The sequence below is a fragment of the Mobula hypostoma genome, chromosome 17, assembly GCF_963921235.1.
Source record: "Mobula hypostoma chromosome 17, sMobHyp1.1, whole genome shotgun sequence".
Lineage (NCBI taxonomy): Eukaryota > Metazoa > Chordata > Chondrichthyes > Myliobatiformes > Myliobatidae > Mobula > Mobula hypostoma.
Window position 1 is genome coordinate 70,085,192 of NC_086113.1, and position 144,179 is coordinate 70,229,370.

General features: G+C 46.6%; 1 protein-coding gene across 1 annotated transcript; it reads right to left on the minus strand.

The window, feature by feature from the left end:
• Positions 1-23,609: 23,609 nt before the first annotated feature.
• Positions 23,610-120,787, minus strand: cdcp1b (CUB domain containing protein 1b). Its single transcript, XM_063070106.1, has 8 exons — positions 120,577-120,787; positions 118,426-118,773; positions 101,990-102,322; positions 58,018-58,236; positions 56,526-56,900; positions 48,584-48,943; positions 39,558-39,651; positions 23,610-32,964 (listed from the first exon to the last, which is right to left on the minus strand). The coding sequence occupies exons 1-8, from the start codon at positions 120,779-120,781 to the stop codon at positions 32,565-32,567; spliced, it is 2,334 nt and encodes a 777-aa protein (XP_062926176.1). The 5' UTR covers positions 120,782-120,787; the 3' UTR covers positions 23,610-32,564.
• Positions 120,788-144,179: the final 23,392 nt, after the last annotated feature.

Genomic DNA, 144,179 nt, shown 5'->3' on the forward strand with positions numbered 1-144,179 from the left:
GATGGGACAGTGTGATTGTTCAGTGCGATCAGACAGTGTGATTGAGCAGTGCGATCAGACAGTGTGATTGTTCAGTGCGATGGGACAGTGTGATTGTTCAGGGTGATTGGACAGTGTGATTGGTCAGTGCGATCGGACAGTGTGATTGTTCAGTGTATGGGACAGTGTGATTGTTCAGTGTGATCGGACAATGTGATTGTTCAGTGCGATCGGACCGTGTGATTGAGCAGTGCGATGGGACAGTGTGATCGTTCAGTGCAATGGGACAGTGTGATCGTTTACTGCGATGTGACAGTGTGATTGTTTAGTGTGATGAGACAGTGTGATAGATCAGTCCGATGGGACAGTGTAATAGTTCAGTGCGATCGGACAGTGCGATCGTTCAGTGCGATGGGACAGTGTGATTGTTCTGTGCCATTAGACAGTGTGATTGAGCAGTGCGATCGGACAGTGTGATAGTTCAGTGCGTTGGGACAGTGTGATTGAGCAGTGCGATCGGACAGTGTGATTGTTCAGTGCGATTGGACAGTGTGATTGAGCAGTGCGATTAGACAGTGTGTTTGTTCAGTGTGATGAGCAGTGTGATGGGACAGTGTGTTTGTTCAGTGCGATCGGACAGTGTGATTGTTCAGTGGGATCGGACAGTGTGATTGAGCAGTGCGATGGGACAGTGTGATCGTTTACTGCGATGTGACAGTCTGATTGTTTATTTTGATGAGACATTGTGATAGATCAGTCCGATGGGACAGTGTAATAGTTCAGTGCGATCGGACAGTGTAATTGTTCAGTGCGATTGGACAGTGTGATTGTTCAGTGCGATCAGACAGTGTGATTGTTCAGTGCTATGGGACAGTGTGATTGTTCAGTGTGATGGGACAGTGTGATTGCTCAGTGAGATGAGACAGTGTGATTGTTCAGTGCGATGGGACAGTGTGATTGTTCAGTGCGATCAGACAGTGTGATTGAGCAGTGCGATCGGACAGTGTGATTGCTCAGTGAGATGAGACAGTGTGATTGTTCAGTGTGATCAGACAGTGTGATTGTTCAGTGCGATGGGACAGTGTGATTGTTCAGTGCGATCAGACAGTGTGATTGTTCAGTGCGATCGGACAGTGTGATTGTTCAGTGTGATGGGACAGTGTGATTGCTCAGTGAGATGAGACAGTGTGATTGTTCAGTGCGATGGGACAGTGTGATTGTTCAGTGCGATCAGACAGTGTGATTGAGCAGTGCGATCAGACAGTGTGATTGAGCAGTGCGATCAGACAGTGTTATTGAGCAGTGCGATCGGACTGTGTGATTGTTCAGTGCGATGGGATAGTGTGATTGTTCAGGGTGATTGGACAGTGTGATTGGTCAGTGTGATCGGACAGTGTGATTGTTCAGTGTGATCGGACCGTGTGATTGAGCAGTGCGATGAGATAGGGTGATTGTTCTGGTCAATGGGCCAGTGTGATTCTTCAGTGCGATGGGCCAGTGTGATTCTTCAGTGCGATCAGACAGTGTGATTGTTCAGTGCGATGGGACAGTGTGATTGTTCAGTGCGATGGGACAGTGTGATTGTTCAGTGCGATGGGACAGTGTGATTGTTCAGTGCGATCAGACAGTGTGATTGAGCAGTGCGATCGGACTGTGTGATTGTTCAGTGCGATGGGATAGTGTGATTGTTCAGGGTGATTGGACAGTGTGATTGGTCAGTGTGATCGGACAGTGTGATTGTTCAGTGTGATCGGACCGTGTGATTGAGCAGTGCGATGAGATAGGGTGATTGTTCTGGTCGATGGGCCAGTGTGATTCTTCAGTGCGATGGGCCAGTGTGATTCTTCAGTGCGATCAGACAGTGTGATTGTTCAGTGCGATGGGACAGTGTGATTGTTCAGTGCGATCGGACAGTGTGATTGTTCAGTGCGATGGGACAGTGTGATTGTTCAGTGCGATGGGACAGTGTGATTGTTCAGTGCGATCAGACAGTGTGATTGTTCAGTGCGATCGGACAGTGTGATTGTTCAGTGCAATCGTACAGTGTGATTGTTCAGTGCGATCGGACAGTGTGATTGTTCAGTGCAATCGTACAGTGTGATTGTTCAGTGCGATGGGACAGTGTGATTGTTCAGTGTGATGGGACAGTGTGATTGTTCAGTGCGATCGGACAGTGTGATTGTTCAGTGCGATCGGACAGTGTGATTGTTCAGTGCGATCAGACAGTGTGATTGAGCAGCGCGATCGGACTGTGTGATTGTTCGGTGCGATGGGACAGTGTGATTGTTCAGTGCGATGGGACAGTGTGATTGTTCAGTGTGATCGGACAGTGTGATTGTTCAGTGTGATCGGACAGTGTGATCGTTCAGTGCGATGTGACAGTGTGATTGTTCAGTGCGATCAGACAGTGTGATTGTTCAGTGCGATGGGACAGTGTGATTGTTCAGTGCGATCAGACAGTGTGATTGTTCAGTGCGATCGGACAGTGTGATTGTTCAGTGCGATCAGACAGTGTGATTGTTCAGTGCGATCAGACAGTGTGATTGTTCAGTGCGATCGGACAGTGTGATTGTTCAGTGCGATGGAACAGTGTGATTGAGCAGCGCGATCGGACTGTGTGATTGTTCAGTGCGATGGGACAGTGTGATTGTTCAGTGCGATCAGACAGTGTGATTGAGCAGTGTGATCGGACAGTGTGATAGTTCAGTGAGATGAGACAGTGTGATTGAGCAGTGCGATCGGAATGTGTGATTGTTCAGTGCGATGAGACAGTGTGATTGTTCAGGGTGATTGGACAGTGTGATTGGTCAGTGCGATCGGACAGTGTGATTGTTCAGTGTGATCGGACCGTGTGATTGAGCAGTGCGATGAGATAGGGTGATTGTTCTGGTCGATGGGCCAGTGTGATTCTTCAGTGCGATGGGCCAGTGTGATTCTTCAGTGCGATGTGACAGTGTGATTGTTCAGTGTGATCAGACAGTGTGATTGTTCAGTGCGATCGGACAGTGTGATTGTTCAGTGCGATGGGACAGTGTGATTGTTCAGTGCGATGGGACAGTGTGATTGTTCAGTGCGATCGGACAGTGTGATTGTTCAGTGCGATCAGACAGTGTGATCGAGCAGCGCGATCGGACCGTGTGATTGAGCAGTGCGATGAGATAGGGTGATTGTTCTGGTCGATGGGCCAGTGTGATTCTTCAGTGCGATGTGACAGTGTGATTGTTCAGTGTGATCAGACAGTGTGATTGTTCAGTGCGATGGGACAGTGTGTTTGTTCAGTGTGATCGGACAGTGTGATTGAGCAGCGCGATCGGACTGTGTGATTGTTCAGTGCGATGGGACAGTGTGATTGTTCAGTGCGATGGGACAGTGTGATTGTTCAGTGCGATCGGACAGTGTGATTGTTCAGTGCGATGGGACAGTGTGATCGGACAGTGTGATTGTTCAGTGCGATCAGACAGTGTGATTGAGCAGCGCGATCGGACTGTGTGATCGTTCGGTGCGATGGGACAGTGTGATTGTTCAGTGCGATGGGACAGTGTGATTGTTCAGTGTGATCGGACAGTGTGATTGTTCAGTGCGATGGGACAGTGTGATTGTTCAGTGTGATCGGACTGTGTGATCGTTCAGTACGATGGGACAGTGTGATTGGTCGGTGCGATCGGACAGTGTGATTGAACAGTGTGATTGTTCAGTGCGATGGGACAGTGTGATTGTTCAGTGTGATTGGACAGTATGATTGTTCAGTGTGATTGGACAGTGTGATTGTTCAGTGCGATGGGACAGTGTGATTCTTCAGTGCGATGGGCCAGTGTGATTCTTTCGTGCGATGTGACAGTGTGATTGTTCAGTGCGATCGGACAGTGTGATTCTTCAGTGCGATGGGCCAGTGTGATTGTTCAGTGCGATGGGACAGTGTGATTCTTCAGTGCGATGGGACAGTGTGATTGTTCAGTGCGATGGGACAGTGTGATTGTTCAGTGCGATGGGACAGTGTGATTGTTCAGTGCGATGGGACAGTGTGATTGTTCAGTGCGATCAGACAGTGTGATTGTTCAGTGCGATCGGACAGTGTGATTGTTCAGTGCAATCGGACAGTGTGATTGTTCAGTGCGATGGGACAGTGTGATTGTTCAGTGCGATCAGACAGTGTGATTGAGCAGTGTTATCGGACAGTGTGATAGTTCAGTGAGATGAGACAGTGTGATTGAGCAGTGCGATCGGACTGTGTGATTGTTCAGTGCGATGGGACAGTGTGATTGTTCAGGGTGATTGGACAGTGTGATTGGTCAGTGCGATCGGACAGTGTGATTGTTCAGTGTGATCGGACCGTGTGATTGAGCAGTGCGATGAGATAGGGTGATTGTTCTGGTCGATGGGCCAGTGTGATTCTTCAGTGCGATGGGCCAGTGTGATTCTTCAGTGTGATGTGACAGTGTGATTGTTCAGTTCGATCAGACAGTGTGATTGTTCAGTGCGATCGGACAGTGTGATTGTTCAGTGCGATGGGACAGTGTGATTGTTCAGTGCGATCGGACAGTGTGATTGTTCAGTGCGATCGGACAGTGTGATTGTTCAGTGCGATGGGACAGTGTGATTGTTCAGTGCGATCGGACAGTGTGATTGTTCAGTGCGATCGGACTGTGTGATTGTTCAGTGCGATGTGACAGTGTGATTGTTCAGTGCCATTGGACAGTGTGATTGTTCAGTGCGATGGGACAGTGTGATTGTTCAGTGCGATGTGACAGTGTGATTGTTCAGTGCGATGGGACAGTGTGATTGTTCAGTGCGATGGGACAGTGTGATTGTTCAGTGTGATCGGACAGTGTGATTGTTCAGTGTGATCGGACAGTGTGATCGTTCAGTGCGATGGGACAGTGTGATTGGTCGGTGCGATCGGACAGTGTGATTGGACAGTGTGATTGTTCAGTGTGATTGGACAGTGTGATTGTTCAGTGCGATGGGACAGTGTGATTGTTCAGTGCGATGGGACAGTGTGATTGTTCAGTGCGATGGGCCAGTGTGATTCTTCAGTGCGATGGGCCAGTGTGATTCTTCAGTGCGATGGGACAGTGTGATTGTTCAGTGCAATGGGACAGTGTGATTCTTCAGTGCGATGGGACAGTGTGATTGTTCCAGTCAGTTGGAGAGTGTGATTGGTCAGAGCGATGGGTCAGTGTGATTCTTCAGTGCGATGGGACAGTGTGATTGTTCAGTGCGATGGGACAGTGTGATTCTTCAGTGCGATGGGACAGTCTGATTGTTCAGTGCGATGGGACAGTGTGATTCTTCAGTGCGATGGGACAGTGTGATTGAGCAGTGCGATGGGACAGTGTGATTGAGCAGTGCGATGGGACAGTGTGATTGTTCCGGTCAGTTGGAGAGTGTGATTGGTCAGAGCGATGGGTCAGTATGTTTCCTCAATATTCCTTCTGTCAAATGGCTTTTGCAGAATACGTAACTGTCCGTCTTCTCGGACTTTTAGGATTCAATGATTCTTTCAACTTCTGAACAGCTAGACATTTGAAATCATTGTAGCTAAAGTTGATGTGCCTAATGGGCTGTGGAGGCAGTTAGTGTCAGTGTCTGCCCTTGTTTTATACTTTCTCTCTCTCTCTCGCTCTCTCATGTTCATCTCATCAACTTGGGAGTATCTTTGTCCATGAAACACCCTCCTAGTCCCTCCTCATTTTATGTCAGTGACTCACAAGCATTCATCCACAGTTAGGTTGCCTATGGATTCAGTCTGAACATTCTTCCTGAGCCTGCGGAGGCATATTACGGTACTCTGGGGGAAGTTGCAGCATGTCCAAGGTTACAGCGAACAGGAACGCAGAACCACACCAGCTGCATCTGGCAACACTCCCTATTCCCTTCCCTGCTACCAGCTCCACTCTCCATCTCTGAATCTGCTGCCCGCTCCTTTCCAGTTCCCTGCCACTGTTGCTGACATCGGTCCCCTTCTCCGTCCCTGCTGCAGTAACATTTCCCCATCCCTGTCTCTGCTGACGGCATGTTTCCCATCTCGGTCCCTGTTGCCAGCTCCCCTCTCCTTTTCGGACCCTGTTGTAGGTTGTGCTCCTCACCTCTGTCCCTGTTGCTGGCTCCTCTTCCCATCTCTGTCTCCATTGCTGTCTACTCTTCCTGTCTCTGTTCCTGCAGCTAGAGCAACTTGTCACCTCTGTAGCTGCTGCTGGCTCCACTCCCCATCTCTGTCCCTGTTACTGGCTCTTCTCCCCATCTCTATCCTTGTCACTGGCTCCTCATCCGATCTCAGTCCCTGGTGTTGGCTCCTCTCCCCATATCCACCCGTTGCTGGCACTCTCCCATCTCTGACCCTGCTGACGTCACATCCTCCAACTCTGTCCCTGTCGCAGGCTCCTCTCCCCAATTCTGTCACAGTTGCTGGCTCCTGTCCCTATCTCAGTCCCTGTTGTTGGCTCCACTCCCCATATCTGCTGTTGCTGGAACTCTCCCGTCAATGTTGCTGCTTACGTCACATCTCCCCACCTCTGTTCGTGCTTACGTCACATCTCCCCACCTCTGTCTGTGCTGATATCACATCTCCCCATCTCTGTCCCTGCTTACGTCACATCTCCTCATTTCTGTCTCTGCTGATGTTATATCTCCCCATCTCTGTCCCTGCTTACGTCACGTCTCTCTCATCTAGGTCTGTGCTGACATCACATCTCCTCATTTCTGTCTCTGCTGACATCACATCTCCCCACATCTGTCTGTGCTGATGTCACATCTCCCCATCTCTGTCCCCGCTTACATCACATCTCCCTCATCTGTCGCTGCTTACGTCACGTCTCCCTCATCTCTGTCTGTTCTGATGTCACATCTCCCCATCTCTGACCCTGCTGACGTCAAAGTCCCCATCTCTGTCCCTGCTGACATCACATCTCCCTCATCTCTGTCCCTGCTGACATCACATCTCCCCATCTCTGTCTCTGCTGATGTCACATCTCCCCATCTCGGAACCCTGCTGATGTCAAAGATCCTCATCTCTGTCTGTGCTGACGTCACATCTCCCCATCTCTGTCCCTGCTTACGTCACATCTCCCTCATCTCTGTCTCTGCTGACGTCACATCTCCCTCATCTCTGTCCCTGCTTACGTCACATCTCCCCATCTCTGTCTCTGCTGATGTCACATCTCCCCATCTCTGTCCCTGCTGACGTCACATCTCCCCATCTCTGTCCCTGCTGACGTCACATCTCCGTCATCTCTGTCCCTGCTGACATCACATCTCCCTCATCTCTGTCCTTGCTGACATCACATCTCCCTCATCTCTGTCTGTGCTGACATCACATCTCCCCATCTCTGTCTGTGCTGATGTCACATCTTCCCATCTCTGTCCCTGCTTACGTCACGTCTCCCCATCTCTGTCTGTGCTGACATCACATCTCCCCATCTCTGTCTCTGCTGACGTCACATCTCCCCATCTCTGTCCCTGCTTACGTCACGTCTCCCCATCTCTGTCCCTGCTGACGTCACATCTCCCTCATCTCTGTCTCTGCTGACGTCACATCTCCCTCATCTCTGTCTGTGCTGACATCACATCTCCCCATCTCTGTCCCTGCTTACGTCACATCTCCCCATCTCTGTCACTGCTGACGTCACATCTCCCCATCTCTGTCCCTGCTGACATCACATCTCCCTCATCTCTGTCTCTGCTGATGTCACATCTCCCCATCTCTATCTCTGCTGACATCACATCTCCCTCATCTCTGTCTGTGCTGACGTCAGATCTCCCTCATCTCTGTCTGTGCTGACGTCAGATCTCCCCATCTCTGTCCCTGCTGACGTCACATCTCCCCACATCTGTCTGTGCTGACGTCACATCTCCCCATCTCTGTCCCTGCTTACGTCACATCTCCCCATCTCTGTCCCTGCTTATGTCACATCTCCCCATCTCTGTCTGTGCTGACGTCACATCTCCCTCATCTCTGTCTGTGCTGACGTCAGATCTCCCTCATCTCTGTCTGTGCTGACGTCACATCTCCCCATCTCTGTCCCTGCTGAAGTCATATCTCCCCATCTCTGTCTCTGCTGATGTCACATCTCCCCATCTCTGTCCCTGCTTACGTCACATCTCCCCATCTCTGTCCCTGCTGACTCACATCTCCCCATCTCTGTCTCTGCTGACGTCACATCTCCCCATCTCTCATCCTGCTGACCTCACATCTCCCCATCTCTGTCCCTGCTTACTCACGTCTCCCCATCTCTGTCTCTGCTGACGTCATATCTCCCTCATCTCTGTCTGTGCTGACGTCACATCTCCGTCACATCTCCGTCATCTCTGTCCCTGCTGACATCACATCTCCCTCATCTCTGTCCTTGCTGACGTCACATCTCCCTCATCTCTGCCTGTGCTGAGATCACATCTCCCCATCTCTGTCTGTGCTGATGTCACATCTTCCCATCTCTGCCCCTGCTGATGTCACATCTCCCCATCTCTGTCTGTGCTGACATCACATCTCCCCATCTCTGTCTCTGCTGACGTCACATCTCCCTCATCTCTGTCTGTGCTGACGTCACATCTCCCCATCTCTGTCCCTGCTTACGTCACATCTCCCCATCTCTGTCCCTGCTGACTCACATCTCCCCATCTCTGTCTCTGCTGATGTCACATCTCCCCATCTCTGTCTGTGCTGACATCACATCTCCCCATCTCTGTCCCTGCTGACGTCACATCTCCCCATCTCTGTCTCTGCTGATGTCACATCTCCCTCATCTCTGTCTCTGCTGATGTCACATCTCCCCACCTCTGTCTGTGCTGACATCACATCTCCCCATCTCTGTCCCTGCTGACGTCACATCTCCCCATCTCTGTCTCTGCTGATGTCACATCTCCCCATCTCTGTCTGTGCTGACGTCACATCTCCCCATCTCTGTCTCTGCTGACATCACATCTCCCCATCTCTGCCTCTGCTGACGTCACATGTCCCCACCTCTGTCTGTGCTGATGTCACATCTCCCCATCTCTGAACCCTGCTGACGTCAAAGATCCTCATCTCTGTCTGTGCTGACGTCACATCTCCCCATCTCTGTCTCTGCTTACGTCACATCTCCCCATCTCTGTCTCTGCTGACGTCACATCTCCCCATCTCTCACCCTGCTGACGTCACATCTCCCCATCTCTGTCCCTGCTTACGTCACGTCTCCCCATCTCTGTCTCTGCTGACGTCATATCTCCCTCATCTCTGTCTGTGCTGACGTCACATCTCCGTCACATCTCCGTCATCTCTGTCCCTGCTGACATCACATCTCCCTCATCTCTGTCCTTGCTGACGTCACATCTCCCTCATCTCTGTCTGTGCTGAGATCACATCTCCCCATCTCTGTCTGTGCTGATGTCACATCTTCCCATCTCTGCCCCTGCTGATGTCACATCTCCCCATCTCTGTCTGTGCTGACATCACATCTCCCCATCTCTGTCTCTGCTGACGTCACATCTCCCTCATCTCTGTCTGTGCTGACGTCACATCTCCCCATCTCTGTCCCTGCTTACGTCACATCTCCCCATCTCTGTCACTGCTGACGTCACATCTCCCCATCTCTGTCCCTGCTTACGTCACATCTCCCCATCTCTGTCCCTGCTGACGTCACATCTCCGTCATCTCTGTCCCTGCTGAAGTCATATCTCCCTCATCTCTGTCTGTGCTGATGTCACATCTCCCTCATCTCTGTCCCTGCTGACGTCACATCTCCCCATCTCTGTCCCTGCTGACGTCACATCTCCCCATCTCTGCCCATATAGAAACATAGATACATACAAAACCTACAACACAATGCCGGCCCTTCGGCCCAAAAATCTGTGCTGAACATGTCCTTACCTTAGAACTACCTCGGCTTACCCATTGCCCTCTACTTTTCTAAGCTCCATGTATCCATTCAGGAGTCTCGTAAAAGACCCTATTGTTTCTGCCTCCACCAACGCCGCCAGCAACCCATCACACACACTCACCACTCTCTGCGTAAAAAACTTACCCCTGACATCTCCTCTGTACCTACTTCCAAGCACCTTAAAACTGTGCCCTCTCGTGCTAGCCATTTCAGCCCTGGGAAAAAATCTCTGACTAGCCACACGATCAATGCCTCTCACTATCTTGTACACCTCTATGAGGTTATCTTTCATCGTTCGTCGCTCAAAGAGAAAAGGCCGAGTTCACTCAACCTATTCTCGTAAGGCATGCTCCCCAATCCAGGCAACATCCTTGTAAATCTCCTCTGCACCCTTTCTATGGTTTCCACATCCTTCCTGTAGTGAGGTAACCAGAACTGAGCACAGTACTCCAAGTGGGGTCTGACCAGGGTCCTATGTAGCTGCGACATTACCTCTTGGCTCTTAAACTCAATTCCATGGGTGAGGAAGGCCAATGCATTGTATGCCTTCTTAACCACAGAGTCAACCTGCACAGCAGCTTTGAGTATCCTATGGACACGGATCCCAAGATCCCTCTGATCCTTGCCTGCTCTCCATCTTCCTCTGGTGCTCCCCTCCCTCTTTCTTTCTCCCTCAGCCTCCCGTCCCATGATCCTCTCCCTTCTCCAGCCTTGTATCCCTTTTGCCAATCAACTGTCCAGCTCTTGGCTCCATCCCTCCCTCTCCTGTCTTCTCCTATCATTTCAGATCTCTCCCTCCCCCTCCCACTTTCTAATCTCTAACTATCTCTTCTTTCAGTTAGTCCTGACGAAGGGTCTCGGCCTAAAACATTGACTGTGTTTCTTCCTATGGATGCCGCCTGGCCTGCTGCGTTCACCAGCGTTTTGTGTGTGTTGCTTGAATTTCCAGCTTCTGCAGATTTCCTCGTGTTATCCCTCTGATCCTCCACACTGACAAGAGTCTTGCCATTAATATTATATTCTGTCCTCATAGTTGAGCTACCAAAATGAACCACCTCATACTTATCTAGGTTGAACCCTAACCCTAACCCTCCACACTATCCACAACACCCCCAACCTTTGTGTCATCAGCAAATTTACTAACCCATCCCTCCACTTCTTCATCCAGGTCATTTATAAATATCACAAAGACAAGGGGCCCCAGAACAGATCCCTGAGGCACACCACTGGTCACTGACCTCCATGCAGAATATGACCTGTCTACAACCACCCTTTGCCTTCTGTGGGCAAGTCAGATCCCATGCCTCCTTACTTTCTCAGTAAGCCTTGCATGGGGCACCTTGTCAAATGCCTTGCTGAAATCCATATACACTACATCTACTGCTCCACCTTCATCAATGTGTTTAGTCACATCCCCAAAAAATTTAATCAGGCTTATAAGGCACGACCTGCCTTTGACAAAGCCATGCTGACTATTCCTAATCATATTATGCCTCTCCAAATGTTCATAAATCCTGCCTCTCAGGGTCTTCTCCATCAACTTACCAGCCACTGAAGCAAAACTCACTGCTCTATAATTTCCTGGGCTATCTCTACTCCCTTTCTTGAATAAGGAAACAATATTTGCCACCCTCCAATCCTCCGGAACCTCTCCTGTCCCCATTGATGATGCAAAGGTCATTGCCAGAGGCTCAGCAATCTCCTCCCTCACCTCCCACAGTAGTCTGGGGTACATCTCATCCGGTCCCGGTGACTTATCCAACCTGATGCTTTGCAAAAGCTCCAGCACATGCTCTTTCTTAATGTCTGTATTCTCAAGCTTTTCAATCCACTGTAAGTCATCCCTACAATTGCCGAAATCCTTTTCCGTAGTGAATACTGAAGCAAAGTATTCATTAAGTATCTCTGTTATCTCCTCCAGTTCCATACACACTTTTCCACTGTGACACTTGATTGGTCCTATTCTTTCATGTCTTATCCTCTTGCTCTTCACATACTTGTCGAATGCCTTGGGGTTTTCCTTAATCCTGTCCACCAAGGCCTTCTCATGGCCCCTTCTGTTTCTCTTAATTTCATTATTAAGCTCCTTCCTGTTAGCCTTATAATCTTCTAGATCTTTATCATTACTTAGTTTTTTGAACCTTTCGTAAGCTTTACTTTTCTTCTTGACTAGCTTTTCAACGGCCTTTGTACACCACAGTTCTTGTACCCTACCATCCTTTCCCTGTCTCATTGGAATGTACCTATGCAGAACGTCACGCAAATATCCCCTGAACGTTTGTCACATTTCTGCCGTCCATTTCCCTGAGTACATCTGTTCCCAATTTATGCTTCCAAGTTCCTGCCTGACAGCTTCATATTTCCCCTTACTCCAATTAAACACCTTCCTAACTGTCTGTTCCTATCCTTCTCCAATGATATGGTAAAGGAGATAGAATTGTGATCACTATCTCCAAAATCTCTCCCACTGACAGACCTGACACCTAATCAGGTTCATTTCCCAATATCAGATCAAGTACAGCCTCTCCTCCTGTAGGCTTATCCACATATTGTGTCAAGAAACCTTCCTGAATACACCTAACACACTCCACCCCATCTAAACCCCTCACTCTAGGGAGATGCCAATCAATATTTGGGAAATTAAAATCTCCCAACACGACAACCCTGTTATAGAAACTTAGAAACATAGAAACATAGAAAATAGGTGCAGGAGTAGGCCATTCGGCCCTTCGAGCCTGCACTGCCATTTATTATGATCATGGCTGATCATCCAACTCAGAACCCCGCCCCAGCCTTCCCTCCATACCCCCTGACCCCCGTAGCCACAAGGGCCATATCTAACTCCCTCTTAAATATAGCCAATGAACTGGCCTCAACTGTTTCCTGTGGCAGAGAATTCCACAGATTCACCACTCTCTGTGTGAAGAAGTTTTTCCTAATCTCGGTCCTAAAAGGCTTCCCCTCTATCCTCAAACTGTGACCCCTCGTTCTGGACTTCCCCAACATCGGGAACAATCTTCCTGCATCTAGCCTGTCCAATCCCTTTAGGATCTTATACGTTTCAATCAGATCCCCCTTCAATCTTCTAAATTCCAACGAGTACAAGCCCAGTTCATCCAGTCTTTCTTCATATGAAAGTCCTGCCATCCCAGGAATCAATCTGGTGAACCTTCTTTGTACTCCCTCTATGGCAAGGATGTCTTTCCTCAGATTAGGGGACCAAAACTGCACACAATACTCCAGGTGTGGTCTCACCAAGGCCTTGTACAACTGCAGTAGTACCTCCTTGCTCCTGTACTCGAATCCTCTTGCTATAAATGCCAGCATACCATTCGCCTTTTTCACTGCCTGCTGTACCTGCATGCCCACTTTCAATGACTGGTGTATAATGACACCCAGGTCTCGTTGCACCTCCCCTTTTCCTAATCGGCCACCATTCAGATAATAATCTGTTTTCCTATTTTTGCCACCAAAGTGGATAACTTCACATTTATCCACATTAAATTGCATCTGCCATGAGTCTGCCCACTCACCCAACCTATTCAAGTCACCCTGCATCCTCTTAGCATCCTCCTCACTGCTAACACTGCCACCCAGCTTCGTGTCATCCGCAAACTTGGAGATGCTGCATTTAATTCCCTCATCCAAGTCATTAATATATATTGTAAACAACTGGGGTCCCAGCACTGAGCCTTGCGGTACCCCACTAGTCACCGCCTGCCATTCTGAAAAGGTCCCGTTTATTCCCACTCTTTGCTTCCTGTCTGCTAACCAATTCTCCACCCACACCAATACCTTACCCCCAATACCGTGTGCTTTAAGTTTGCACACTAATCTCCTGTGTGGGACCTTGTCAAAAGCCTTTTGAAAATCCAAATATACCACATCCACTGGTTCTCCCCTATCCACTCTACTAGTTACATGCTCAAAAAATTCTATGAGATTCGTCAGACATGATTTTCCTTTCACAAATCCATGCTGACTTTGTCCGATGATTTCACCGCTTTCCAAGTGTGCTGTTATCACATCCTTGATAACTGACTCCAGCAGTTTCCCCACCACCGACGTTAGGCTAACCGCTCTATAATTCCCCGGTTTCTCTCTCCCTCCTTTTTTAAAAAGTGGAGTTACATTAGCCATCCTCCAATCCTCAGGAACTAGTCCAGAATCTAACGAGTTTTGAAAAATTATCACTAATGCATCCACTATTTCTTGGGTTACTTCCTTAAGCACTGTTATTATTACACCTTTCCAGTATCTGTCTCCCTATCTACTCCTCAATGTCCCTGTTACTACTGGGTGGTCTATAAAAAACACCCAGTAGAATTATTGACCCCTTCCTATTTCTAACTTCACCCACAGAGACTCCATAGACAATCCCTCCATGACGTCCTCCTTTTCTGCAGCCGTGACACTATCTCTGATCAACAGTGCCACACCCCCACCTCTTTTGTCTCCCTCCTTGTCCTTTCTGAAACATCTAAAACCCGGCACTTGAAGTAACCATTCCTGTCCCTGCACCATCCAAGTCTCTGTAATGGTCACAACATCATAGCTCTAATTACTGATCCATGCTCTAAGCTCATCCACTTTGTTTCCTCATTATCGAACACAATATGGTGCCAAAAGTGGCTGATCATCAATGAACTGGTGCTACAGACTAAGTGAAATCTCCAACAAGAAAGAATTTACAGTTGAACTGTTCTTGCTCATATATATCTATGAAAATATCCAGAGTCTTATTGACCTATACTGCCAATACTACTTACTAACTGTATGCACGATGTGACTGAGCTGCCAAGTGGCTGGAGTTGCTACAAACTACAAACTCCTTCAAACTACACCCAAAAGTGGATATATTGTCATAAACTGTGGGTCACTAGCCTGGAGAAGTGCACAGAGACACAGACACTGCAGAGAATTTAGTCAAACTTTCATGGAGAGGAAAGAATACTTTTGTAGTCCAAATAATTAAGAAACGCATTTTCCAACACTGTATTTAATTTGTGACTTTCTTGCCTATGCTCCTAATCTGTCTAAGTCATTCTGCAGACTACCTGTTTCCTCAACACTACCTGCCCCCCCACCACTAATCTTTGTATCATCTGAAAACTTGGCAACAAAGCTATCCATTCTATCATCTAAATCATTGATACACAGCATAACAATGTGGTCCCAACACCGACCCTGCAGAACACCACTAGTTACTGGCAGCCAACCAGAAAAGGATCCTTTTATTCCCACTCGCTGACTCCTACCTATCAGCCAATGCTATAACCATGCCAGTAACTTGATAAGCAGCCTGTGTGGCACCTTGTCAAAGGTATTCTGAAAGTCCAAATATATTATTATGCCCCTGACCTGAGCCTTGTAGATGGTGGACTGGCTTTGGGGAGTCAGGACAGAATTCCTAGCCTTTGAGCTGCTCTGGTAGCCACTGTGTTCATATGGCTAGGCCCGTTCAGTTTCCCGTCAATGGTAACCCCCAGGATGTTGATAGCAGGGGATTCAGTGATGGTGATGTCACTGAATGTTAAGGGACATTGGTTACAGCCTCTCTTATTGGAGATGGTCATTGCCTGGCACTTGCGTGGCTCGAATGTTACTTGCCACTTGTCAGCCCAAGTCTGGACATTGTCCAGGTCCAGCTGCACTTGGGTATGAACTGCCTCACTATCTGAGCAGTCACGAATGGTGCAGAACATCGTGCCGTCATCTGTGAACATCCCCACTTCTGACCTTATGAAGAAGGAAGGTCATTGATGAAGCAGCTGAAGATGGTTGGTCCGAGGACACTTCCCTGATGAACTCCTGCAGTGATGTCCTGAGGATGAGATGATTGACCTCCAACCACCACAACCATCTTCCTTTGTGTCAGGAGAGGGTTTTCCCCTAATTCCCATTGACTCCATTTTAGTTAGGGCACCTTGACGTCATACTCAGTCAAATGCTGCCTTGATGTCAATGACTATCACTGTCACCTCTCCTCTGGTATTTAGCTCTTTGGATCATGTTTGGACTAAGGAGGTGATGAGGTCAGGAGCTGAGAGGCCTTGACGTAACCCAATCTGAGCGTCCGTAATCAGGTTATTGCCGAGTAGGTGCTGCATGATAGCACTGTTGCTGACCCCTTCCATTGCTTTGCTGATGATTGAGAGTAGGCTGACAGGGCAGTAATTGGCTGGGTTGGACTTGTCCTGTTTCTTGTGTACAGGACATACCTGGGCAATTTTCCACATTGCCGGGTAGATGCCGGTGTTGTAACTGTACTGGAACAGCTTGGCTAGTGGCACAGCAAGTTCTGGAGCACAAGTCTTCAGGACTATTGCCGGGATTTTGTCTGGGCCCATAGCCTTCATAGTGTCCAGTGCTTTCAGTCGTTTTTGATATCACGTGGAGTGAATCGGATTGTCTGCTACTGACATCTGGGATGCTGGGGACTTCTGAGGAGGCCAAACTGGATCATGTACTCGACACTTCCGACAGGAGATTGCTGCAAATGCCTCAGCCTTACCTTGTTCACAGGGGTGCTGGGCTCCTCTATTATCGAGGATGGGGATGTTTGTGGAGCCTCCTCCTCCAGTGAGCTGTTGGATTGTCCACCACCATTCATGGCTGGATGTGGCAGGACTACGGAGCTTAGATCTGATCCGTTGGTTGTGGGATCACTTGGCTCTGTCTGTTACTTTGGCAATGCGAGTGGCTTCACCAGGGTGACGCCTCATATTGAGGTATGCCCGGTGTTGTTCTCGACATGCCCTCCTGCACTCTCCGTTGAACCAGGGTTGATCCCCTGGCCTGCTGGTAATGTTAGAGTGAGGGATATTCCAGGCCATGAGGTTACAGATTGTAGTTCAGTACAATTCTGCTGCCGCTGATGGCCCACAATGCCTCAGTCTTGGGCTGCTAGATCTATTCAAAGTCAAACATTTCACATGATGGAAGTGCCACACAACGCAGTGGAAGGCTTTGCCACAAAGCCATTCTTCAGTGGTGGGGATGTCCAGAACTAGAGGGCACAGCCTTTAAATTGAGGGGCTATCTTTTAGAACAGAGGCAAGGAGGAATTCTTTTTAGCCAGAGAGTAATGAATCTGTGGAATGTTCTGCCACAGACTGCAGTGGAGGCCAAGTCTCTGGGTATATTTAAGGCAGAAGTGGATCATTTCCTGATCGGTCTGGGCATCAAATGATATGGTGAGAAGGCAGGTGAGTGGGATCCAGGATCAGCCATGATGGAATGGCAGACAGACTCGATGGGCTGAATGGCCTCGTTCTGCACCTATTATGGTCTTCAGCGGCAGGAGAAGTACCCAGAGTTGTTCACAGGCCTGGGGGTGTTGAAAGAAGAGTACCTTATCCAACTGAGGCCAGCAGTAATGCCCTACTCTGACCACAGTGAGGTGTATATCAGTCCCATTGATGAACAAAGTCAAAGCTGAACGAGAGAGTGGAGGTTCTTGACATGATAACTAGGGTGAATGAACCTACTGACAGGTGTGTGGGCATTGTTCCTGTTCACAAGCCCAGTGACACAGTGAGGATCTGTGTAGATCTAACAAAATTAAATAATGCAGTGTGGTGGGAGAAGTTTATTCTGATTTCTGTTAAGCACACATTGTCAACGCGGTTCGGATATGGCCCAAGTGTGGAGTGAGAGACACTGAAGCAGGTCGATAGTTCACAAAACCTTAACGCGAACAGTGTTCAAGAGAAAATAAAACAATAAACACTAGGCCAAACAGGGCTGTTAACTAAAACTCTCAAACGGGAAATGAAACCTACACTGCAGCTGAAAAGAACATCTAATTATTAAACGAATACCACAAATCTTCAGAGTCAGTTGACGCCACAGTCCAATTTCTCAGGCAAGGCCAATGCAAAACCAAAGCAAAGCATTGCTGTGCTCTGTCCAAGTCTCGATGAACACTATGATGACAAGTATGGAGTTAAATACTCTCACGATTAAATAACAATTAGCTGGCACGTGCAAATTCACAAGTGCAAATGCCGTATCTACTGCACTGCCGAATCTGTGGTTGTGACACACATTGGGTACGCTGCGTGGAGCAAAGTTCTTCACCAAACTAGATGCAAACTCAAAGGTTCTGGCAGATTCGTTAGCTCCTGAATTACAGAAGCTCACAACCTTTATCACACCATACGGACACTATGCCTTTGTAAGGAGGTTTCGTCTTTTACGTTACTGTGTAGGCTAATTAAAATGGCTTCTTTGTTATGTTAAATGCTGAGTGAGTCTCTATCTAGACATTTGCCTGGGTTAATACAGACAGCAGGGTGCTATTAGCCAATGGGTGTTCATGTTATCGTTTTTTCGGGTGATAATGCTGTCACATATGACTGGGAATGGGGGTTTTTGGGGAGAAGGCAGGAGAGAGAGACAGAGGATGGACCAGGTGCTGTGAGTCTGCTAATGGAGTCAGACCCCGAGTGGGGCGTTCAGCGAGGAGGAGAGACGGAGACGGACTTGTGTGGAGCGTCTGGTCGACCACCGTTATTGGTCCCAGGCGGCCGGTCGAGGTGGTCTGAGGGGTCGCAGGGTGAAGAAGAAGGGTCCTGAGCTCCAACTGTTTGTGCACGAAGAGATTGAACTTTGATAAGTGTGGCGCCTTTTATGTTCCTTTTATATTTTATTCTCTATTAATTATATCGTTCCAGTAATATCTATAAACTGTAAATCATTTAATCGTATCTGGTGTATTGTCTGTTATTTGGGCGGGGTGGGGTACATCACACAGCATCCACACAAACTAATTACCCAGTTTGCCGGGGACGAGGACTGTTTCCCTAGACGACAGCGAGCTGAGCAACCCTGAGGGTGGCCAGGGGGGCTACACCTTCAAGAGACTCCCTTTTGGCATCTCATCAGCCTTGAACTCACTCAGACGATGAACCAAATTTTGGAGGGACTGGAAGGAGTAGTCTGCCACATGGACAATATATTCATCTTCAGAGACTCAAGTGAGGAACATGACCAAAGAATAGAAGTTGCCTTGGAGAAACTGAAACAGGCTAGAACCACCTTGAACACTAAGAAATTTAAATTTGTAAAGTTGAAGGAGAAGTTCTTGGGCCACCAACTGTCCTTAGAGGGAGTGCAACCAGATTCAGATAAACTGGCAGGAGTTCGGTACATGGAAAAACCTACAGATGTGTTGAAGAATCCACAGTTTCCTTGGCATGGTGAAGCAGCTAGGAAAGTTCATTCCAGATTTGGTAGAGAAAGTAAATCCACTATGTGGCCTCTCTCAGAGGAACAACTACACCTGGGATGCACCACAGCAGAAGTCATTTTGAAAGCAGAGCTTATCTCTCCACCAACATTGGGGTCCTTTGATCTGCACAAAGCACCAAGGTCTCAGTAGACTTCTCCTCCTTTGGCTTGGGGGGAATGCTCATGCAATACTGCAGTGGAATATGCATCAAGAGCACTGATTCCTACTGAACAGCGTAATGCCCAAATCAAAAAGTAGACACTGGCTCTCATGTAGGTTTGTGAACACCTCAGCTGCTACTTGATAGGCACTAAATTCCTACTTGATACCGGCCACAAATGAGGGAAGTGCAAGACAGATATATTCCAACTAAGAAGAAAGATTTAATGGAAGGACACTACTGTGGCTGAAAAGACAAGTCAGAGCCAAAGTAAAAGCAAAAGGGAGGGCTTACAATGACGCCAAAGCTAGTAGGATTGGGAAGCTTTTAAAAACTTGCAGAAGGAAACTAAGAAGGTCATTAGGAAGGAAAAGATGAATTATGAAAGGAAGCTGGCGACTAATATCAAAGAAAATACTAAAAGCTTTTTTAAGTATATAAAGTGTAAAAGAGAGTTGTGGGTAGATATAGGACCGATACAAAATGACGCTGGAGATACTGTAATGAGAGATTCAGAGATGGCAGAGGAACTGAATGCGTATTTTGCATCAGTCTTCACAGTGGAAGACATCTGCAGTATATCGGACATTCAAGTGTGTCAGGGAAGTGAAGTATGTGCAGTGAAAATTACGACTGAGAAGGTGCTCAGGAAGCTTAATGGTCTGAGGGTGGATAACTCTCGTGGACCTGATGGAATGCACCCTCGGGTTCTGAAGGAAGTAGCTGGAGAGATTGTGGAGGCATTAACAATGATCTTTCAAGAATTGATAGATTCTGGCATTGTACCAAATGACTGGAAAACTGCAAATGTTACCGGGAGGCAGCAGAAAGGAAACTACAAACCTGTTAGCCTGACATCAGTGGTTGGGAATTTGTTGGAATCAATTGTCTGGGATGAGATTACGGAGTACCTGGAGGCACATGACAAGATAGGCCAAAGCCAGCATGGTTTCCTGAAAGGAAAATCTTGCCTGACTAACCTACTGCAATTTTTTGAGGAAATTACAAGCAGAGTAAACAAAGGAGATGCAGTAGATGGGGTGTGCTTGGATTTTCAGAAGGCCTTTGACGAGTTGCCACACATGAGGCTGCTAGCAAGATAAGAGCCCATGGAATTACAGAGAAGTTACTAGCATGGGTGGAGCATTGGCTGATCGGCAGAAAACCAAGAGTGGAAATAAAGGGATCCTATTCTGGCTGGCTGCTGGTTACCAGTGGGGTTCCACAAGGGTCGGTGTTGGGACCACTGCTTTTTACAATGTATATCAATGATTTGGACTATGGGATGAATGGATTTGTGGCTAAATTTGCCAATGATACAAAGATAGGTGGAAGAGCGGGTAGTGTTGAGGAAACAGAGAGCCTGCAGAGAGACATAGATTGTTTAGGGGAATGCACAGAGAAGTGGTAAATGAAATACAGTGTCGGAAAGTGTAAGGTCATACACTTTGGTAAAAGAAATAAATGGGCAGACTATAAGTTAAATGGGGAGAGAATTCAAAATGCAGAGATGCAAAGGGACTTGGGAGTCCTTGTGCAGGATATCCTAAAGGTTCACCTCCAGGTTGAGTCGGTGGTGAAGAAGGTGATTTCATTTCTAGTGGTATAGAATGAAAGAGCAGGGATGTGATGTTGAAGCTCGAAAGACACTCGTGAGACCACACTTGGAGTATTGCGTGCAAGTTTGGGCTCCTTATTTTAGAAAGCATATACTGACATTGGAGAGGGTTCAGAAAAGATTGACAAGAATAATTCCAGGAATGAAAGGGTTACCGTATGAGGAACGTCTGGCAGCTCTTGGGCTGTATTCCCTGGAGTTCAGGAGAATGAGGGGGGATCTCATTGAAACATTCCGAATGTTAAAAGCCCTGAACAGATCAGATATGGCAAAGTTATCTCCCATGATAGAGGAGTCTAGGGCAAGAGGGCACGACCTCAGAATTGAAGGGCATTCATTTAGAACAGAGATGCGGAGAAATTACTTTAGTCAGAGGTTGGTGAATCTGTGGAATTTGTTGCCACGAGTGGCTATGGAGGCCAAGTCATTGGGTGAATTTAGGGCAGAGATGGATATGCTCTTGATTAGCCAGGGCATCAAAGGGTATGGGGAGAAGGCAGTGGAGTGGGGATGACTGGAAGAATTGGATCAGCCCATGATTGAATGGTGGCGCAGACTCGATGGGCTGAATGGCCTACTTCTGCTCCTATATCTTATGGTTTTATGGTCCTAAATCAGGCAGAACAGGCGTGCACTTGTGTGCCCTCAAAATCCATGAAAGTAAGAGAAAGGAATAGAGTGGTCTGATCCTTTTGATGAAGATCACAAATCTGAAGTGAACACACCCCTTCAAGAACCTCCATCCGCTCCCACACCTCGTCGGTCAATTTCAGTGATGGTAATTTCAATGTTGTCCTATAGACAAGAAGTACATACCTAGTTTTCCCTTTTCTCCCAAGAAGAGGAGACGTGGTGGTAGTTCACAGTGGTATTAACCGCTCCCGCACGGGAGTTCACAAACTGCACAGTTGTCAATAAAGTTCAGCTGAATATCCAGCAAGGCTGGTATCGAGAAGTCTGTCTATCTCTGAATTCATTTTGTAGCCCTTTCTTTTATGCCCTGCCACAACTGATGCTAGCTTGGGACTCAGTTTTGGCTGGTATTGTCCAGAATCACTGGTAGCTTGCTTCCTTTTAAACTTACACCTTTCACCTTAAGCAATGCCACTGATTATTTGAAATTTATTCCCCGGGAAAGAGACTCTTCAAGTTGTGGAGTGTTGAGTAATAACTAGGAGAATAAGCGAACTGTGTCTTTGTACTCTGTCAGTACACTGCTTCAAACAGTATGCGACCACACCCACACTTACATTTAAGATTATATAAATGCTACCTGATTGGCTGAGTAATAGGAACAGTTTCTGGCTTCTTGTTCTAACATTCACCACATTTATTTTCAAAACTTTTTCCACAAATCAGTATACTCATGACTGTGTGGCTAGCCATAGCTCAAATACCATCTATAAATTTGCTAATGATAGAATCATTGTTGGTAGAATCTCAGGTGGTGATGAGAGGACGTACAGGAGTGAGATATGCCAACTAGTGGAGTGGTGTCGCAGCAACAACCTGGCACTCAACGTCAGTAAGAGGAAATAGCTGGTTGTGGACTTCAGGAAGGGTAAGATGAAGGAACACATACCAATCCTCGTAGAGGGATCAGAAGTGGAGAGAGTGAGTTGTTTCAAGTTCCTGGGTGTCAAGATCTCTGAGGATTTAACCTGGTCCCAACATATTGATACAGTTATAAAGAAAGCAAGACAGCTGTTATACTTTATTAGGAATTTGAAGAGATTTGGCATGTCAACAAATACACTCAAAATCTTCTATAGTTGTACCATGGAGAGCATTCTGACAGGCTGCATCACTGTCTGGTATGGAGGGGCTACTGCACAGGACCGAAAGAAGCTGCAGGAGGTTGTAAATCTAGTCAGCTCCAACTTGGGCACTAGCCTACGAAGTATCCAGGACATCTTTAGAGAGCGGTGTCTCAGAAAGACAGCGTCCATTATTAAGGACCTCCAGCACCCAGGACATGCCCTTTTCTCACTGTTACCATCAGGTAGGAGATACAGAAGCCTGAAGGCACACACTCAGCAATTCAGGAACAGCTTCTTCCCCTCTGCCATCCGATTCCTAAATGGACATTGAAGCTTTGGACACTACCTCACTTTTTTTAATATACAGTATTTGTGGTTTTGCACATTTAAAAAAATCTATTCAATATACGTAATTGATTTACTTGTTTATTTATTGTTTTATTGTGTTTATTATTTTTTTCTCTCTCTGCTAGATTATGTATTGCATTGAACTGTGGTGCTAAGTTAACAAATTTCACGTCACATGCCGGTGATAATAATCCTGATTCTGAAGTAGCTCAGACATGGGAAATACAGCTGGGTGCAGTGAGCATTGAAATATTCTTTAGGCATAAACTCACTGCTAAAGCTGAGATGAATACTGTTGACCACAACAAACTACCTCCCATAGCCTAGACATTCACCATGCAGAGGCCAGGGAATAAAAATTTTTAAAAACTGCAGGTGCTGGAAATCTTAAAGAAAACACAAAGTGCTGGAAACACTCAGAAGGTTGGATAGCATTAGTGGGAAGAGAAACAGAGATGATGTTTCAGGTCAGAATCCCTTCGTAAGAACTGGAAAGGCGATGGAGGCAGACATGGAGATGAAGTAGCAGGGAATGTGAGGGAGAGGAATAGTGATCCAACATCCAATCCTACTAAATAACTCTCACAGAGAACTCAAAACAAAAAGCACAATTTTTATTTTTTGAAAACAAAATGACAAAGAATGATTGTTAGAAACACATATGTGAAGGTAAAAACTAAAAGATCATAAATAAAGATACAAAAAATAAAAACATGAAATACGTTATCTTGAAATTTTCTGAAATCAAGTTTCAATCCACAAATATTACTTTTGAAATGCTCAGAATAGCTTTGAAATCCCATTGAAAAACTCAGTGGTCATAGAAAAACGTGTGAGATCTACAGGTCATTTACCATAGTAGGCTGAGATCCTGTCAAGTGGACAAGATTGCAAATAGCTGGGAGGATAACAAAATGTAACTCAGGATTCCTTCGTTATTCATTGACAGCAGCACAGAGGAGTCATTCAACCCGATGGATCCATTTTGGGCAACCGTAGAGTACCCAAAGTGCCCGACGCCGGCCCCCTAGGCCTGAGTCGACGTGGTAGTAGTAGTAGAGTAAATCTTATCAGTCCTGGCCTTATTGCCTGTACCCCTGCAACTTGATCTTTCTCAGGCCCATTACTATGTTTCTCTTGTCATTCACCAAACTTTGAGGATTTACACCAATTACATAATGATCAACTTGTCTTTGGAATGTGGGAGGAAATCAGGAGTTACAGGAAGAGTGTGCAGGCAGCCCCGGATTTCAGGACTGGACCCAGGTCACTGGAGCTGGGAGGCAGGCGAAGAAACAAAGCTGTGATAGCTTTGTAGGGTGGTTAACTGTGACTGGTTTTGCTGTCATTCCTAGCATAAGAACAGATGGTTGAAATGTGTGATTTTAATGCTAACAGAGTTATGGGTAAGGATGATAAACTTTGAGCATGGGTCAGTAGTGATCCATGCTCTAACTTCATCATCCTTACCAATAATATGTTATATCTACAAAAGAAACTTGGTTGATAGAGGGGAAGGAATGGATGCTTAATGTTGCAGACTTTCGATGGTATAAAAAAGATAGAGGAGGTGGTAGGGGGAGGGGGGAGATGCTCCACTCTTAATCTAGGACACAGTTGTACTCAGTGAACATAATGGAGAGCTCACCACTGAGTCTATATAGCTAGGACTTAAAACTAAGGGACAACGCTCTAATAAGATTATACTGTAGACCCCTCATTAACTATTGGGACATTAAGGAACAGATATGCAGGTAAATATGACAAGGTTATAGCAGGTGACTTCAACTTCACCATTATGGACTGGGACTGGGTTGAAATTTGTTATTTGCATCCAGGAGGGTTTCTTAAATCAATAACGAAGATAGTCCAACAAAAGGAATGATCAAGCTGGACCTGGTGTTGAGTAATGAGCCTGGCCAGGTGTCTGAACTTTTGGTGGAGAACAGTTAGGGAATAGGGATCATAATTTGTTAACTTTTAAGATAGCTTTAGATAAGTGTGGACCTTGTGAATGACTATCAAATTGGAGCAGGGCAAATTGCAGATACAAGGGATAGTTAATCGGGAATAGCTGTTTACAGAAGGGGTTCTTGACCTGAGATCCACAACCCCCCCCCCCGGTTAATGGTAGGGGTCCATTTCATAACTATGTTAAGGACCCTTGGTTTATAGGAAAACCCACATCTGATCTGTGAAGTGTGTTTAAAGACTAAAGGTACAGAGTACAGAAGAGTATCTTCTAGCGAGAAGGAAGGACAATGAATGGAAAGTAAAGGAAAGAGATGGTGAATTTAGTTACTAGAGAAGGTTACTAGAGAATTACTAGTTTTAATTACTAATTTAATTACTGAATTTAATTACTAGAGAAGGTTCTTGGGAAAATTAGAGGTCTGAAGGTAGATAGGTCACCTGGACCAGATAGTGTACACCTCAGGGTTCTGAAAGAGGTGGCTGAAGAGATTGTGGAGGCATTAGTAATGATCTTTCAAGAATCACTAGATTCTGGAATGGTTCCAGAAGGCAGGAAAGATGGAAATGTCACTCTACACCTTGAGAAGGAAAAGTGGCAGAAGAAAGGAAATTAAAGGCCAGTTAGTCTGACCTCAGTGGGTGGGAAGACGTTGGAGTCAATTTTTAAGGATGATAAATAGGCCATAGTCAGCATGGTTTCCTCAAAGGAAGATCTTGCCTGTCAGATCTGTTGGAATACTTTGAGGAAATAACAAACAGGATAGACAAATGAGAATCAGTCAATGTTGTGTTCTTGGATTTTCAGGAGGCCTTTGGCAAGGTACCACGCGTGAGGCTGCTTAATAAACTATGAATCCATGGTATTACAGGAAGATTCTAGCAGTGGCTGACTGGCAGGAGGTAAAGTGGGGATAAAGGGAGCCTTTTCCGGTTGGCTGCCGGTGACTAGTGGTTTTCCACAGGGGCCTGTGTTGGGATCAGTTTTTTAAAATGTTATATATTGATGATTTGGATGATGGAATTGATGGCTTTGTTGCAAAGTTTGCAATCAATACGAAGACAGTTGGAGGGGCAGGTAGTTTTGAGGAAATAGGGAGGCTACAGGACTTACACAGATTAGGAGAATGGGCAAAGAAGTGGCAGATGAAGTACAGAGTCCAGGAGTGTCTGGTCATGCACTTTGGTAAAGCAATGAAAGGGTTGACTATTTTCTAAATGGAGAGAAAATACAAAAATCTGAGGCACAAAGGGATTTGGGAGTCCTTGTGCAGGGTTCCCTAAAGGTTAATTTGCAGGTTGAATCTGTGGTGAGGAAGGCAAATGTAATGTTAGCATTTATTTCAAGAGGACTAGAACATAAAAGCAAGGATGCAATGTTGAGACTTTATAAAGCACTGGTGAGGCTCACTTGGGCCCCTTATCTTAGAAAGGATGTGCTGAAACTGGAGAGGCTTCAAAGGAGGTTCACAAAAATGATTCCAGGATTAAACGGCTTGTCATATGAAGAGGTTTTGATGGCTCCGGGCCTGTATTCTCTGGAATTCAGAAGAGTGAGGGGTGACCCAATTGAAACTTAGCGAATGGTGAAAGCCGTTGATGGAGTGTATGTGGAGAGGATGTTTCCTTTGGCGGGAGGGTCCAAGACCAGAGGACACAGCCTCAAAATAGAAGTGCGTCCTTTTAGAATGGAGATGAGGAAGAATTTCTTTAGCCAGAGGGTGGTGAGTCTGTGGAATTCTTTACCACAGGCAGCTGTGGAGGCCAAGTCTTTATGTATATTTAGGCAGAAGTTGATAGATTCTTGTTTGGTCAGGGCATGAAGGGATACGGGGGAGGGTGGGGGGAGATTAGGGGATTGGGGCTGAGAGGAAAATTGGATCAGCCATGGTGAAATGGTGGAGCAGACTCGATGGGCCAAATGGCCTAATTCTGCTACTATATCTTATGCTTTTATTTGTTATCCCATGTATTTATATTTATTATGTTTTCGTTATTATTGTGTTCTTTACCTTATTGTGGGGTTTTTTTGTACCTCATCGGATTTTGACTCCTTTACACTTGTGTACTGAAAATGATATTAAGCAGTCTTGAATCTTAATTAGCTCAGTTAAAGAGCCTGTTGCCCTGCGACACTTTTCTAAGCTCTATGTTCAAATCACGCAGTGGCCACAAGCAGATCTGTGTGCATGTGGCAGGCTACATCGTGACATTCTACAGCAGACAACCCCAACAGGCGGACCGCGGGCCAGGTCCGGACCGCGCCGACCCACTGGCACTTACGTGAACGCACTTGTCATAAGGTAAATAAAGTGTGCACTGCTCTAATTAATTTTAAGCTCATCCCACACCGTACACTTGACCTACGCCCCCATAGAGCGCGCCACCTACTGCATGCTCTCTACGGTCCTCGACTAGACAGTGGCACGCACCAGCTACCCGCCTGTCATCTAAGAAGCGAATCTGTCATCTAAAAGCGAATCTGTCATCTAAGCGAATTGTTACCAACAGTAAGTCACGGACCCTAAACCGAGAACAACATGGCCTGTGCGAAAAAGCGCAAGGTCGACCAGGAAAACTGTCAGTTCAAATCTGACTGGTTTTGCTTTATTTTACCGGACCAGGCCGATGCTAAACCAACATGCTCAATGTCCATGCAGTCTGCAAATCAGAAAATCTAAAGCAGCACTTCAACACTCTGCATGCTGCCAGTTTTAATGCCAACTACCCTGCAAAATCAGGTCAACGCAAACAAAAGATTGCAAATATGATAATATCATATAAGCACTCCGTTTTTACTATCTGTAAGTCAACATCTGCACCAGAGAGCGTAACAGCTGCATCACTGCATGTGTCATGGAATCTTGTCAAAGCTAGGAAGTCATTCACTGATGTCAAGTTGATTAAAACGTGTGCAATTGATATGGTTGGCGAAGTTTTAAGTCTTGATGAGAAAACCAAGAAAACGGTTGTGGAGCTATTAAGGACGGTGCCATTATTGGCTATTGCCACAACAGAAGACAGGCCCGACATCAGGAGGATTGCCTCGTCTCGTCGCTGTCACTTCCCTCACTGATTGGTGAATGAACCAGTTTATTTTTGTCCATTTGTCAATCTTATTGTGGTATAATAATATTATAACAATAATACTGATAATTTCATCTATAGCCACACTTCATACTTCAAATGCTACATAGCTTAATTAAAAAGAACAAGTAGATTAAATGAGAGAACGGGTGTGTGTGTGTGTGTGTGTGTTTTAAGTCCCAGATGAGTTCTCAAGGTGACAGCTGACAGTTGTGATAGCTAGAGTCATAATTAAATGGTTGGTTTTGGACTTATTTTGTTTCAAGAGTGCATTTTTTTTCTTGTGTGACCCACAACACAGGCCTAAGTTATTACTACTAATACTACCACTACTACTACTACTAATACTACCACTACTACTACTACTACTACTAATACTACTAGTACTACTACTAATACTACTACTAATGATAATAATAATAATAATGGTAATAGCAGCAACAACAACATCTGCCCACAAAACAACGTACTGGCACAATGAAATAAAACCCTGGACGTTTTGGCCCTTGGCTTGGCATGCTTGACATAATTTGGCCCTTGTGGAAACTAATTGGGGAACCCTGTTCGACAGCATAATGCACACTGTAAAATCTGACTGAATTTACGACATTTTGAGGATCCCAGTCAAACTCCCAACTGCTAATTTCAATCAGATTCTCTCTCTCTCTCTCTCTCTCTGGATTATACCATGGAGCTATTCCTAACACTCCAGGTTTATTTAGCTTCTCCTTATAACTCAATCCCTCTTGTCCAGGCACATCCTTATGACTCATTTTGCACCTTCTCCAGTTAAATGACATACTGGAAGTACAATTTAGCTTAAGGTAAACAGGATTCCTCAAATTAGTTTGAGGTACTATAACGGAAGATTAAACAGTTTGGGTCTCAATTCCCAGGAGCTGAGAAGAATGTGAGGCAACCTTATTTAAGCTTCAGATCTAAGGGTGCTTGACAAGGTGGATGTCAAGAGGCTTTCACCAATGACAGTCACGAACAGTGGGACATAATTGCAGGAAAGTGAGTTCATTGAAATATAAAATGATTGTTTTTTGACCCGGTATGTTAATGTACGAACAAGAGGGGAGGCCTGTCTAGATTTGATATTCTGTAACAATTAGGATAGAATTTTGTGTATGTAAATTGTTGAGCCTTTAGGAACAATAAGATATACAGTACATACAAAATATTGAAGACAGCTATATAAGGATTACAGAAAATATGAGCACTATAGTCAAGATGGAAATTCGGATTGCCAAAAGACAGGTTGATAAGGATATTGCTGATAATGCTAAGATTGACCCCAAGAGACTTTTTTCAATACTTTAGTAGTAAAAGTCAAGGAGGAAGTTAAATGTATTAGGAATAATAGAGGGTATTAAATTATGCAGAGAAGGACATAGTGGATACTTGTAACTCATATTTTGCTGAAGTATTCACCTGCAAAGATGTTCGCAATATGCCAGTAAGTGTAGAGAAAAATAAGGTTGTTTTAAGTGACTTGCAGATCTTAGGAAGTGAGGTCCTGCTTCAGCTGAAAATCTCCAGGGCAAGACAACATATATGCAAGGGTACTTAAAGAGGACTGTGATTATATATACAAACCACTAACATGTATTTTTAAAAAGTCATTGAAGACTGGTGAAATCCTTAAGGACTGGAAATGGGTTAACATTATCCGGGTATACAAGGAGGGTGACCACACTGACCTTGGTAACTACAGACTAGTAAGCTTAGCACGTATTGTAGGCAAACAATAATAAAGAATGAATGGAAAAACAGCTGATAAGAACAGACATGTTAGCAGAAAGTAAAGGGGAAATCATGCCTAACTAATATGCCGGAATTCAATGAAGAGGAAACTAAAATTTATAATAACAATAGAGTGGATGATGTTTGGATTTTCGGAAGGCTTTTGACAAGGTACCCAATGAGAGGTTAACAATCAAATTACAGGAGGTAGGAATTCAGGATAGGGTGTGCAAATGGGTGCAGAATTAGCTGAGAAACAGTAAACACCAAGTTATGGTGAGAGGATCATTTCAACACCTAGAAGATGTTAAATGGGGGCTCCGCAGGGATCAGTTTTAGGGTCGCTGCTGTTTTTAATTTACACAAATGTTTTGATAAGCACATAACAAATAAACTAGTAAAGTTTGCTGATGACACAAAATTAGGGGGACAGGCTGATGACATTCAGACAGCAGAATCAATAAAATTAGATCTAAACAAACTCCAGATGTGGGCAGATAAATGACAGATGGAATTTAATGTAAGTAAATGTTAAAGTATTACATAGAAACATAGAAAAATATTACATACAAGAAGCAGAAATATTAGATATAAATATACATGGGAGGTCTTGAGTCAGAAAGTGCACTGTATGAGGATTTGGGTGTCCTGGTAGATCCTTCATTATCAACATCTAGACACTGCACAGAAGCGATGAGGAAGGCGAATAGAATGCTGGGCTATATAATGCGGTCAGTGAAGTTCAAGTCTACAGAAGTTCTCCTTAAGCTGTATAATGCACTTGTAAGGCCACCCTCCTAACTGTGTACAGTTTTGATCTCCATATTGTGTGGGGGAGGTAAAGGCACTGGAGAGAGTTCAGAGAAGGGTGACGAGACCCATCCCAGGTCTGCAGGGTACGAGTTATGAAGAAAGATTGAAAGAATTAAATCTTTTTAGCCTAAGTAGACATAGAATGTGAGGAGACATGATAGAATTGTTCAGAATCATTAAGGGTATAAGTAAGGTGGATGCCAGCTGATACTTCAAAATTAATCCGTCATCGAGGACACGGGGCCTTAGGTGGAGACTGGTTAAAGGGAGATTTCAGACTAACATCAGGAAGCATTTCTTTACACAGTGAGTTGTGGACACATGGAACAAACTACCTAATTGTGTAGTTGAGAGTTGTACCTTAGAGACTCTCAAATCTAAACTTTAACACACTAGGAATTTGGCAAGCTGTGTTGGGCCAAGTGGTCTGCTGTTGTCAAAAACACTCTAATATTCTAAAAAAAAGGGCTGGCTATTTACAGTTGATATGTGCAGAAAGTTCTTTTCTTAGAGAGGGTGGCGAATTTCTGGAATTTTCTATCCTTAGATGGCGGAGGGCGTGGAGGAAGCTGGATCACATGATTTATTTAAAGTGAAGTTAGATAAAGATTTGATAGATGGAGGAATCAAGAGGTATGGAGAAATGGTACTGAAGGGGAGTTGAGTCCAGCATAGATCAACCATGATCATAATGAATGGTGGAACAGGTCTGAGGGGCTGAGAGCTCTACTCCTTCTCCTATTTTCCTATGCTCTGGACCAGCCTAGCATGTAACACCTTGTCAAATGCCTTATAGATATTACTGCACTTCATCAATTTCTTAGTTATCTCCTCAAAGAACAACCAAATTACTGAGACATGACAACCACCCCCATATGCAAAGCCATGATCAACCCCTGCCTTTCAAAATGTATCTTAGAACTTCCTCAAACAATTTTCCTACTACTAATATAAGGTTCATCCACCTGTAGATACCTGACTTGTCCCTATTGCTCTTCTTAAATAAAGGAACAACATTCACTATCCTTCAATCTTATGGTACCTCATTTGTGAATAACAAAGATGCAGAAATATCCACCAGGAACCCAGCAATCTCCTACTTTGTTTTCCATAACGTTCTGAGATAAATCTCATGTGGCCCTGAGGATTTATCAGCCCTTATGTTTTCTAGGACATCTTCCACTTTCTTAATACTGAGATTCTCCAGATCATCAACATATTCTTCACTGAATTCACTATCATCCCCTTAATTCTGCTTGGTGAACACAGAGACGTATTCACTTTGGGACCTAACCCATGTCCCCTGACTGCACACAGAGTTTACCCCTTTCTTACACCCTCTTCTTCAAGAAACCCCCTTGGCCCCAGTTGCCTATGTATACTCAGTGGCCATTTTATTAGATACCTTCTGTATCTAACAAAGAAGCTACTGAGTGTATGTTCATGATCTTCTGCTGCTGTAGCCCATCCACTTCAAGGTTCAATATGTTGTGCATTCAGAGATGCTCTTCTGCCCACCACTGTTTGTAACGTGTGGTTATTTGAGTTACTGCCACCTTCCTGTCAGCTTGAACCAGTCTGGTAATTCTCCTCTGACCTCTTTCATTAACAAGGTATTTTTGCCCACAGAACTGCCACTCAAGATGTTTTCAGGTTTACACACCATTCTCTGTAAATTGCTGTGGATGAAAAATCCCGGCAGATCAGCAGGTTTTGAGATACTCAAACCACCCTATCTGGCACCAACAATCATTCCATGGTCAAAGCACTGCACTACAGACTGAGATTGGGCTGGAGGCTCTGGAAAACACCTGCTCAGGAGCTCCTGGCTCAGTGGCAGGGAAGCTGAACCCTCACTGAAAAAATGTTACCTGGAAACCGACCACTGCTGTATTCACTGGTAAAATCAGTCCATGAAAAGCAATGAGTTGTTTGAACAGATGCCAGCTATTTACACATTTAGACTGTTACACGTACTAGTAAACATGCTTTGCTATGAGCTAGAATCCTTTTCACCATTCCTAAGGAAAGCCACCGCCTCCCCATTGTTTTTTACATCTGCCTTCTTTACTGAAAATGTATATAGATCGTTGGACACCATGGGCACAGCCTCTGGACTGGACCCCTTAGGCACAGTACCACGTGGAGGTGGAAGAGTAGGTGGGACATTGCCCATGGGGCCTTGGAAAGGCCGATACACGTCCACCTCTGGAATGGACAGAAACTGAGTGTTGTTAAAATAATCAGCATAAACACGGTCTTCGTCAATAACAGCGTAAATATGAGATTCATTCTCCTGCCTAGTTTTGCCAAACTTCCGCTGGTGCCTGGGTTTGTGAGTTTTCACACTGGGATTGTAGATACCAACAGCAGGTTGCCTTTGCTGTCTTCTCCTGTGCAAATCAAAGTAAAATGAATTAGTGGTTGACTTGATATCTGCAAACTGCTTCATTCACATCTAGGTGTCAGTATACAAGAGGCAAGTTTCTGGAATATATCTCAGTTCTGCCAGTGTTGAAGGTGACACTTCCACCAGCGACAAATGACCTTCTTGTATCAAACACCAGAGAACAGAACATTATGCAGTCTTTCTCACTAGGAGAATACCATGAATGTTTTGTGGTTCAGGGGCAGCTACAGCTTAGATTTAAAAAATACATAATCATCAAAGTATGGAAAGATCAAAACCAAAGAGAGACAGCATAAAATTACACCCTTAGATACATTGTGGCATGCATGGAGAGATCTATGGACTCAAAAATTCCTATTTACCTACTTTCCAACAAATCTGATAGTGAGTTTTGAAAGCTCTCTGATTACATTGTTTACATTCTTTTTCAAAATGCATGTAATTCAAATAATATTAGGTTTTAGGTACTTCTCAGTGTGACACAGCAAAACAAGCTCTGGTGCCATTTCCGATTCTTTCCTCCACTGTTGACCTTGCACAGAAGTGATATTGATGAAGTAAATGTGAATAGAATCCAGGAGAAAAACCTAATCAACTCAGAAAAAAGGGAAACACTGTTCAGGTAATAAACACTGGTTTAACAATACTGGAAGTTAGAGAAATCAACGTTCATGCCATCAGGTTGGAGGTTATATAAGGTGTTACTCCTCCATCCTGAGTGTGGCCTCATTGTGGCAATGGAGGAGGACGTGTATTGGGATGGGAATAGGAAGCTGAACTGAAATGGTCCTTCATCTATGTCAGGTCTCACTGATGTAGAGGTGAGCACATTAGCAGCATCACATAGTGCTGCTTCACCTGGAAGAACTGTTTGGGACCATGATTGGTGATGAGGGAGGAGATGTAGGGATAGGTTCTTCGATCAAGACTCACTACCACAGCCATGTCTCCTTTCTGGGAAATTGCCTCTGCCACCATCCTGTACCACATAGCTTCCAGCTCTGTTTCCAGGCCTTCAGTTTAGACCCAGCAAGGATCCGAAGTACATGCATCTGATTGTCCCTCAGGACCCTACATGTCTCCCTCAGCACCATGCAGTAGTACCTGAAGGCCCTGTCTCTTCTTTTGCCACATCTCCAGCCCTTATTCTCTACTGCTTGTCATCGACCTCTCTGACATTCATCTTCCACTGGATCCATGCCTTCAACCACCGGTTTTCCTTCCTCCTCACATCCAGCAAGGATAAGAAGATTGCCTATCTCCAGATCATGGCTCCTAAAAGATCAGGCTTGGACCTTGGCCCTGGCTATCTCCAGGCCATGGGCTCTGCCACCTCCAGGCCTGGTTCTGACCTCAGCCTCGGCTGCCTGTGGATCTTGCCATATCTAGCTCTGGTTCCGGACTCCCACCTTGGCTGCCTCCACCTCCAGACTGAGGCCTTTCTCACTGCAATACACACTCCCACACTACCATTCAGTCCTTCCAGGTGAGGTGGCACTTCACCTGTGAGTCTGTTGGGGTCACCCACTGTATATGTAGACTGGGAGACTGCTTCACCGAGCACCTACGCGCTGACTGCCAGAGAAAGCAGAAGCTCCTGATGATAGCCATTTCAATTCTACTTCTCAGTCCCATTCTGGCGTGTTAGTCCACGGCCTCTTCTACTGCTGCGATGAAGCCACACCTCAGGCTGGAGGAGCAACACCTTATATTCTGTCTGGGTAACCTCCTATCTAAAGGCACACACATCGGTTTCTCTAACTTCTGATAACTGCCCTCCCCCCTTTCTCCTTCACCATTCCCATTTCCTTACCTGCCCATCATCTCTCTCTGGTGCTCTTCCCCCTTTCCCTTTCTTCCATGGACTTCTGTCCTCTCCTGTCAGATTTCCCTTCTCCAGCTCTTTATCCCTTTCACCAACTGGTTTCCCAGCTGTTTACTTTCCCCTTCCCCTTCTCCCAGTTTCACCTGTCATCTACTACCCAGTGCTTCTTTCTCCCCTCCCCCACCTCCTCACTCTGACTTCCAATCTCTGTTCTCAAGCCCCGATGAAGGGTCTTGGCCAAAAACTTTGTTTACTCCTTTTCATAGATGCTGCCAGGCCTGCTGAGATCATCCAGCATTTTGTGTGCATTACTTTGCTTTCCAGCATGTGTAGATTCTCTCATTTGCCTTTCTCACTGCCGCTAGGTCCTGCGGCTCCTGTTCTTCCAGCACTACTCCCCCAATTCGTAGGTCACTCAGGCTCCCCTCTACCCCTCCCCTACCTTCATTCCTATGATATACCACTTGTTGCATGTGACGTTACCTGAACATCCCAATCCTGCTCTCTTTTCTGACGCCCTCCCACTCTCTACCCTCTCCTGACCCCAGCTCTAATCCTTGCTGTGTCTTTACTAGCCCCTCCAACCTTTGTCCCCCATGCCTGCACATCAATCAGTCCTGCACCCGCCATGATGCTGGTCTCTTCTTCTATCACCTCCATCTCCAAGTCTCCTTCTTTGGCAAGGATACCCATCCCACACTGATGACCCTTTTACCCATCTTCAACCTTCTTCCTCCTCTTGGACACCTCGCACTGGCCTTCTGTTTGCTCTGGGTATTTTCGTCTGCTGATGAGATATCAATCATCTCGCCTTCAGCATGCCTCACCTTCTTGGCCTTCTTACCCACTGTCACTCACTCTCTCTGCACCGATCCCAACCTCACCATCCAATCCCAGACAGGAAGTGTGCTGTTGTAGTCTGGCAGACTGACCTCTACCTTGCTGAGGCCAGGAAACATCTCTCAGACACTCCTCTTACATTTCTCTTGAACAGGAACTCACAAAGGAGCATAAGGCCATTGTCTCCCACACCATCACCAACCTCATCATCTCTGGAGAGTTCCCATCCACTACCACCAACCTCATAATTCCCTGACCCTGATTTGCTCATTTCTACCTCCTACCCAAGTTCCACAAACCTGACTCTCCAGTAGGCTGAATGTTTCTGCCTGCTCCTGTCCCACTACCCTTCAATCAACATGCTTCCACTCTATTTCTCCTCCTTAGATCAGTCCCTTCCCATCTACATCCATGACACTTCACCTGCGCTCAATCACTTTAAGTTCCCTGGCTTTGATTGCTCATTTTCTTTGTGGATGTCCAGTCTTTGCACATTTCTATACCCCATCAGTGACGCTTTGAAGTTCTCCGCTTCTTTCTGAACAGCAGACCTGACGAACTCCCATCCACTGTCATCCTCCTCTGTTCGGTGGAACTGATTTTCACCCTCAACAATTTCTTTTCTGGCTTCTCCCACTCACTCCACACCAAAGGTGGAGCCATGGACACCTGTATGGGCCACAGCTATGTCTGACTTCTTGTCAGCTACGTGGAACAGACAATGTTCCAAGCCTACACTGGACACGATCCCAGAACACTTTCTGTGCTACACTGTCGACTGCAGAGGTGCTGCTTCCTGCTCTCATGCTGAGCTTGTTAATTTAATCAACTTTACCACCAACTTCCACCCTGCCCTCATATTTACTTGGTTCATATCTGAGACCTTTCTCCCCTTTCTCGATCTCTCTGCCTCAATTAATCGAGACAGATTATCTACTGATAACTTTTATAATGCATGACCATAAGATATAGGAGCTTAATTAGGCCATTTGGCCCATCGAGTGGACATTTGAGTGGTCCCCCTCAGGTTCGAGTGCACTGTCCGTTTTGCACCAGTTCCTCAGCCATGCATTCATCTACCAAATCATCCTGTTTTTACCTTCACTGGCATGTGGCACAGGCAGCAATGCAGAGATCACTATCCTGGAGGTCCTGCTTCTCAGCTTTCTACCTAGCTCCATAAAATCTCTCTTCAGGACTTCCTCACCATTCCTACCTATCTCATTGGTGCCAATATGCACCAGGACTTCTGGCAGCTCACCGTCCCCTTTAGAATGCCGTAGACCCGATTTAAGACAACCCTGACCCTGGCACCAGGGAGGCAACATACCGTCTGGGTGTCTCTATCATGCTCACAGAATCTCATGTCTATTACTTTGACTACGGAATCTCCTAACACCACCACAGCCATCTTCACCTCTGATCTCTTCTGAGCCACAGCACCAGACTTAGTGCCAGACACCTGATCACTGCAGCTGACCCTGGTAAGTCACCCAGGCAAACAGTATCGGAAGAGGTATTCTTATTATTGAGGGGAACAGCATGCAGGACTCTGCACTGGCTGCCTATTTTCCTTCCTTCTCCTCACAGTCACCCAGTTACCTGCCTCCTGCAAGCTCGGGGTGACTACCTTCCTGTAGCTCCTATCTGTCACCTCCTCAGTCTCACGTATGAGCCAAAGGTCATCGAGCTGCAGCTCCAGTTCCTTAACACGTTCTCCGAGGAGCTGCAGCTCGGTGTGCCCAGTGCAGTTGTGGTTATCTGGGATCTTGGAAGAATGAAGAAGAAAAATGAGAAAGAAGAAACTTACCAAATACTTACCTCGCCCAATCCTCATAAGTCAAAGCCACTCCAACACTAGTCAACTCAGACAACAGTGGCTCTGCTTTCCCCGCCTTGTTATTAATCACCCTTTCTAATGAATCCCGTTCACTGATTGGGTGCAGTCCAGCTCCAAAGAACTACCACAAAGAGAGATGCCTTTTTAATCTTCAGCCATGAACCTAATGGTTCTTTTGGTGCTGCTGCTCACTGATTGGGTGCAGTCCAAATCCTACTGATCATCTTCCCACATCTATCTTGATGATACCTCTTTCCACCCTGTCACTTTTCTCAGTTCCTCTTTCTCCACCACAATTGCTCTCAGGATGAGGCTTTCCATTCTAGGACATCCAAGATGCCATCTTTCTCCAAACAAACGAGCTTCCCTTCCACCACCATCAATGCTTCCCTCGCTCATATCTCTTCCATTTCCCACACATCTGCTCTCACTCCATCCTCCTGCCGTTATTACAGGGATGTTACCACCCAATAAGCCTCCATATCCAGCATATCATTCTCCATAATTACCGCCACCTATAATGGGATTCTGCCACAAAGCACATGCTCTCTTTCTCCACTTCCTGCTTCCCACAGGGAATGATCTCTACATGGATCTGTTAGCCACTCGTCTCTTCACACTGATCTATCTCCTGGCAGTTCTCCCTGTAAGTGGGACACGTGCTCCTACACTTCCTCCCTCTCCCTGATCCACGGCCCCAGACAGCCCTTCCAGGTGAAGCAGCTCTTCACCTGAGAGTCTGTCAGAGTCACCTGTTGTAATCAGGGCTCCTGGTGGGGCCTCCTCCACACCAGTAGGACCTGACATTGTTTGGGGGGTCGCTTCGCTCCTTCTGCTACAAAAGGCGGGAATTCCTGGTGGCCACCTATTTCAATTCGACTTCCCACTCCCATTCTGATGTTGATTCATGGCCTTCTCTGCTTCCATGATGAGGCCACACTCAAGGTGGATGAGCAAAGACTCATATTCCTTCTGGTAGCCTCAAACTTGAAGGCATGAACATCAATTTCTCTAATACATAGTAATTTCCCCGTCCTCCCCTTCTTTCTTTTTCCATTCTAGTTCCCCTTTCACCCATTCTCTTCTCACCTGCCAATCTCCTCCCTCCTTCCCTTTCTCCCGGCTCCACTGTCCTCTATCAGATTACTTCTTCTTCAACCCTTTACTTCTTCCACCTCTCCCGAGCCACTCCCCTTCTCATTCACCAGGCTTCATCTATCACCCACCCCTTTCCCCACCCCTCCAACTTATTCTGGCTTCAGCCCCCTGCCCTTCCAGTTCTGATGAAGGACCTCAGCCTGAAATGTCAACTGATTCCTCCCCTCCATAGTAGCTGCCTGACTTGCTGAGTTCCTCCAGTATTTTGTGTGTATCTTTTAGATGCTTGTCGAGCTTTTCTTTGAGTGCATTTCCACTGGCCATTCTATCAGAAGGGTCTCACAGTTCCAACACCCGTTGGTTCAGGAGTAAAGAATTCACAGTGGATTTATCAGTGATATATTTGACAATGGACCAAAATTGTCAGCCTTAGTTCCTAATCCTACTACTGGGTCTCAACACAAAACATTGACTACCTCTGTTCCTCAACATATGCTGCTCAGTCACTGAGATTTTGAATTTTTTTTTTGTTCCCAGCATCTGTATTCTCTTGTGTTGGAACTGCCACCACCTCCTGCACAAATCTCTCCACCAGTCCTAATGGAGGAGATAGCACTGAGGTGAAGATCCTTCAGGAAAAAGTACAGGGACTTGGGAAGACAGGGAGCTGAAGGGAAGGGCAGAGGGAGTATGAAAGGAGAAAGGAAAATAGAGTGGTGGGAAGGGGAGGAGAGCTACAGATGGAGTGGAGGGAAGAGGAGAAAAAGACTTTTTGGGAGGACAAAGTGAGGTGGAAGTAGAGGGAATAAGCAGATAGGTCTGCAGGGAGGGGAAGGCATTTGGGGTAGGAGGGGGGTTAGGAAGTAGAGGAGGGTGAATGAAGATAGGTTTGAAGGTGGGGAGAGAGGGAATGGAAAACTGTGAGGAAATAGGAAGGGGAAGAAGGGGGAGGGGAAGATGTGAGGATACCTACCGTTTTCGCAAACAACACATGATCACAACAAAAGTGGCAACCAGAGCCAACCCTCCCACTGCTGCGACACAGATCATCAGCACCTTCATGTTATCTGTGTGTCAAAGCAAAATTGTTGGGATTAAACAGAGAAAAAAATTTCAAAACACTTAAATTTCTGTGGACCCTTTCAAACCTTTTCACCACACTTTCCCTGCTCTAACCTCAACAGCTATGATCAATAAAGGGGAAAGTTATGTAGTCATCATAGTTCAGGCAAAACCTGACTTTCAACATGAAGATAAATAACATAGGACAGCGAAACCTTGGTTGGGCTGTTGACTAGGGAAATACGGACAAGACCATTCGAAAGGGCAGATTTTGAACTTTGCCCCATTGAACACTATGCTCTAATTCACAGGAATTCCATCATTGCTTGACTATATTAATAGCAAAAGGATAGTGAGGAATAAAATTGGTCCCTTAGAGAATCAGAGTGGACGGCTATATGCGGAGCTAAAAGAGATGGGGGAAATTTTGAACAATTTCTTTTCTTCGGTATTCACTAAGGAGAAGGATATTGAATTGTGTAAGGTAAGGGAAACAAGTAGGGTAGTTATGGAAACTATGATCATTAGAGAAGAGGAAGTACTGGAGCTTTCAAGGAATATAAAAGTGGATAAGTCTCCTGGTCCTGACAGGATATTCCCTAGGACCTGGAGGGAAGTTAGTGTGGAAATAGCAGGGGCTCTGACAGAAATATTTCAAATGTCATTAGAAACGGGCATGGTGCCGGAGGATTGGCGTATTGCTCATGTTGTTCCATTGTTTAAAAAGGGTTCTAAGAGTAAACCTAGCAATTATTGGCCTGTGAGTTTGACGTCAGTGGTGGGTAAATTGATGGAAAGTATTCTCAGAGATGGTATATATAATTATCTGGATAGACAGGGTCTGATTAGGAACAGTCAACATGGATTTGTGCATGGAAAGTCATGTTTGACAAATCTTATTGAATTTTTGAATAAGTTACTAGGAAAATTGACGAGGGTAAAGCAGTGGATGTTGTCTATATGGACTTCAGTAAGGCCTTTGACAAGGTTCCACAGAAGGTTAGTTAGGAAGGTTCAATTGTTAGGTATTAATATTTAAGTATTTTATATTTAAGAATTTTATATTTAAGTATTTAATATTTAGGTATTTTATCTATTTTCTATTTTCTATTTATGATTTCTAATTTAAACTTTTTAATATTGACTAATTTTTACTATTTTTAATATTTTTAGTTTTTAATATTTGTAATCCAGGGAGCGGAAAGCGCAGAATCAAATATCGCTGTGATTGTACGTTCTAGTATAAATTGTTTGGTGACAATAAACTATAAAGTATAAAGTACAAAGTATAAGTATAAAGTAGTAAAATGGATTCAGCAGTGGCTGGATGGGAGACGCCAGAGAGTAGTGGTGGATAACTGTGTGTCAGATTGGAGGACGCTGTGTAGTGGTGTGCCTCAGGGATCTGTACTGGGTCCAATGTTGTTTGTCATATATATTAATGATCTAGATGATGGGGTGGTAAATTGGATTAGTAAGTATGCAGATGATACTAAGATAGGTGGAGTTGTGGATGATGACGTAGGTTTTCAAAGCTTGCAGAGAGATTTAGGCCAGTTAGAAGAGTGGGCTGAAAGATGGCAGATGGAATTTAATGCTGATAAATGTGAGGTACTACATTTTGGTAGGACTAATCAAAATAGGATATACACGGTTAATAGTAGGGCATTGAAGAATGCTGTAGAACAGAGGGGTCTAGGAATAATGGTGCATAGTTCCCTGAAGGTGGAATCTCATGTGGATAGGGGGGTGAAGAAAGCTTTTGGTATGCTGGCCTTTATAAATCAGAGCATTGAGTATAGGAGTTGGGATATAATGTTGAAATTGTACAAGGCATTGGTAAGACCAAATTTGGAGTATTGTGTACAGTTCTGGACACCGAATTATAGGAAAGATGTCAACAAAATTGAGAGAGTACAGAGAAGATTTACTAGTATGTTACCTGGGTTTCATCTCCTAAGTTACAGAGAAAGGTTGAACAAGTTGGGCCTTTATTCTTTGGAGCGTAGAAGGTTGAGGGGGGACTTGATAGAGGTATTTAAAATTATGAGGGGGATTGATAGAGTTGATGTGGATAGGCTTTTTCCATTGAGAGTGGGGGAGATTCAAACAAGAGGACATGAGTTGAGAGTTAAAGGGCAAAAGTTTAGGGGTAACATGAGGGGGAACTTCTTTACTCAGAGTGGTGGCTGTGTGGAACGAGCTTCCAGCAGAAGTGGTTGAGGCAGGTTCGATGTTGTTGTTTAAAGTTAAATTGGATATATATATGGACAGGGAAGGAATGGAGGGTTATGGACTGAGTGCAGGTCGGTGGGACTAGGTGAGAGTAAGAGTTCGGCACGGACTAGAAGGGCCAAGATGGCCTGTTTCCGTGCTGTAATTGTTATATGGTTATGTGGTTATTATGGGAATCATATCAGCTAACACTGTTACCACAGTAGTGAAAGACAATAATATGCGGGCTGGGCCCGGATGTAACACAATTTCTTCTGTCCAGATTCCCCATGATATGCAAAATACAGAAGTGTCACATTGGTGTCACAACTAGAACACACTTTGAGCGAAGTCTAAGAGAACAGTCGGTTAGTAAGAGATGAGGTGATCGTGCCATCAGTTCTTAAACTGAGCCTATAGCCCCCCCAGCTGTCCCTTGCTACCAAGCGCTCCCACCACTGCCTTTATCTTTATCGCCCTGTTAGAAACTCCCACCACCCGCAGGTAGGTGGGAGACGGGTGGTGCAATATCACCTACTCTGTGAACCACTGCTCTAAACCTCTCCTTTTCACAAACTTGTCCAAATGTCTTTTAAAGGTTAACTTGTAGGGAGAGTCAGTGGTGAGGAAGGCAAATGCCATGTTAGCATTCATTTCAAGTGGTCTAGAATATAAGAGCAGGGATGTGATGCTGAGGCTTCATAAGGCACTGGTGAGGCCTCACTTTGAGTATTGTGAACGGTTTTGGGCCCCTCATCTAAGAAAAGACGTGCTGGCATTGGAGAGGGTTCAGAGGAAGTTCACAAGGATGATTCCAGGAATGAAAGGTTTATCATACGAGGAATGTTTGATAGTTTTGGGTCTGTACGCACTGGAACTTAGTAGGATGAGAAGGGATCTCATTGAAACCTTTCAAATGTTGAAAGGCCTAGACAGAGTAGATGTGGAAAGGACATTTCTCATGGTAGGAGAATCTAGGACAAGAGGGCACAGCCTCGGGATAGAGGGGTGTCCATTTAAAACAGAAATGCAGAGAAATTCCTTTAGCCAGAGGGTGGTGAATTTGTGTAATTTGTTGCCACAGGCATCTGTGGAGGCCAGGTCACTGGATGTATTTAAGGCAGAGCTTGCTAGGTTCTTGATTGGACACGGCATCAAAGGTTATGGGGAAAAGGTCAGGTAGTGGGGCTGAGGAGGAGAGAAAAGGATCAGTCATGGTTAAGTGGTGGAGCAGACTTGATGGGCCAAATGGCCTAATGCTGCTCCTTTATCTTATAGTCTAAACATTGTAATTGTTTCCACCTCCACCTCGCCCTCTGACTGGCTGTTCCATATACCTCCCACACATAAGTAGCCCCTCAGCCCCTTTTAAATATTTCCCCCTTCACTTTAAACCTATGCCCTCTATTATTTGACTCTGTTTCCCTGGGAAAAAGGACTTTGACCATTCACCTTATTTGTGCCCCTCATGATTTTATATACAAGGTCAGCCCTCAACTTCCCACATTCCATGGAAAACCTTCCCAGCCTATCCCATCTCTCCTTATAACCAGGGACTTCCAGCCCCAGTGACATTTTGCTGCAGCACCTTCTCTGAATCCTCCCCCACACAGCTTACCACATCTAGAATGACTTAAAATACTCTGCTGTCTTCTGACAGCCAGAAGACAGTGAGTGGGAATAAAGGGGCCTTTTCTAGTCGGCTGCCAGTGACTAGTGGTGTTCCTCAGGGGTCAGTATTGGGAGTGCTACTTTTCACATTGTTTGTCAGTGATTTGGATAATGGAATTGATGGCTTTGTGGAAAAGTCTGCAGATAATGTGAAGATGGGTGGAGGGGTGGTAGTGCTGAGGAAGAATACGACTGGAGCAAGACTTGGACAAAATGGAAGAATGGGCAAAAAAGGGGCTGAGGGAATACAGTGTTGGGAAATGTATGATAATGCATTATTTAACAATAGTTATCTAAATGGGGAGAAGGTTCAAACATCAGAGGTACAGAGGGACTTAGGAGTCCTCGTGCAAGACTCCCAGAAGTTTAATTTACAGGTTGAATCTGTGGTAAAGAAGGCCACATTTATTTCAAGGGGAATAGAATATAAAAGCAAGGAGATAATGCTGGGGCTTCGTAGACACTAGTCAGGCCGCACTTAGAGTATTGTCAACAGTTTTGGGCCTCATATCTCAGAAAGGATGTGTTGTCATTGGAGAGAGTGTCCAGGGGAGGTCTATGAGGATGTTTCTGGGAATGAAGGGGTTAACACATGAGGAGCATTTGTCATTGGAATTTAGACGAATATGTGGGGATCTCACTGATACCCACCAAGCGTTGAAAGGACTAGATAGGGTGGACTTTCCTATGGTAGGGGTATCCAGATCTAGAGGGCACATTGAGGGGCGACCTTTTAGAACAGAGGTAGTCTGCGGGGGCCAAATCTCTAGGTATGTTTAAGGCTTCTTGATCGGTCAGGGCATCAAGGGATACGGCAAGAAGGCAGGTGTATGGAGTTGAGTGGGATCCGGGATCAGCCATGATGAAATGACGGAGCAGACTCAATGGGCTGAATGGCCTAATTCTGCTCCTATGTCTTATGGTGTTATCCCAACTGATGTAGGCAAATGCAGCAAATGTATTCTTCACTACACTGACTACCTTTCTCCGACTTGTGGGGAACTATGTATCTGTTCTCCTCAGTCTGACTGTTCTATCGCAGCCTCACCATTCACTGTCTATGTCCTGTCCTGGCTTAATCTGCCACATTGCATCACTTCATACTTGTCTGAGTTAAATTCCATTTGCCATTTGTTCCCCCATCTACCAGTTGATCTAGATCCTGTTGTAACCTTAGGCACCTTCTTCATTGTCCACTTCACCACCAATCCTGGTGTCCTCTACAAATTTACTGCTGCCTACACTTTCATAGAACATAGAAAATTACAGCATCATACTGGCCCCTCAGCCCACGATTTGTTTCAACCTTTTAATCTGTTCTAAGATCAATCCAACCATTTTCTCCCACAGAGATTTCCACTAGTATTTTAATCTATGTACCTATCCGAGAGTTTCTTAAATGCCCCAATATTTAAACTATGGCAGGGGATGGGAACCAGTAAGATAGAGTTGAGCATGATCCTGCAGGTTTACAAGTAGATGATGGGTGTAACATGAATGTAAGGAAAGAGAAGCCAGTGATTGACCGAGCAAAGGGTTGAATTGTATCACGGAGGCAAATTTCAAAAGGGCGAAGAATGCAAAGCTGAAGGTGCTGTACTTAAATGTGCATAGCATTCAGAATAAGGTGGATAAACTTGTGGCGCAATTAGAGATTGACGTTGTGGGCATCACTGAGTCGTGGCTGAAAGAGGGTCACAGTGGGAGCTGAACATCAGAGTGTATACTTCGTATTGAAAGGACAACAGGGAAGCATAGGTGGCGGTGTGAGATAGGAATTATTGGTAAGAGGTGACATAGGGTCAGAGGATGTTGAATCTTTGTAGATGGAGATAAGAAACTGCAAAGGTAAAAAGAAAAATTATGGTGATCATATATAGACCTCCAAATGATGCTGGTGAGGTAGTAATGCGGGACAAAGATATGGCAGATGAACTTAATGGATACTTTGCATAACCTTCACTGTGGAAGACACCAGCAGTGTGGCAAACTGCAAGGTCTTAACCTGGACCAGATGGACTACATCCCAGAGTCCTGAGAGAGGGTGCTGAAGAGATAACGGATGCATTGGTCATTATCTTCAAGAATCACTTGATTCTGGCATGGTCCCAGGGGAATGGAAGAATGCAAATGTCACTCCACTCTTTAAGAAGAGAGGAAGGCAAAATAAATTATAGGCCAGTTAGCCTAACCTCCGTGGCTGGCAAAGTGTTTGAGTCTATTATTAAACATAGAAACATAGATCCCAGAATAGATCCCTGCAGAACACCATGGGTCGCCAGTCTCCAGGCAGAATACATTTCATCTACAACCACATTCCACTTTCAATGGGCAAGCCAATTTTGATTCTACATAGCTAGGTCTCCCTGGATCCCATGCCTCCTTATTTTCTGAATGATCCTACCATGGGGAACCTTATCAAGTGCCTTATTAAAATCCAAATACACCACATCCACTGCTCTGCAGTACTGTGCAGGAGTCTTAGGCACATACGTATATACAGTGAGGGTGTCCAAGATGTTTGCACAGTATTGTAGTAATTTTATGAATTGCACTGTACTGCTGCCATAAAAATACAAAACACATTTCATGACATGTGAGTAAACCTAATTCTGATATGGATCTCTATTGTGGAATGAGAGTGGATAGGGGGAAGGGAGAGGGGAATCATGGCTGGGAAGGGGAGGGAACAGAAGCATCAGAGAGACATTCTATAATGCCCCTCTGGTGTCCTGTCAATACACCAATTGTTTGAAATCAAATGACCTTGCCTGGTGATTCAAATCTTTGAGTGTATACATTTGCGCCAACGCCTGACCCTGGTACCTCTTCTCTGCCACCTGTCCCATGCCCCTCCCGTGATACGCCACCCTGGCCATTCCCAACATTCTTTGCTCCCTCCAGGTTTACAAGCTCCCTCTCTGCTCCAGGGAGTGTAGGACTGTGCAGAATTCCTGGGCACCCTAGTGTGCCTTAGACTCTTGCTCAGTGTGTACCTTTATCATTACTTCCTCAAAGAATCCAATGACACTCGTAAGGTATGACCTACCCCTCACAAAGTCACGCTGACTGTTCCTAACCTGACTACTTTATGCTTCTCCAAATGCTCAGAAATCCTGTCTTTAACTCGATGGTCTATAATTCCCAGGGTTATCCCCTCTTCCCTTCCTGAATAACATTTGCCAACTTCTAATCACTTGTGGCCAGATAGGACACAAAGATCTTCAAAGGTGTAGCAATCTTTTCTCACTTCCCATAATAACCTAGGATATATCCTACCTGGCCCAGGACTTATCCTAAGTTTATCAAAAATTCCATCACATCCTCTTACTTAACATTGACATGTTCTAGAATATCAGCCGGTTGTACCCTGTCCTCACAAACATCAAGGTCCCTCTGATCAATGAATACTGAAGCAAGTGTTCATTAGGGACCTCCCCCTACCTCCTCTGACTCCAGACACATGCTTCCTCTTCTACCCCTGACCGATCCTACCCTCATTCTAGTTATCCTCCAGTTCTTCACGGAAGTGTAGAACGCCTTGGGGCTTTCCTTAACCCTACTCACCAAGGCCTTCTCCTGTCTCCTTCCAGTTTTCCTGTGTCTGTTCTTAGCCCCTTCCTGGCTACCTTGTAACTCTCTAAAGCTCTGTCTATTCCTTGCTTGCTGAACCTTAAGTTTCTATCTTCCTCTTGACTAGATATTCCAAATCTCTTTTCAACCATGGTTCCTTCACACTACCATCCTTTCCCTGCCTCAGTGGGACAAATCTAACCAGAACCGCATGCAAGTACTTGCTAAACAGCCTCTATGTTTCCAACGTGCATTTCCCTGAGTACATCTGTTCCCTATTTCTGCTTGATAGCATCATAATTCCATCTCCCCAAATTCAACAGTTTCTCATACCACCTGCTCCTATCCATCTTCAAGGCTATATTAAAGGTCAGGGAGTTGTGATTACTGTCTCAAAAGCTCACCCACTAAGAGATCCAATACCTGACCAGGTTCATTTCTTAGTAGCAGATCCAGTATGGCCTTTCCTCTAGCTTGCCTGTCTACATATTGCGACAGGAATAGTTCCTGGACACACCTAATGAACTCTGTCCCACCTGAACCTTTTGCACTAAGGGAGTGCAAATCAGTATTCAGGAAGTTGAAATCATCCAACTACAACCGTGTTATTTTTCCAACTTTCCAAAATTTACCTCCAGATCTGTTCCTTGGTGTCTCTATTGCTATTGGGGGGTGGTGAGGAGAGTATAGATTACTTTCAATACAGTGATTGCTCCCTTCCTGTTTTTTGACTTCCACTCAGTCGATAATTCCTCCACAATGTTCTCACTTTCTTCAGGATGTCCCCCCTTTCATTCAAATCCTTAATGTAGATGACTAACTACATTTCACTCAGCTCAGATTCCTGTGACACGCCGCTGGCTATGGGCCTCCGATCTCAGAAACAACCCTTACTACCATCCTCTGATTCCTTTTGCCAAGCCAATGTACAAAACAGAAGACAGAAATGGCCGTTCTTTGGCCTTGCCAGACTGCTCTCCAATTTAATGAAACTGTGACTGATCTGACCTTGGCCTCATCACCAATTTCTCTTCTGTTCCCAATTACATCGCCGCCCTACCCACTAACCGTGAATCTGTCTGACCTGTCCCTGAGTGCATTTATTGATCCATCATGAATGGAGCGTGAGGTAGAGAATTCTCCAAAGCAAGGAGATGCTTCCTTATTTCCGTTTTCAATGACGGACTTATTCTGAGTAGCTCTAGGTTGCAATCTAGATTGTCCCACAGGAGATCCTCCTTTTGACCTGCACTCTCAGATATCAGTGCTTTGAGGTGTTTGGGGGAAATAGAGATTTTGAGAACTGGACTGAATGCCCTACTGTAGTAGAAGGGGCTCGAAGGATATCTGTTGCTCATCACTAGCCTGACCACAGACCGAAATCCAAGAATGTGGTATTTCATACATTCAGAAGATATCACACTTATTCTGATACGGGGAGGTGGACTTTTGATTGATATTAGAAGACCAGATGCCTACCTTCATACTCCTTTACCAGCATGTGGAACATGAGGTTCAGTTGTCCACTTGAAGGCTCGCAGTTGGACACATTGAGCCAGAATCTATGGGCCAGAGTGATGGGCGAATCAGGCAGAGCATCTGTTTCCCGGTAACTGATCAAGCTGGAGTCCTCCCGTTGCTCGTCCACACTGATAATTACATGTCCATGCTCACAGTGAGGCATTGACTGATTCAGGAAGCTCAGTTCAGCCACATGGTCTTCCTGAATGGAGATATCCCATGATGCTGTGAGCTTATTTGGCATTCCTAATTCCCAGTTGGGTGTTAGGAGATTGATAGAAGAACCAGCTTCTGGGGTGACTTTCATTATATAGTCATCTGTGGATGAAGGAAGGGACAATGAGTTGTGTATACATTGAGAGTTACATTACAGTGAAATCGAGAAGCAGATTGGAATACATTAGCAGGGTTGCATTGCGCTCAGTTGTGTACTTTATAGCCTGGAGTACGTGGTCATTCAGAAATAGTCCTTGCTATCGGCATAGCCACATCTGTAGGAGGTGCTTTGGCTTGGCCAGTTTGAATGCAACGTTTCAGAGCTGAGGGTCTGGTACAGATACCACACTGAACCTTCCATGAAGTTGGTCACCCTTAAGGCTATGGAAAGGCATTCCTAGAAGGAATGGGTAACCATGAGGCAATGAGAGGGAGGAAAAGGAACCTCAGAGTGAATCTCACTCCAGGACTGGGTGGAAAATTGTGAATTTTAAGGTGAGAGGTAAGAAGACAGGAGAGGATCTGAGGAAGAAAGTCCTTAACCCATAGGGTGCTGGAATGTGAACACCATCGCCTGAGAGGGTGGTGGAGGCAGGCACTCTCACAGCATCTAACATTATCTACATCAGTTCTTAAATTACCATGGCACTGGAGGCGACAGGATAAGTGCTGGGGAATGGAATTAACGTAGATGGGTATGTGATAGTTGGCACGGACATGCTGGGGCTGTTTGTCAGATTCAATGACTCCTGTTTTTTGCCTCCCTCTTTTGTTTCCAAGGTATTAATACCCCAAATCTCTCATCAGGTGTACAGCTGTAGGGGTGCTACTGCATGAAGGACATCAGATTTCCAGATCACTGTTGAATAATTACTTTGGTTCTGTCTTCACTAAGGAGGACATAAATAATCTTCCAGAAACAGTAGGGGACACAGGGTCCAGTGAGATGGAGGAACTGAGGGAAATACATGTTAGTAGGGAAGTGGTGTTAGGTAAATTGAAGGGATTGAAGGCAGATAAATCCCCAGGGCCAGATGGTCTGCATCCTAGAGTGCTTAAAGAAGTAGCCCAAGAAATAGTGGATGCATTAGTGATAATTTTTCAAAACTCGTTAGATTCTGGACTAGTTCCTCAGGATTGGAGGGTGGCTAATGTAACCCCACTTTTTAAAAAAGGAGGGAGAGAGAAACCGGGGAATTATAGACCGGTTAGCCTAACGTCGGTGATGGGGAAATTGCTGGAGTCAGTTATCAAGGATGTGATAACAGCACATTTGGAAAGCGGTGAAATCATCGGACAACGTCAGCATGGATTTGTGAAAGGAAAATCATGTCTGATGAATCTCATAGAATTTTTTGAGGATGTAACTAGTAGAGTGGATAGGGGAGAACCAGTGGATGTGGTATATTTGGATTTTCAAAAGGCTTTTGACAAGGTCCCACACAGGAGATTAGTGTGCAAACTTAAAGCACATGGTATTGGGGGTAAGGTATTGGTGTGGGTGGAGAATTGGTTAGCAGACAGGAAGCAAAGAGTGGGAATAAACGGGACCTTTTCAGAATGGCAGCGGTGACTAGTGGGGTACCGCAAGGCTCAGTGCTGGGACCCCAGTTGTTTACAATATATATTAATGACTTGGATGAGGGAATTAAATGCAGCATCTCCAGTTTGCGGATGACACGAAGCTGGGTGGCAGTGTTAGCAGTGAGGAGGATGCTAAGAGGATGCAGGGTGACTTGGCTAGGTTGGGTGAGTGGGCAAATTCATGGCAGATGCAATTTAATGTGGATAAATGTGAAGTTATCCACTTTGGTGGCAAAAATAGGAAAACAGATTATTATCTGAATAGTGGCCGATTAGGAAAAGGGGAGGTGCAACAAGACCTGGGTGTCATTATACACCAGTCATTGAAAGTGGGCATACAGGTACAGCAGGCGGTGAAAAAGGCGAATGGTATGCTGGCATTTATAGCGAGAGGATTCGAGTACAGGAGCAAGGAGGTACTACTGCAGTTGTACAAGGCCTTGGTGAGACCACACCTGGAGTATTGTGTGCAGTTTTGGTCCTCTAATCTGAGGAAAGACATCCTTGCCATAGAGGGAGTACAAAGAAGGTTCACCAGATTGATTCCTGGGATGGCAGGATTTTCATATGAAGAAAGACTGGATGAATTGGGCTTGTACTCGTTGGAATTTAGAAGATTGAGGGGGGACCTGATTGAAACGTATAAGATCTTAAAGGGATTGGACAGGCTAGATGCAGGAAGATTGTTCCCGATGTCACAGTTTGAGGATAGAGGGGAAGCCTTTTAGGACCGAGATTAGGAAAAACTTCTTCACACAGAGAGTGGTGAATCTGTGGAATTCTCTGCCACAGGAAACTGTTGAGGCCAGTTCATTGGCTATATTTAAGAGGGAGTTAGATATGGCCCTTGTGGTTACGGGGGTCAGGGGGTATGGAGGGAAGGCTGGGGCGGGGTTCTGAGTTGGATGATCAGCCATGATCATAATAAATGGCGGTGCAGGCTCGAAGGGCCGAATGGCCTACTCCTGCACCTATTTTCTATGTTTCTATGTTTCTATGACCCAGAACGGAATTAGCATCCTTATTTTCATGCTGTTGGGGAATCTTTAAACTAATTTTATAATGCGATGAGGGATGTTAACAGCCAAATGTAGAAGGAGGGGGAAAATGACCTGAAGTTAAGAGAAATCAATGTTCATGCCATCAGATTAGTGACTACCCTGATGGAATATGAGGTGTTGATCATCCAACCTGAGAGTGGTCTTTCCATGGACCATGGACCAACATGTCAGAATGGAAATGGGGATTGGAATTAAAATGGTTGGTCAATGGGAAATACTGCTTTTTGTGGATGGAGCGGAAGTGTTCAATAAAATAGTCCCCCATTCTACACCGGGTCTTACCAAAGAAGAGGAGGTCACATTGGGAGCACCAGATACAGTAGTAGAACCCAACAGATTTGCTGGTGAAATACTGCCTCACCTGGAAGGACTGTTTCAGGCACTGAATGGAGGTGAATTGGCACTTCTATTGCTTGCAGGGAGGGAGGTAGGTGATGAGCAACAGTTGGATAAATGAATCGTGGAAGGACTAATCAATGTGAAAAGTGGAGACTGGGGCGGTGGGGGGTGGGGAAGTAAAGATGTGGTTGGTGATGGGATACTGCTGAAGTTGGCTGCAGCTCATGGGGCAGTAGGTGACGACAAGAAAACTATCCCTGTTAAGGCAGCAGGAAGATGGGGTGACATGGGATGTCTGAAAATGGAGGAGATGGGGGTGAGGGCAGCATCGATGGTGGAGGAAGAGAAACAATGCTTTGAAGGAGGAGGACTTGACTGATGTCCTGGACAGGAAAGCCACCTCCTGGGAACAGACGCAGCAGAGCTGAAGGAACTAAGAAAAAAGGATGACATTTTTTACAGGAGACAGGGTGGGAACAGGTCTCGTCAAGATAGCTGTGGGAATTCGTAAGTTTATAAAAGATATTGGCTGACAGTTTGTCCCCAAAGATGCTGTCAGAAAGATTGAGAAAGGGGAGAGAGGTGTCAGAAATGGACCAAGTGAATTCAGGGGCAGGGTTGGAGGCAAAGTTGATGAAGTTAGTGAGCTCAGCGTGGGTGCTTGAAATAGCACTAATGCAGTCATCAATGCAGCACAGTAAGAGTTGGGGAGCATTACCAGTGAAAGTTTGGAACATGTAGCCAATAAAGAGGTAAGCATAGTTGGGGCTCATGTGGGTTTGGAGAGCACAGGAGGAGCTGACAGAGATATTCTTGAGTGTGAGGACTTGTTCCGCCAGATGGAGAAGGGTGGTGGAGTAGGGAAACTGGTTGGGTTTGTTGTCAAGAAAGAAGCGGAGATCTTTCAGACCTTCTTGATGGGGATAGAAGTGTATAGGGACTGGACATCCATGCTAAAAGTAAGGCTATCATGTCCAGGGAACTGAAAGTCATTGAGGACATGCAGAGCATGTGAGATGTTGCAGATGTAGGTGGGAAGGGAATAAACCACACAGGACAGAATTGAGCTGAGGTTTGCAGACACCGGTCAGTGGAGCAGAAGCTGGCGAAAACATTGGGCTTACCCAGACAGTCAGGTTTGATGATCTTGGGTAGGTGGTTAAGAACAACCAGTGTGGAGTAAGGGAACTATGAGGCTGATGACAGTGGATGGGAGACCACCAAAGTTAATGATGGATATGGCACAGGAGACAATAGCTTATCTGCAAGCGGAAACAGTGCTACACCTCTTCCCTCACCTCCATTAACCCATAAGACATAAGAGCAATATTAGGCCATTTGGCCCATCGAGTCTGCTTCGCCATTCAATCGAGGCTGATCCTTCCCCCCCCCTCAGCCCCACTATCTAGCCTTCTCCTTGTAAGCTTTGAAGCCGTATCCAATCAAGAATCTATCAATCTCTGCTTTAAAAACACCCAACCACCTGCTCTCCACAGCTGCCTGTGGTAAGAAATCCCACAAGTTCACCACACTCTGGCTATAGAAATTTCTCCGCATCACTCTATCCTGAAGCTGTGCCCTCTTGTCCTAGACACCCCCACCTTGGGAAATGCCCTTTGCACATCTACTCTGTCTAGGCCTTTCAACATTTGAAAGGTTTCAATGAGATTCCCCCTCATCCTTCTCAATTCCGGTGAGTACAGTCCCAGAGCCATTCCTCGTATGACAACTCATTCGGACCCCAAACAGTCGTTCCAGGTGAGTCACCTGCGAATCTGTTGGGGTCATATACTGTATCCAGTGTGCTGTTGCGGCCCCCTCTACATGGATAGGATTTCCTGGTGGCCAACCATTTTAATCCCATCCCTATTCTCATTCCTACATCTGTTGACAGCTCTCATGTTGGAGGAGCAAGTTCACATTCTGTCTTGGCATAAACATCCGTTACTCTAACTTCTGGTAATTTTTCCCCCTAACCCTTTCCTCCTTCCATTCCAAAACTGGCTCCCCTTTGAACTGTTCTCTTCTCCTCGCCTGCCTGTCACCTCCTTCCCGGTGCCCTTCCTCCTTGCCTTTCTCCCATGATCTACTCTCCGCTCTTATCAGATTCCTATCACTTCAGCAATTTACCTTTTCCGCCTGTCACCTCCCAGCTTCTCACTTCAACCCATCCTCTATCCATTTGGCTTCACCTACCACCTTCTTATCCTGGCTTTCCACTTACTTCTCGGTCCTGATGTTTATTCATTTCCATAGAAGCTGCCTGACCTGCAGAGTTCTGGCAGCATTTTGTATTTGTTGCTTCAAAGATTAGTTAGGAGAGTGGTAAAATATCACATGGAAATAGACTAATGAAAATCCAAGACGTTTCATAAATATATTAAGAATAGAAGGGAAAAAGTTGGGCTCATTGGTGACCCAAGTTATATTTGCCGTATGGAGGCACAAGAAGTGGGCAAGGTTTTAAATAGGAACTTCTATTTTCAGAAAGGAGAGGTAAGCTGCTGGTGGAGGTTTCAGAAGGGGACGAGGTGATGTTCTAGAGTCTTTAAAGGGAGGAGCTATTAGGCAGATCAAAATTGATGGAACTTTGGATAGTGAGGAAGCTGTCAAAGGATTCAGACCAGCTGGAAATGTAGGAGGAGAAAGAGCAGATTGAGTTTAATCTAGATAAATGTGAGATGTTGCACTTTGGGGGGCAAATAAAGTCATAGACCTGTACAACATAAGAAAAGACACTTTGTTCCATATGTGCCCATGCTGACAAAGACGTTTATTCAGGTTAATGTTGGTGCTTAAAACGTACTGCCAGATCGGGTGATCGAGGCAGATATGATAGCCACGTTTCAGTGGTTTTTATACAGGCACCTGAACATGCAAGGAATAGGGGAGGGAGCTGTGGACTTTGTATGAATGTTGTTGGCATTGGTTTAATTTGGCATCGTGGTCAGCACAGGCCAAAGGGTCCGTTTCTGTGCTCTACTGTACTATATTTTGTATCCATGTCTGTATAACGGAGGCTACGGCCCCAGAGCCCAGTGAGATATATCCCAGACTGCGTGAAGATGCAAGGGAGGAAAATGGACACAGCTGAGTAAAATTTTCCGATATTTATTGGCAACTGATTACTGATGTACTGCATGGACTTGGTCACCTGGAGTCAGAACAGGCCTGAGCATAGAAGCAGAGGGCAGTTGCTAATGGGACTTATTCTGGCTGGAGGTCTGTGACTAGTAGTGTGCTGCAGGGATATGCATATAAATGCCTTGGATGAAATCTGGATGGATGGCTAACTAGATTCCCAGATGATACAAAGATTGGTGGTGTTGTAGAGAGTGTAAAGATTCCAAAAATACAGCATGATCTAAATCAGTTTCAGATATGGGTGGACAAATGGCAGTTTAATCCGGGTAGGGTGGATGTTGCACTTGTAGAGATCAAGTGTAAAGGGGAATGTATATAGATAATGATAGAATCCTTAACAGTGTTGACCTACTGATGGATCTTGGGGTCCAAGTCCATAGCTCCCTGAACCTGGCTACACAAATTGACAGGGTGGTCAAGAAGTCATTTAACATGTTTGCTTTTATTAGTTGAGGAACTGGGTCCAAGACTAAGGAGATTATGTTGCAACTTTGTAAAATTTTAGTTAGGCTGCATCTGCAGCATTGCATTCAGTTCTGGTCACCCTATTACAGGAAGGATGTAGAGGCTTAAGTAATGGTACAGAAGAGGTTTATCTGGATACTGGCTGGAAAAGAGGGGATGTGCCAGAAGGAGACGTACCCCACAAGCAATTTATATTCAGCACGCTGCCACACACAGTCATGTAATAATGTCCAGGCTCACTGTTTTGTGGATTGACTAAAGGGTGAATGTTGCGGTAGGGTAATAGGGAGAACTTTTCCTATCCCCGTCAGTATTTCAGTTGAATGAGCGAGCTCCACTTCGGTTCAATGCCTCACCAACAATGTAGCAATCCTTTCAAGTCACACAACATGGAAACAGACACTTTGGCCCAAACTGTTCCAAGCAGATCAAGATGTCCAAATCCCAAACTAACCCCACTGGCTGTGTTTGATCGATACTCCGCTAAGTCCTTCCTGTCCAGGTGTCTTTTAAATGTTGTTCATAACACTGTTATCAGTTAATTTGGAAGGATGAAGGCGATCTAGATTTGGGGAAGTACGACTCCAGTTTGATTGGAACCATTCCTACACCTGGAACATAGTATGCAAGTATTAAGTCCCAGTGACAGATGGCTGAGACTCGGACACCAACCAAGAACATTCAAAGGAGTCACAGGATAATGGCATGTGAATTAAATAGAAATTTCCAGAAGTTAACCAGAAGCTTGCTGGGTAAGGATAGAAGCCCATGGTGTTATACATCACTATGTGCTAACTGAGAGTGCTTGGTGTTACCACAGCACAATTCTGGACATAGTTATATCACAGAATGCATATACAACTGCTAGCTGACCCAATGTACAATGGCAGGCATACAGGACAATATCCTTTAATTTGGCACTGAACAAGTGATACAATGTGCGTTAATTGACACCTATTGCTTAAAGAATAATTACTACTGAACAACATCTTTGACCCACACTGAATTCCTTGAAGCTGTAGTTTAGTCTCTATTTTTTTTACTGTTAATCAAAAGTCAACCATCCTTCTAGCACAAGCTTAGCGTACTACCTGTGACACGTGGAACGAAGGACAGGCTGATGTCTAGGTCGCTGGAGTTCCACCCATCCGATGTCAGAAGTTCCAGTGACACACTGTCAGTGGTCTGGATCAGTTCCATTGCTCCGCCAGGACAGAAGAGACCCACTGTGGACCTGGCCCCATTCTCACAGAACGTACTCATGTTGTAAGTCAAGTTGCCATCGCAGCTTCGGCCTGGAAGAAGTTGTTGGAGCTTCAGCCGTTTGGCAGCTAACTCGATCGCCATCTCAGGTGGAGCTTCAAGGACCCACTTGAATGTTTGTTGAGGCACTGGCAAGGTGGTAAGCTGAGCTGGCAGGATGAGATCGACATTCTTCACCGAGCACTTGTCCTGGTCTTTACAGGCTTCACATGAGAAAACAAGGGCAGACAGAGAGTCATGTTAACTGGGACAGGACGTTTGGAAGGAACTGGTACAATTTCTCCCCATCAATGTCACAGGGAGTAATCTGATGAGAAAGAACCCTGGCACCAAACGCAGCGTTCTCCACTGTCATTCTCACCCAGCCCGGGATGGACCAGGCACCTATGTCTATCCAAAATGAGTAACCACCTCTTCAAACACAGCACGTTCATCCTAAGACCCAGAAGCCTCCAGCAACGTCAACTGTGGCACTTCACAAGAATGACCTCAGTGATGGTCTTGTGGTCATAGGACGGCTGTACAAATCTGCCTGGTTCATTGATGTATTTAGGACAGGAACCTGCTGCCCAGACCTGGTAAGTAACTGATTCCTGACCACAAGAATATTAGTGACCCTTGGTTGCCCTCTGATATGATTGAAGAGGTTGTCTGTCAGTTGGGGATGGGTACGAAGTGCTGGCCTAGCCAACATGTCCTCAGTTGTGAGTGATGATACTAACTCCAGAGTGTACAGAGCCTAGCAACAGGCAGTTGTCTAAACTCTGCTGTCAGGGCATTACTGAGCGGAGACAAGTGGAGGGAATAGGAAACTGAGAATTTACTGTGTGATATGACACATTGCTGGTCCCTGGAGGCCACTACCTGAAAACGCACTCCAAGCAAATTAACTGAAGTGTACTTCATAAGGGATGGTAATTCAGCACTTCATGGAAAGAGTGGGGATTTATGATTAATCAGTCAGCTCCTTCAAAAAACTGGAACAGTTACCTCTCTGCTCTACAGATATAGGAAGGGTGTTGTTGGCATCTGTATAAGACTCTGTGAAACTCATCTATCCTGTTGGCAAGTCTGCCCTCACAGATGCTGCCTGACCAGCTGAGCTTTTCCAGGCTTTGTTTCAGATTTCCAGCATCTGCAGATTTTTGGCTTGCATTTTTACCTCTGCTGTACAACAGGGAGCTAGTTAAGGAGATCCACCCCGGCATTTCACTAAAGCTGCAATCATGTCATAATGATAAAGCAAAGGGAAATTGGCAACAGTACTCCAAACTACTCAGCATGCTCTAAATCAAGAGTGGTAGGAGGGAGTGTACTTACATATATTCCTGGTAGCTTCCACAGCAATGTCCTTTGCTCTGTTACACTGGAAGTTGAAGGAGATATTGAGGTGGTCACCAGGATTCAGTCGCAGCTCAGAGGCACAGTCAGATGCAACAGGAAACTTGCAGACGCAGAGCAAGCCATTGCTGTCTTCCAACAGCTGTTTAAATTTCACCGAAACACCATCTTCCTTCCTCAATTTAATTTCAAACCTCTCTGTAGATTTAAAAACAAAATCCGGATGTGTCGGAAGGAGTGCCAGAATCAATTAGCAAACGGACTTGTACTTTGGCAGGACTTTACACAACCTGTGATCTGCCAAGAGCTTTCCAATCATCCCAATGTGTTCCACAGAGGCTGGTGTTGGGTCCACCTCTTTTCACGTTGTATGCTAATAACACAGATGATGGGATTAATGGCTTTGTGGCCAAGTTTGTGGATGGTACAAAGATAGGTGGAAGGGCAAGTAGTGTTGAGAAAGCAGAGAGTATGCAGAAGGACTTGAATATTACTCATTTCCTGGAATAATTTACATATTACTATTTAACTATTTATGGTTTTATTACTATTTAATTATTTATGGTGCAACTGTAACGAAAACCAATTTCCCCCGGGATCAATTAAGTATGACTAATAAATTAGGAGAATGGACAAAGAAATGATAGATGGAACACAGTGCAGAGAGGTGTATGGCCATACACTTTGGTAGGAGGAATAAAGGCAAACACTATTTTCTAAATGGGGAGTGAATTCAGAAATCAGAGGTGCAAAAGGACTTGGGAGTCCTAATGTTGGTTAACTTGCTGGTGGCGTTGGTAGTAAGGAAAGTTAGTAAGCAATGTTAGGATTGATTTTGAGAGGACTAGAATATAAAAACAAGGATCCCATGCTGAGACTTTATGAGATATTGATCAGACTGCATTTGGAGCACTGTGAGCAGTTTCAGGCCCATATCTATGACAGGATGTGCTGGCATTGAAGAGAGTTCAGAAGAGGTTTATGAGGATGATCCCAGAAATGAAAGGGTTAATATATGAGGAGCATTTGATGACTCTGGGCTTATACTCACAGGGGTTTAAACGAATGGGAGGATGGGATCTCAGTGAATCCGACTGAATATTGGAAGTTTTAGACAGAGTGGAGAGGATGTTTTCAATAGTGTGAGAGTCTAGAACATCAGGGCACACCCTCAAAATAGAAAGACACCCCTTTAGAACAGAGATGAAGAGGAATTTCTTTAGCTAGAGGGTGGTGAATCTGTGGAATTCTTTGCCACAGGCAGGGAACAGGGTTGAGTAGGAAAATAAATCGGCTATGTTTGAATGGTGGAGCAGACTTGATGGCTAAATAGCCTAATTCTGCTCCTACGTTTTATGGTATTATGTTTTTATGATGTATCTGAAGTCACTAGTGAAGTGCATTTAAGACACCACAAACAACAGTAGAACAGATTGGGAGTTTCCCAGCTCAGTTACATTGAGAACACATTGATTTGTGCTGTGTTGCCTGCTCTGAGAAGCTCTAGCCTCCAGATAGTCAGTTCTTCACATGTCCCAGGCACTCAACCACAACAAAGGTATCTGTTTTCTGTCACACCCGAGAGCTTGTTGGATGAAGCCTAGCTGCAGTTCTCCCTGCATTTTAGAAGCATCCACAGTTTGAAGGAAACTTCATTAGCTATAAAGTGTTTTGAGATGTTCTGAAAGAAGCTGAGGGCAAGGGGGTGTGGAACAGGAATAAAAATTACAAGAGATTCTGCAGGTGCTGGAAACCTTCAGCACCCACTCAAAGTGCTGAGGGAACTCAGCAGGTCAGGCAGCATCCATGGAGGATTTACACTGAGATCTTTTTTCTTTTCGATTTCTTTCTTTCTGTCCTCTGTTTTACTGAGTGTTGAAGACAGCAAATAGAAGGAGGGAGTGATCCTCTGTAGTCCTTGTGGTAGAGGAAGCTCTAGGAATTAAATGCGTAATGATGAAAGAACAGTGACGCATTTCCCAGTTAGGGATGCTGTGAATAGGTGGGAAAGCTGAAGGTGATGATACTCCTATGTACCTCCTGCCATTTACACAGGTGACAGAGATAAGGAACTGCATTTGTGACAACTTAAACCATCGGACAGGTCAACATGCTGGAGGATTGAGAAGCAGTTAGAATGAGCTGCTTTAATGAAGTGAAGGAGTGTATTCAGTAAATTCTTTCACTCTACCAATACCAATGTATTATTTGTCTTAAAGGCTCATAATTAGTCTTGAAGATTTCCTGTCCAGTGGGTTCTTCCTGGAGGTTTGAACAAAGTCCATTGCAAAGCTCCTGGCATCCAGTATTATCACTGGCATTTGTCCAAATCTACACTGTAGGTGTAGTCATCGGTGACTAAAGTAGGTGAGGCATTTCTTCAGAAAAGGAAGAAAGATAATCTATTGTGTGATCTGATAAATTGTGGAAATAGCAGAGGATTCTTGTGAGCTTGTGATCACAGTGATCCCATTTTAGACCTCCAGCATGATCATGTGCATCAGGAGCAGTGGCTCATCCAACTCTAAACATGGCCCACTATTCAGTGAGATCCCCCGTGAGCGGCTTCTCCACCCTAACACCTTGCACGTCCTTACCTACCGACAATATGATTCTGCTTCTAATACTCAAACACTTATTCCCCTGAGTGAGAAAAACTTCTCCTCATCGTTGTCCAGTTAGTTCTATACCTCTAGTTCTGAGTTCTCCCATGAGAGAAAAAACTCCACAACCCACCCCATCCCCAGCGTTCCTCCTCAGAGCCTGTGAGCTCTTTCTCATCCTTCCAATCTCCATCAGGTGATGGTACAAGCCCAGTGCATCTATTCTGCTTTCAGTTTCACAAAACCTCTCTGAACTACTCCAACACATTCACATATTCCCCAACGATATTCCACAATATTTCAAACATTCACATCCTTCCAAGTGAGGAGACAAACATCGTCCACATTTCTCCAAGTCGGGACTCACCAATGTATTAATTTCCCAATCAATATACATAGAAACATAGAAACATAGAAAATAGGTGCAGGAGTAGGCCATTCGGCCCTTCGAGCCTGCACCGCCATTCAGTATGATCATGGCTGATCATCCAACTCAGAGCCCTGCCCCAGCCTTTCCTCCATACCCCCTGACCCCTGTAGCCACAAGGGCCATATCTAACTCCATCTTAAATATAGCCAATGAACTGGCCTCAACTGTTTCCTGTGGCAGAGAATTCCACAGATTCACCACTCTCTGTGTGAAGATATTTTTCCTAATCTTGGTCCTAAAAGGCTTCCCCTCTATCCTCAAACTGTGGCCCCTCGTTTTGGACTTCCCCAACATTGGGAACAATCTTCCTGCATCTAGCCTGTCCAATCCCTTTAGGATCTTATACGTTTCAATCAGATCCCCCCTCAATCTTCTAAATTCCAACGAGTACAAGCCCAGTTCATCCAGTCTTTCTTCATATGAAAGTCCTGCCATCCCAGGAATCAATCTGGTGAACCTTCTTTGTACTCCCTCTATGGCAAGGATGTCTTTCCTCAGATTAGGGGACCAAAACTGCACACAATACTCCAGGTGTGGTCTCACCAAGGCCTTGTACAACTGCAGTAGTACCTCCCTGTTCCTGTACTCGAATCCTCTCGCTATAAATGCCAGCATACCATTCGCCTTTTTCACCGCCTGCTGTACTTGCATGCCCACTTTCAATGACTGGTGTATAATGACACCCAGGTCTCGCTGCACCTCCCCTTTTCCTAATCGGCCACCATTCAGATAATAATCTGTTTTCCTATTTTTGCCACCAAAGTGGATAACTTCACATTTATCCACATTAAATTGCATCTGCCATGAATTTGCCAACTCACCCAACCTATCCAAGTCACCCTGCATCCTCTTAGCATCCTCCTCACAGCTAACACTGCCACCCAGCTTCGTGTCATCCGCAAACTTGGAGATGCTGCATTTAATTCCCTCATCCAAGTCATTAATATATATTGTAAACAACTGGGGTCCCAGCACTGAGCCTTGTGGTACCCCACTAGTCACCGCCTGCCATTCTGAAAAGGTCCCGTTTATTCCCACTCTTTGCTTCCTGTCTGCTAACCAATTCTCCACCCACACCAATACCTTACCCCCAATACCGTGTGCTTTAAGTTTGCACACTAATCTCCTGTGTGGGACCTTGTCAAAAGCCTTTTGAAAATCCAAATATACCACATCCACTGGTTCTCCCCTATCCACTCTACTAGTTACATCCTCAAAAAATTCTATGAGATTCGTCAGACATGATTTTCCTTTCACAAATCCATGCTGACTTTGTCTGATCATTTCACCGCTTTCCAAATGTGCTGTTATCACATCTTTGATAACTGACTCCAGCAGTTTCCCCACCACCGATGTTAGGCTAACCGGTCTATAATTCCCCGGTTTCTCTCTCCCTCCTTTTTTAAAAAGTGGAGTTACATTAGCCACCCTCCAATCCTCAGGAACTAGTCCAGAATCTAATGAGTTTTGAAAAATTATCACTAATGCATCCACTATTTCTTGGGCTACTTCCTTAAGCGCTCTAGGATGCAGACCATCTGGCCCTGGGGATTTATCTGCCTTCAATCCCTTCAATTTACCTAACACCACTTCCCTACTAACATGTATTTCGCTCAGTTCCTCCATCTCACTGGACCCTCTGTCCCTTACTATTTCTGGAAGATTATTTATGTCCTCCTTAGTGAAGACAGAATCAAAGTAATTATTCAATTGGTCTGCTATGTCCTTGCTCCCCATAATCAATTCACCTGTTTCTGTCTGTAGGGGACCTACATTTGTCTTTACCAGTCTTTTCCTTTTTACATATCTATAAAAGCTTTTACAGTCCATTTTTATGTTCCCTGCCAGTTTTCTCTCATAATCTTTTTTCCCCTTCCTAATTAAGCCCTTTGTCCTCCTCTGCTGAACTCTGAATTTCTCCCAGTCCTCAGGTGAGCCACTTTCTCTGGCTAATTTGTATGCTTCTTCTTTGGAATTGATACTATCCCTAATTTCCCTTGTCAGCCACGGGTGCACTACCTTCCTTGATTTATTCTTTTGCCAAACTGGGATGAACAATTGTTGTAGTTCATCCATGCAACCTTTAAATGCTTGCCATTGCATATCCACCGTCAATCCTTTAAGTGTCATTTGCCAGTCTATCTTAGCTAATTCACGTCTCATACCTTCAAAGTTACCCCTCTTTAAGTTGAGAACCTTTGTTTCTGAATTAACTATGTCACTCTCCATCTTAATGAAGAATTCCACCATATTATGGTCACTCTTACCCAAGGGACCTCTCACGACAAGATTGCTAATTAACCCTTCCTCATTGCTCAAAACCCAGTCTAGAATAGCCTGCTCTCTAGCTGGTTCCTCGACATGTTGGTTCAAAAAACCATTCCGCATACATTCCAAGAAATCCTCCTCCTCAGCACCTTTACCAATTTGGTTCACCCAGTCTACATGTAGATTGAAGTCACCCATTATAACTGCTGTTCCTTTATTGCACACATTTCTAATTTCCTGTTTAATACCATCTCCGACCTCACTACTACTGCTAGGTGGCCTGTACACAACTCCCACCAGCGTCTTCTGCCCCTTAGTGTTACGCAGCTCTACCCATATCGATTCCACATCTCCCCGGCTTATGTCCTTAATGTCACAATAACATTCTGTGAGCTTTCCCAATTAACTGCACGTTTGTCACTTGGACTTCCCACTCTCAGCATTCCAGAACTCTGTAATTCTGCCACACTTGATACTACAATTTTTACCCACATTTTACTCTGTTTGCCTGAACTCTGCCTGATCACAAATCTCCTTCAGTTCCCTCGACACCTCCTCAGCAGTTCACGCCCGGATCTTTTACCCACTGCCACCTTACACTCTTTTGCCAACCGACAGCACAACCTGGACAACATCCAAGCATGTGCTGATGTGACAAATTAGATTCACCTCACTATCTTATTTTCAAATTCCCCACTGTCAGCAAACTGGATGTCACTATTGATCAGAAACTCAAACGGACCATTTATGTAAACAACATGGCAATAGGGCTCAAGTATCCTGCAGCAAGTTACCACCATGTCAATAGGGTGGTTTGGTAGTTTAGCACAGGGGTCCCCAACCTTTTTTTGCACCGCGGACCGGTTTAATATTGACAATATTCTTGCGGACCGGCTGACCGGGGGGGGGGGGCGGGTAGGGTTGCCAACCTTCTCACTGTGTTTACCCTGAGAAAGACTACCATGACCATGAAGCCTTGCGCATGCATGCCGTACGCATGAGTGTACGTGCCCATTTTTTTCTACAAATCGGTTTTGGCGATTCTGTTCAGTCAAACTACACTGTACATACATTATTTCTACTTTATATAGGCTGTGTATTTATCATATCATTCCTGCTTTTACTATATGTTACTGTTATTTTAGGTTTTATGTGTGATTTGGTATGATTTGGTAGGTTATTTTTTGGGTCTGGGAACACTCAAAAATTTTTCCCATATAAATTAATGGTAATTGCTTCTTCACTTTACACCATTTCGGCATGAAAGGTTTCATAGGAACGCTCTACCTTAGCGGGGGAAATATGGGACAAAGGCAGTCCTGTATGGGACAAACCAATTTAGCCCAATATACAGGATGTCCCAGCAAATACGGGACAGTTGGTAACCCTAGTGGGGGGGTGTTAATCACGACCGGAATATAAGTGGTAAGTCAACTGTAAGTCACTTATAAGTGGCTAATACACTCAATTTTGTTTCTGAAAGGGTTTATCTAATGAATTTAATATTAAACGTATGGTGCATATTTCCCTCACATGAATATAGTGATAAGTCAATTATAAGTCACTTGTAAGTAAATAGCATCTTAACATTTTAAGTAATGTTTTGATATTAAACACACAGCACATATTTTCCCTGTATGAACATATAAAATCATTGCAACACACCAATGTCGCTGAATCGGTGGGAGCCCTGGGCTTGTTTCCCTGCAACAAGACGGTCCCATCGAGGGGTGACGGGAGACAGCGATACTCGAAGGGGGTTCCTTATGTCCAGTCTATTCCACAATTTAGTTTTCGTTGAATTCATTGCAGAAAACTCCGCTTCGCAGAGATATGTTGGAAATGGAAGCAACGTTTTCAGTGCTTTCGTGGCTATCTCAGGATATTCAGCCTTGACTTTGATCCAGAATGCCGGCAGAGATGTTATGTCAAACATACTTTTCAGCCCGCCATCATTTGCAAGCTGGAGGAGTTGATCTTCTTCCCACTGACATGGACAACGCGTGCGTAATGACCTCGTGTACATTCAAGTTCAACAGTGGGCATGAGAGGGAATGAGGAAAGGTGCAGCTGACTCATCATATCATCTCCTCACATGCTCTGCGGCCCGGTGGTTGGGGACCACTGGTGTAGCAGTTAGTGTAACACTATGACAGCTCCAGCAACCTGGGTTCAATCCCCCCACTCTCCATAAGGAGTTTCCACATTCTCCCCATGACCAAGTGTGTTTTCTCTGAGTGTTCCCATTTTCTCCCATAGTCCAGCGATGTACAAGTTATTATGGTCATTGTTCACACGGGCATCACTGGCTGGTGCAGTCTTGTTAAGATAGAAGGGCTTTTTACCATGCTGTATCTCTCAATAAATAAACAAACAAGTATGTCACTTTGCCCTTGGCTTCCAAACCTTTGCACCATTTATAAGGTGAGGTGGAGCGCTTTCCATTTGGTGAGATAAGTACAGCTCCAGAAACTTGCAACAAGCTCGACAACATCCAGGACACACCAGCTGCTGGACTGGGACCACGACACACCAGCTGCTGGGCTGGGACCACGACACACCAGCTGCTGGGCTGGGACCACGACACACCAGCTACTGGGCTGGGACCACGACACACCAGCTGCTGGGCTGGGACCAAGGCACACCAGCTGCTGGACTGGGACCACGACACACCAGCTGCTGGACTGGGACCAAGACACACCAGCTGCTGGACTGGGACCACGACACACCAGCTGCTGGACTGGGACCACGACACACCAGCTGCTGGACTGGGACCAAGACACACCAGCTGCTGGGCTGGGATCAAGACACACCAGCTGCTGGACTGGGACCACGACACACCAGCTGCTGGACTGGGACCACGACACACCAGCTGCTGGACTGGGACCAAGACACACCAGCTGCTGGACTGGGACCACGACACACCAGCTGCTGGACTGGGATCTATCTGGCCTTTAAATATTGATTCCCTCCAGCACTGTTGCAGAGTGACTGCAGTGTGGACCAGTTACAGAACAAGCTTCTCTTAGCAGCACCTCTCAGACCCACAAACTCTGTAACCAAAGGCAAGATGTGCCTGGAAAAAAACACCTCTCGCAGGTTACCCTCCAGGATTTAAAGTGGCCTGATCAGCCTGATCATAATGAGCAATTAACCTTTTTGGACAGTGGGAGGAACTGAGAGCACCTGGAGAAAGTCACATTCCTCGAGGAGGACAGACAATGTCCTTACAGAGGATACTGGGATTGAACTACTTGAGCATCATGGCTCAAAGGGCCGGAATAACATATTCTGTGCTGTATTTGTATCTCTAAATCAATCAATAAATAACTTCTCACAAGGTGAAGCCTAACATTATGTATGGGTAAGATGTTCACTCCCACATGAGCTCAAAACCTTTTATGCATGCTTTGAAAGGGAGAACAGAACTGGTTTCACGTGAAACCCTGCAGCATCTGGTGACCCTGTGATCTCTGTCTCGGAGGCTGACATCAGAATATTTTCTGAGAGGGGTGAACCCTTGCAAGGCTCCAGGCCCTGATGGTGTACCTGTTCGGCCACTGAAAACCTGTGCACAACAGACTGGTGGGGATCTGCCGCAGTCAGAGGTTCCCACCTGCCTCAGAAAGGGACAGTCATGCCAGTGCCCAAGACGAGCAGGGTGAGCTGCATCAATGACTGTCACCCAGCTGCACGCACATCTACTGTGATGAAGTGCTTTCAGAGGTTGATCATGATCAAAATCAGCTCCTGCCTCAGCATAGACCTGGGTCTGCTGCAGTTTGCCAATCGCCATGATAGGTCTGCAGCAGATACAATCTCAACGGCTCTCCACTCCGCCAAGGATCACCTGGACAACAGCAGTACCTACATCAGGATGCTGTTTGTTCATTACAGCTGAGTGTTCAACACCCTTAGCACGAATCAACAAGCTCGAAAACCTGGCCCTCTGCAACTGGATCCTCCACTTCCTCATCAGACCTCAGTGAAGTCATCAGCCAGCTCCCACAACAACCCATGAAGGAGGACACGAGTAAGGCTCCTAGTATCAAAGAGGTGCAGACGACTTGCAAGAAATTGAGGAACAACAAGGCCACCTGACCTGATGGAATTCCAGCAGAAATCCTCAAGGAAGGTAGCACAGAACATTTAAATCATATTCATGACCTGCTTGTCAAGATCTGGGACCAGAAGAAGATTCTAGCTGAACTCAAGGACGCCCTGATTGTCACACTCCTGAAAAAGGGTGACAAAGCTGACTGCAGGAATTATAGAGGCAATTCCCTCCTCTCTACAACAGGATAGGTACACACACAAATGTTATGTGACCGGCTTTCACCTCTGGCAGAAGATCTCCTGCCTGAGTCTCAGTGTGGCTTCTGTCCAGCCAGAGGAACATCTGACATCATTTTTACAGCATATCAATTGCAGGAGAAAGCCCAGGAATAAAATCTTCCATTTTATATGCCCTTCATAGACCTTACAAAAGCATTCGGCTCTGTAAATTGTCCTGCCCCTTGGCAAGTACTGTCCAAATTCTGGTGCCCAGAGAAGTACTACAAGATCCTGCAGCTCTTGCACAACGATATGAGTGAGCAGTCATCAGCAACAGCACCTTTCAAATTGAGACCGGTGCGGGGTCAAACAGGGGAGCATCACTGCCCCAACTCTGTTTGCTGTTTTCATTGTCACCATTCTTCAGCTCACAGACCAAGACCTCCCACAAGGAGAACAGAAGGGGGGGCTCTTTAACCTTAACAGGGTCATGGCAAAGAGCAAGGTGTCAACTGCTTCCATCATTGATCTCCAATATGCAGGCAAGAATGCCGTTGTACCTCTGAGAAGGAGGCAGTGCATGACAGATGCTTTTGCCAGAGCATACAAGCTCCTGGGACTTGGTCTAAACATCAAAAAACCAACGTCCTACAGCAACCTGCTCCAGATCATGCTCCTAACCCTCCAACCATCCAAGTTGACAACATCCCTCTGGGGAATACTGATCATTTCCCGAATCTGGGCAGCATACTTTCTTCAAGAGCCAACACTGACCTTGAAATAAATCACAGAACACGCTGTGGAGTGGAGCTTTTACCAGGCTGAGAAAGAGGATTTTTGAAGATTGGGATATCAAGGTCAACAATAAGCTTTTGATCTTCAAAGCGATAGTCCTCCCCTCCTTGCTATGTGGAGTGGAGTCATGGACATCATAAAGCAGGCACAGAAAATCCCCAGAACCAGACCATCAAAGATACGTCTGAAAGATTCTGAGAGGTCGCTGGAAGAACAAAAGCACTCACTCCAGCATCCTGGAGGAAGCGAACATTAACTCCAAAGCCACAGTCGCAACTCAGCACCAATCGTGATGGGACCATTTGTATGCCTGACTCCCGAGACCCAAAACAACTCCTGTTGGGTCAACTCTAGGATGCAAAGCGCAGGTTAGAGAATGTAGGTCAAGGATAATATAAAGACCTACCTGAGGAAGTGCCACATCAACATGAATGGATGGGATAATTACTACAGGTTAGGAAAAACTGAAGAAGGACCATCAGGGGACTGCACACTCAAAGAATACCTCGACTGTGCTATGAGCTAAGGCGGCATCACGGCAAGGATGAATGGAAAAGTCCCCATCAGAGATCTGCGTCCACCAGCAGCCCAGAGATCTCCATCCAACAACATCCCAGTGATGTACATCCACCAAAACCCCAATGATCTACATCCACCAGCACCTCAGTGATCTACATCCACCAAAACCCCAATGATCTACATCCACCAGCACCCCAATGATCTACATCCACCAGCACCCCAGTGATCTACATCCACCAACACCTCAGTGATCTACATCCACCAGCACCCCAATGATCTACATCCACCAGCACCCCAGTGATCTCCATCCACCAACACCTCAGTGATCTACGTCCACCAACATCCCAGTGATCTCCACCCATCAGCACCTCAATGATCTACATCCACCAGCACCCCAGTGATCTACATCCACCAACACCCCAGTGATCTATTTCCACCAGCACCCCAGTGATCTACATCCACCAGCACCCCAGTGATCTACATCCACCAGCACCCCAGTGATCTACATCCACCAACACCTCAGTGATCTACATCCACCAGCACCCCAGTGATCTACATCCACCAGCACCTCAGTGAACTAAATCCACCAGCACCTCAGTGATCTACATCCACCAGCAGCTCAGTGATCTACATCCACCAGCATCTCAGTGATCTACATCTACCAACACCTCAGTGATCTACATCCACCAGCACCTCAGTGAACTAAATCCACCAGCATCCCAGGGATCTACATCCACCAGCACCCCAGTGATCTACATCCACCAGCACCCCAGTGATCTACATCCACCAGCACCTCAGTGATCTACATCCACCAGCACCTCAGTGAACTAAATCCACCAGCACCTCAGTGATCTACATCCACCAGCACCTCAGTGATCTACATCCACCAACACCCCAGTGATCTATTTCCACCAGCACCCCAGTGATCTACATCCACCAGCACCCCAGTGATCTACATCCACCAGCACCCCAGTGATCTACATCCACCAACACCTCAGTGATCTACATCCACCAGCACCCCAGTGATCTACATCCACCAGCACCTCAGTGAACTAAATCCACCAGCACCTCAGTGATCTACATCCACCAGCAGCTCAGTGATCTACATCCACCAGCATCTCAGTGATCTACATCCACCAACACCTCAGTGATCTACATCCACCAGCACCCCAGTGATCTACATCCACCAACACCTCAGTGATCTACATCCACCAGCACCCCAATGATCTACATCCACCAGCACCCCAGTGATCTACATCCACCAACACCTCAGTGATCTACATCCACCAGCACCCCAATGATCTACATCCACCAGCACCCCAGTGATCTCCATCCACCAACACCTCAGTGATCTACGTCCACCAACATCCCAGTGATCTCCACCCATCAGCACCTCAATGATCTACATCCACCAGCACCCCAGTGATCTACATCCATCAACACCCCAGTGATCTATTTCCACCAGCACCCCAGTGATCTACATCCACCAGCACCCCAGTGATCTACATCCACCAGCACCCCAGTGATCTACATCCACCAACACCTCAGTGATCTACATCCACCAGCACCCCAGTGATCTACATCCACCAGCACCTCAGTGAACTAAATCCACCAGCACCTCAGTGATCTACATCCACCAGCAGCTCAGTGATCTACATCCACCAGCATCTCAGTGATCTACATCTACCAACACCTCAGTGATCTACATCCACCAACACCCCAGTGATCTACATCCACCAGCACCTCAGTGAACTAAATCCACCAGCACCCCAGTGATCTACATCCACCAGCACCCCAGTGATCTACATCCAACAGCACCCCAGTGATCTACATCCACCAGCACCTCAGTGATCTACATCCACCAGCACCTCAGTGAACTAAATCCACCAGCACCTCAGTGATCTACATCCACCAGCACCCCAGTGATCTACATCCACCAACACCCCAGTGATCTATTTCCACCAGCACCCCAGTGATCTACATCCACCAGCACCCCAGTGATCTACATCCACCAGCACCCCAGTGATCTACATCCACCAACACCTCAGTGATCTACATCCACCAGCACCCCAGTGATCTACATCCACCAGCACCTCAGTGAACTAAATCCACCAGCACCTCAGTGATCTACATCCACCAGCAGCTCAGTGATCTACATCCACCAGCATCTCAGTGATCTACATCCACCAACACCTCAGTGATCTACATCCACCAGCACCCCAGTGATCTACATCCACCAGCACCCCAGTGATCTACATCCACCAACACCTCAGTGATCTACATCCACCAGCACCCCAGTGATCTACATCCACCAGCACCTCAGTGAACTAAATCCACCAGCACCTCAGTGATCTACATCCACCAGCAGCTCAGTGATCTACATCCACCAGCATCTCAGTGATCTACATCCACCAACACCTCCGTGATCTACATCCACCAGCACCCCAGTGATCTACATCCACCAGCACCTCAGTGAACTAAATCCACCAGCACCTCAGTGATCTACATCCACCAGCAGCTCAGTGATCTACATCCACCAGCATCTCAGTGATCTACATCTACCAACACCTCAGTGATCTACATCCACCAACACCCCAGTGATCTACATCCACCAGCACCTCAGTGAACTAAATCCACCAGCACCCCAGTGATCTACATCCACCAGCACCCCAGTGATCTACATCCACCAGCACCCCAGTGATCTACATCCACCAGCACCTCAGTGATCTACATCCACCAGCACCTCAGTGAACTAAATCCACCAGCACCTCAGTGATCTACATCCACCAGCACCCCAGTGCTCTACATCCACCAACACCCCAGTGATCTATTTCCACCAGCACCCCAGTGATCTACATCCACCAGCACCCCAGTGATCTACATCCACCAGCACCCCAGTGATCTACATCCACCAACACCTCAGTGATCTACATCCACCAGTACCCCAGTGATCTACATCCACCAGCACCTCAGTGAACTAAATCCACCAGCACCTCAGTGATCTACATCCACCAGCAGCTCAGTGATCTACATCCACCAGCATCTCAGTGATCTACATCCACCAACACCTTAGTGATCTACATCCACCAGCACCCCAGTGATCTACATCCACCAGCACCCCAGTGATCTACATCCACCAACACCTCAGTGATCTACATCCACCAGCACCCCAGTGATCTACATCCACCAGCACCTCAGTGAACTAAATCCACCAGCACCTCAGTGATCTACATCCACCAGCAGCTCAGTGATCTACATCCACCAGCATCTCAGTGATCTACATCCACCAACACCTCAGTGATCTACATCCACCAGCACCCCAGTGATCTACATCCACCAGCACCTCAGTGAACTAAATCCACCAGCACCTCAGTGATCTACATCCACCAGCAGCTCAGTGATCTACATCCACCAGCATCTCAGTGATCTACATCTACCAACACCTCAGTGATCTACATCCACCAACACCCCAGTGATCTACATCCACCAGCACCTCAGTGATCTACATCCACCAGCATCCCAGTGATCTACATCCACCAACACCTCAGTGATCTACATCCACCAGCACCCCAATGATCTACATCCACCAGCACCCCAGTGATCTGCATCCACCAACACCTCAGTGATCTACGTCCACCAACATCCCAGTGATCTCCACCCATCAGCACCTCAATGATCTACATCCACCAGCACCCCAGTGATCTACATCCACCAACACCCCAGTGATCTATTTCCACCAGCACCCCAGTGATCTACATCCACCAGCACCCCAGTGATCTACATCCACCAGCACCCCAGTGATCTACATCCACCAACACCTCAGTGATCTACATCCACCAGCACCCCAGTGATCTACATCCACCAGCACCTCAGTGAACTAAATCCACCAGCACCTCAGTGATCTACATCCACCAGCAGCTCAGTGATCTACATCCACCAGCATCTCAGTGATCTACATCTACCAACACCTCAGTGATCTACATCCACCAACACCCCAGTGATCTACATCCACCAGCACCTCAGTGAACTAAATCCACCAGCATCCCAGGGATCTACATCCACCAGCACCCCAGTGATCTACATCCACCAGCACCCCAGTGATCTACATCCACCAGCACCTCAGTGATCTCCATCCACCAGCACCCCAGTGATCTACATCCACCAGCACCTCAGTGATCTACATCCACCAGCAGCTCAGTGAACTAAATCCACCAGCACCTCAGTGATCTACATCCACCAGCACCCCAGTGATCTACATCCACCAACACCCCAGTGATCTACATCCACCAGCACCTCAGTGATCTACATCCACCAGCACCTCAGTGAACTAAATCCACCAGCACCTCAGTGATCTACATCCACCAGCACCCCAGTGATCTACATCCACCAGCACCCCAGTGATCTACATCCACCAACACCCCAGTGATCTATTTCCACCAGCACCCCAGTGATCTACATCCACCAGCACCCCAGTGATCTACATCCACCAGCACCCCAGTGATCTACATCCACCAGCACCCCAGTGATCTACATCCACCAGCACCTCAGTGAACTAAATCCACCAGCACCTCAGTGATCTACATCCACCAGCAGCTCAGTGATCTACATCCACCAGCATCTCAGTGATCTACATCTACCAACACCTCAGTGATCTACATCCACCAACACCCCAGTGATCTACATCCACCAGCACCTCAGTGAACTAAATCCACCAGCATCCCAGTGATCTACATCCACCAGCACCCCAGTGATCTACATCCACCAGCACGTGAGTGATCTACATCCACCAGCACCTCAGTGATCTACATCCACCAGCACCTCAGTGAACTAAATCCACCAGCACCTCAGTGATCTACATCCACCAGCACCCGAGTAAACTAAATCCACCAGCACCTCAGTGATCTACATCCACCAGCATCTCAGTGATCTACATCCACCAACACCCCAGTGAACTAAATCCACCAGCTCCCAGTGATCTACATCCACCAGCACCTCAGTGATCTACATCCACCAACACCTCAGTGATCTACATCCAAAAACACCCCAGTGATCTACATCCACCAGCACCTCAGTGAACTAAATCAACCAGCACCTCAGTGATCTACATCCACCAGCAGCTCAGTGATCTACATCCACCAACACCCCAGTGATCTACATCCACCAGCACCTCAGTGAACTAAATCAACCAGCACCTCAGTGATCTACATCCACCAGCAGCTCAGTGATCTACATCCACCAACACCCCAGTGATCTACATCCACCAGCACCTCAGTGAACTAAATCCACCAGCATCCCAGGGATCTACATCCACCAGCACCTCAGTGATCTACATCCACCAGCACCCCAGTGATCTACATCCACCAGCACCTCAGTGATCTACATCCACCAACACCCCAGTGATCTCCACCCACCTGCACCCCAGTGATCTACATACACCAGCAGCTCAGTGATCTACATCCACCAGCATCTCAGTGATCTACATCCACCAACACCCCAGTGAACTAAATCCACCAGCACCTCAGTGATCTAAATCCACCAGCACCCCAGTGATCTACATCCACCAGCTCCCAGTGAACTACATCCACCAGCACCTCAGTGATCTACATCCACCAACACCTCAGTGATCTACATCCACCAACACCCCAGTGATCTACATCCACCAGCACCTCAGTGAACTAAATCCACCAGCACCTCAGTGATCTACATCCACCAGCACCTCAGTGAACTAAATCCACCAGCACCTCAGTCATCTACATCCACCAACACCCCAGTGATCTACATCCACCAGCACCTCAGTGAACTAAATCCACCAGCATCCCAGTGATCTACATCCACCAGCACCCCAGTGATCAACATACACCAGCACGTGAGTGATCTACATCCACCAGCACCTCAGTGATCTACATCCACCAGCACTTCAGTGATCTACATCCACCAGCACCTCAGTGATCTACATCCACCAGCACTTCAGTGAACTAAATCCACCAGCACCTCAGTGATCTACATCCACCAGCATCTCAGTGATCTACATCCACCAACACCCCAGTGAACTAAATCCACCAGCACCTCAGTGATCTAAATCCACCAGCACCCCAGTGATCTACATCCACCAGCACCCCAGTGATCTACATCCACCAGCTCCCAGTGATCTACATCCACCAGCTCCCAGTGATCTACATCCACCAGCACCTCAGTGATCTACATCCACCAACACCTCAGTGATCTACATCCACCAACACCCCAGTGATCTACATCCACCAGCACCCAGTGATCTACATTCACCAGCACACCAGTGAACTAAATCCACCAGCACCCGTGATCTACATCCACCAGCACCTCAGTGATCTACATCCACCAGCACCCCAGTGATCTACATCCACCAGCATCCCAGTGATCTACACCCACCAGCGCCCCAGTGTTCTAAATCCACCAGCACCCCAGTGATCTAAATCCACCAGCATCCCAGTGATCTCAATCCACCAGCACCCCAGTGATAAACATCCACCAGCACCTCAGTGATCTATATCCACCAGCACCCCAGTGAACTAAATCCACCAGCACCTCAGTGATCTAGATCCACCAGCAGCTCAGTAATCTACATCCACCAGCGCCCCAGTGATCTACATCCACCAGCACCTCAGTGATCTACATCCACCAGCACCCCAGTGATCTACATCCACCAGCACACCAGTGATCTATATCCACCTGCACCCCAGTGAACTAAATCCACCAGCACCTCAGTGATCTAGATCCACCAGCAGCTCAGTAATCTACATCCACCAGCGCCCCAGTGATCTACATCCACCAGCACCTCAGTGATCTACATCCACCAGCACCCCAGTGATCTACATCCACCAGCACACCAGTGATCTACATCCACCAGCATCTCTGTGATCTACATCCACCAGCACCCCAGTGATCTACATCCACCAGCATCTCAGTGATCTACATCCACCAGCACCTGAGTGATCTACATCCACCAGCACCTCAGTGATATACATCCACCAGCACCCCAGTGAACTAAATCCACCAGCACCTCAGTGATCTAGATCCACCAGCAGCTCAGTAATCTACATCCACCAGCGCCCCAGTGATCTACATCCACCAGCACCTCAGTGATCTACATCTACCAGCACCCCAGTGATCTACATCCACCAGCACCTCAGTGATCTACATCCACCAACACCCCAGTGATCTACATCCACCAGCACCCCAGTGATCTACATCCACCAGCACCCCAGTGATCTACATCCACCAGCACCTCAGTGAACTAAATACACCAGCACCTCAGTGATCTACATCCACCAGCAGCTCAGTGATCTACATCCACCAGCATCTCAGTGATCTACATCCACCAACACCTCAGTGATCTACATCCACCAGCACCTCAGTGAACTAAATACACCAGCACCTCAGTGATCTTCATCCACCAGCAGCTCAGTGATCTACATCCACCAACACCTCAGTGATCTACATCCACCAGCACACCAGTGATCTATATCCACCTGCACCCCAGTGAACTAAATCCACCAGCACCTCAGTGATCTAGATCCACCAGCAGCTCAGTAATCTACATCCACCAGCGCCCCAGTGATCTACATCCACCAGCACCTCAGTGATCTACATCCACCAGCAGCTCAGTAATCTACATCCACCAGCACACCAGTGATCTACATCCACCAACATCAAAGTGATCTCCAACAACCAGCACCCCAGTGATCTACATCCACCAGTACTCTTGTGATCTACATCCACCAGCACTCCAGTGATCTACATCCACCAGCACCTCAGTGATCTACATCCACCAGCACCTCAGTGATCTACATCCAGCAGCACCCCAGTGATCTACATTAACCAGCACCCCAGCGATCTACATCCACCAACATCAAAGTGATCTCCACTAACCAGCTCCCAGTGATCTAAATCCACCAGCATCCCAGTGATCTACATCCACCAGCACCCCAGTGATCTACATCCACCAGCACTCTAGTGATCTACATCCACCAGCACTCCAGTGATCTACATCCACCAGCACCTCAGTGATCTACATCCACCAGCAGCTCAGTAATCTACATCCACCAGCACCCCAGTGATCTACATCCACCAGCAGCTCAGTAATCTACATCCACCAGCACCTCAGTGATCTACATCCACCAGGATCCCAGTGATCTACATCCACCAGCACCTCAGTGATCTACATCCACCAGCACACCAGTGAACTAAATCCACTAGCACCTCAGTGATCTACATCCACCAGCATCTCAGTGATCTACATCCACCAGCACCCCAGTGAACTAAATCCACCAGCACCTCAGTGATCTACATCCACCAGCACCCCAGTGATCTACATCCACCAGCACCTCAGTGATCTACATCCACCAGCAGCTCAGTAATCTACATCCACCAGCACCCCAGTGATCTACATCCACCAGCACCTCAGTGATCTACATCCACCAGGACCCCAGTGATCTACATCCACCAGCATCTCAGTGATCTACATCCACCAGCACCTCAGTAATCTACATCCACCAGCAGCCCAGTGATCTACATCCACCAGCACCTCAGTGATCTACATCCACCAGCACCTCAGTGATCTACATCCACCAGGACCCCAGTGATCTACATCCACCAGCATCTCAGTGATCTACATCCACCAGCACCTCAGTAATCTACATCCACCAGGACCCCAGTGATCTACATCCACAAGCATCTCAGTGATCTACATCCACCAGCACCCCAGTGAACTAAATCCACCAGCAGCTCAGTAATCGACATCCACCAGAACCCCAGTGATCTACATCCACCAGCACCTCAATGATCTACATCCACCAACACCCCAGTGATCTCCACCCACCCGCACCTCAGTGATCTACATCCACCAGCACCCCAGTGATCTACATCCATCAACATCTCAGTGATCTACATCCATCAACACCCCAGTGATCTACATCCAGCAGCACCTCAGTGATCTACATTAACCAGCACCCCAGTGATCTACATCCACCAGCACCTCAGTGATCTACATCCACCAACACCCCAGTGATCTACATCCACCAGCACCTCAGTGATCTACATCCAGCAGCACACCAGTGATCTACATCCAGCAGCACACCAGTGATCTACATCCACCAGCACCTCAGTGATCTACATCCACCAGCACACCAGTGATCTACATCCACCAGCATCTCAGTGATCTACATCCACCAGCACCCCAGTGAACTAAATCCACCAGCAGCTCAGTAATCTACATCCACCAGAACCCCAGTGATCTACATCCACCAGCACCTCAATGATCTCCATCCACCAGCATCTCAGTGATCTCCATCCACCAGCATCTCAGTGATCTACATCCACCAGCATCTCAGTGATCTACACCCACCAGCACCCCAGTGATCTACATCCACCAGCACCCCAGTGATCTACTTCCACCAGCATCTCAGTGATCTACATCCACCAGCCCCTCAGTGATCTACATCCAGCAGCACCTGGGTGATCTACATCCACCAGCACCTCAGTGATCTACATCCACCAGCACCCCAGTGATCTACATCCACCAGCACCCCAGTGATCTACATCCACCAGCACCTCAGTGATCTACATCCACCAACACCTCAGTGATCTAAATACACCAGCATCCCAGTGATCTACATCCAACAACACCCCAGTGATCTATATCCACCAACACCCCAGTGATCTACATCCACCAGCATCCCAGTGATCTACATCCACCAGCACCCCAGTGATCGACATCCACCAGCATCTCAGTGATCTACATCCACCAGCACCCCAGAGAACTAAATACACCAGCACCTCAGTGATCTAGATCCACCAGCAGCTCAGTAATCTACATCCACCAGCACCCCAGTGATCTACATCCACCAGCACCTCAGTGATCTACATCCACCTGGACCCCAGTGATCTACATCCACCAGCACCCCAGTGAACTAAATCCACCAACAGCTCAGTAATCTACATCCACCAGGACCCCAGTGATCTACATCCACCAGCACCTCAGTGATCTACATCCACCAACACCTCAGTGATCTACATCCACCAGCACCTCAGTGATCTACATCCACCAGCAGCTCAGTAATCTATATCCACCAGCACCCCAGTGATCTACATCCACCAGCACCCCAGTGATCTACATCCACCAGAACCCTAGTGATCTACATCCACTAGCACCTCAGTGATCTACATCCACCAGCACCCCAGTGATCTACATCCACCAGCACCTCAGTGATCTACATCCACCAGCACCCCAGTGATCTAGATCCACCAACACCTCAGTGATATACATCCACCAGCACCCCAGTGATCTCCACCCTCCAGCACCTCAATGACCTACATCCACCAACACCTCAGTGATCTACTTCCACCATTACTTCAGTGATGTACACCTGCCAACACTGCAATAGGTCTTCTCGATCATGAATCAGCGTCTTCAGTCATCTCAAGACCCAGAAGTGACCAGATCAATAATAAGTAGATCGTTTCAGATACTGTTGATGGGGACGACCTACTAGGGACAAGTTGCAGTGGTTGCATCTCCATGACGGAGATGGGACCCTCAACTCAGAAGGGAAGGACGGAAAAGAGGAGAACAGTAGTGATAAGGAAGTCGATAGCTAGGGGGACAGATAAGAGGTTCTGTGGAAGAGACTGAGAATCCCGGATGGTCTGTTGTCTCCCTGGTGCCAAGGTCCGCAATAACTCGGATCCAGTTCTCGGTATTCTCAAGAGGGAGGGTGAGCAGCTGGATGTCGTGGTCCATGTAGGGACCAATGACATGGGTAGGAAGAGTGAGGAGGTCCTGAAAGGTGAGGTTAGGGAGTTATACCTTATACTTTATTGTCACCAAACAATTGATACAAGAACGTACAATCATCACAGCGTTTGATTCTGCGCTTCCCACTCCCTGGATTGCAAATCGATAATAAATATTTAAAATTTAAATTATAAATCATAAATAGAAAATAGAAAAATGGAAAGTAAGGTAGTGCAAAAAAACCGAGAGGCAGGTCCGGATATTTGGAGGGTACGGCCCAGATCCAGGTCAGGATCCGTTCAGCAGTCTTATCACAGTTGGAAAGAAGCTGTTCCCAAATCTGGCCATACGAGTCTTCAAGCTCCTGAGCCTTCTCCCGGAGGGAAGAGGGACGAAAAGTGTGTTGGCTGGGTGGGTTGTGTCCTTGATTATCCTGGCAGCACTGCTCCGACAGCGTGCGGTGTAAAGTGAGTCCAAGGACGGAAGATTGGTTTGTGTGATGTGCTGCGCCGTGTTCACGATCTTCTGCAGCTTCTTTCGGTCTTGGACAGAACAATTTCCATACCAGGTTGTGATGCACCCTAGAAGAATGCTTTCTACGGTGCATCTATAAAAATTTGTGAGTGTTTTAGGGGACAGGCTAAATTTCTTTAGTTTTCCCAGAAAGTAAAGGCACTGGTGGGCCTTCTTGGCAGTGAACTCTGCTTGGTTGGACCAAGTCAGGTCATTTGTGATATTGACCCTGAGGAACTTAAAGCTTTTGAACTGTTCCACTTGCGCACCACCGATGTAAATTGGGTCGTGCGGTCCGCTACTCCTTCTGAAGTCAACAACCAATTCCTTCGTCTTGCTGACGTTGAGGGATAGGTTATTGTCTTCCCACCATGCCACCAGGTTCTTAATTTCCTCTCTGTACTCAAACTCATCATTACCCGAGATATGGCCAACAATTGTTGTGTCATCAGCAAACTTATATATTGAGTTTGATGGAAACTTGGCTGCACGATCATGGGTGTACAGTGAGTACAGCAGGGGGTTGAGTACACAGCCTTGTGGGGCACCGGTGTTCAGAGTGATTGTAGAGGAGAGCTTGTCCCCTATTTTTACAGCCTGGGTCCTGTCTGTGAGGAAGTTGAAGATCCAGCTGCAGATCTGAGTGCTAAGGCCCAGGTTCCGGAGCTTAGGAATCAGTTTATTTAGAACGATGGTATTAAAGGCAGAGCTGTTGTCAGTGAAAAGGAGCCTTACGTATGACTCTTTATTCTTCAGGTGTTCTAAGGAGGAATGTAGGGCCAGAGAGATGGCATCTGCCGTTGACCTATTGCTCCGGTAGGCGAATTGCAAAGTGTCGAGGTTGACCGGTAGACTGTGGTTGATGTGTGCCATAACCAATCTCTCGAAGCACTTCATGGCAATTGATGTCAGAGCCACAGGTCGATAGTCATTCAGGCATGCCACCTTGCTCTTCTTCGGCACTGGGATTATCGTTGCCTTCTTAAAACACGTGGGGATCTCAGACTGAAGCAAAGAGCAGTTGAAGATGTCAGTAAACACTCCAGCTAGCTCGCTTGCACAGGCCCTGAGAACCCGTCCCGGGATGCCATTTGGGCCCGTTGCCTTCCTTGGATTTATCTTCAGGAAGGCCCTTCTAACATCCTCCTCGGTAACGATGAATCTCGATGCCACCAGGTCTGGTTCATCCAGAGGGAGCAGGACACTCCTCTTCTGTTCGAATCTTGTGTAGAATACGTTAAGTTCGTCAGGAAGAGAAGCGTCACAGTTATTGATATTCCCAGCCTTTTCTTTGCGCCCAGTGATCTCATTTAGACCCTGCCATAGTCTACTGGCATCCCTCTGGTTAGCCTGGACTTCCAACTTGGCTCAATATTGCCTCTTGGTGCCCTTAATGGCTTTCCGGAGTTCACACCTGGATTCCGTGTAGCAACTGGTATCCCCGGACCTAAAAGCCGCAGCTCTAGCCTTTAAAAGGGACTTGACCTCATAATTCATCCAAGGTTTCCAGTTAGGAAATACCCGGATCGCCTTGCGAGACACACAGTCCTCCGTGCATTTCCAAATGAAGTCTGTGACAGCTGAGGCATACTCATCGAGGTTAGCTGCCCAGTCCTTGGATACTAACCAGTCCACCGATTCAAAGCAGTCACAGATCACCTCATCTGTTTCCTCCGTCCAACGTGACACTACTTTTGACACCGTGACCTCCCGCTTCAGTTTGTATTTGTAAGCCGGGAGGAGGAGTACGGCCTGATTGTCCAACTTTCTGAAGTGAGGTCGTGGGACGGAACAGTAGGCATCCTTGACTGCTGTGTAGCAGTGGTCAAGTATATTCGGGCCTCTAGTGGGACAGGAGACACATTGGTATAACTTTGGCAGCGCCTTTCTGAGGTTGGCCTGGTTAAAGACCCCGGCTGTAATGAGCAAAGCCTCCGGATACCTGGTCTCAAGTTCACTGATGTTGGCATACAGTATGTTCAGAGCATACTCCACGTCCGCCTGGGGGGGAATGTAGACCGCTGTCATTATGACCGAGGTGAATTCCCGTGGCAGATAGTAGGGACGACACTTCACTGACAGGTGTTCCAGGTCCAGGCTGCAGGAGCTTGTCAGTGTCACTGTGTCTGAGCACCACGCAGTGTTGATCAGTAGGCAGACACCACCTCCCCTGGTCTTGCCCGAAGATGCCGTGCGGTCCATCCGATGGATCGAAAATCTCTCCGGTCGGATGGCACAGTCGGGGGTGGCAGGGGAGAGCCAGGTCTCAGTGAAACAGAATACACAGCAGTACTGCATCTCCCTGCAGTAGGTGAGTCTCCCTTTAAGATCATCCACCTTGTTGTCTATGGCTTGCACATTAGCTAGTAGGATGGTGGGCATAGGGACCCTGAAGCCCCTCAGCTTCAATCTGATCAGCAGCCCAGCTCTTTTCCCAGGCTTCCTCGGTAAATAGTGCATCTTTCCAGGTTTCCATCGATGCAGTGTGTTGTTGGCAGCTCTTTGAGGTCGGTGGATGCGTACCGCGGGGATCGATCAGCCGGTCGCGTCGTCGGACGCTCCGGGTCGGGCCGAGTGACGGGGAGGCTCCGCTGCCACTTCCAGCTGCTGGGGGCCCAGGCTGTCGATTGGGTCGGGCCCCGAAGCCAACACTTAATCCCGGATGGCCAGGCTCCTGGCTGAAACAAGTCCGTAAGCTGAGTCACGGTTGCGGAGGCCTCCGCTCCAGTCGAGCCTCGGGCTCGATCTCTGAGGTCGGTGGAGAGGCCTCACTTCCGGCAGCTGTGGATGGCCACCAACGGGGCTTTACGGTGGTCGCTCCGGGGAAGCATCTCGGGCACCTTGAGGTCTCCGACGTCACTTCTGTGTGGTCGTCTGCTCTGGAGAGGTGCTGGTCAGAATGGGCCGCGTCTCCAAGCGCTCCGGCACGGTAGCAGACCGCGGGTCTCCGGGAACGTGGTGGGCCTCGGAGCAGGCCTCACTGGTCGGGTCCAGGTGCGGTCCAGAGTTTAAGAAGCAATTCTGGTGCCAAGTTAGGCACCAAGTTAAAGGACAGGACCTCCAGGATAGCAATCTCAGGATTGCTACCAGTGCCACGTGTAAGCGGGTTTAGAAATAGTAAGATAGCGCAGATCAACATGTGGCTGAAGACATGGTGCAGAAGGGAGGGCTTCAGATTTATAGATAATTGGGCAGTTTTCCAGGGAAGGTGGGACCTGTTCCGGTGGGACGGTTTACATCTGAACTGGAGGGGGACAAATATTCTTGCAGGTAGGTTTACTAGAGAGGCTCCAGTGGATTTAAACTAGATGCAGGGGGTGGCGGGGGGGGGGGGCGGGGTGGAACCAGAGTGTTGGAAAAGATGTTGGGAAGAAGGAAGAAAAAGAAAATAGTAAAGTTGTTTGCACCGTTACTGATAAACAGAAAGTAAGAGGTGGAAAATTTCTTAAATGCATTTTTAATGCTAGGAGCATTGTAAGAAAGGTGGATGAATTTAAAGCATGGATTGATACCTGGAAGTATGATGTGGTAGCTATTAGTGAAACATGGTTACAGGAGGGGTGTGATTGGCAACTAAATATTCCTGGATTTAATTGCTTCAGGTGTGATAGAATCAGAGGGACAAGAGGGGGAGGTGTTGCATTGCTTGTTAGAGAAAATATTACAGTGGTGCTCTGGCAGGATAGATTAGAGGGTTCGTCTAGGTGGGCTATTTGGGTGGAATTGAGGAATGGGAAAGGTGTAGTAACACTTATGGGGGTGTATTATAGACCACCAAATGGGGAGCGAGAATTGGAGGAGCAAATTTGTAAGGAGATAGCAGATATTTGTAGTAAGCACAAGGTTGTGATTGTGGGAGATTTTAATTTTCCACACATAGACTGGGAAACCCATACTGTAAAAGGGCTGGATGGTTTGGAGTTTGTAAAATGTGTGCAGGATAGTTTTTTGCAGCAGTACATAGAGGTACCAACTAGAGACGGGGCAGTGTTGGATCTCCTGTTAGGGAATGAGATAGGTCAGGTGATGGAGGTATGCGTTGGGGATCACTTCGGGTCCAGTGATCACAATGCTATTAGTTTCAATATAATTATGGAAAAAGATAGGTCTGGACCCAGGGTTAAGATTTTTGATTGGAGAAAGGCTAACTTTGAGGAGATGCGAAAGGATTTAGAAGGAGTGGATAGGGACAATTTGTTATATGGGAAGAATGTAATAGAGAAAAGGAGGTCATTTAAAGGTGAAATTTTGAGGGTACAGAATCTTTATGTTCCTGTTAGGTTGAAAGGAAAGGTTAAAAGTTTGAGAGAGCCATGGTTTTCAAGGGATATTGGAAACTTGGTTCAGAAAAAGAGAGATATATACAATAAATATAGGCAGCATGGAGTAAATGAGGTGCTTGAGGAATATAAAGAATGTGAAAAGAATCTTAAGAAAGAAATTAGAAAAGCGAAAAGAAGATATGAGGTTGCTTTAGCATGTAAGGTGAAAATAAATCCAAAAGGTTTCTACAGTTATATTAATAGCAAAAGGATAGTGAGGGATAAAATTGGTCCCTTAGAGAATCAGAGTGGACAGCTATGTGTGGAGCCAAAAGAGGTGGGGGAGATTCTGAACAATTTCTTTTCTTCAGTATTCACTAAGGAGAAGGATATTGAATTGTATAAGACAAGGGAAGCAGGTAGGGAAGTTATGGAAACTATGATGATTAAAGAAGAGGAAGTACTGGTGCTTTTAAGGAATATAAAAGTGGATAAGTCTCCAGGTCCTGACAGGATATTCCCTAGGACCTTGAGGGAAGTTAGTGTGGAAATAGCAGGGGCTCTGACAGAAATATTTCAAATGTCATTAGAAACGGGCATGGTGCCAGAGGATTGGCATATTGCTCATGTTGTTCCATTGTTTAAAAAGGGTTCTAAGAGTAAACCTAGCAATTATCGGCCTGTGAGTTTGACATCAGTGGTGGGTAAATTGATGGAAAGTATTCTGAGAGAAAGTATTCATAATTATCTGGATAGACAGGGTCTGATTAGGAACAGTCAACATGGATTTGTGCGTGGAAGGTCATGTTTGACAAATCTTACTGAATTTTTTGAAGAGGTTACTAGGAAAGTTGCCAAGGGTAAAGTGGTGGATGTTGTCTATATGGACTTCTGTAAGGCCTTTGACAAGGTTCCACACGGAAGGTTAGTTAGGAAGGTTCAATCGTTAGGCATTAATATCGAAGTAGTAAAGTGGATTCAGCAGTGGCTGGATGGGAGACACCAGAGAGTAGTGGTGGATAACTGTTTGTCAAATTGTTATTTCTTCAAAGGTTTCCAACAGATTTGTTAGGCAAGATTTTCCTTTGAGAAACCATGCCAACTACTTCCTATTTTATCATGAACTTCCAAGTACCCCTAAATCACAGCATAGACAATCGACTCCAAAATCTTCTCAACCACTGAGGTCAGACTAACTGGCTTATAATTTCCTTTCTTCTGCCTCTCTCCCTTCTTGAAGAGTGGAGTGACATTTGCAATTTTCTATTCTTCTGGAACCATTCCAGAATCTAGTGATTCTTGAACGATCATTAGTATTGCCTCCACAATCTCTTCAAATTCCTTGTAGAATGCCTTCGGTTTTCCTTAATCCTGCTCGCCGAGGCCTTCTCATGGCCCCTTCTGGCTCTCCTAATTTCATTCCTAAGCTCCTTCCTGCTAGCCTTATAATTTTCTAGATCTCTATCATTGCCTAGTCTTTAGAACCTTTCATAATCTTTTATTTTCTTCTTGACTAGATTTTCAACAGCCTTTGTTCACCACAGTTCCTGTACCTTACCATCCTTTCCCTGTCTCATTGGAACGCACCTATGCAGAACGTCACGCAAATATCCCCTCAACATTTGCCACATTTCTGCCGTACTTTTCCCTGAGAACATCTGTTCCCAATTTATGCTTCCAAGTTCCTGCCTGATAGCTTCATAGTTGCCCTTATTCCAATTAAATGCTTTCCTAACTTGTCTGTTCCTATCCTTCTCCAATGCTATAGCAACGGAGATAGAATTGTGATCACTATCTCCAAAATGCTTTCCCACTAAAAGACATGACACCTGATCAGGTTCATTTCCCAATACCAGATCAAGTACAGCCTCTCCTCTTGTAGTCCTATCTACATATTGTGTCAGGAAACCTTCCTGAACACACCTAACAAACTCCACCCTATCTAAACCCCTTGCTCTTGAAGATGCCAATCAATATTGGGGAAATTAACATCTCCCACCACAACCACCCTGTTATTATTACACCTTTCCAGAATCTGTCTTCCTATCAGCTCCTCAAAGTCCATGTTACTATTGGGTGGTCTATAAAAAACACCCAGTAGAATTATTGACCCCTTCCTGTTCCTAACTTCCACCCACAGAGACTCAGTAGATAATCCCTCCATGACTTCCTTCTTTTCTGGAGCCGTAACACTATCTCTGATTTTCTGATTTGTACTTGGATTTTCAGAAGGCCTTTGATACGGTGCCGTACGTGAGGCTGCTTAGCAAGGTAAAATCCCAGGAATTACAGATGAGTTACTAGCGTGGGTGGAGCATTGGCTGATCAGCAGAAAACAGAGAGAGGGTATAAAGGGATCCTATACTGGCTGGCTGCTGGTTACCAGGGGAGTTCCACAGGGGTCAGTGTCGGGAATGCTGCTTTTTACAATGTACGTCAATGGTTTGGACTACGGGATTAATGGATTTGTGGCTAAATTTACTGATGATACAGAGATAGGTGAAGGAGCGGGTAGTGTTGAGGAAACAGACAGCCTGCAGAGAGATTTAGATAGTTTAGGGGAAATGGGCAAAGAAGTGGCAAATGAAATACAATGTTGGAAAGTGTATGGTCATGCACTTTGGTGGAGGAAATAAATGGGCAGACTATTATTTAGATGGGGAGAGAATTCAAAATGCAGGGATACAAAGAGACTTGGGAGTCTTTGTGCAGAATACCCTAAAGGTTAACCTCCAGGTTGAGTCGGTGGTGAAGAAGGTGAATGCAACGTTGGCATTCATTTCCAGAGGTAGAGAATATGAGGGCAGGGATGTGATGTTAAGACTCTATAAGGCACTCGTGAGACCACACTTGGAGTATTGTGTGCAATTTTGGGCTCATTTTGGAAAGGACATACTGACATTGGAGAAGGTTCAGAGAAGATCCACGAGAATGATTCCAGGAATGAAAGGGTTACTGTATGAGGAACATCTGGCAGCTCTTGGGGCTGTATTCCCTGGAGTTCAGGAGAATGAGGGGGGATCTCATAGAAACATTCCAAATTATGGCAAAGTTATTTCCCATAGTAGGGGAGTCTAGGACAAGAGGGTACAACTTCAGGATTGAAGGACGTCCATTTAGAACAGAGATGCGGAGAAATTACTTTAGTCAGAGGGTGGTAAATCTGTGGAATTTATTGCCACGAGTGGCTGTGGAGGCCAAGTCATTGGGTGCATTTAAGGCAGAGATAGAAAGGTTCTTGATTAGCCAGGGCATCAAAGGGTATGGGGAGAAGGCAGGGGAGTGGGGATGACTGGAAGAATTGGATCAGCCCATGATTGAATGGTGGGGCAGACTCGATGGGCCGAATGGCCTACTTCTGCTCGTATATCTTATGGTCTTATGGTCTAAATCTGAACTCCTGCCCCCTGCACCAGTTCCTCAGCCACACATTCAAAACAAAATGTGGCAGACGCAGTAATGCAGAGATTACTAGCCGAGGGCCCTTTTTTCAGGGGAATGGCCACAGTGGTTCTCTGCTCTGTTTGCCTATTCCCTTTCTCTCTCCTGACAGTCACCAGTTACCTGTCTCTTGCAACTTAGGGCTGACTACCTCCCTATAGCTCCCGTCTATCACCTCCTTATTCTCCCATACAAGCCGAAGGGTATTTAGCTGCAGCTCTAGTTCCCAAATATGGCTTGTAAGGAGCTGCAGCTAGAAGTTGTTGTCAAGGGGACTCCTGGTGTCTCAGAACTCCTTTGTCTGATACGAAGAACACACCTCTGACTACACTACTAGGCATTAATAGACAAAAAAGAAGGCACCTCCCAGAAACCCACCTTAGCCTCCATCTTTCCTCACCAAAGGCTCTCTAATACAGTTCCACTCACAAACCAAACCTCTTTTTATTGTGCCCAGTTACCGAACGATCACAAGAGACCAAACGACCTGACCGGGACGAAGGCAAATTATACGGATAAGACAGGATCTCGGGATTGTTGATTGGGTGCAGCTGACACTGGACATGTGGGTACAGTTTAACAATCAGCTGATCCAAACTCAGGACTGGCATGTTCTGGGAAGGAGCAAGGACAAAGATGTAACGTAAGGGAACCCTGAATGAACCCGGGGGTCCTAAATTTAGTCCATATGAGAAAGGAATCATATGTAAGATTTAGCCAGATAAAACATAGAAAATAGGTGCAGAAGTAGGCCATTCGGCCCTTCGAGCCTGCACTGCCATTCAGCATGATCATGGCTGATCATCCAACTCAGAACCCTGCACCAGCCTTCCCTCCATATCCCCTGATCCCTTTAGCCACAAGGGCCATATCTAACTCCCTTCTAAATATAGCCAATGAACTGGCCTCAACTGTTTCCTGTGGCAGAGAATTCCACAGATTCACCACTCTCTGTGTGAAGAAGTTTTTCCTAATCTCGGTCCTGAAAGGCTTCCCCCTTATCCTCAAACTGTGACCCCTCGTTCTGGACTTCCCCAACATCGGGAACAATCTTCCTGCATCTAGCCTTTCCAATCCCTTTAGGGTTTTATACGTTTCAATCAGATCCCCCCTCAATCTTCTAAATTCCAACGAGTATAAGCCTAGTTCATCCAGTCTTTCATCATATGAAAGTCCTGTCATCCCAGGAATCAATCTGGTGAACCTTCTTTGTACTCCCTCTATGGCAAAGATGTCTTTCCTCAGATTAGGGGACCAAAACTGCACACAATACTCCAGGTGTGGTCTCACCAAGGCCTTGTACAACTGCAGTAGTACCTCCCTGCTCCTGTACTCAAATCCTCTCGCTATAAATGCCAGCATACCATTTGCCTTTTTCACCGCCTGCTGTACCTGCATGCCCACTTTCAATGACTGGTGTATAATGACACCCAGGTCTCGTTGCACCTCCCCTTCTCCTAATCGGCCACCATTCAGATAATAATCTGTTTTCCTATTTTTGCCACCAAAGTGGATAACTTCACATTTATCCACATTAAATTGCATCTGCCATGAATTTGCCCACTCACCTAACCTATCCAAGTCACCATGCATCCTCTTAGCATCCTCCTCACAGCTAACACTGCCGCCCAGCTTCGTGTCATCCGCAAACTTGGAGATGCTGCATTTAATTCCCTCATCCAAGTCACTAATATATATTGTAAACAACTGGGGTCCCAGCACTGAGCCTTGCGGTACCCCACTAGTCACTGCCTGCCATTCTGAAAAGGTCCCGTTTATTCCCACTCTTTGCTTCCTGTCTGCTAACCAATTCTCCACCCACACCAATACCTTACCCCCAATACCGTGTGCTTTAAGTTTGCACACTAATCTCCTGTGTGGGACCTTGTCAAAAGCCTTTTGAAAATCCAAATATAGCACATCCACTGGTTCTCCCCTATCCACTCTACTAGTTACATCCTCAAAAAATTCTATGAGATTCATCAGACATGATTTTCCTTTCACAAATCCATGCTGACTTTGTCCGATGATTTCACCGCTTTCCAAATGTGCTGTTATCACATCTTTGATAACTGACTCCAGCAGTTTCCCCACCACCAACGTTAGGCTAACCGGTCTATAATTCCCCGGTTTCTCTCTCCCTCCTTTTTTACTGAGCTATTGTGGAATATTAAGATAGCAGGAGTGTGCTCATGCAAGGAATTGGGAAGGCCAACAGGGGCCCTGACATGTCCTTGGCAGCCGGATCAATAAGTATCCCAAGGCATTCCATACTTATGAGAAAAGGAGGATAACTAAGGAGAGAACAAGGATAATGAATAAAATTTGTACTTGTAGTCAGACCAATTTGCTGAGGTATTAAAATAAGTATTTTGCGTCGGTGTTTACCAAGAGGGATTTGAAAGCAGTGCATGCTAAAATGGGTTGAGACATTTTGATGTTAAGGAGGAGGTAGTGCTCGGTCTTCTGAAAAGAATTATTGTGGATAAATCACCAGGGCCTGATGGCACATATCACAAATTAATGAAAAAAGAAAGTAAGCAAATTACTGGGGCTTTAACAAAGATCTTTATGCTATCTTATTAACCCACTCTATGATCAACCTAATGCTTTCCTGCCACAGACTCCTCCATTTTTCTTTCATCCATGTGGCTATGTGTGACTCTCTGAATTGTCCCTAATCTATCTGCCTTTACCACCAACTCCTGCAGTTCACCCTCTGTCTTAAAAAAATCTCCCGCTGACATCCTTCCGAAACTGTACTTTCCTACAAGCACTTAAGCTACGTCTTCATATTAGCCATTACCGCCCTTGGAAAAAGGCACTGGAACAGAGGCATAGGGATACAAATACATAGTTCCCTGACATTTGGCAAGCTTCCTTTCAGTGAATGGAGTACATCATTTACAGCAGATAATACGAGGAATATTGTGGGCAGTTCTGGTCACCATACCACAAGAAAGATGTGATTAATTAGAGAGGGCACAGAAAATCTTTCAAGGGTATTATTAGGTTGAAAGACTGGAGTCTGGATAGGATGGATAATCGAGGGCTGTTTTCTGTTTTCCCTGGAGTGAAGGAGGCTGATGGATGACTTTATAGAAGTTTATTAAATCATGAGAGGCATAGATAAGAAGAGAGTCAAAATCTTTCTGCCAAAGTCGGGGAGACTAAGACTTGAGAAGATATGTTTAAGGTGAGATGGGAAAGAATTAAATGCGATCTGAGGGGTAACATTTGCACACAGAGGGTGGAGGCTGTGTTGAATGAGCTGCCAGAAGAAGGGGGCAGAGGCAGGTACACTCACAATATTTAAGCCAGTTAGACAGGATGTGGGCCAAACACAGGAGGATGGGAATTGCTGAGGTTTGGCACCTTAGCCGGCACAGACAACATACACTTGTTTGAATGCTGTACAAACCTGACTCTGTAGCCTCTTGCTCACGTGTTTTGAGGCAGGCTTTTTTTTCAAAGTCTGAAACTTTGTAAGTTAATGGCTTTTTTTTGTCTCTCAGTTCATATAATGTCATTAACTTTTCTGCACTGAGTTGCGACAGGGTTGATTTTCAGACCAACCGCTCCTCCTGCTGACACATCCCTGAGGTGATCTATCATTCCCCGTCAGCTTCGAGTTCCTTCATTCCTGGCTCCATCTCACTACCTGTGGTGAGGGCTTACTCCTGATGGAAGGTTTGCAGCTGAGGGTTGTTACTAATGTATGGAGGGTGCATCAAGGGCCAACAGACACAACCTCAGCCACATCTTCCTGTTTATCCTGCACTAAAACGGATAGAGGAATCACAACAGTACCGGTACTGTTCCTCACTTGCTCAAAGAACCAAGCCAACGATCCACTTCCACAGTGATTCCCTGTTACATTCTGGGGCAGTGCTACACTTTTCAGATGAGATACGAGGGGTGATTGATAAGTTCACGGCCTAAGGTAAAGGAGATGAGTTATACAGCTCTCGTTACATGCATGTGCAGTCCAACTCTTTGAGTGATTATGCCAAAAGTTTGAAGTTAATAACTCATTAGCCAGGTAGAAGGAGATGAGCTATTAACTTCAAACTTTCTGCATAATCACTCAAAGAGTTGAACTGCACGTGCATGTAATGAGAGCTGTATAACTCATCTCCTTCTACCTTAGGCCACAAACTTATCAATCACCCCTGCTGTAGACCACTTTCTGGAGGTCCAAGACACCCACTTCTACAAAGAAGGGATCCGTATGCTCCACGACCGCTGGACTAAGTGTGTAAATGTAGGAGGGGACTATGTTGAAAAATAAATGTGATAGGCCTTCTAATATTGACTCCTTCTACCTTAGGCCACGAACTTATCAATCACCCCTCGTATTACACTGACGGTTGTATAATTTTGGGCAACAGGTTCCAGTGAAGGTAAAGAGTTCCAGGATTCCGATCCCTTAGGCCAAACTACCACTGTACAAGGAAACAGGGCTTCTACTTCATTGCAGAAACAAGCTACTGGAGGAACTTGGAGTGGCGGGGGCAGGGGTGGGGGGATGCAGGCAACATCTGCAGAAGGAAATGGACAGTGGATATTTTGGGTCAAGACCCTTCATCTGGACTAGTGACTGATGCCCATTACCCTCCAGCAGCCTGGGTTTTGCTTCACGTTCCTGCGTACCCTGAGCGATGGTGCTTTGACAATGTAGGAACATGAAGTATATCTACTCCACAGGGGAAGGAGCTTCTGTCATTCCACAGAACCTGCTCAACGTCCTGAGTGTTTCTCGTTTTATTTTAGAGCTTTTACAGTTGGAATCAATATCTCCAGAATTATTTTCTCAGTGGGCTTCCTTGCCATCTGGCTCATCCACCACATTATACCATATCAGTAAAAGTCAGACAATGTTAGAACAAAATATTTATCAATTGTTCCTCCAAATGATTTGGGGTGAAATAATACCTTGATATTTATGTGAAGGCCTCTTTAGTGCTTGAGATTAACTTCCTGCAACATTTCTAATAAGAGTATCCGTTGGCTAACTGGAATCTTTTGTCTCCTCCACGTTCTGATGAACGGTTTCTGAACTATAACATTAACTCATTTTCTCTTTCTCCATAGATGCTGCCTGACCTGTTGAATGTTTCCAGCATTTTTGTTTTTCTTTCAGTTTTCCAACAACTGCGATTGTTTTGATTTCTATTTGCTGCTAAAATCAGTTGGAAATACACTGTTATTGACCTAGAATATGCTCTCTGCTCTCACCAGTGGCCCCTCAACCTTCTTGTGATGGTCTCTGTCTAGTTTTGTTGATTGGGCTAAACAGGAACCAGCAGTTAGAGAAATGCAGACCTCTGGAAGAGTGACAGAACCATGGAAGGATCTGAACACAGGAAGGAGAATTTTCACACTGTGATAATGCTTCCCCACCCCAGGGAGCTAGTGAGGTCAGATAGAGGGGTAAACACAACTCTGTGCACTAAAGCACTGAAAGATTGCAATCTGATCCAAACACTTTCCTGTGAAGCTGATTCTAGTGTTTTATGTCCCAGGTAATTGTAAGTGCTGGTTGAAATCGCAGCAAGGAAATTGCTTTGCCCTATGTAACTGTTACTATAATTGCATCAATTTACTGTCCATACTGACCAACACAGATATCTTCAATGCACTTCACAACTTCCAGAGAAAGGAGAGTGGGAAAGCAGGTGGAGCTCGCCCGACATCCAGGGACCAGATACAGGGTAGCTGGTATAAGCTGGGGCTATACTACTTCTCGGTCAGATATATGGGGCAACAAAAGTGGGGAGATGGGAGTGCTGCAAAAAACATTTACAACAGAGGTAGCATATTTTATGTATCACCTAATATGAACTCTGAACTTGCTAAAGTACCGTGCGAAAAGGGTGCTTTTGGCAGGCAGGCACCATTGCCATGTAGGAAATATGTTAGGCAAGATCCCATAAGCAGAAACAAAGCAAGATGTCAATAATCTGTACTACTTCTGATGGTGGTTGCAGTCTGACATGGAGCTCGCAAGCACTCCTCCGGTTTACATCAGTCTAGTGTCAGGGACCTTCCATGTCCTGGAAGATCTAAAAGGCTCATTGGAAAGACAACACCTTCAAAACCGGACAAGTTAAGATCTTTGTGCTCACACATTTGGACTGGGATTTGACCCCAAGACCTTCTGGTTTCGAATAGCAGAGTTCACTAAGGGTTTCCCTTGGTGTGGACATCCCAGAAGGGCCAGACAAATTCTCTATAATCACCTTTCAAATGAGTCCTGGCCTAGCCCATCTGATGGCGCTGGTGATACACACTGACATTGGGCAGGCAGCTCATAAAACTTCTAGATATACTTCTTCTGAACTAATATCACTGCAACCTTTTGTGAGAACTGTCATAAATTGGAGAACCACTTCCTCAAGCACCTCTGTTCCATCTGCCAAAAGCAGAACTTTCCAGTGGGCAAACATTTTAATTCTGATTCACATTCCGACATGTCGGTCCAAGGCCTCCTCTTGTACCACAATGAAGGTGAAGAAGCAACACCTGGTACTCTATCTAGGTAGCCTCCAACCTGATGGCATGAATATTTATTTCTCTTTCCGGTAGAAAAATGTCCCTCCCTTGCTCCCCTTCTTTTATTCACCTCCTCCTTGTCCCCCTCTCCTCCTTCCCTTTCTCCTATGGCCCACTCTCCTCTCCTATCAGATTCCTTTCTCTCCAGCCCTTTACCATTCCCACCTATCACCCCCCCCCATGATGTCCCTCCTCCTTCCCTTTCTCCCACTGTCCACTCTCCTCTCCTATCAGATTCCTTCCTCTCCAGCCCTTTACCTTTCCCACCACCTGGCTTCACCTATCCTCTCTGCTATCCTCTTTCCTCTCTTCCCACTTTACTATTCTAGTGTCTTTCCAGTCCTGAAGCAGGGTCTCGGTCTGAAATGTCAACTGTTTGTTCATTTCCATGGATCTTGTCTGACCTGCTGAGTTCCTCCAGCCCTTTGTGTGTGTTGCATTGGATTTCAAGCATCTGCAGAATTTCTTGTGTTTAAGATTTGCTACGATCTGCAACCTATAATTTCCCATTAAGAAACTTACTTTTGAACTGTCTAAACAAAGTAGCAATTTTACCATCTGCTGAAGAACTCTGCAGACTTGACTTCCAGGAATGCAGTTATGGCACCTTTAAGAGGACAGATGTCAGCGGCCATTGCCAGAAGAGAGGAAGGAGGGAGTACTTCAGCCAGATTAAAGCATTGGGGTGTAAAATTAGATTAGATTACATTAGATTCAACTTTACTGTCATTGTGCCGAGTACAGATACAAAGCCAACAAAATGCAGTTAGCATCTGACCAGAAATGCAAAGAATAGTGTTATTTACAAAATAACTGTGAATAAAAAGTGAGTGCTTCAGTACACAAATATTAAAGTACTGAGACAGTACAATATGGGTGCAATATTGCTTAGCGCTGTGATGTGAGGTTCAGCAGGGTCACAGCCTCAGGGAAGAAGCTCTTCCTGTGCCTGCTGGTGCGGGAGCGGAGGCTCCTGTAGCGCCTACCGGATGGGAGGAGAGTAAAAAGTCCATGGTTAGGGTGAGATACATCCCATGCTTTTCGCCCTGCCCAGGCAGTGTTTATGGTAGATGTTCTCAATGGTGGGCAATTGAGTGCTGATAATCCGCTGGGCAGTTTTCACCACACGCTGGAGTGCTTTGCGGTCCGATACGGGACAATTGCCATACCACACTGAGATGCAGTTGGTGAGTATGTTCTCAATGGTACAGCGGTAAAGGTCCGTCAGTATCCTGGGACAGAGGTGAGCTTTCTTGACCCTCCGCAGGAAATAAAGGCACTATTGTGCCTTTTTGATCAGGATGGAAGGGTTCAGGGGCCAGGTGAGATCCTCGGAAATGTGAACACCAAGGAATTTGAAGCTTGATACACGCTCCACTACAGCTCCGTTGATGTAGATGTGGCTCCTCGCATGCCTGAAGTCCACAATGGTCTCCTTAGTCTTCTGGGTGTTAAGGGCCAGGTTGTTGTCGGCACAACACACGGCCAGGTGCTGGAGCTTGTCCCTCTACCCAGCATTTTGTCAGCAATTGTACAGTCACTGGAGAACAAGATGGAGGATCTAAAGGTAAGATAGCTGTATTCACTGATTCATGGAGACATGTTGGTCAGGTCTGAGGGCTTCTTAATCCACTGGATGGACTGAACTGTTGATTGAAGAAGGAAAGAGGTGGAGGTCTATGCTTCATAATAAACTCTTCATGGTGCTCAGACACAGTGGCTGGGTCTCACTCTTGTTCTTCTGACCAGGAACATCTGATGATTAAGTTCCATCCGTTCTACTTATCGAGAATTCTGACCGCAGTTTACACACTGCTAAAGGTTGTCATACAAGCACTTAAGGTATTGATTGTCGCAATTAGCAAACAAGAAGCCACCTACACTGATGCTTTTCAATGCATTGCAAGGGACTTTAATCAGGCTTGCTACGAGAAATCTCTGCCCAATTATTATCAATATATCACCTGCAGCACCAGGGGTCCCAACACAATTGACCACTGTTGTATTTTGTATAGATTCTCTGATATTAAACGGAACCATTGACCATTGTTACATTATGATCAGGAATGCCCACCATTCCATCCTTAGATCAGAGCAGGACAACACACTGGCAATTCACTTACTAAAACACAATGACAAAATTTAAAATGACGCCTGAGTTATTTAGAATGACATCCAAGTTACAACTGAAATAAAAACGAACAACTCTAAACTTAGAAGAAACAATGGCTGCCCCATTCAAGTATTACACGTCCTTGATACAGTATAAAATAGCATCAAGAATTAAAGCTGAAATCTGAAAAAAAAGCTCTGAAATCAAATGAAAGTAACTGCCCCATTAAACCCAAATATTGCACATGCTCATGTATTGCACTTGGAGACTATTCATAGTGCCTATGGGAGGGTGGAAGGTATTATTCAACTGCACGCCAGCCCTGTGAAAATACGGTTTGTCAGTCTGGATGTTCATGCAGAGAGGTTTCTGTATCTCCTGCCAGATGGCTGGAGATTGGACAGGCAATTACTGGGGCTGGGATGAGTCCATCACAATTGCCATAGACAGCGTGAGTTATAGATGATTTCCATATCTGGTAGTTTGTCTGAATAATGTCTGGCCCTACATTCCTCCTTAGAACACCTGGAGAATAAAGATGCATACATAAGGCTCCTTTTCATTGACTACAGCTCTGCCTTTAATACCTTCATGCCAAATAAACTGATTCCTAAGCTCCGGAACCTGGGCCTTAGCACTCAGATCTGCAGCTGGATCTTCAACTTCCTCACAGATGGGACTCAGGCTGTAAAAATAGGGGACAAGCTCTCCTCTACAATCACTCTGAGCACCAGTGCCCCACAAGGCTGTGTACTCAGCCCCCTGCTGTACTCAATGTACACCCATGATCGTGCAGCCAAGTTTCCATCAAACTCAATATATAAGTTTGCTGATGACCAACAATTGTAGGCCGTATCTCGGGTAATGATGAGTTTGAGTACAGAGAGGAAATTAAGAACCTGGTGGCATGGTGCGAAGACAATAACCTATCCCTCAACGTCAGCAAGACGAAGGAATTGGTTGCTGACTTCAGAAGGAGTAGCGGACCGCACGACCCAATTTACATCGGTGGTGCACAAGTGGAACAGTTCAAAAGCTTTAAGTTCCTTGAGGTCAATATCACAAATGACCTGACTTGGTCCAACCAAGCAGAGTTCACTGCCAAGAAGGCCCACCAGCACCTTTACTTCCTGAGAAAACTAAAGAAATTTGGCCTGTCCCCTAAAACCCTTACTAATTTTTATAGATGCACCGTAGAAAGCATTCTTCTAGGGTGCATCACAACCTGGTATGGAAGTTGTCCTGTCCAAGATCGAAAGAAGCTGCAGGAGATCGCGAACACAGCCCAGTGCATCACACAAACCAATCTTCCGTCTGTGGACTCACTTTACACCGCACGCTGTCGGAGCAGTGCTGCCAGGATAATCAAGTACACGACCCACCCAGCCAACGCACTTTTTGTCCCTCTTCCCTCTGGGAGAAGGCTCAGGAGCTTGAAGACTCGTACGGCCAGATTTGGGAACAGCTTCTTTCCAACTGTGATAAGACTGCTGAACGGATCTGGGCCATACCTTCCAAATATCCGGACCTGCCTCTCGGTTTTTTTTTGCACTACCTTACTTTCCATTTTTCTATTTTCTATTTATGATTTATAATTTAAATTTTTAATATTTACTAATTTTTACTATTTTTATTATTTAATATTTGTAATCCAGGGAGCAAGAAGCGCAGAATCAAATATCGCTGTGATGATTGTACATTCTAGTACCAATTGTCTGGTGACAATAGAGTAGAAAGTATAATGTTTTGTGCAGTCCTGATCACTTGTTGAATTGCTTTCTGGTTGATTTGTTGCAGCCAGTGCACCATATGATGCAGTATATCAGTATTTTCTCAATGGTACATCAGTAAATGTTTACTAGTAGTTTTGGGGGCAGATTTGATCTCTTTAAATTGCTAAAATAGAGATATCTTAGCAATGATAAGACAGAGTAGGGACTGCTGAGCCTTCCCTGTATCAGTGTAGTGTTGGTGGTCCGAGACAGCTCTTCTTTTCTACTGCCAAGAACTTAAAGCTGGAGACTCTTTCCACTGCTTCATCGTTTGTGAGTAGTAGAGTCTGTTCATATCTTCTTGAGTTCCTTGTCAATGGTCATTTTTCATGTTGAGTGGAAGATTATGGTTATTGCACCATTCATACAGTTCCTACACCTCCTGCCTGCATGCCGTATCATTTTGTTTGTAGCTGATCCAATCACTGTGGTATCATTTGCAAATTTGATGATGGAGTTAATGGTATCAGCAGGGGCTCAGTCCTGGGTGAAAAGAGTGGAAAGCAGAGGGCTCAGTTGTGGGAGAAAATATCAAGGCTTTACATCGTAATGGGCATTGAGGGGCTAATGATTAGTTTTAAAGTGTGAATTCAAAGTCTACAATCATTTATCTGTAACTAACGTACTCTGTGTGGCTGAAATGTGCCTCGCAACCGAGACGTTAAAATAAACAACTGTATTTGTACTTCTTTGTTCTGAGAATCTCACACGTCTGCGGCTGAGCCAGCTTGCCTGATGTAAATATATATATTTGTGTGTGTGTATATTTGTGAACTAACACTTCAATAAAATGTGCAGCTGTTCTAGGACAGATTTTTGTTACCTCGCTGTTTGGTAGCGTTGCTGGAGTTCCACTAGACTACTGAGAAACTGATTGCTCAGCTTTGCCTTGAAGTCGTCTTGCAGGATGCAGTGGACTAATTATACACGGTTCTCTGATTTGCATGGTTGATGTTTTGAAGAATGCAGGGACGACGGTAAGGAACAGAGAGAGATAGATTGCAGTAAAAACTTCTGCTGCTGGTCAGCACAGTTGTGAAGGACACACCTAGGTACGCTAGCAAATCAGTGACAGCATGCCGACTAGTCCAGCTGCTGTGCATGTGCAGATACTGCGGAGAGCACATCTCAGCTCGTGAGCTCACTGTCAGTCTGTGTCCTCCCCAGGTGTCACTGGTTCATTGTCAAACCGAGCAAAGAGGCTCCTTAGCTCCTCAGCTCGTGTGGTGTCACTCCTTGCAGGGTCACTGATGGACCTGGTATCTTCCCACACAAGTCGGGTGATGGTGGGATCACTGAAGCGTGTCTCTATCTTCTGTTTGTATCTGTACTTGACAAACATTTTTTAAGGTTTGACCTGGTTTCACTGTGTGCTGCCTTGTCACTGGATCTGTAAGCAGCATCTTGAGCCATGAGCAAGTTCCAAACTTTGTTGTTCACCCATGGCTTCTGATTGAGGAACTCTCGGATGTTTTTATTGCTGGCATTTGATACAGTCCGTGGCTGTGGTGGTGTATTCCTCCAGGTCAATTCCCAAATCATGTGTTGTCTGGCACGCAAACAGATTCCATTCTGTGCAGTCAAAGCAGTCGCGAAGGCGTGAGACAGCTCCCTCAGGTCATACTGTCACAGTCTTGGCAATTGGTTTTGCCTTCCTTGTCACTGGTCTGCAGGCTGGAGTTAGAAATGAGGACAGTCCCAGTTGAGGGCATGGATACGCCTTGTATGTGCCCACAATATTGGTGTGAACCTGATTGCCTCTTGTGCGGCATTTCACATTCTGGCAAAATTTAGGGAGTAATGTCTTAAGGCTGGTTTGATTGGAGTCACCGGTGACAAAGAGGGCACTGTCAGGGTGGGCAGACAGTGACTTATTATAACTTCATACAGTTGTGCTAAAGCTGAGTCTTGGCTTATGGTGGTATGTAAACAACTGAGAATTCTCTCAGCAGACAGAAAGGCCTTCACTTTAGCATGAGATATTCCAGGTTGGGATATCAATGACTATCGACGATCAGAGTTCTTGCGTCGGACATTGTTAACATGGATGCAAAAACCTCCACCTGATTTCTTATTGGAATCTTGCGTTCTGTCCGCCTGGTAGCTAAATAGCTGTGTCGGCTACGTTATGAGCCAGCCGGGTTTCACTGAAGAACATTCCACAGCAGTCTAGAAAATTCCTTTGCGTGGCAAGTCTCAGTCTCATTTCATTATTTTATTAGTGATTAATCAGATGTTTGCAAGGGTCAATGACCCTGGCATTATCATTTCAGAGGGTCTGTCCTGTGCCAAGCACTTAACTGCTATTACAAAGGCAGCATGGAAGATCATCTCAAACTTCTAATTTCTTAGAAGTTTGTGAAGATTCTACATATCATCTAAAACTTTGACAAACCTATTTTTTTTGACAAAAACAGATGCGCAGTGGAGAGCAAACTGACTGGTTGCATCATGGCCTATATGGAAATGTCAATGTCCTTGAACAGGAAAGTACAGCCCAGTCCATCGCTGGTAAAGCCTTCCCCACCATGGAGCACATTTACAAGGAGCGCTGTTCCAGGAAAACAGTACCCCCACCACCAAGGCCATGCTCTCTTCTCGCTACCATCAGGAAGGAGGTACAGGAGCCTTAAGTTCCACACCATCAGGTTCATGAGCATTTATTACCCCTCAGATATCAGGCTCCTGAACCAGAGGGGTTATCTTCTCTCTCTCCAACACTGAACTGATTCCACAACCTATGGATTCACTTCCAAGGTCTCTACAACCTATATTCTCATTTTATATTACTTATTTACTATTACAATTTTGTTTTCTCTTTATTATCTGTACAATTTGTTGTCTTTTACACATGATTTGTTTGTCCCTCTTTTGTGCCCTTTTTCATTGATTCTATTGTGTTTCTTTGCAATTACTGTGAATGCCCGTAAGAAAATGATTCTCGGGGTAGTATATTACATATATATATTTTTTTGAATTTTGAACTTTGCTTGGCCATCGTGGAGAAGTTGCAGATGGCTTCACGTGTTGAGTGGTCTACAAAAGGAAGGAGAGGGGCAGACAAGGAAGGACAACAGACAGGGGCCCCATCCCTAAAAGATGCCAGACCCCTTCCTGAAGGACAGTAGTGACCAAAGAGAGTCTAAGACAACACTGAATATTGCCAGTTCAGATTCCTGGACTGTAGGAAATGTAGGACCCGAATTAAGCTGAGAATGGTGTGGGATTTAAGATCAAGCAGTTTATTAATAAACATGAGGTCAAGATTACTGGATGCTGTTCAAACTCATATGGATTTTAAAGGTCTTCTGGGGAAGAGAATATGCCACCTTAGCGGGTTTGACCTGCTCCTGACCCCAGATACACAGGGTAGTTAACTGCATTGTTACAGTCACATAATTCATGGGGAATGAGACAACAATGCCAGGACCCTGGGGAATGACTACATAACAGAACCCTCCTGTAGTTCCATCAGTATTGATGTAGCTTTACTCTCCAGAAGTTAGTAAAGGAGCCAACTTTAAACTGCCTACTGAAGATGGTGTCTGTCCCAGGCCAGTTCAGTTAGTGGGCTCCCACCATCACTGCACAAATCTGTTCAAAGGAGTTTCACCATTGGAAATGAAACAACACTCACCTCCATAGTCAGTAAAGACCTCAACTTTAAAGTGCAATGTCAGTCCAGTGGCGCTTGAACTATCCACATCACAGTTCTGCAAAGTCAGCATGAAACGTTTGTGAAATTGGTTTAACTTCTTTGTGAGCACAGATGGGCCAAAAAACCAGCCTGCCTCCCTTTTCACACAGCTGGGGAAGGTGGAGTTCTCCACTGTAACATTGGCATGGTGGTTGAAAGGAACAGCGAAGGTCCATGTCATTAGTTCATCATTCGGAAAATCCTGGGGCCAGTTTGCTGACATGAAGTGTACTGAAGTACCTGGCTGTAGCATCACTTCAACCATACTGAACCCTGGAAGGAAAAAGGAATTGGCATATGACTACTGGCACCAGGAAGGAGTTTTACTGCCCACAAACACCACCTTCCACCACTCTGCTCAGCTAGGCCCACATCTATAAGGCACAATGAATCTTCAGAACTTCTTCTACACTATCTTCCAATGCCAAGATTTGTACAAAGGAGGCAGGCACATGAGAACACCACCACCTGTGGATATAAGACAAGACAAAGCAGCAGAATTAAGCTGTTTGACCCATCAAGTCTGCTCCACTATTCAAATATGGCTGAACCTTTTATCCCCCCCTCCTCAGCCCCATTCCCCAGCCTTCTCCCCGTAACCTTTGATGCCATGTCCAGTCAAGAACCTATCAAGCTCTGCCTTAAATACGCCCAATGACCTGGCTTCCACAGCTGCCAGTGGTAACAAATTCCACAAATTCACCACACTCTGGCTGAAGAAATTTCTCCGCATTTCTGTCGGACACCTCTCTATACTGAGGCTGTGCTCTCTTGTCCACCATGGAAATCCTTTCCACATCTACTCCATCTAGACCTTTCAACATTCAAAAGGTTTCAATGAAATTCCCCCTCATCCTTCTAAATTCCAGCAAGTACAGACCCAGAGCTATCAAATGCTCCTTGTATGATAGCCCTTCTATTCCTGGAATCATCCTTGTGAACCACCTCTGAACCATCTCCAATGCCAGCACATCTCTTCTTAAATGAGGAGCCCAAAACTGTTCACAATATTCAAGGTGAGGCCTCACCAGTGTCTTATAAAGCCTCAGCATTATAACCTTGCTCTTGCATTCTAGACCTCTTGAAACGAATGCTAACATTGCATTTGCCTTCCTCACCACTGACTCTACCTGTAAGTTAACCTTTAGGGTGTTCTACACGAGGACTCCAAAGTCCCTTTGCATCTCAGATTTTTGGATTTTTCTCCCTGTTTAGAAAATAGTCTGCACATTTATTTCTACTACCAAAGTACAAGACCATGCATTTTCCAACATTGTAATTCATTTGCCACTTTCTTACCCATTCTCCAAATCTGTCTAACTTCTTCTGCAGCCTACCTGTTTCCACAACACTACCTGCCCCTCCACCAGTCTTTGTATCATCTGCAAACTTGGCAACAAAGCTATCATTCCATCATCTAAATCACTGATATACAGCATAAAATGTATTGCAGAACACCACTAGTCACTGGCAGCCAACCAGGAAAAAATCCTTTTAATCCCACTTGCTAGCTCCTGCCAATCAGCCAATGCTGTAATCATGCCAGTAACTTTGGTGTAATAGCATGGGCTCTTAACTTGGTAAATAGTCTCATGTATGGCATTTTGTCAAAGGCTTTCTGAAAGTCCAAATCTACAACATCCACTGCATTCCCTTTATCTATCATATTTGTAATCTCCACAAAGAATTCCAGCAGGCAAGATTTTCCCTTCAGGAAACCATGCTGACTTTGTCCTATCTTGGCCTAGGTCATCAAGTACTCCATAAACTCATCCTTAACAATTGACTCCAACATCTTCCCAACCACTGAGGTCAGGCTAACTAGTCTATAAATTCCTTTTTGCTGTCTTCCCCCTTTCTTAAAGAGTAGAGTGATATTTGCAGTTTTCCAGTCCTCTGACACTAGGCCAGAATCCAATGATTTTTGGAAGATCATTAGTAATGCCCCCACAATCTACCGCTACCTCTTTCACAACCTAGGGTGCAATTCATCTGGTCCGAGTGATTTACGTACCCTTAGGTCTTTCAGATTTTTGAACAGCTTCTCCCTTGTAATAACAACTGCACTATCTTCTCTCCCCTCACACCTTTCAACATCTGGCACACTGCTAGTAGCTTCCACAGTAAAGACTGATGTAAAATACTCACTTAGTTCATCTCGTCCCCAGTTATTATTTTTCCAGCCTCATTTTCTAGAGGTCCTATATAGACTCTCATCTTTCTTTTATTTCTTACATAGTTGAAAAGGCTTTTACTGTCCACTTTGATATTGTTTGCTAGCCTGTTTTCATATTTCATCTTTTCCCTCCTAATGATTCTTTTAGTTGCTCTTAGTAGATTTTAAAAGCTTTCCAATCCTTTATCTTCCTGTTAATTTTTGCTTTGTTGTATGCCCTCTCTTTTGCTTCTACATTAGCTTTGTAAAGCCCTTGTCAGCCGCAGTTGTACCATTTTGCCATTTGAATATTTATTCATTTTTAGATTACGTCTCTCCTGCACCTTCCTCATTTTTCACAGAAACTCACACCATTGCTGCACTGCTGACATCCCTGCCAGCAACTCCTTCCAATTTACTTTGGCCAACTCCTCTCTAATACCACTGTAATTTCCTTCACTCCACTGAAACTCTGCTGTGTCAGACTGAACTGTCTCCTGATCAAATTTCAAGTTGAACTCCCAATCATATTTTGATCACTGCCTCCCAAGGGTTCTTTTACCTTAAGCTCCCTAATCACCTCAAGTTCATAACACAATACCTAATCCAGTATAGTTGATCCCTAGTAGGCAAATGACAAACGGCTCTAAAAAGCCATCTTGTAGGCATTCAATCAACTCACTCTCTTGAAAACCATTATCAACCTGATTTTCTCAATTGACTTGAATGCAATGAGGTGGAGGATAAATGCGTGGCTGAGGGATTGGAGCAGGGGGCAGGGATTCAAGTATTTGGATCATTGGGACCTCTTTTGGCGCAGGCATGACCCGTACAAAAAGGACGGGTTACACTTGAATCCTAGGGGGACCAATATCCTGGCAGGGAGATTAGCGGGGGCTACTGAGCTGACTTTAAACTAGAATGGTTGGGGGGTGGGAATCAAATTAAAGAGGTTAGGCATGAGGAGGTTAGTTCACAACAGAGGGATGGGAACCAGTGCAGAGAGACAGAGGGGTGTAAAGTGAGGGTAGAAGCAAAAAGTACTAAGGAGAAAAGTAAAAGTGGCAGGCTGACAAATCCAGATAAGCATTAAAAAGGGCCACTTTTCAACATAATTGTACAAGGGCTAAGAGAGTTGTAAAAGAGCGCCTGAAGGCTTTGTGTGTCAATGCAAGGAGCATTCATAATAAGGTGGATGAATTGAAAGTGCAGATTGTTATTAATGATTATGATATAGTTGGGATCACAGAGACATGGCTCCAGGGTGACCAGGGATGGGAGCTCAACGTTCAGGGATATTCAATATTCAGGAGGGATAGACATGAAGGAAGGGGAGGTGGGGTGGCGTTGCTGGTTAGAGAGGAGATTAACGCAATAGAAAGGAAGGACATAAGCCGGAAGGATGTGGAATCGATATGGGTAGAGCTGCATAACAGTGAGGGGCAGAAAACACTGGTGGGAGTTGTGTACAGGCCACCTAACAGTAGTAGTGAGGTTAGGGATGGTATTAAACAGGAAATTAGAAATGTGTGCAATAAAGGAACAGCAGTTATAATGGGTGACTTCAATCTACATGTAGATTGGGTGAACCAAATTGGTAAAGGTGCTGTGGAAGAGGATTTCTTGTAATGTATTCAGGATGGTTTTCTGAACCAACATGTCGAGGAACCAACTAGAGAGCAGGCTATTCTAGACTGGGTATTGAGCAATGAGGAAGGGTTAATTAGCAATCTTGTCGTGAGAGGCCCCTTGGGTAAGAGTGACCATAATATGGTGGAATTCTTCATTAAGATGGAGAGTGACATAGTTAATTCACAAACAAAGGTTCTGAACTTAAAGAAGGGTAACTTTGAAGGTATGAGACTTGAATTAGCTAAGATAGACTGGCAAATGACACTTAAAGGATTGACGATGGATATGCAATGGCAAGCATTTAAAGGTTGCATGGATGAACTACAACAATCGTTCATCCCAGTTTGGCAAAAGAATAAATCAAGGAAGGTAGTGCACCAGTGGCTGACAAGGGAAATTAGGGATAGTATCAATTCCAAAGAAGAAGCATACAAATTAGCCAGAGAAAGTGGCTCACCTGAGGACTGGGAGAAATTCAGAGTCCAGCAGAGGAGGACAAAGGACTTAATTAGGAAGGGGAAAAAAGATTATGAGAGAAAACTGGCAGGGAAAATAAAAAATGACTGTAAAAGCTTTTATAGATATGTGAAAAGAAAAAGATTGGTAAAGACAAATGTAGGTCCCCTACAGACAGAAACAGGTGAATTGATCATGGGGAACAAGGACATGGCAGACCAATGGAATAATTACTTTGGTTCTGTCTTCACTAAGGAGGACATAAATGATCTTCCGGAAATAGTAGGGGACAGAGGGTCCAGTGAGATGGAGGAACTGAGGGAAATACATGATAGTAGGGAAGTGGTGTTAGGTAAATGGAAGGGATTAAAGGCAGATAAATCCCCAGGGCCAGATGGTCTGCATCCCAGAGTGCTTAAGGAAGTAGCCCAAGAAATAGTAGATGCATTAGTGATAATTTTTCAAAACTCTTTAGATTCTGGACTAGTTCCTGAGGATTGGAGGGTGGCTAATGTAACCCCACTTTTTAAAAAAGGAGGGAGAGAGAAAACAGGCAATTATAGACCGGTTAGCCTAACATCGGTGGTGGGGAAAATGCTAGAGTCAGTTATCAAGGATGTGATAACAGCACATTTGGAAAGCGGTGAAATCATCGGACAAAGTCAGCATGGATTTGTGAAAGGAAAATCATGTCTGACGAATCTCATAGAATTTTTTGAGGATGTAACTAGTACAGTGGATAAGGGAGAACCAGTGGATGTGGTATATTTGGATTTTCAAAAGGCTTTTGACAAGGTCCCACACAGGAGATTAGTGTGCAAACTTAAAGCACACGGTATTGGGGGTAAGGTATTGATGTGGATAGTGAATTGGTTGGCAGACAGGAAGCAAAGAGCAGGAATAAACGGGACCTTTTCAGAATGGCAGGCAGTGACTAGTGGGGTACCGCAAGGCTCAGTGCTGGGACCCCAGTTGTTTACAATATATATTAATGACTTCGATGAGGGAATTAAATGCAGCATCTCCACGTTTACGGACGACACGAAGCTGGATGGCAGTGTTAGCTGTGAGGAGGATGCTAAGAGGATGCAGGGTGACTTGGATAGGTTAGGTGAGTGGGCAAATTCATGGCAGATGCAATTTAATGTGGATAAATGTGAAGTTATCCACTTTGGTGGCAAAAACGGGAAAACAGATTATTATCTGAATGGTGGCCGATTAGGAAAAGGGAAGGTGCAACGAGACCTGGATGTCATTATACACCAGTCATTGAAAGTGGGCATGCAGGTACAGCAGGCAGTGAAAAAGGCGAATGGTATGCTGGCATTTATAGCAAGAGGATTCGAGTACAGGAGCAGGGAGGTACTACTGCAGTTGTACAAGGCCTTGGTGAGACCACACCTGGAGTATTGTGTGCATTTTTGGTCCCCTAATCTGAGGAAAGACATCCTTGCCATAGAGGGAGTACAAAGAAGGTTCACCAGATTGATTCCTGGGATGGCAGGACTTTCATATGATGAAAGACTGGATGAACTGGGCTTGTACTCGTTGGAATTTAGAAGGTTGAGGGGGGATCTGATTGAAATGTATAAAATCCTAAAGGGATTGGACAGGCTAGATACAGGATGATTGTTCCCAATGTTGGGGAAGTCCAGAACGAAGGGTCACAGTTTGAGGATAGAGGGGAAGCCTTATAGGACCGAGATTAGGAAAAACTTCTTCACACAGAGAGTGGTGAATCTGTGGAATTCTCTGCCACAGGAAACAATTGAGGCCAGTTCATTGGCTATATTTAAGAGGGAGTTAGATATGGCCCTTGTGGCTAAAGGGATCAGGGGATATGGAGGGAAGGCTGGTATAGGGTTCTGAGTTGGATGATCAGCCTTAATCATACTGAATGGCAGTGCAGGCTCGAAGGGCCGAATGGCCTACTCCTGCACCTATTTTCTATGTTTCTATGACTTGCACATTGAAATCTGCTATGACTATTATAACCATATCCAGCGGGCAGCCTTTGGAGCAGGCAGTGGAGTGAGAGGCAGCAGAGTGATAGGGCTTTGGCTCAACGGGCTTAGTCAGTAATGGGACGAGGCGAGGTAGATTTACCTGTGTTAATTGCGGAAAGGAAGTAGTATGAGTGTGAGGCCAGTTTTCTGTGCTCAGTGTCAGATGTGGGAGGTCCTGGAGTCTCCCAGCCTCCCGGACGGCCATATCTGCACCAGATGTGTCAAGCTGCAGCTCCTAAGGGACCAAGTTAGGGAACTGGAGATGCAGCTCGATGGCCTTTGTCTTGTCAGGGAGAGTGAGGAAGTGGTAGAAAGGAGTTATAGGCAGGTGACACACTGGGGCCACAGGAGACAGACAAGTGGGTCACAGTCTGGAGGGGGAAGGGGAAGAATCAGGTGCAAGAGAGTACCCCTGTGACTTTACCCCTTGACAATAAGTACTCCTGTTTGAGCACTGTTGGGGGGGGACAGCCTACCTGGGAGAAGTGACAGTGGCCGTGCCTCTGGCACAGAGTCCAGCTCTGTGGCTCAGAAGGGTAGGGAAAGGAAGTAGTGATAGGGGACTCTATAGTTAGGGGGTCAGACAGGCGATTCTGTGGACGCAGGAAAGAAACTCGGACGGTAGTTTGCCTCCCAGGTGCCAGGGTCCGGGATGTTTCAGGTCGTGTCCAAGATATCCTGCAGTGGGAGGGAGAACAGCCAGAGGCTGTGGTACATATTGGTACCAATGACATCGGTAGGAAAAGGGAAGAGGTCCTGAAAACAGACTACAGGGAGTTAGGAAGGAAGTTGAGAAGCAGGACCTCAAAGGTAGTAATCTCAGGATTACTGCCTGTGCCACGTGACAGTGAGTATAGGAATAGAATGAGGTGGAGGATAAATGTGTGGCTGAGGGGTTGGAGCAGGGGGCAGGGATTTAGATTTCTGGATCATTGGGACCTCTTTTGGGGCAGGTGTGACCTGTACAAAAAGGACAGGTTGCACTTGAATCCCAGGGAGACCAATAACCTGGCAGGGTGACTTGTTAAGGCTATTTGGGAGTGTTTAAACTACAATTGTTCGGGGGTGGGAACCGAACTGAAGAGACTGGGGAAGAGGCGGTTGGCTCACAAATAGAGAAAGCTTGTAGACAGTGCGAGAAGGAGGATAGGCAGGTATAGAGAAGGGACGCGCTCAGACTGAAGGTTTGAGATGTGTCTATTTTAACACAAGGAGTGTTGTGAACAAAGCGGATGAGCTTAGAGCATGGATCAGTACTTGGAGATATGGTGTGGTGGCCATTACAGAGACTTGGATGGCTCAGGGACAGGAATGGTTACTTCAAGTGCTGGGTTTTAGATGTTTCAGGAAGGACAGGGAGGGAGGCAAAAGAGGTGGGGGCGTGGCACTGTTGATCAGAGATAGTGAAAAGGTGGACGCCACGGAGGGATTGTCTGCGGAGTCTCTGTGGGTGGAGGTTAGGAACAGGAAGGGGTCAATAACTTTACTGGGTGTTTTTCACAGGCTGCCCGATAGTAACAGGGATATCGAGGAGTAGATAGGGAAACAGATCTTGGAAAGATGTAATTATAACAGAGTTGTCGTGCTGGGAGATTTTAATTTCTCAAATATCGATTGACATCTCCCTACAGCAAGGGGTTTAGATGGGGTGGAGTTTGTTAGGTATGTTCAGGAAGGTTTCTTGACACAATACATAGATAAGCCTACAAGAGGAGAGGCTGTACTTGATCTGGTACTGGGAAATGAACCTGGTCAGGTGTCAGATCTCTCAGTGGGAGAGCATTTTGGAGATAGTGATCATAATTCTATCTCTTTTACAATAGCATTGGAGAGAGATAGGAACAGACAAGTTAGAAAAGCATTTAATTGGAGTAAGGGGAATTATGAGGCTATCAGGCAGGAAATTGGAAGCTTAAATTGGAAACAGATGTTCTCAGGGAAAAGTACGGAAGAAATGTGGCAAATATTCAGGGGATATTTGTGTGGAGTTCTGCATAGGTACATTCCAATGAGACAGGGAAGTTATGGTAGGGTAGAGGCACTGTGGTGCACAAAGGCTGTTGTAAATCTAGTCAAGAAGAAAAGCTTACAAAAGGTTCAGAGAGTTAGGTAATATTAGAGATCTAGAAGATTATAAGGCTAATAGGAAGGAGCTTAAACAGGAAATTAGGAGAGCCAGAAGGGGCCATGTGAAGGCCTTGGCGGGCAGGATTAAGGAAAACCCTGAGGCATTCTACAAGTATGTGAGGAGCAAGAGGATAAGACGTGAAAGAATAGGACCAATCAAGTGTGACAGTGGAAAAGTATGTATGGAACCAGAGGAGATGGCAGAGGTAATGAAAACTTTACTTCAGTATTCACTATGGAAAAGGATCTTGGTGATTGTTGTGATGACTTGCAGCAGACTGAAATGCTGGAGCATGTAGATATTAAAAAAGAGGATGTGCTGGAGCTTTTAGAAAGCATCAAGTTGGATAAGTCGCTGGGACTGGATGAGATGTACCCCAGGCTACTGTGGGAGGTGAGAAGGAGATTGCTGAGCCTCTGGCGATGATCTTTGCATCATCGATGGGGACGGGAGACGTTCCGGAAGATTGGAGGGTTGCGGATGTTGTTCATTTATTCAAGAAAGGGAGTAGAGATAGCCCAGGAAATTATAGGCCAGTGAGTCTTACCTCAGTGGCTGGTAAGTTGATGGAGAAGATCCTGAGAGGCAGGATTTATGAACGTTTGGAGAGGTATCATATGATTAGGAATAGTCAGCATGGCTTTGTCAAGGGCAGGTCGTGCCTTACGAGCCTGATTGAATTTTTTGAGGATGTGACTAAACACATTGATGAAGGAACAGCAGTAGATATATTGTATATGGATTTAAGCAAGACATTTGATAAGGTACCCCATGCAAGGCTTATTGAGAAAGTAAGGAGGTATGGGATCCAAGGGGACATTGCTTTGTGGATCCAGAACTGGCTTGCCCACAGAAGGCAAACAGTGATTATAGACAGGTCATACTCTGCACGGAGGTTGGTGACCAGTGGTGAGCCTCAGGGATCTGTTCTGGGACCCTTACTTTTCGTGATTTTTATAAATGACCTGGATGAGAAAGTGGAGGGATGGGTTTGTAAGTTTGCTGATGACACAAAGGTTAGAGGTGTTGTGGATAGTCTGGAGGGCTGACAGAGGTTACAGCGGGACATTGATAGGATGCAAAACTGGGCTGAGAAGTGGCAGATGAAGTTCAACCCAGATAAGTGTGAAGTGGTTCATTTTGGTAGGTCAAATATGATGGCAGATTATAGTATTAATGGTAAGACTCTTGGCAGTGTGGAGGATCAGAGGGATCTTGGGGTCTGAGTCCATAGGACGCTCAAAGCAGCTGTGCAGGTTGACTCTGTGGTTAAGAAGGCATACAGTGTATTGGCCTTCATCAATCGTGGAATTGAATTTAGGAACCGAGAGGTAATGTTGCAACTATATAGGACCCTGGTCAGACCCCACTTGGAGTACTGTACTCAGTTCTGGTCACCTCACTACAGGAAGGATGTGGAAGCCATAGAAAGGGTGCAGAGGAGATTTACAAGGATGTTGCCTGGATTGGGGAGCATGCCCCTTATGAGAATAGGTTGAGTGAACTTAGCCTTTTCTCCTTGGAGCGATGGAGGATGAGAGGTGATCTGATAGAGGTGTACAAGATGATGAGAGGCATTGATTGTGTGGATAGACAGAGGCTTTTTCCCAGGCCTGAAATGGTTGCCACAAGAGGACACAGGTTTAAAGTGCTGGGGAGTAGGTACAGAGGAGATGCCAGGGGTAAGTTTTTTACGCAGAGTGGTGAGTGCTTGGAATGGACTGCCAGAAACAGTGGTGGAGGCAGATACGATAGGGTCTTTTAAGAGACTTTTGGATAGGTACACGGAGCTTAGAAAAATACAGGGCGATGGGGAAGTCTAGAAATTTCTCAGGTAGGGACATGTCCGGCACAACTTTGTGGGCCAAAGGGCCTGTATTGTGCTGTAGGTTTTCTATGTTTCTAACATTGCCCTTTTGATATGCCTTTTCTATTTCCCGTTGTAATCTGTGGTCCACATCCCAGCTACCATTGGGAGGCCTGTATATAACCGCCATCAGGGTCCTTGCAGGTTCTTAACTCAACCCACAAGGATTTAACACCTTCCGATGCTACGTCACATCTTTCTACTGATTTCATGCCATTCTTTACCTGCAGAGTCAAGCCACCCCCTCTGCCTACCTTATTATCCCTCCGATACATGTAATCTTGGACATTCACCTCACAACTACAACCATCCTCAGCCACAATTCAGTGATGGCCATACATCATACCTGGCAATCTGTAATTGTGCAACAAGATCATCCACCTTATTTCTTATACTCCGTACATTGAGATATAACACGTCGAGTAATATATTTGCTACCCTATTTGATCTTGCACTGATACTCACTTTTATTTTGGGCTGCTCGCTGTGTGACCAGAGACCCGAGTTCTTTGGGCACAGAGCTCGGAAGAAGCTATGCAACAGACTTTTAACACCGTAAATCAGCGAGTTGCATTGTTATGTCTCCCCTCTCACTGTGAAATGGGGACACCTCTCTTTCCCTTATTGGGGAGAGAGAGAGCTTGTGCTATGTCAAATTACTGGGTGAACGAGTAGTTTTTGGGGTACTGCAAGTCTGTGACTTTAATGATGCTTTGCTGCACGCCTGCATGTTCGGTGGGGGGGGATGATGCTTTTTTGCTGGTGGCGGGGTCATTACTTTGCTGCTGCTTATGCTTGGGAGGGGGAGTTGGGGGGGGCTTTGGGGTTCTAACATTTGACTGTCAGTCATTCTTTGGGGCACTGTGTTTTTGTGGATGTTTGCAAAGAAAAAGTATTTCAGGATGTATATTGTATACATTTCTCTGACATTAAATGTACCTATTGAAACCTATTACAGGCTGCTATCATCTGCCTGCCCTTCCCGACAGTCTGACTGCACGCTATCTTTGCTTTTTTTAACCATCTGTCCTATCCTGAGTCCCTTCACTCTGGTTTCCACCCTGCTGCCAAATTAGTTTAAACTCTCCCCAACAGCTCTAACAAACCTGCCCAGAGAATATTGGTCCCCCTTGGGTTCAGGTGTAACCTGTCACTTTTGTACAGGTCATACCTCCCCCACAAGAGATCCCAATGATCCAGGAACCTGAAGCCCTGCCCCCTGCACCAGCTTCTCAGCCACGCATTAATTTGCTAAATCATCCTGTTTCTACCCTCACTGGCGCGTGGCACAGGCAGCAATCCAGAAATTACCACCCTGGAGGTCCTGCTTCCCAGATTTCTGCCTAGCTCTCTAAATTCTCCTTTCAGGACCTCTTTGCTTTTCCTTCCTACGTCATTGGTACCAATATGTACCAAGACATCTGGCTGCTCTCCCTCCCCCTTCAAACTGCAGTGGATGCGATCTGAGACATCCCTGACCCTGACCCTGGCACCTGGTATTCTTCCAACTTACTCACCATTCTGATGGAAAAATATCATGGTCTCAATCCTGCAGTCTCAGAAAATTCCTCAAACCTTTTACAACTCTGAATATTTCAGACAAATTACTTTGTGTTATCTGCAGCAAAAGCTGCAACACCACACCATCCCTAACCATGTCACTTCATCCCTGATGATAGAGTATCAACGCTAATCACAACCCATCTTCACTGACCACATCACAGAGACAGTATGGCACTGGAGAGTACAGCAGAACAGTGGGATTTGGGAACACAGATCTATAATTCCATGAAAGTGGTGTCACAGGTAGATAGGGTCATAAAGAGAGCTTTTGGCTCATTGGCCTTCATACACCAAAGTAGAAAGCACAGGAGATGGGATGTTATGTTGAAGTTATATGAGACGTTGATGAAACCAATTTTGGAAAATATTGTAGACTTCTGATCACCTACCTCTTGGAAAAATATCAATAAGTTTGAAAAAGTACAGAGAAAATTTACAAGGATTTTGCTGTGACTGAAGGACCTGAGTTCCTGGGAAAGGTTGAATACGTTAGGACAGCATTCCCTGGAGCGTAGGAGAATGAGGCGAAGTTTGAAAGAGGTATACAAAATTTTGAGGGGTATAGAAAGGGTAAATGCAAACAGGCTTTTTTTCCTACTAAAGTTGTGTGAGACCAGAACTAGAGATCATAAATTAAGGGTGAAAGGTGAAATATTGAAGGGGAACCTGAGGGGGAACTTCTTCACTCAGAGGATGAGGTGAGTGTGGCACGAGCTGCTGAATGGTTACTTCAAAGATAGTTGAGTGCACACTAGGAAGATCAAAGGGTGTGCACAGACCATTGAATGTGGAAGGGTAGAAGACTGGACAGACCCTTTGGCCGTGATGTTGTGCCAAACTAAGTCAACTAGCAAGTAAAACGCTTATCTAGTCACTTCTGTATACACAATATTTATACCCTTCCCTTGGATACACAATATTTATACCCCTCCATTGCATTCACAATATTTATACCCCTCCATTCTCTGCACATTAAGACCTCCACTGTGTTCACCTCACTGCCATTCACAGTGCATTCCAGACAACCACAAAAAACTTGCCCCCTATATCCCCTTTGAAAATACTGCCACTCACCTTAAATACATGCCCTGTAGAATTAGATCGTTATTTAAATCCTGGGAAAAAGCTACCAGTTGTCTACTCCATCTATACCTCTCACAATCCTACAAGTTTCTATCAGGATTCCCTTCAGTCTATGCCGTTCCAGAGAAAACAATCCAATTTTGGCAAACCTCTCTCTACAGGACATGCCCTCTAATCCTAGTAAACCTCTTCTGCACCCTCTCCAAACCCTCAACATCCTTCCTATAAAGGGCCGACTAGAATTCAGTGCAGTGCTCTAGATGCAGCCTATCTAGACTTTTATAAAGCTGCTACACACTGACTCTTGAACTCAGTGCGTCACTAATGAAGGCAAGCATGCATACGCCTCCTTTACTACTCTTTCAACCTGTCGGCCACTTCCAGGGATGTATGGATGTGGACCTCTGTACATCCATATTGTTAAGGTTCTTGCTATAAGCAGTGCACTGTCCCTCTATCTTGCAGCTCTCAAAGTGCTGCAGCTCAGACTTTACTGGATTAGACTCCATCTGCCATTTCTCTGCCCATAACTATCCTATTGTATCCTTTGGCAATTTATATACTATCCAGAGCACCACCTATCTTTACATTGTCTCAGAACTTACTAAGCGACTCCTGCATTTTTCAATCAGGTCAATTAAGTCAGTTGGCAGAGAGTGCAAGAATCTCTTGTGGCCAATCCCTTTAAAATATTAATGTTGTTTTGGATAGTGTTAGGGTGACGACTGTTGAGGAGAAGGTAACTGTAGCCAAGAACATGGCTCAGCAACTGTGGCACAGTGAGGAAGGGTGAAGACAACCAGGGCTATAGTGATAAAGGACTTAACAGTTTGGAGGGGGAAAAAGATTAGAAGTGCCGTAGCCTCAAATGGGAATTCAGGATGGTGTGTTGTCACCCTGTTGACAAGGTCAGGCATGCCTCAGAGCGGCCACAAGCGGGAGGGTGAGCAGTCAGAGGTGTTGTGAGTGTTGCTTTGACCCCAGCATCTGCAGAGTATTTTGCGTTTAGTCAGAAGTGTACGTTGGCTCTAATGACATGGGTCGAAAGGGGGTTGAGGTTCTGAGGAGTGGACACAGGGAGTTAAGGAAGAGGTTAAGAAGTGTGATCTCCAGGGCAGTTATCTCTGGATTGCTAAATGGTGCCACTCACCAATAATGTCACGATAGAAGAATACGGCAAATGGGTGCCTCAGTGAACAAAAATGGTGCAGGGGGCTGAGGCTCAGATTTATGGACTATTGGGGCCTCTTGGGGCAGTGATGGCCTTTACAAGGCAGACAGATGCTCCGAAATAGGAACAGGACCAGTATCCTAGAAGGCAGATTTACTTATGCTCCTAGACTGTCATGGGATGGGACTGTAGGCTGCAATGGAGAGGCAGGATAGTGACAGAGAAGACACTAAAACAAATTAAACAGGGAGCAAGACTATGAGTGAGGAAAGATGGTTGGATTAAATTGCAATTTCTTCAATCAAGCGGTCTGACAGGTAAAGCAGGTGAGCATAAGGCATAGATAGGTATGTTGATTTGTGATACTACAGAAACATGGCTGAGGGGAGGGTAGGCGTAGAAGCTGAATGTTCCAGGATAAAGGTGCTCAAGGTAGAAATGAATAATCTATCACAATGCAGTAAAGGGAATAACAGAGGCTACAGAGAGGAGCTTGCCCAGGTGGATTGGAGAGGGATACTAGCAGGGATGACGGCAGAGCAGAGATGGCTGAAGATCTTGGGAATAGTGCAGGATAGATATGTCTCAGAGAGGCAGAAGTTATCAGGTGGCAGGAGTAGGCACCATGGCTGACGAGGGAAGTTAAGTACTACATAAAAGCCAAGGAAAAGGCATGTCAGGTAGCAAAAATGAGTGGGAAGTTGGATGATTGAGAAACTTTAAAAAACCAACAAAAGGCAACTAAAAAAGCTACAGGAAGTGAAAAGATTAAATGTGTGGGCAGACTAGCCAATTAATATAAAGCAGGACACCTATTTTTTCCCATTACATAGAGAGTAAAAGGGAGGTGAGAGTTGCTATTGGACCACTGAAAAATGATGCTGGTGAGGTAGTAATGGGGACAAAGAAATGGCAGGTGAACTTAATGGAATTTTTTTAGCCAGAGAGTAGCAAATCTGTGGAATGCTCTTCCACAGACTATGGTGGAGATCAAGTCTGTGCATATGTTTAAGGTGGAAGTTATTCGTTTCCTGATCAGTCAGGGCATCAAAGGATATGGCGAGAAGGCAGGTGTATGGAGTTGAGTGGGATCCAAGATCATCCATGATAGAATGACAGAGCAGAGTCGATGGGCTGAATGGCCAAATTCTGCTCCTATGTTTTATGGTCTAAAGAAGAAGGAGCCAAGAGAGGATGAGGAGTTGCTTTTTTGATTATGAGGAATATCTAGTTTGGCACGGACTAGAAGAGCTGAGATGGCCTGTTTCTGTGCTGTAATGGTTATATGGTTACAGCAGACATTACTGCAGGATCAGTTGGTAAGGCTTTATGGATAGAGCTCTGAAACAGGAAGGAGATGACTACCCTTTTGGAATTGTGCTATAGACCCCCAAATAGTCTTTGGGAATGAGAGGAACAAATTTTCAGGGAGACTGGAGAGAGTTTAAGAATAAAGATGTCATAGTACAAGACTTTAACTTGCCTGACATCGACTGGGATTGCCAAAGTGCTAAAGGTCCAGATGGGGTGGAATTTATCCAGTGTATTCAGGAAAGTTTCCTCAGGCAGCATATAGAGGGACCTACCAGGGAAGGGATAAAGCTTCATCTCTCCTGGGAAATAAGAAAAGGCAAGTGACTGAGGTAATAGTAAGGAAGCATTTTAGGGCCAGTGACAATATTTCCACTAGTTTTACAATACTTATGCAAGGAGCAGAACTGGATCATATGTTTGACTACAGAACTGGGGCAAGGTAAATTTTCATGGTGTTAGACAAGAGGTTACAGTGATTGATTGGGCCTGGTTATTTGCAGGTAAAGGGACATCTAGCAAATGGGAGGTTTTTAAAAAGGTAAGATAGTCGGATTTCAAGAACTCAATGTTCCTGTTAAAGTAAAAGGCAAAGCTGCTGGGCGTAGGAACCCTAGGTATTGTAACTTTAATCAAGAAAAAGGAGGTTTGGGGCACATATGGGCAGTTGGGATCAAGTGAGTCAATAGAGTTTTGGCAGAGAAAATAGTTTTCTTTTTTTTTAAGTATATTAAGGGGAAAAGAGTGACCAGGGAGAAAATAGAGCCTCTCAAAGAAGAAAATGAAAATCAGTAAGGGAGCCATTAGAGATGGACAAAAATCTTAATGCTTATTTTTTTTCTGCTTTTACCATGGTGTACGATATGAAGACTTGGTCAAAATAACTCTCCATTTCCCTCCAAGACCCTATTAAAATGGACAGGAAGAAACAGACAGACAGACAACAAAACCAAAAAGACTTGTTATAAAACTTATTTCAAGGCGTAAAAGCAATATGTACGTACTTTTTATAGGCTTCACAAAAGTAAGTTCAAATCCTGGATCATCAATCATTGTGGTCCAAGGAACCTCAAGGGCTATCAGTGTTCTGCCTTGAATCTTCAGACTGTAAATAGTCCCATTCCTACAAAAGGTACCAACAAGTACTTCCTTTTTATTGTCATAACTGACATGTCCTTTAATCATGTACTTCACCAAGTCTGCACAATGGCCAGAATCTATCTGTTGTAGGTGATCCTGAGGAAACTTTATCCACACACCAACATTGTAAAGCACATTGATGGCCCAGATGTATGTAGTGTTCAGCCTTGGGAGATTTTGAGGTAGAAGATCTTCGAGGTCATCAGCTTCAGCTGTTACAAGAAAAAGTAAAGACTCAGGTTTGGAAATGACAGGCTCATTTCATCTAAACTGTATGACGGAAGGTGGAAGAGGTGAGGGAGAATACAACTACTGATTTCCCCCTCATCTCTGTGGATCTGGAGACTCAAACCAGAACAAACTTTTCTTAGGTTTGCGGCAGGAACTTTTATGCAGAGCTTCACAAATACAGGTAACCAAAAGTTTGGAGTTGGGTTTTAAGTAATATTTAAAGGATGAGGGTGAGGTGGAGGACTTATGTTGGGAATTCCAGAGCTTGCAGTCTTGGCTGCCATGATGGAAGGGTTTAAAAATGTTAACCTAATGTTGACGTAATCCCACCATGGGTGGTCCCAAGCCCGTTTGAGAAAGGAGGAGGGTTAGCATTGAGCCATAAAAAAAAGTGCTAAATAAATGCCAACAGAAACTCCAAAGACCTCATCCCTGGGAGAAGAACGATACACCAAGAAGATGGGCTGCACCCAGGAAAATTTGAAAGACTGGCTCAGGAGAAGGGACTCAGGCTTAAGCGGCTGTCAGTGGCCTGTGTTCCAGCAGGGTGATAGGCTTAAGAAGAAGAAGAAAGGTCAACACTTGGGAAATGTAGAGAATTTGGAGGTGGGAGAAGATTGCAGAGATGAGAAGAGCCCTGAAGACCTACCCATCTTAGTGACCACTGACTGGCATGACACTCCAAAGACACAGATCTTTCCTTGCATTTCTCAGCACTTTGAGACATCAATTGATTTACTGCTATGATTTTTAACTGATTTTTTATTTCGTGATACCGTGCAGAGTTCCTCCAAGCCAGGCTGCCCAGCCAACCCCACAACCCCAGCGGATCCTAACCTAATCACAGGATAATTTACAATGACCAATTAACCTAACTGGTACATCTTTGGACTGTGGGAGAAAACCAGAGCATACGGGGAAAATCCACACATTCCACGGGGAGGATGTACAGAGTGCCTGAATGAAACTCTGAACTCGCGAACACCCTCAGCTGTGTTAGTGTTGTGCTAAGCACTACAGTACTGTGGTTTTTGTTTTGCCGTTGAGCCATTTCTGTCAGGCTGGATGTTATAACAGCCAGTTTATACAGAGCACACTTCCACAACAGCAACGTGACAATTGACAGGTGATCTGTTTTGGTGATACTGGTTGCCACATGAATGCTCAGCAGAACCACAACATTACCCTGCCAGAGACAAAGGACTGGAGTTCCCCACAAAATGAACCCAATGGGATAACGGGTCATACCAACAGTAACGTACCACTTGGTCCATTTACAGTAGGTAGTCGGAGACTTGAGGGTGAACTGAAGGTAAAGACTAGAAGGAACACCTGTCTGAAGGAGCATTTCCAGCATCTTTAGTTTTTTTTTATTTTAAATAGCACAAGTGATTTGTGAAGAAATCCTTTCTAATTGCAATAGTTTAGATGATCTGATCAAGGAAAACAGTTTTTACCAGCCCTTTCTTGAAAACTTTGATCAAAGTATCCCTTGAGTGTATAAATTTCAGAGAGTACAATGCTGGCTTGTTTAACCTTCTGTAATTTAACACCGGGTGCATGTATGGTTATTTTTGGCAAATCTATGTTTCCTTTCTCCTGGTCAAAATTTCTCATCCTTGTTAGTGGACCCCTGTAGTACAGGGGGTGGACCTTTAATTACTTTTTGTACTGTTCCATGGCATTTGAAGGATCTGATGATGTTAGATCTCCTTGGGCTTCTCACAACACTGTGTGCCATGAAAAGCTGACGTTAACTGTCATTGAACATAGCTCATCCTCACCAATATCTTTCTTAACTTCCATGATGAAGTTGTGCTCGGGATCACTGCAGGTGAAGTTGAAGAACAGGGTGTCTCCCGGAAGGATCTGATACTCCGAATTACAATCCCCTTCCCTGGTACACATTTGGCATTCAGTAAGGCTCAGGTTGCCTGTTGCTTGTCTGATGTTAATTGTCACACCTTGGTCAGTAGTGACTGAAATCATTCCAGCATCTGTTCGGAAAGTCAGACCCAAACAGTTAGTTTCAGTGTTGACAGAGGTTCTATACATTACAGAGAATATCTTCTACTCTCCATTATGCTAAAAATAATTGGCAACTTGTAGTTACACGGCAATGTTATTTGAAAAATTTAACCAAATATATTTTATAAGAGCCAAGTCAAACAAAAAGAGCAGAAGACATTAGCAGAAACTGCACCTTAAAGGAGTGAAGGGAGAGAAAGGGGCTCAGTCATACAGCACAGAGACCCTTCGACACACCATCTCCATGTTGACCATCAAGTGGCACTCTTTACTCATCCAATAAATCAACATTTGGTCTGTAGACCCCTCTGCTTCGATAATTTGTGAATATCTTAGTATTTCTTCAGAGTTGTGAGAGTTTCCACCCTTCAGACAGTATATTCCATGTCCCACCCATCCTCTGGATGATAGTTATTCCTCAGATCACCCCTAAAAATCTCTTCTGCTCATCTTAAACCAAGGCTAGGAGTAAAATTATTTGTCCCTCGTAACTTTGTACACCCCTATCAGGTCACCCCTTTGCTGCCACTGCAAGGAAAACAAAGACAGCCTCTTCAGCTTCAAAATGCCCCAGTGAACCCCTTCAGTATCCTCTCTGATTTCTTCGTCTTTCATGTTGTGTGCTGACCATAACTGCATGCAGTGCTCCATGTCTGACCTAACCAATCTTTATAAAGTTACAACATTTGTGTGTCACTAAATCATGAATGTATGTAACAAGCATTAAGGGTCTTGGCATTGATCCCAGTGGCAGACCACTAGTCACAGGCTTCCAATCAGAAAAGCTTCCACGCCCATTACCTCTATCTTCGATCACCAGGCCAACCTGCCAACTTGTCCTGGATATCATCCACTGTGACAGCAACCAAGGCAGCCATTTGCACCTGTTTTATTTTCCTTTAGCTACCCCAGATCCACTCACCAGGCAACAGGGCAACTTACAATAATCTTCCAGAAGGGGGAGGAATCCCGCCAGTCACAGGCTGAGTGAGAAATTCTACACAGGTCAGGCCTGCTCTCCAGCTCAAGTGGCGATGCGATCGGAAGTGGGAAAAGCAAGGGGCAACCACTTGGTCCCTTGCACTTGTCAAGATGGCTGATCTTCTATCTGTGAGCCACCGTATGGGTTATCCATTGGTTATTTTAATATTCAAAAAAATTACTGATCTCTTGTTTTGAATTAACACAATTAATTGAACTTCAACAGACTTCCAGGCCATGGAATTTTAAAGATACACCACTCAGCACCTCACTGTTTCTTTGCATGCCCAAGTCAAAACAATTTTCTTAAATTTGAGCAATTTGACATCCTCCTGTCACCACCACCTGAAACACTCTCCCCCTCACCCACTGGTCCCCGTGGCTAAATGCACTGTCCCCCTCACCCACTGGTCCCCGTGGCTGGGGAATGCACTGTCCCCCTCACCCACTGGTCCCCGTGGCTGGGGAACGCACTCTCCCCCTCACCCACTGGTCCCCGTGGCTGGGGAACGCACTCTCCCCCTCACCCACTGGCCCCGTGGCTGGGGAACGCACTGTCCCCCTCACCCACTGGTCCCCGTGGCTGGGGAACGCACTGTCCCCCTCACCCACTGGTCCCCGTGGCTAAATGCACTGTCCCCCTCACCCACTGGTCCCCGTGGCTGGGGAACGCACTCTCCCCCTCACCCACTGGTCCCCATGGCTGGGGAACGCACTCTCCCCCTCACCCACTGGCCCCGTGGCTGGGGAACGCACTCTCCCCCTCACCCACTGGTCCCCGTGGCTGGGGAACGCACTGTCCCCCTCACCCACTGGTCCCCGTGGCTGGGGAACGCACTGTCCCCCTCACCCACTGGTCCCCGTGGCTGGGGAACGCACTCTCCCCCTCACGCATTGGTCCCCGTGGCTGGGGAACGCACTCTCCCCCTCACCCACTGGTCCCCGTGGCTAAATACAGAGTGTCCCCCTCACCCACTGATTCCCGTGGCTGGGGAACGCACTCTCCCCCTCACGCATTGGTCCCCGTGGCTGGGGAACGCACTCTCCCCCTCACCCACTGGTCCCCGTGGCTAAATACAGAGTGTCCCCCTCACCCACTGATTCCCGTGGCTGGGGAACGCACTCTCCCCCTCACGCATTGGTCCCCGTGGCTGGGGAACGCACTCTCCCCCTCACCCACTGGTCCCCGTGGCTGGGGAACGCACTCTCCCCCTCACCCACTGGTCCCCGTGGCTGGGGAACGCACTCTCCCCCTCACCCACTGGTCCCCGTGGCTAAATACAGAGTGTCCCCCTCACCCACTGATTCCCGTGGCTGGGGAACGCACTCTCCCCCTCACGCATTGGTCCCCGTGGCTGGGGAACGCACTCTCCCCCTCACCCACTGGTCCCCGTGGCTAAATACAGAGTGTCCCCCTCACCCACTGATTCCCGTGGCTGGGGAACGCACTCTCCCCCTCACGCATTGGTCCCCGTGGCTGGGGAACGCACTCTCCCCCTCACCCACTGGTCCCCGTGGCTGGGGAACGCACTCTCCCCCTCACCCACTGGTCCCCGTGGCTGGGGAACGCACTCTCCCCCTCACCCACTGGTCCCCGTGGCTGGGGAACGCACTCTCCCCCTCACCCACTGGGCCCCATGGCTGGGGAATGCACTGTCCCCCTCACCCACTGGTCCCCGTGGCTGGGGAACGCACTGTCCCCCTCACCCACTGGTCCCCGTGGCTGGGGAACGCACTCCCCCCCTCACCCACTGGTCCCCGTGGCTGGGGAACTCACTCCCCCCCTCACCCACTGGTCCCGGTGGCTGGGGAACGCACTCCCCCCCTCACCCACTGATCCCCGTGGCTGGGGAACGCACTGTCCCCCTCACCCACTGGGCCCCATGGCTGGGGAACGCACTGTCCCCCTCACCCACTGGTCCCCGTGGCTGGGGAACGCACTGTCCCCCTCACCCACTGGTCCCGTGGCTAAATACAGAGTGTCCCCCTCACGCACTGATCCCCGTGGCTGGGGAACGCACTCTCCCCCTCACCCACTGGTCCCCATGGCTGGGGAACGCACTGTCCCCCTCACCCACTGGTCCCCGTGGCTGGGGAACGCACTCTCCCCCTCACCCACTGATCCCCATGGCTGGGGAACGCACTCTCCCCCTCACCCACTGGTCCCCGTGGCTGGGGAACGCACTCTCCCCCTCACCCACTGGTCCCCGTGGCTGGGGAACGCACTGTCCCCCTCACCCACTGGTCCCCGTGGCTGGGGAACGCACTGTCCCCCTCACCCACTGGTCCCCGTGGCTGGGGAACGCACTGTCCCCCTCACCCACTGGTCCCGTGGCTAAATACAGAGTGTCCCCCTCACGCACTGATCCCCGTGGCTGGGGAACGCACTGTCCCCCTCACCCACTGATCCCCGTGGCTGGGGAACGCACTCTCCCCCTCACCCACTGGTCCCCGTGGCTGGGGAACGCACTGTCCCCCTCACCCACTGGTCCCCGTGGCTAAATACAGAGTGTCCCCCTCACCCACTGATTCCCGTGGCTGGGGAACGCACTCTCCCCCTCACGCACTGGTCCCCGTGGCTGGGGAACGCACTCTCCCCCTCACCCACTGGTCCCCGTGGCTAAATGCAGAGTATCCCCCTCACCCACTGGTCCCCGTGGCTGGGGAACGCACTCTCCCCCTCACCCACTGGTCCCCGTGGCTGGGGAATGCACTGTCCCCCTCACCCACTGGTCCCCGTGGCTGGGGAACGCACTGTCCCCCTCACCCACTGGTCCCCGTGGCTGGGGAACGCACTGTCCCCCTCACCCACTGGTCCCCGTGGCTGGGGAACGCACTCTCCCCCTCACCCACTGATCCCCGTGGCTGGGGAACGCACTCTCCCCCTCACCCACTGGTCCCCGTGGCTGGGGAACGCACTGTCCCCCTCACCCACTGGTCCCCGTGGCTAAATACAGAGTGTCCCCCTCACCCACTGATTCCCGTGGCTGGGGAACGCACTCTCCCCCTCACGCACTGGTCCCCGTGGCTGGGGAACGCACTCTCCCCCTCACCCACTGGTCCCCGTGGCTGGGGAACGCACTCTCCCCCTCACCCACTGGTCCCCGTGGCTGGGGAACGCACTCTCCCCCTCACCCACTGGTCCCCGTGGCCGGGGAACGCACTCCCCCCCTCACCCACTGGTCCCCGTGGCCGGGGAACGCACTCTCCCCCTCACCCACTGGTCCCCGTGGCCGGGGAACGCACTCTCCCCCTCACCCACTGGTCCCCATGGCTGGGGAACGCAGTGTCCCCCTCACCCACTGGGCCCCGTGGCTGGGGAACGCACTGTCCCCCTCACCCACTGGTCCCCGTGGCTGGGGAACGCACTGTCCCCCTCACCCACTGGTCCCCGTGGCTGGGGAACGCACTGTCCCCCTCACCCACTGGTCCCGTGGCTAAATACAGAGTGTCCCCCTCACGCACTGATCCCCGTGGCTGGGGAACGCACTGTCCCCCTCACCCACTGATCCCCGTGGCTGGGGAACGCACTGTCCCCCTCACCCACTGGTCCCCGTGGCTGGGGAACGCACTCTCCCCCTCACGCACTGGTCCCCGTGGCTGGGGAACGCACTCTCCCCCTCACCCACTGGTCCCCGTGGCTGGGGAACGCACTCTCCCCCTCACCCACTGGTCCCCGTGGCTGGGGAACGCACTGTCCCCATCACCCACTGGTCCCCGTGGCTAAATGCAGAGTATCCCCCTCACCCACTGGTCCCCGTGGCTGGGGAACGCACTCTCCCCCTCACCCACTGGTCCCCGTGGCTGGGGAATGCACTGTCCCCCTCACCCACTAGTCCCCGTGGCTGGGGAACGCACTGTCCCCCTCACCCACTGGTCCCCGTGGCTGGGGAACGCACTCTCCCCCTCACCCACTGATCCCCGTGGCTGGGGAACGCACTCTCCCCCTCACCCACTGGTCCCCGTGGCTGGGGAACGCACTGTCCCCCTCACCCACTGGTCCCCGTGGCTAAATACAGAGTGTCCCCCTCACCCACTAATTCCCGTGGCTGGGGAACGCACTCTCCCCCTCACGCACTGGTCCCCGTGGCTGGGGAACGCACTCTCCCCCTCACCCACTGGTCCCCGTGGCTGGGGAACGCACTCTCCCCCTCACCCACTGGTCCCCGTGGCTGGGGAACGCACTCTCCCCCTCACCCACTGGTCCCCGTGGCTGGGGAACGCACTCTCCCCCTCACCCACTGGTCCCCGTGGCTGGGGAACGCACTCTCCCCCTCACCCACTGGTCCCCGTGGCTGGGGAACGCACTCCCCCCCTCACCCACTCGTCCCCGTGGCTGGGGAACGCACTCCCCCCCTCACCCACTGGTCCCCGTGGCTGGGGAACGCACTCTCCCCCTCACCCACTGGTCCCCGTGGCTGGGGAACGCACTGTCCCCTCACCCACTGGTCCCCGTGGCTGGGGAACGCACTCCCCCCCTCACCCACTCGTCCCCGTGGCTGGGGAACGCACTCCCCCCCTCACCCACTGATCCCCGTGGCTGGGGAACGCACTGTCCCCCTCACCCACTGGGCCCCATGGCTGGGGAACGCACTGTCCCCCTCACCCACTGGTCCCCATGGCTGGGGAATGCACTGTCCCCCTCACCCACTGGTCCCCGTGGCTAAATACAGAGTGTCCCCCTCACCCACTGATTCCCGTGGCTGGGGAACGCACTCTCCCCCTCACGCACTGGTCCCCGTGGCTGGGGAACGCACTCTCCCCCTCACCCACTGGTCCCCGTGGCTGGGGAACGCACTCTCCCCCTCACCCACTGGTCCCCGTGGCTGGGGAATGCACTGTCCCCCTCACCCACTGGTCCCCGTGCCTGGGGAACGCACTCTCCCCCTCACCCACTGGTCCCCGTGGCTGGGGAATGCACTGTCCCCCTCACCCACTGGTCCCCGTGGCTGGGGAACGCACTGTCCCCCTCACCCACTGATTCCCGTGGCTGGGGAACGCACTCTCCCCCTCACGCACTGGTCCCCGTGGCTGGGGAATGCACTCTCCCCCTCACCCACTGGTCCCCGTGGCTGGGGAACGCACTCTCCCCCTCACCCACTGGTCCCCGTGGCTGTGGAACGCACTCTCCCCCTCACCCACTGGTCCCCGTGGCTGGGGAACACACTCTCCCCCTCACCCACTGGTCCCCGTGGCTGGGGAATGCACTGTCCCCCTCACCCACTGGTCCCCGTGGCTGGGGAACGCACTGTCCCCCTCACCCACTGGTCCCCGTGGCTGGGGAACGCACTGTCCCCCTCACCCACTGGTCCCGTGGCTAAATACAGAGTGTCCCCCTCACGCACTGATCCCCGTGGCTGGGGAACGCACTCTCCCCCTCACCCACTGGTCCCCGTGGCTGGGGAATGCACTGTCCCCCTCACCCACTGGTCCCCGTGGCTAAATACAGAGTGTCCCCCTCACCCACTGGTCCGCGTGGCTGGGGAACGCACTCTCCCCCTCACCCACTGGTCCCCGTGGCTGGGGAACGCACTCTCCCCCTCACCCACTGGTCCCCGTGGCTAAATGCAGAGTATCCCCCTCACCCACTGGTCCCCGTGGCTGGGGAACGCACTCTCCCCCTCACCCACTGGTCCCCGTGGCTGGGGAATGCACTGTCCCCCTCACCCACTGGTCCCCGTGCCTGGGGAACGCACTCTCCCCCTCACCCACTGGTCCCCGTGGCTGGGGAATGCACTGTCCCCCTCACCCACTGGTCCCCGTGGCTAAATACAGAGTGTCCCCCTCACCCACTGATTCCCGTGGCTGGGGAACGCACTCTCCCCCTCACGCACTGGTCCCCGTGGCTGGGGAACGCACTCTCCCCCTCACCCACTGGTCCCCGTGGCTGGGGAACGCACTCTCCCCCTCACCCACTGGTCCCCGTGGCTGGGGAACGCACTCTCCCTCTCACCCACTGGTCCCCGTGGCTGGGGAACGCACTGTCCCCATCACCCACTGGTCCCCGTGGCTAAATGCAGAGTATCCCCCTCACCCACTGGTCCCCGTGGCTGGGGAACGCACTGCAGTGCCTCATCCAGACTACTCCAACAGCTCCTCCCCCCCAAGAAGGACAAGGACAGCAGGTGTAGGATTCCCCTCCAAGTCATACATTGCCCTAACCTGGCAATCTATTGCTGGTCCTTCATCATCACCGAGTCGAAACCCTGGAACTCCAGCTCCTTCACTAGAAGGACTGCACTGGTTCACTCTCACCTTCTCTCAAGCAGTTCAGGTTGGGCAATAAAGGAGGAGGAGAAGATGGCGTGGCTGCTCTGAAATGATATCGTATTTGTAAGTAGGATGCCGTGCACAATCCTGATTTGATGGAGACGGACGTGAGAAGCACAGAGGAACATCTGGAGAAACTTCTGAAATGCCTGCTTCACTGCTGCTGCTACTGTGCGATCGAGAATCTCCGGAGGGGAAGGCCCCAAATCCTCGGCTTTGCCTATTGCCTGTTGCCGGGGCCGGGGTCGAAGTGCTCGGCAGAGATGGTGCTCGGTACTCGGTGTCGGAGAGGTGGTCGGAGGCTCGAAGTTTTCGCACGGACTCGGAGTCGGACTGTGGTCGGATGCTTCCAGGATGCTGCATCGGCAAGTTTGCAGCGCTGGAAGCTCATGGAAGGGACTTTCTCCCTTCAACCTTCTGCGTGAGATGTTGGGACTTTCGAGAGACTTTGAGACTTTTTTTTACGTGCCCATGGTCTGTTCTTCTATCAAATTACAGTGTTGCTTTGCACTGTTGTAACTATATGTTATAATTATGTGGTTTTTGTCAGTTTTTTTAGTTTTGGTTTGTCTTGTGTTTCTGTGCTATCATTCTGAAGGAACAAATTGTATCATTTCTTAATGCATGCATTACTAAATGACATTAAAAGAGGATTGCGTGTCCTCATAATCTAATCTAATCTAAATGCTGGGCAGGTCAACGGCACCTGGAACATGAAAAACAGGATCTCAAGTGATCCTGGGGAATGGAGAAACAGGAGGTGAGCCAGCCTCTGTAATCTGTTAACTTTTAAATTTACATGAAGGGTGTTCCACCACAGAGGGTTTCCTACTATAGGAAGAACATTATTAAATTGCAGAATGCAGTTTAGTAACATCTTTCCTTTAATGGAGGGTGCAGAAATGATTACACAGAGAGTGACGGGTGCGTCAAACTCCCTGCCAGCTTGCTAGTAGAGGGAGATACACAAGGGGCAGTAAGAAACTCTTAGATAGGCACAGAGATGATGGAAAAATAGAGGGCTACATTGGAGGGAAGGGTTAGATTGATCTTAGAGTAGAACAAAAGGTTGGCACAACATTCAGGACCAAAGGGGCTCCACTGTGTTGTAATGTATTTTCTATGTTCGATGTTATAGGTTGGTGTTTTCTGCTTTCAGTGGGAAAATAGCTTAGTAAATAGGAATCAAAACTACCAGGTTTCTCAGCAGAACAATGGGTAAAAGACCAACTGTACCCACCCTGAGTGTATCACACAACCCCGACATACTCTACCCATCCTAACTGTGTGCACACTACCTTAAGCCTACAATGTTTCAAAGCTGCTCTGCTGGTATAAGAGGGAGATAGGCCTGAGCAGCCATTTTAAAAGTGGCTTGGTTTGAGTTTTAGCTGTGATGTTTGAAGTCAAAGTGCTGCTCAGATCTGGTCACTCTATAAAAAGAAATACATGGACACTTTAGAGAGGGTGCAGATGAGGTTTATAAGGATGCTGCCTGGATTAGAAAGGAACGAGCAGTGAGTAGAGGTTGGACAAATGAGGGCTGTTTACTCTTGATGGGATACCTGATATAAGTGTATAAGACTGTGAGAGGCTGTGAATATCTGCTCCCTGGCTTTGAACTGTAATACCAGACAGCATGCATTGAAGTTTGTGCGTGCAAGTTCAAAAGAGACGTGCAGAGCAAGTTCTTCTATGCAGAGAGTGGTAGATGCCTGGGATGCCAGTGGAGGAGGTGGAGGCAAGTGTGAAAGAGTCTTTTAAGAGGCTCTTAGATAGTCACAGAGAACGGTGGGCCATTCACATCGGTGCAGAGAATGGGTGAATTGGTACAGAGAACCCCTTCAGCTGATACAACATCCACATCCCATTACTCTCACAAAGGTACAGAGAATGGTAGGATATGGATATTGGGTCAATTGTAGAGATTAGTTTAGTAAGGCATTCAATTACTAGATTAATTAGCTCAACACATCATGGGCCAAAGGGCCTGTTCCTGGTTTGTACTGCTCTATGTTCTATGTACTATTAAGCTTACATATGTATGCCATCAAACTTCATATATCTCAAAGGGGTTATGGAAAAAGATGAGAATAGACCAGGAATAAAGAAGTTAAATTGGGGAAAGGCCAATTTCATTCAATGACGGAGGCCTTGATAAAGGTAAACTGGGAGCACCAACTTGGAGACAAGTCTATATCTGCACAGCGGGAAGTATTCAAAGTGGAAGTGATGACAGGTCAGGGCCAATACATTTGTGTAAGAGTGAAAGCCAAGCGTAACAAAACAAAGAACTCCGGGTGTTGAGGGTTATCAAGGGTTGGACAAAGCGAAAGAAGGGAACATGTTGAAGGCATGGAGAACCAAAGACATGGAAAGCCATAAAAAGGCATTTAGAAAACATGAAGACAAAGAGGGTCATGAAATATCACTGGCGTCAGGCCTAAAATAAATCTCAAAGTATGTTATAAGCATATTACAGGCAAAAATTTATCAGTGAAAGGAGAGACACTTGATGTCCAATTAGGCTTGAAGGTGGATAAATCCCAGTGCTGGGTAAGATATATCCCAGACTGCTCAGGGAAACAAGGGAAGTAATTGCTACGGCCCTACTTGAGATTTTTAAATCTTGTTTAGTCGCAAGTGAGGTACAAAATGACTGAAGGACAGCAAATGTGGTCCCCCTTTCCAGTAACAGTAGCTGGGTAAATACAAACAGGTGACTACAGCTCATTGAGCCTAACATCAGTAGTGGGGAAGTGAATGATAGGGTCTGGGAGAACACTCTGGGACTACAAGTACACAGTTCCATGAAAGTGGTGTCACAGGTAGAGAGATGGCGTTTGTCACGCTGACCTCCCTCAGTCAGACGTTGTGATGTCGTACTGCAGCTGTACAGGATGTTGTGATGTCATATTGCAGCTGTACACGACGTTGTGATGTCGTATTGCAGCTGTACAGGATGTTGTGATGTCGTACTGCAGCTGTACACGAAGTTGTGATGTCGTACTGCAGCTGTACAAGATGTTGTGATGTCGTACTGCAGCTGTACAAGATGTTGTGATGTCGTACTGCAGCTGTACAGGATGTTGTGATGTCGTACTGCAGCTGTACTGGATGTTGTGATGTCGTACTGCAGCTGTACAAGATGTTGTGATGTCGTACTGCAGCTGTACAGGATGTGTGATGTCGTACTGCAGCAGTACAGGACGTGTGATGTCGTACTGCAGCTGTACAGGATGTTATGATGTCGTACTGCAGCTGTACAGGATGTGTGATGTCGTACTGCAGCTGTACAGGACGTGTGATGTCGTACTGCAGCTGTACAGGACGTTGTGATGTCATATTGCAGCTGTACAAGATGTTCTGATGTCGTACTGCAGCTGTACAAGATGTTGTGATGTCATATTGCAGCTGTACACGATGTTGTGATGTCGTACTGCAGCTGTACACGATGTTGTGATGTCGAACTGCAGCTGTACAAGATGTTGTGATGTCATATTGCAGCTGTACAAGATGTTCTGATGTCGTACTGCAGCTGTACAAGATGTTGTGATGTCGTACTGCAGCTGTACAGGATGTTGTGATGTCGTACTGCAGCTGTACAAGATGTGACGTCGCACTGCAGCTGTACAAGATGTGATGTCGTACTGCAGCTGTACAGGATGTGTGATGTCGTACTGCAGCTGTACAGGATGTTGTGATGTCGTACTGCAGCTGTACAGGACGTGTGATGTCGTACTGCAGCTGTACAGGATGTGTGATGTCGTACTGCAGCTGTACAGGATGTTGTGATGTCGTACTGCAGCTGTACAGGACGTGTGATGTCGTACTGCAGCTGTACAGGATGTGTGATGTCGTACTGCAGCTGTACAGGATGTGTGATGTCGTACTGCAGCTGTACACGACGTTGTGATGTCATATTGCAGCTGTACATGACATTGTGATGTCGTACTGCAGCTGTACAGGATGTGTGATGTCGTACTGCAGCTGTACAGGATGTTGTGATGTCGTACTGCAGCTGTACAGGACGTGTGATGTCGTACTGCAGCTGTACAGGATGTGTGATGTCGTACTGCAGCTGTACACGGCGTTGTGATGTCATATTGCAGCTGTACATGACATTGTGATGTCGTACTGCAGCTGTACAAGATGTTGTGATGTCGTACTGCAGCTGTACAAGATGTTATGATGTCATACTGCAGCTGTACAGGACGTGTGATGTCGTACTGCAGCTGTACAGGATGTTGTGATGTCGTACTGCAGCTGTACAAGATGTTGTGATGTCATACTGCAGCTGTACAGGATGTTGTGATGTTGTACTGCAGCTGTACAAGATGTTGTGATGTCATATTGCAGCTGTACAAGATGTTCTGATGTCGTACTGCAGCTGTACAAGATGTTGTGATGTCATATTGCAGCTGTACACGATGTTGTGATGTCGTACTGCAGCTGTACACGATGTTGTGATGTCGTACTGCAGCTGTACACGATGTTGTGATGTCGTACTGCAGCTGTACAAGATGTTGTGATGTCGTACTGCAGCTGTACACGATGTTGTGATGTTATACTGCAGCTGTACACGATGTTGTGATGTCGTACTGCAGCTGTACACGATGTTGTGATGTCGTACTGCAGCTGTACAAGATGTTGTGATGTCGTATTGCAGCTGTACACGATGTTGTGATGTCGTACTGCAGCTGTACACGATGTTGTGATGTCGTACTGCAGCTGTACACGATGTTGTGATGTCGTACTGCAGCTGTACAAGATGTTGTGATGTCGTACTGCAGCTGTACAGGATGTTGTGATGTCGTACTGCAGCTGTACACGATGTTGTGATGTCGTACTGCAGCTGTACTGGATGTTGTGATGTCGTCCTGCAGCTGTACAAGATGTTGTGATGTCGTACTGCAGCTGTACAAGATGTTGTGATGTCGTACTGCAGCTGTACAGGATGTTGTGATGTCGTACTGCAGCTGTACTGGATGTTGTGATGTCGTACTGCAGCTGTACAGGATGTGTGATGTCGTACTGCAGCTGTACAGGATGTTGTGATGTCGTACTGCAGCTGTACAGGACGTGTGATGTCGTACTGCAGCTGTACAGGATGTTATGATGTCGTACTGCAGCTGTACAGGATGTGTGATGTCGTACTGCAGCTGTACAGGATGTTGTGATGTCGTACTGCAGCTGTACAGGATGTGTGATGTCGTACTGCAGCTGTACAGGATGTTGTGATGTCGTACTGCAGCTGTACAGGATGTGTGATGTCGTACTGCAGCTGTACAGGATGTTGTGATGTCGTACTGCAGCTGTACAGGACGTGTGATGTCGTACTGCAGCTGTACAGGATGTTATGATGTCGTACTGCAGCTGTACAGGACGTGTGATGTCGTACTGCAGCTGTACAGGACGTTGTGATGTCATATTGCAGCTGTACAAGATGTTCTGATGTCGTACTGCAGCTGTACAAGATGTTGTGATGTCATATTGCAGCTGTACACGATGTTGTGATGTCATACTGCAGCTGTACACGATGTTGTGATGTTATACTGCAGCTGTACACGATGTTGTGATGTCGTACTGCAGCTGTACTGGATGTTGTGATGTCGTACTGCAGCTGTACAAGATGTGATGTCGTACTGCAGCTGTACAGGATGTTGTGATGTCGTACTGCAGCTGTACAAGATGTTGGTAAGGCATAGGTAGGGTGAATGTGCACCGTCTTTTTCACAGGGTTAAGGTATCAAGACCTCAAGGACATTAGTTTAGGATGATTAGGGAGAGACAATAGGAATTGTAGGGGCAACTTTCTTTTACCCGGAAGGTGGAATGAGCAGCCAGAGGAAGTGGTTTGGGCGGTACATTAACAACATCTAAAAGATACTTAGACCATAAGATACAGGAGCAGATTGAGGCCATTTGGCCCATCGAGTCTGCTCTGTCATTTCATCATGCCTGATCCAATTTTCCTCTCAGCCCCAGTCTCCAGCAGAAGAAGGTAGAGAGTAGCAGCAGATCCCTTCATGCCCTGACCAATCAAAAATCTATCAACCTCTGCCTTAAATATAAAGACTTGGCTTCCACATCTTCCACGTCATTGACAGAGATTACAAATAACGATGCATCCAGCACCGATTGCTGCATTCACCACTAGTCACAGGCCTTCAGTCAGAGTGGCAACCATCCACGACTACTCTCTGCCTTATTCTGCTCAGCTAACGTTGATTCAAATTCACTTCTTCATCCTGACCAGCCTGAAGTTGATGTCTACTGCCTTTCCTTCATCAACTTTCCTGGTAACCTCCTCGAAAATCGATAAGATTGGTTAGATACAACCTAGTGTTAGCAATCCCTTATCAGTCATATCTATCGAAATACTTATGTATCCTATTCCTCATAACTCCTTCCAATAATTTACCCATTACTGGCATTAGAGCCTTTCTTGAACAACAGAACGACATCTGCTATCCTGCAGTCCTCTGGCAGCTCTCTGATGGTTAAGGACAATTTACTTCTGCACTAGCCTCCCACCGGCCTGAAGGGACACCCTGGAGCCGCCAATTTGCCTCAAGACAGCAAACACCTCCTCTTCTGTAATCCGGACATGGTTCATCACCTCACGACAGTTTTGCCTCAGTTTTATAGACCCTGTGTTCATCTTCTGAGTGACTACAGATGTAAAAATATCCATATATATCACCAATGTCTTTTGATTCCGTGCATAGATGACAACACTAATCTTAAATTGGACTAATTTTGTTCTTTGCTATCCTCTTTCTGTAGAAGCCCTTGTGATACTCTTTTGTCTAGCCTGACTTCGTTTAGCCCTCCTAACATCCCTCTTAAATGCTCTCTTGCAATTTTATAACTCAAGTACCTCATTTGTTCCTTGCTGCCTAAACTTCCTCCTTCTTCTTAAACAGGGCCTCAACATCCATCAAAAACCAAAACTCTCCAAACTTGTTAGTCTTGCCTTTTACTCCAGCAGAAACATACAAACTCTACGTTTTGAAGGCTTCCAATTTACCAAGCATCCCTTCACCAGAAGACAACCTAGCCACACCTGCCAGATCTTTTGTGGTGCCATTGAAATTGGTCTTTCTCCAATTTAGAATCCCAATCCAAGGATCAGTCCTATCCATCTCCATAATTATCTTGAAACTATGATCACTAAATTCATAGTGTTCCCCTGTATACATTTTTGTCATTGGTCCTGTTTTGTTACCTAAAAAGGGATCCAGTATCTCACTCTCCAGTTGGGATCTCTATATATTATGTTTAAGGAACTTAACTTAATCCATTTCAGAAACTCTATCCCATCCAGTCATTTTAGGGTATGGAGGTCCTAGCCAAAATGTGGTCATTTAAAACCACCTGCTGTCATTGCTTTGTATTTCTTACAGCTACCTGCTATCTCTGTACAAATTTGCAGCTCTAAATAAATCCTGCCTACTATTAGGGGTCTAAAACATAATCCCATTAACATGGTCATCCCTTTCGTATTCCTCAGTTACACCCATATAGCTTCAGTAGACTAGCCTTCCGGTCAGTCCTGTCTGAGCATAGCGTGATATTTTCCCGGACTAGTAATGCTACCTCGTCCCTTTATTACCTCCTCCTCTATCATGTGTAAAACCATGGAATCCCGGAACACTAAGCTGCCCGTCCTGCTCCTAACTGATGAATCCCTATCACTACTACCCACTTTTCTGCAACCTTTGCTTCCGAGTCACAGAGCCAGAACGAGACCTGACTGCTGTGGCTTTTTCCCAAAAGTATCCGAAGTGAAACATGTATACTTGTTATTGAGGGATACAGCCACAGGAGAACCCTGCACTGGCTTCCCGTCTCCTTTCACTCCGCTGACTGCCAGCCAGTTACCTGTGTCCTTCACCTTAAATGTGAGTACTGCTTTGTATCTCCCATCAATCAACCAGTCAGCATTCCAAGTGATCCAGAGTTAATTCAGATCCTGTTCCCTGACGTGGTCCAGGTGGAGAGGGAGAGGGGGAAGAGAGGGGGAGGGAGAGAGAGGGGGGGAGAGAGGGGGAGGGAGAGAGAGGGGGGAAGAGAGGGGGAGGGGGAGAGAGGGACACACACACACACACACACAAAGTTGCTCTACTTAAACTGGATTTCTTTTGATTGGCCTTTTCCATGTGTCTAATGGTACATAGACAGGAAAGATTTTGAGGGATATGGACTGGACACAAGCAATTGTTACTAGCTTAGATGGGAACCTTGCTCAGCATGGAGCATTTGAGCCAAAGAGCTTCTTTCCCTGCTGCATAACACTAATCATTTTGTGAGTGTTGCTTATCTATCCTTAATCTGTGGACTGATTGCTTAATCTATCCTTGTCGTTCATTTATACTTCCCAGCATCAACTTTCTCATATCATTTTTAATTTCAATAACTATTGAACTTCTCCACAGATATCTACTGTAAAACATATTAAGCCCAAACTCTCTAACGAACAGGAAATGGTTTCTTACGGAAGACTGGGTTGGGGCTGGATTCTGCCTCAGTGACAACAACTTCCCCAAATTTATTTTATTTTGCATACATTTCCAATGATAAGACAGTTTGATTGATTATCAGCCATCATATATGCATACATTTGAGCACTGCAGTGAGACATTTGAGGAAAGGAATATCTGTGGTTATACCACATAGCAGTGGGAGCTACTTGCTGGATTCCAGTTGTGGTAATACGCCGTTCAACTGAGAAAGCACATGATAATGTCACTTGCATTTTTTCCATCATGGAAGCCTTCCCTGTGGTTGTTCCCACAAATGCTGGATAACACTAACACAGAGATACAATGCATATGTTAGTGCATTGCGTGGCTTTCGGAATAAGTTGGACAAACTCATGGCGCAATTACAGATTGGCTGGTATGACTTTGTGGGCATCTCTGAGTCGTAGCTGAAAGGAGACCATAGTTAGGAGCTGAACATGAAGAGATATACTTTGTTTTGAAAAGAGAGGCAGGAAGGCATAGGGGGTGGTAAGAGATGTAATTCCATCTTTAAAAACAGGTGACATGGGGCCAGAGAATGTTGAATCTTTGAGGGTAAAGTTTTGAAACTGCAAGAGTAAAAAAACCACCATGGGGATCAAAAACGCAAACACGAGGAAATCTGCAGATGCTGGAAATTCAAGCAACACATACAAAATGCTGGTGAACACAGCAGGCCAGGCAGCATCTATAGGAAGAGGTACAGTCGATGTTTTGGGCCAAGACCCTTCGTCAGGACTAACAGAATGCCATCTAGTAGGCATTCAACAAATTCCCTCTCTTGATTTTCCCAATCCCATTGCATATTGAAGCTCCCCCATTACAATTGTGTCATTCCCCTCATTACATGCCTTTTCCAGCTCCCTTTGCAATCACAACCCCACATCTTGGCTGCTATTTGAAGGACAATATATGATCCCCATAGCAACACACACAAAAGTTGCTGGTGTACGCAGCAGGCCAGGCAGCATCTATAGGAAGAGGTACAGTTGACGTTTCAGGCCGAGACCCTTCGTCAGGAGCAATGCCTTATATTCCACCTGGGTAGCCTCCACCCTGATGGCATGAACATTGTTTTCTTGAAATTCCAGTAATGCCCCCCCCCCACCTCTTCACCATTCCCCATCTCCTTTTCCCTCTCTCACCTTATCTCCTTGTCTGCCCATCGTCTCCCTTTGGTGCACCTCCCCCACCCCTTTTCTTTCTTCCATGGCCTTCTGTCCTCTCCTATTAGATTCCCCCTTCTCCAGCACCGTATCTCCTTCACCAAGCAACTTCCCAGCTTTATATTTCATCCTTGCCCCTCCCGATTTCACCTCCCACCTTGTATTTCTCCCTCCCCTTCTCCACCTTTTAACTCTACTCCTCATCTTTTTCTCTCCAATCCTGCTGAAGGGTCTCAGCCCAAAATGTCAGCTCTACTCTTTCCCATAGTTGCTGCTTGGCCTGCAGAGTTCCTCCAGCATTTTGTGTGTGTTGCTCAGCAGCGTCATAAACAACTTCACCATAATATACCATCTGCTGTAATCTGATTTATGAAGGCCAGTGTGTCAGAAGCTTCCTTTATGACCCTAGCTACCTGTGCCAGCACTTTCAATGAATAATAAACCTGTATTCTCAGCTCCCTTTGTTCTACTGCACTCCTCAGGGCCCTGCCATTCAGTCTGTAAAACCTACCCTGCCTGGTCCTACCAAACAGCAACACCTTGCACTTGCCTGCATTAAATTCTCTTTCTCGTTTCCTCAGCCCACTTTTCCAACTGGTCTAAATCCCATGACAAGCTCAGATAGTCTTCCTCACAGTCCAGTACAACCTTCAGTCTTGGTGTCATCCACAAATTTGCTGATCCAGTGAATCACATTGTCATCCAATCATTGATATAGATGTCAAACAGCAACTGACCCAGCACCGATCCATGCAGAACTTCACCAGTAACAGGCCTTCAATTTAGAGAGACAACCACCCACTACCGCCCCCCGGCTTCCATCACAAAGCCAGTGTCTAATCCAGTTTACTACCTCATCTTGGATGCCAAGTGACTGAACCTTCTTGACCAACCTCCTATGCAGAACCTTGTCAAATGTCTTGTTAAAGTCCACCGGCTAGCCTTCATCAGCTTTCATAACTGAATAACTCTCTAAGATTGGTTAGTCATGACCTACCATGCACAAAGCCATGCTGACTATCTCTAATCAGTCCCTGTCTATGCAAATACTCGTATATCTGGTCCCACAGAATATCTTCTCATAACTTTCCCACTACTGATGACAGGCTCACCGGCCTCCAGTTTCCTGGTTAATTTTAGAGCCTAGGGTTGTGATCTTAGGATTACTTCCTGTGCCATGAGCTAGTGAGGCAGAACTAGGAAGATCATACAGTTTAATACATGGATAAGGAGTTGGTGTAGTAAGGAGGGCATAAGATTTTTTGGATCATTGGGCTCCCTACCAGGGAAGGTGGGACTTGTACAGAAGGGACAGTTTACACCTGAACTGGAGTGGGACTAATATCCTAGCAGGAAGGTTTGTTAAGGTGGGATTTAAACTAGGGATGCAGGGAGATGGGAACCAGAGTGCCAGAAGAATTAGTGGAGAGGTGGTGAAGACAGATGCTGGTAAGACCTCAAAGTAAGGAATCAAAAGGTTGAGCATGGTGCAATGAGTGTCCTGAGCCACATATATTAGGGTTCAAAGGAGGTTCACAAAAATGATTCTAGGATTGAATGGCTTGTCATATGAAGAGAGTTTGATGGCTCTGGGCCTGTATTCACTGGAATTCAGAAGAATGACGGGTGACCTCATTGAAACCTATCAAATGGTGGAGGCTTTGATAGAGTTGATGTGGCCAGGATGTTTCCTATAGTGGGTGAGTCGAAGGCCAGAGCGCACAGCTTCAGAATAGAGGGGCAAACTTTTAGAACAGAGATGAAGAGGAATTTGTTTAGCCAGAGAATAGTAGATCTGTGGAATTCTTTAGTTTAGCCAGAGAATGGTGGATCTGTGGAATTCTTTGCCACAGGCAGCTGTGGGTTCCCAGTCTTTATGCAAGGCAGAGTTTGATAGATTCTTAATTGGTCAGACATGAAGGGGTACAGGGAAAAGGCATGAGTCCAGGACTGAGAGGAAAATGTTGGCTATAGCTCAGTGTTTAACACCATCATTCACACAGTCTTGTTGGATTAGTTACAGAACCCGGACCTCTGTACCTTCCTCTGCAATTGGAGCGTTGACTTCTTAACTGGAAGACCACATTCTGTGCAGATTGGTAGTAATATCTCTTCCTCGCTGATGATCATCACTGGTGCACGTCAGGGGTGTGTGCTTAGCCCACTATTCTACTCTCTCTATACCATGACTGTGTGTCTAGGTATAGCTCAAATACTATCTATAAATTTGCTAATAATACAACCATTGTTGGTAGAATCTCAGATGGAGACAAGAGGGCGTACAGGAGTGAGATACAGCAGAATCTCAGATGGAGACGAGAGGGCATACAGGAGTGAGATACAGCAGAATCTCAGATGGAGACGAGAGGGTGTACAGGAGTGAGATACAGCAGAATCTCAGATGGAGACGAGAGAGCGTACAGGAGTGAGATACAGCAGAATCTCAGATGGAGACGAGAGGGCGTACAGGAGTGAGATACAGCAGAATCTCAGATGGAGACGAGAGGGTGTACAGGAGTGAGATACAGCAGAATCTCAGATGGAGACAAGAGGGCGTACAGGAGTGAGATACAGCAGAATCTCAGATGGAGACAAGAGGGCGTACAGGAGTGAGATACAGCAGAATCTCAGATGGAGACAAGAGGGCGTACAGGAGTGAGATACAGCAGAATCTCAGATGGAGACGAGAGGGCGTACAGGAGTGAGATATAGCAGAATCTCAGATGGAGACGAGAGGGCGTACAGGAGTGAGATACAGCAGAATCTCAGATGGAGACGAGAGGGCGTACAGGAGTGAGATACAGCAGAATCTCAGATGGAGACGAGAGGGCGTACAGGAGTGAGATACAGCAGAATCTCAGATGGAGACGAGAGGGCGTACAGGAGTGAGATACAGCAGAATCTCAGATGGAGACAAGAGGGCGTACAGGAGTGAGATACAGCAGAATCTCAGATGGAGACAAGAGGGCGTACAGGAGTGAGATACAGCAGAATCTCAGATGGAGACAAGAGGGCGTACAGGAGTGAGATACAGCAGAATCTCAGATGGAGACGAGAGGACGTACAGGAGTGAGATACAGCAGAATCACAGATGGAGACAAGAGGGCGTACAGGAGTGAGATACAGCAGAATCTCAGATGGAGACAAGAGGACGTACAGGAGTGAGATACAGCAGAATCTCAGATGGAGACGAGAGGGCGTACGGGAGTGAGATACAGCAGAATCTCAGATGGAGACAAGAGGGCGTACAGGAGTGAGATACAGCAGAATCTCAGATGGAGACGAGAGGGCGTACAGGAGTGAGATACAGCAGAATCTCAGATGGAGACGAGAGGGCGTACAGGAGTGAGATACAGCAGAATCTCAGATGGAGACAAGAGGGCGTACAGGAGTGAGATACAGCAGAATCTCGGATGGAGACGAGACGGCGTACGGGAGTGAGATATAGCAGAATCTCATATGGAGACGAGAGGGCGTACCGGAGTGAGATACAGCAGAATCTCAGATGGAGACGAGAGGGCGTACAGGAGTGAGATACAGCAGAATCTCAGATGGAGACGAGAGGGCGTACAGGAGTGAGATACAGCAGAATCTCAGATGGAGACAACAGGGCGTACAGGAGTGAGATACAGCAGAATCTCAGATGGAGACAAGAGGGCGTACCCGAGTGAGATACAGCAGAATCTCAGATGGAGACAGAGGGCGTACGAGTGAGATACAGCAGAATCTCAGATGGAGACGACAGGGCGTACCCGAGTGAGATACAACAGAATCTCAGATGGAGACGAGAGGGCGTACAGGAGTGAGATACAGCAGAATCTCAGATGGAGACAAGAGGGCGTACAGGGGTGAGATACAGCAGAATCTCAGATGGAGACAAGAGGGCGTACAGGAGTGAGATACAGCAGAATCTCAGATGGAGACAAGAGGGCGTACAGGAGTGAGATACAGCAGAATCTCAGATGGAGACGAGAGGGCGTACAGGAGTGAGATACAGCAGAATCTCAGATGGAGACGAGAGGGCGTACAGGAGTGAGATACAGCAGAATCTCAGATGGAGACGAGAGGGCGTACAGGAGTGAGATACAGCAGAATCTCAGATGGAGACGAGAGGGCGTACAGGAGTGAGATACAGCAGAATCTCAGATGGAGACGATAGGGCGTACAGAGTGAGATACAGCAGAATCTCAGATGGAGACAAGAGGGCGTACAGGAGTGAGATACAGCAGAATCTCGGATGGAGTCGAGACGGCGTACGGGAGTGAGATATAGCAGAATCTCATATGGAGACGAGAGGGCGTACAGGAGTGAGATACAGCAGAATCTCAGACGGAGACGAGAGGGCCTACAGGAGTGAGATACAGCAGAATCTCAGATGGAGACAAGAGGGCGTACAGGAGTGAGATATAGCAGAATCTCAGATGGAGACGAGAGGGCGTACCGGAGTGAGATACAGCAGAATCTCAGATGGAGACGAGAGGGCGTACAGGAGTGAGATACAGCAGAATCTCAGATGGAGACGAGAGGGCGTACAGGAGTGAGATACAGCAGAATCTCAGATGGAGACGAGAGGGCGTACAGGAGTGAGATACAGCAGAATCTCAGATGGAGACGAGAGGGCGTACAGGAGTGAGATACAGCAGAATCTCAGATGGAGACGAGAGGGCGTACAGGAGTGAGATACAGCAGAATCTCAGATGGAGACGAGAGGGCGTACAGGAGTGAGATACAGCAGAATCTCAGATGGAGACGAGAGGGCGTACAGGAGTGAGATACAGCAGAATCTCAGATGGAGACGAGAGGGCGTACAGGAGTGAGATACAGCAGAATCTCAGATGGAGACGAGAGGGCGTACAGGAGTGAGATACAGCAGAATCTCAGATGGAGACGAGAGGGCGTACAGGAGTGAGATACAGCAGAATCTCAGATGGAGACGAGAGGGTGTACAGGAGTGAGATACAGCAGAATCTCAGATGGAGACGAGAGGGCGTACAGGAGTGAGATACAGCAGAATCTCAGATGGAGACAAGAGGGCGTACAGGAGTGAGATACAGCAGAATCTCAGATGGAGACGAGACGGCGTACGGGAGTGAGATATAGCAGAATCTCATATGGAGACGAGAGGGCGTACAGGAGTGAGATACAGCAGAATCTCAGATGGAGACGAGAGGGCGTACAGGAGTGAGATACAGCAGAATCTCAGATGGAGACGAGAGGGCGTACAGGAGTGAGATACAGCAGAATCTCAGATGGAGACGAGAGGGCGTACAGGAGTGAGATACAGCAGAATCTCAGATGGAGACAGAGGGCGTACAGGAGTGAGATACAGCAGAATCTCAGATGGAGACAGAGGGCGTACGGAGTGAGATACAGCAGAATCTCAGATGGAGACGAGAGGGCGTACGAGTGAGATACAGCAGAATCTCAGATGGAGACGAGAGGGCGTACAGGAGTGAGATACAGCAGAATCTCAGATGGAGACAAGAGGGCGTACAGGAGTGAGATACAGCAGAATCTCAGATGGAGACAAGAGGGCGTACAGGAGTGAGATACAGCAGAATCTCAGATGGAGACAGAGGGCGTACAGGAGTGAGATACAGCAGAATCTCAGATGGAGACGAGAGGGCGTACAGGAGTGAGATACAGCAGAATCTCAGATGGAGACGAGAGGGCGTACAGGAGTGAGATACAGCAGAATCTCAGATGGAGACGAGAGGGCGTACAGGAGTGAGATACAGCAGAATCTCAGATGGAGACGAGAGGGCGTACAGGAGTGAGATACAGCAGAATCTCAGATGGAGACGAGAGGGCGTACAGAGTGAGATACAGCAGAATCTCAGATGGAGACAAGAGGGCGTACAGGAGTGAGATACAGCAGAATCTCGGATGGAGACGAGACGGCGTACGGGAGTGAGATATAGCAGAATCTCATATGGAGACGAGAGGGCGTACAGGAGTGAGATACAGCAGAATCTCAGACGGAGACGAGAGGGCCTACAGGAGTGAGATACAGCAGAATCTCAGATGGAGACAAGAGGGCGTACAGGAGTGAGATATAGCAGAATCTCAGATGGAGACGAGAGGGCGTACCGGAGTGAGATACAGCAGAATCTCAGATGGAGACGAGAGGGCGTACAGGAGTGAGATACAGCAGAATCTCAGATGGAGAGAGAGGGCTACAGGAGTGAGATACAGCAGAATCTCAGATGGAGACGAGAGGGCGTACAGGAGTGAGATACAGCAGAATCTCAGATGGAGACGAGAGGGCGTACAGGAGTGAGATACAGCAGAATCTCAGATGGAGACGAGAGGGCGTACAGGAGTGAGATACAGCAGAATCTCAGATGGAGACGAGAGGCGTACAGGAGTGAGATACAGCAGAATCTCAGATGGAGACGAGAGGGCGTACAGGAG

Coding starts and splice junctions, on each gene's coding strand:
- cdcp1b (XM_063070106.1), bottom strand. CDS start 120,781: ATGATTTCAGTCACTACTGACCAAGGTGTGACAATTAACATCAGACAA. Junction 48,944..56,525: donor CTTCGTTCCACGTGTCACAG/GTAGTACGCTAA, acceptor CTTCATCCACAG/ATGACTATATAATGAAAGTC. Junction 32,965..39,557: donor ATGTGTTGTTTGCGAAAACG/GTAGGTATCCTC, acceptor TGATTTGCACAG/GAGAAGACAGCAAAGGCAAC.